The following is a 144,179-nucleotide window of genomic DNA, read 5'->3' as shown; positions in this document are numbered from 1 at the left end:
TGTAAAAGAGTTAGTTGTGTACTGCAATTATGTGAGTGAATAGTTACACAAGTTCTTACTTACCTTGAAAGTGTTCTGCCACTTGTAAAAATATATGCAAAGTTATTAATTACCTTAGCTATGTTCAACCATTCTGAAAAGTATATATAGGATGTACGTACCTTGAATAAGCTGTGTGCCTTATAATAAACTGTCTCACCATTCTAACAGAAAGTAGATAGAAGGTTAACATACTCACCAATGAATTGGGTTCCCCTCTTCCCAAACGTAATTCTGTTGGTTTTGCTTTATTATTCCTTTTAGGATAATTGTATGAGTGTCCCCAATTGGGGTTTTCTTCCCCTGACTTGCTGTAAGCATGTCCAGAATAAATCTGCCTAGGTCATACTTACCTTTTAGGTTGTTGGTAGCGCCTTACAAAAGGACATAGGGTTTACTTACCTAAGTTAACAAGTTATTGCTTCCCTTAGTCTGTGAACTGAAAAGCAACTGTAATTGAATATTACACCAAGACGGTCTTACTAACCTGGTATAACTGTGTTAACCAAAACGTAGTTAAAGGTTGATACTGTTCCTAGAATCTATGTTTCACTAGATCAGAAAGTATTTTGTCCAGATGATTTGCTATGTGATTTCTTGCTTAGCATCACAGTACATCTGCTAGGGTCTACTACCTTTGAAATACAGAAGGTACATCTAAAAGTAACTAAAGGTCTGACCTAGAAATATTGTTAGTTTTCTAAATAAGGTTTATGCTTTGGTGTATGTACTTTAAAGCATAGTGTTGTGTTTTTATAATGCGTTTATATAAAATATGATAGTACTTATTTACCCAAGAATTACCTTGGTCTGTTTATATTTAAATAAACCATTTATTTTTTACAATACATAGCGTGTCAGTGTTTCTTTGGACCAGATGTGTACTACAATTTCTTTGTATTGATTCTAATCTCCTAATATAAGCCTGGCTGCTCAGTCTACGCTGCCATATACTCAGATGGTACAGCCTTATACTAAGAGTGGAGTCTTGTACTGTATCAGTTGAATGGTTTTACAAAGCCCTTAGCTGGACTTCAGAAAAACTGTCCTAACAACTACTCAGTTCTCACACCTCTACAAACCAAGAGGCAAAACAATCATAAAGGTAAAACAGGAAGAGTTTAGAGATATACCCCCTTCATCTTTTGTGATATACATACTTCATCTTTTGAGATAACGTGGGTTGAGGGGAGGCTACACTCTCAAGAGGAGTGTGAATGTGGTTAAGTAGCAACCCAAACAGTGAAGTATAACAGTCCAAAATAAAGGAATGCCCGATCAAGGTCCTATAAAAATATATACTTTAATCAAACACAACATGTATGTTGTCTAAGTAACTAGACAACTATAAAAACCCACCCCGGAAGAAGGAACACAGAATATGCAAAGGTAGAATAGATGCACCACTCTGGTTAATGAGACAGGGAAGAAAAGGCAATTAAAAGACCACAATCCTTAACAGGATATGCGCTGCGATTACAAAAGGGATAGAAGTGACCTATCCAGTCTCTAGGTCCCAACGATGGACCAAGGGGGTAGATATCAGTCAATAATACCCTTGCAAGTGCGTAGGAGGTTCAACGGTGTTGAGCCAGACTTCTGGGTAAAGTTTGAAGGTTCAGTTCGAGAAAATGGCAGGCGTGGTGAATAAGCAGTGGGCAGGTGTTGAGCTAAGGTAGAATGGGGATTGTGGTTCAAAACATTACTCTAGTGAAGTGGATCGTGCAGTCATTATGTTCGGTCTGACAGCAGTGAGCTGGTATCAGGATATGCAAGCGAGTTGGTTAGATGATGAAATTTGAAGGGCATGGTTTGGGGACACCAGGTTTGATCAATTTACAGTCAGAGACAACACAAGGATCCTTGCTGTTCCGGCTTTTCGGTGCTGTGAGTCCCAAACCCAGGACTCATGGACAAGATGGGTACTTGTTCTTGTGCTTCCAAACCCGTGCGCCTAGCACACAACTGCAGGGGATCTCCAATACAGTGAGGTCCTGGGTACGGCTATGGCTGGCAGGGAGGCAGGTCTTGTTCTATCAGCTGGTCACACCAATGGTCCTGGGGATGGCTATGGGGAAAAGCTCTCCTCTGCCTTGGAACACCTGCCTTCACCACACAACTGGAGGACTCCGAAAGGACTGCTCTCCCAACAGGGTCCAATAAAATCTACTCAAGTGATGATCCAAGGATGATTCCAAGAAGTGGTGTGAGAGCCCTTCTTTTAAAGGTAAAAGCCCACAGGTGATTGGACAAAAGCTAGCCTGCCTTAGCTGTCCAATGCCTGTCCTTAAAAGATGTGGACTTTGCCCTTTTGACACCACACCCACAGTGCTTTGCTCCAAAGGAAGTGGCTGGGACAGGTAGCAGAGAGAAAAGCAGAGAGAAACAAGATGGTGAACGTTTTCCTCCACTGTTCTGACACTTACCCCACCCCTGCTTTTCTCACTAGGATCAAATGCTGTTATAAATGCATCACACTGGTGTCAGGCTACTCCCTTTGAATGGGTGTGCTCCTTTGATGCCTGGGCTCCGGGCAGCAGCATGTTGTGCAGCTGTATCTGGTGGAGGGTGTTTCCTACCCTCACAAAAGATCAAAGAAAGGGCATAGTCATTCAGGTTCCGGGCCTGTCATTTGGCAGGCTCAGCCTGTCAGGCCGGCCAGAATGCACATCATCTTCAACAGCTGGTATAAAATTGGATATGACTGCAATGATCATAAGTAGTGCCATGCACTAGACCTGCATTCAGGCATATAGTTTATCCTGCCACCTGCTTTGGACTATTTATGATCATCATAGTTTATGAATAGGGGTGCATATCTTAATTCCAGAGACTCCTTTGCAGAAACGTGTCTGTCACTAGAGCTGTCAAATGGGCAACGGTGACCTCTGAACGTGTTGTGTTCTCCTGGTAAAGCAGCTGCTGCAAACCAGGAGACTGTTGCATCAGGACACAGATACACACTATGCTCTTGGCATGGGGCTTCTGAAAGGGGAATCTGATCAGCAGAGTACCCTTTCAGAGATGGAACATTATTTTGTTAATTAATAAAGAAAATAGACAGGGAATTCACATCCTTGCCAGATGGAAATTCCTCACAATGACATAGGACAGGAGGATCAGAGATTCCTTCTCTATTAACCCCAATGCACTGGGTTATGATGATGATGATGATGATGACTATGATTAACCCCAACGCACATCTAGTCATACAGCAGAACATGCAAAGGAGGGAATCGCAGATGCAGACTCACAGTATGTCAAAGTTATTCAGAGTAACTTCTTTGTGGATTATGTAATGGCCAAATGTTACTTTATCAGTTATCATGTACCTTTATATTATACAAAACTGTTTAAAATACATAGCACTTGTTTACGATGGCTCCCTCATTGGTGGGGTGCAAGACCTCCAAATAAGGTGCCAAAATATGCAGTTCTCCAGATGTTTTGGGGGTATGACGCCCGTGATCATCCCTCAACATTTACCAGGCTGGCTAGAGCTGAAGAGAGTTGAAGTTCAAATTTCCGGAAAGCCACATTGTGGAGGCTTAAATTGAGCCACCCACAATTTGACAAATATGAACACTTCCTGAAAAATCTCACTTGGCTAAAAGTGTTTTTAGGGAGCACCATATAATACACCTTAAAATCAACCAAACATAATTAGGGAACTAGTGTTGTCACTATTAAATCTCATTTGAAATAAGGATCTACCAGGAGTGGTATCTGAGATCAATTTCCACTATGCACATATGGGTTATTTATTTATTTATTTATTGCATATTATTGGTTGTGATTTGGTTACAATACGGTTCAGCTGATTGCTCTTTAATACAAAAACAGCAATATTCTTTCTTGGGATCTCTTTTGAGTCACTCCCAATAGGCCCCTACTTACAACATTCAACAAAAACTGGAGTTGCGGTATACAGAATGTGGTATGAAAGTGAATCCCATATGTCCCTCTGAAACAATCTGGCTCAATGACCATCTTCCATGAATAAATAAATCTGCCATCTGAGGCTTCCGGTGCAACACTATGTTACAAATTATAGCACGGACCAAGTACATCAAAATGGAGTCTAGCTATGGGGCACTTGACCATTGTTTTCTTGATCACAAGCATTTACCTGTGAATCACACTCTTATAGAAATATATTACTCGAAAGCCCACATGCACGAAGAAACCATAAAATACCAAACCTATTAAATACTCTATGTTATAATTAACCAGTCAATGTCCCTTTTCCAGTTCCCTTTCCATAGATTGAGAATGGCCCTGCTTCCCCAAGAATAACCTCAGACAAGCACCCACCCATAGTTACCAAATGCACTTGCTTGCCTAAAAACAATCTGAAAACATTGAATTCACAAAATAATCTTGACTTTGGATTCACAAAAAGTTAAGAATTTGCATTTGCAACTTCGTATGTTACAGGTATTTGGTCTATTCAGAAAGAATATGGCACAACATGAGATGAGAAAAGGACACTAAATGTAACCACTTTCTGCCTTCGAAGAATGATCACACTTTTCTGTTAAAGCAACAAGTAGTTGACCACAAAAAGATGACACACTCATTTACATTCACTTGATAGACACTTTTAATAATAAGCCTGGCTGCTCTGTCTACGCTGCCATATACTCAGATGGTACAGCCTTATACTAAGCGTGGAGTCTTGTACTGTCTCAGTTGAATGGTTTTACAAAGCCCTTAGCTGGACTTCAGAAAAACTGTCCTAACACCAACTCAGTTCTCACACCTCTACAAACCAAGAGGCAAAACAATCATAAAGGTAAAACAGGAAGAGTTTAGAGATATAACCCCTTCATCTTTTGTGATATACCTCCTTCATCTTTTGAGATAACGTGGGTTGAGGGGAGGCTACACTCTCAAGAGGAGTGTGAATGTGGTTAAGTAGCAACCCAAACAGTGAAGTATAACAGTCCAAAATAACGGAATGCCCGATCAAGGTCCTATAAAAATATAAACTTTCATCAAACACAACATGTACAATAATAAATAACTAGACAACTATAAAAACCCACCCCAGAAGAAGGAACACAGAATATGCAAAGGTAGAATAGAGGCACCACTCTGGTTAATGAGACAGGGGAGAAAAGGCAATTAAAAGACCACAATCCTTAACAGGATATGCGTTGCGATTACAAAAGGGATAGAAGTGACCCATCCAGTCTCTAGGTCCCAACGATGGACCAAGGGGGTAGATATCAGTCAATAATACCCTTGCAAGTGCGTAGGAGGTTCAACAGTGTTGAGCCAGACTTCTGGGTACAGTTTGAAGGTTCAGTTCGAGAAAACGGCAGGCGTGGTGAATAAGCAGTGGGCAGGTGTTGAGCTAAGGTAGAATGGGGATTGTGGTTCAAAACATTACTCTAGTGAAGTGGATCGTGCAGTCATTATGTTCGGTCTGACAGCAGTGAGCTGGTATCAGGATATGCAAGCGAGTTGGTTAGATGATGACATTTGAAGGGCATGGTTTGGGGACACCAGGTTTGATCAATTTACAGTCAGAGACAACACAAGGATCCTTGCTGTTCCGGCTTTTTGGTGCTGTGAGTCCCAAACCCAGGACTCATGGACAAGATGGGTACTTGTTCTTGTGCTTCCAAACCCGTGCGGCTAGCACACAACTGCAGGGGATCTCCAATACAGTGAGGTCCTGGGTATGGCTGTGGCTGGCAGGGAGGCAGGTCTTGTCCTATCAGCTGGCCACACCAATGGTCCTGGGGATGGCTATGGGGAAAAGCTCTCCTCTGCCTTGGAACACCTGCCTTCACCACACAACTGGAGGACTCAGAAAGGACTGCTCTCCCAACAGGGTCCAATAAAATCTACTCAAGTGATGATCCAAGGATGATTCCAAGAAGTGGTGTGAGAGCCCTTCTTTTAAAGGTAAAAGCCCACAGGTGATTGGACTAAAGCTAGCCTGCCTTAGCTGTCCAATGCCTGTCCTTAAAAGATGTGGACTTTGCCCTTTTGACACCACACCCACAGTGCTTTGCTCCAAAGGAAGTGGCTGGGACAGGTAGCAGAGAGAAAAGCAGAGAGAAACAAGATGGTGAACGTTTTCCTCCACTGTTCTGACACTTACCCCGCCCCTGCTTTTCTCACTAGGATCAAATGCTGTTATAAATGCATCACACTGGTGTCAGGCTACTCCCTTTGAATGGGTGTGCTCCTTTGATGCCTGGGCTTCGGGCAGCAGCATGTTGTGCAGCTGTATCTGGTGGAGGGTGTTTCCTACCCTCACAAAAGATCAAAGAAAGGGCATAGTCATTCAGGTTCCGGGGCCTGTCATTTGGCAGACTCAGCCTGTCCGGCCAGAATGCACATCATCTTCAACAGCTGGTATAAAATTGGATATGACTGCAATGATCATAAGTAGTGCCATGCACTAGTCCTGCATTCAGGCATATAGTTTATCCTGCCACCTGCTGTGGACTATTTATGATCATCATAGTTTATGAATAGGGGTGCATATCTTAATTCCAGAGACTCCTTTGCAGAAACGTGTCTGTCACTAGAGCTGTCAAATGGGCAACAGTGACCTCTGAACCTGTTGTGTTCTCCTGGTAAAGCAGCTGCTGCAAATCAGGAGACTGTTAAATCAGGAAACAGATACACACTATGCTCTTGGCATGGGGCTTCTGAAAGGGGAATCTGATCAGCAGAGTACCCTTTCAGAGATGGAACATTATTTTGTTAATTAATAAAGAAAATAGACAGGGAATTCACCCCCTTCCCAGATGGAAATTCCTCACAATGACATAGGACAGGAGGACCAGAGATTCCTTCTCTATTAACCCCAATGCACTGGGTTATGATGATGATGATGATGACTATGATTAACCCCAACGCACATCTAGTCATACAGCAGAACATGCAAAGGAGGGAATCGCAGATGCAGACTCACAGTATGTCAAAGTTTTTCAGAGTAACTTCTTTGTGGATTATGTAATGGCCAAATGTTACTTTATCAGTTATCATGTACCTTTATATTATACAAAACTGTTTAAAATACATAGCACTTGTTTACGATGGCTCCCTCATTGGTGGGGTGCAAGACAGCCAAATAAGGTGCCAAAATATGCAGTTCTCCAGATGTTTTGGGGGTATGACGCCCGTGATCATCCCTCAACATTTACCAGGCTGGCTAGAGCTGAAGAGAGTTGAAGTTCAAATTTCCGGAAAGCCACATTGTGGAGGCTTAAATTGAGCCACACACAATTTGACAAATATGAACACTTCCTGAAAAATCTCACTTGGCTAAAAGTGTTTTTAGGGAGCACCATATAATACACCTTAAAATCAACCAAACATAATTAGGGAACTAGTGTTGTCACTATTAAATCTCATTTGAAATAAGGATCTACCATCTGAGATCAATTTCCACTATGCACATATGGGTTATTTATTTATTTATTTATTTATAGGATATTATTGGTTGTGATTTGGTTACAATACGGTTCAGCTGATTGCTCTTTAATACAAAAACAGCAATATTCTTTCTTGGGATCTCTTTTGAGTCACTCCCAATAGGCCCCTACTTACAACATTCAACAAAAACTGGAGTTGTGGTATACAGAATGTGGTATGAAAGTGAATCCCATATGTCCCTCTGAAACAATCTGGTTCAATGAACATCTTCCATGAATAAATAAATCTGCCATCTGAGGCTTCTGGTGCAACACTATGTTACAAATTATAGCACAGACCAGGTACATCAAAATGGAGTCTAGCTATGGGGCACTTGACCATTATTTTCTTGATCACAAGCATTTACCTGTGAATCACACTCTTATAGAAATATATTACTCGAAAGCCCACATGCACAAAGAAACCATAAAATACCAAACCTATTAAATACTCTATGTTATAATTAACCAGTCAATGTCCCTTTTCCAGTTCCCTTTCCATAGATTGAGAATGGCCTTGCTTCCCCAGGAATAACCTCGGACAAGCACCCACCCACAGTTACCAAATGCACTTGCTTGCCTAAAAACAATCTGAAAACATTGAATTCACAAAATAATCTTGACTTTTGATTCACAAAAACTTAAGAATTTGTATTTGCAACTTCGTATGTTACAGGTATTTGGTCTATTCAGAAAGAATATGGCACAACATGAGATGAGAAAAGGACACAAAATGTAACCACTTTCTGCCTTCGAAGAATGATCACACTTTACTGTTAAAGCAACAAGTAGTTGACCACAAAAAGATGACACACTCAGTTACATTCACTTGATAGACACTTTTGCCTTGAAATAATTCTGAAACTTTTAATTTGCAAAACAGTTCTGAACCCTTTTGGCCACACAAATAAGTATATGGCAATTTCTGTAACTGTGCCAACAACACATATTTGGTCTATTCAAAAAAATAATTCTAAGACTTCTCATTCACAAAAAGAATTCTAAGTATTTGTTTTCACAATTTAGTAAGCAGCAAATAATTGGGATGGTCCCAACAAGATGATGCACCGTGTGGCACCCACTAAATATACGTCATTTCTGGTTGCAAAGAATTCAAACACATTTCAATGCAAACAACAAGTATTTAACATGGCCATAAGAAGACACACTCAGTTTAAGCGACATGATGCATACTTATATTCAAAAAGAATTATAAGAATTATCATTTTCAAATAAAAACCTAAGACTTGTTTTTTTTTCAACATTGTAATGAACAAGTATTTGGTCAGGTCCTACTGTGTGACAGCCCCTAAATGTAATCTCCTCCTGCCTCACATGATTTGTAACCCATTTTTATGCAAGTGTTTTCCTTAGGCACATATCGATAACGCACTAAACTATAGTAACTAAAGTATATTTTTAATTTATAAAAGATTCTAAGAATGTACATTGGAAAATTATTTTTTTGGGCCTGATTACACATTATTGTCAATGGGATTGTGACATAGGGCCTCATTACACGGACGGCGGTAGGGGTTAACGGTCACCGTTAATGGTACCGGTGACCGTTAACCCTTACCGCCTTACTACGAGGTCCCTTTGCGGGTTGGAGAATTTAACGCCTGCTTTTTGCAGGCATTAAAAACCAACCCGCAAAGGGACCAGGGAGCTAATTACAGTACCGCAATTTGCGGTGCCGTAATTAGCACCTTCCCCATTCCCATCATGCCCTATGGGGCCAAAATGGGAATGGGGAAGGGCAATGGGGGAAGGGGGAATTACCGCCCCACCAACCTTGGAATAGGGCGGTAATTCCCCTTTTTTACCGGCATGGACCAAGGTGCTAATAGCACCTTGGTCCACCGCCGTCCGTGTAATGAGGCCCATAGTAAAACACATTTATAAATCAGACACTATGGGCCTCATTACACGGTAGGCGGTGGACCAAGGTGCTATTAGCACCTTGGTCCATGCCGGTACAATACCGGCACCGCCTTGGAGGAAAGGGGAATTACCGCCCTATTCCAAGGTTGGCGGGCGGTAATACCCTACAAAGGGTATGGGAATCCTTGCCCTCAACTCTCTCACTACTTTCCTCAGTCTAGGTGATAGGTTCACATTTCGTGAGGGTCGGTGTTTTTATTTCTTATTACTGCCTCTAGTCTATGTGACTTATGATTAAGAAATTGTTTTGACCTAGTGGTCCAATAAACAGTTTAAAAGAACTTTTCTATCAATCATTTTAAGGCAGCAATGGGCAAACATCTGATCAGCAGCACTTCACGGTTCCAGCTTCTCACGGCTCTCGCAAACATCACCACTGCAGTTCTCGGATACCTTAATGGACTTTCCTCACATCTGGGGTCCAGCACTCTGTTGAGGTGGCTCAGGCTTGGTCAGTCCTGCTTCATCGAAGTCCGCAGGATCTTCCTGGAGCTCAGGTCACGACTTAAAAGCGATGCACTCGATCTGGTGTTCCTCTCCCTGGCAATCAGTTCCTGCAGCAGCAATGGAAGTACAGCCAGCTCCAAGAGGATGTCCAGATGAGTTCACTTGGACTTTGGGATTGATCGGTCCCACCAATCCAAGCAGAGAAGTCTTCTGTTCCAGGGCTGCTCTAGGCAAGGTCGAATTTGGAGCTTCAGCAACGCAGCAGGGCTTCACCAGGCAAACCAACAGTCCAGGAGTTGCAGCAAGTGTCTCTTCCAAGATCTTCTTTGGATTCCTTCATCCAGTGGTCAACTCTGCCTTCCAAGCCCAAAAGCCTCACCTTTTTTGCAGGTTTCTCCCATTCATTCGCAGCCTAGCTGTCAATTACACAGCAGGGTGGCTGTCCTCTGAGGACAGCCAGCTGGCCAATCACCTTTGGGTGCATTCCTGTTACCAAGGGGATTAAGCAGAGGGAGTTTCGGGCACCTCCCTCACTTCCTGCCCCTGCCAGACATGCTGGAGCCAGAGGCAGGCTTCACCAGTGAATCCCTCCAAAGACAAAATGAACAAAGGGACCAAACCTGGTTTGGCACGCAGAGTAAATCTCAAGAAGGACCTTTCCAACAAGAAATGGTTAAAAAAAGAACACCGGGGCCACTTTGACAAAATAGGCACCCATGGGTGTCTTACTGCAGCTGCAATTACAGCCCACGGTAAAAACACACAATGGTAGGAAAAAGTAAACCACTACCACCAGCCATTAATTGTAGAAAGGGTAACATAAAAATGTTACATGAGAAACTAGACAAAGGGGATACTAAGTAACCCCTCCAGCACCCTATTGTAAGATAGTGTGTGCTGGGTCTAGAAAGTTTACAAAATGTAAGTAAAGTCAATTTCACTTCTTCTGCCCTCTATATGACAGAGTAGAGGCACAGACCCCCCCCAGCCAAGGTTCGCTATATGGCAGCCATGGACAAGCACCAAGTACAGTGAGTCTCCAAGCGCCCCCAAAAGGATTGTCCACACACTATGTTATATGCTAACCACAGTTCTTTATATAAAATTAAGATTCATATACATATATACACAAATCAATAACACACTCTGTACTCTGGTAATACGTTTATGACAAATCTATACAATTCTATGTGGTACCACACTTAGGGCTTCATTACAAGTTTGCTGGTCTGGCAACAACGGTAATGGTACCAGTAAGCTTGCCGGTACCGTTGTTACCGGAACAGAAAACTATGAGTGCTGCTTGCGGGTACCTTCCCACCTGCCAGGCTGACCTGGCAGGTGTACCGGTACCTGCGAGCAGACATTGCCGGTAGCACCAGCACCATTCTTTATGGTGCTCAATGGGAATGGGGAGACAAAGTTTCCAGACCCTGGCAATGGGGAAATACAGGGGCCGCCAGGGTTGGAATGGCCCTGTATTTCCCCATTGCCAGGGGCCAGAAAAATTTGCAAGTTAGGTGGCAGCCTGCCGGTTTTACTAGCAAGGCTACCGCCACACTTGTAATGAGACCTTTAGACTTTAGATTCCTTTAAAATGCATCAACATCCGGCTGTTATAATAGAGCATACAAATCATTCAGTAAGGTGGATCAGCATAGACAATAAGGAAGGAAGGCAGGTTAAGGTTAATCAATGGCAGAATGCTTTCTTTGGATATAGATGCACAATTCTGAATGAGGATACCCCCTCCTCTTACTGGTCATGTGCCAGGGTTCCCCTCTGCTGTCTTGGCGGTGTATTCTCCTTCCGTACCCATGTCTGGCACAGTCAATGCCGTTTTGTTACAGGTACAGTCAACTTGAGCGGTCAATACGACATGACCTCCGGTGCTATTGTTACTTCACATTTAGTTCTCTTCTTATATTGACCGAAGCTTATCAGGTAGTGGGATGTTTGCTTCAACAAAGGTCGCAGCTTCTGCAGGGAAAGTAAAGAAGTATGTCTTAGTCTTGTATTGCAAGCGTAATCTGGCCGGATATATCATTACATACAGATTCCTGCATTCCCTCAGTAGCTTCTTTACACCTCGAAATGTGCCAGGGTGTAGTCCGGGAAGAGTCGGATGACGCTGGGCCCCATTTTTAGCTCTTGTTTCTCTCTCGCTGTTCTAAGAACCATGTCTCGGTCCCTGTAGTTCATAAGTCGCGCTATAATAGGGCGGAGGAAGGCACCTGCCATGGGCCTGGCCATCAGTGATCTATGTGCCCGTTTGACAATGAACATCGAAGACCAGCCAGGGTTTCCCAATAGGTCTTTAAGTAGTTCCTCGATGGCAAGCTCCAACAGAGCCCAGATCCTAGCAGCACACTTGTTGCTCATGTTGCTTGATTTGGGGGCGGGTTTTGTAAATCTGTCCATGGCCTCGCTCTTCTTAGAGGCTGCCCCTTTAGGCATTATACAGTGAGGTCAAGCGTAGAGTTGTGGTCAGGGCAGTGGTATCCGTACTGTCTTGATCCTTGTCCCGATCAGGGTCTGCATGACTTAGGCACCACCTTGTCTGTCGGGCCACCGGTGCAAGCTGCCAGGGTGCGTTAATGCCCACACCTCTTTGTTGCTAGAACTTATACCACTGCTGATCCAGATGCTCGGAATTGCTATGTCTGCAGTTTGTATCCCCTATGCGCAATATGTCACTGAGCCAATAGCTCCCCACTGCTGTCAGTTCAGGGTATTTGCTCCGTGATACCTTCGGTGTCCAGCCTGACGTATCCTTGCGGTTACGGCACGCGATGTTCGCCCCTCTTCATGCAACGGTTCCCTCATGTGTTCCGTCTGTTTCATGGGAAGGCTTCCCGTTGTATTTCATGGGTCAGCCTTTTGACCTTTATCCTGGCCGACAGGTTGTCTTGGCACTTGTCCTAAAGACTCCCCTCATGACATGCCTCAAGAGTGTAACTAAAAGAAGTCGTGGGGCCTTTGACCAGTTTGCACTGGGCTAGTCTCTGGATTCCAAGCTGGCATATCCGCCACTTCTGACGTAAGATTCTTCTTCTTCTGTGGTTATGCGAGCAGATCATGTTGCGGTGGATGATTTTGCGTTGGAGTCTTTATACTGAAAGAATGACGGGGCTGTGCACCCACCTGTTACAGTTCACTAGGGTAGAGCTGAAGGTGCGCGCTTATAATGACCACAGGTCGGGCGATTTCAAAAGAATCCTCTTTGCGGTCTGCCATTCCTATGTGTCGCCCCCTCACGTCTGGGATCTTATTCTCATAGCCTGCTTGCCTTTCCATGCCTGCGCACGCATCGGGTACATGTGTGAGCACAGCTCCTCCCCAATGGTGCTGTGTGCAGCACAGTAAGGGGGACAGTCCTTTGTACAGGAGCTGTGGTTTAGAGTTCTACAATCCCTCAATGCCCGGGATTGTTAATTTCATAAGAAGGAACCGAGTGCTCCCAGCTCCCTGTCCCTCCTACCTTTTTTTCCGATTCATCACATGTCGAAGGTTGGGCAGGGAGGTCGGGGGACAGGTCTGCATCCCGCCGAGGAGTGGCAGATCAACGCTCCCAAACTGGGCACCACCATGTAATACCCGCTCATGGCAATGCAGGCGCGGGAGATTGGTGAGCCTCTGCCATATCCCTCTATTACTTTCCCTCCTTCACAGTGTCTGGTGGCAGCTTTCCATGGCGCGAGCTGGACTGGAGCACAGTTCCTCTCCTCCGTCACTAGTCGTGTCTGCAGATCGGGCCAATGTGCCTGGGTTGGGTCCTTCCTCTGATCTGGTCGATCCTGTAGTCACAGTCAAAAGTGGTTGGCGATGATGGCAAGGGAGCCCTCTTTCAAATGTTCTTAGGCAAGGTGGAGCATTCTCAGCTCTGGGCGTCAAGCAGCAAGGCATCAAGGTGTCCCTGCTTCTTGGCTTCCAGTGGCCATGGAAATCTTCCAACCCTGGTCACTGCCAATGGACTTGGATTCCCCTTGATGTCCAGGCACTATCCTCAGGATTCACGGTGGTCCCCTTCTCCATACGTCAGACTCATAGAACTGTCTTCCAGGGTGCTTTGATGAAGAGTAGTAGGTTTTGCATGATATTTCCTCATAGCTTGGGGAGAGGTCTCCTTGCCAGGTCCCATCTTGGATCATTCCTCAACAAACTCAACAGCTCTTGGATTACATCGAAGAAAATACAGTAGCAATCTTCTCCTCCAGCTAGGCTTCAAGGATCAGCTTCAAGTTTCATCTTCAGCACCCAAACAAATTGGTAAGTGAGGGGTCCCCAGATATACACATCTGTCCTCATTTACTCTGGCTGAGCCAGTCTCAGTCAGCCAATCACAGAGAAGGGCATTCATGCAGGCAGGCAGCCAATCAGGCTCACAGGCATTCAGGACATTCACTTCTACCCAGTTACCCATAACAAGGAATGTGGATTGGGGCAAGCACCCAGCCTTTCAGGACACCACACTGCAATTATGTCTGTTTCAGGCAGGGCTGTCTCATTCATTGTGTCACACACACAGCAACCAGACACCCATAACATAGAATGCAAATTGGGCACACACTCTATTCACACAGGTCCCACCCAACGGTGTACCCATAACATACAGTCTCTGGGAAGGCTACAGCCAATCTGGCCTGGGCTTCCCCACAATACCATACTTCCACCGAACAACCAGTTAGGGGAAGGCACAAAGTCAGGGACTCCCAGAACTTTGGGAAAACAAGGTAACAGGCAACGGAAAGCAAGAGGTCCCAGGGGCCATCTTGCCCTCTATCAGGGAACCACTGATTCCTGTGGCAGGGCCTGGGTATCCCAAAATGGAGGATACTCAGAGCTCCTGTCATATCAGCATGAAGCTGCCACCAGTCCATACCCTGCTTGGTGGATAAAACACAGGTACCCAAAAACATACACTATGGGTACAGGGTTGTACCCCCACCCATGCTTGTGATAAGGGTATCCCAAGAGTCTATATTTACCACAACCTAAAAGAGGAAGGGATGCACTACCAGTGGTCTCTACTGGACTCATGTGCAGAAAACAACACAGAAAACACATGATACAGGGTACAGGACAAGACATGGAGGCCCTGTCCCTCAAATGCATTTCCAGGATCACAGAGTATACAAATAGTTTGGAGTACCTGTGTCTGGGATACTTGGGAAAAGATGAAAGGGGTGTGAAGGGTGTTTATACTGAGATGTGTGTGTCAGCACATGCATCGATGTAGGTGCCAGCAGATTCACTGCGAGTTGGGCTTTTTTGCAGTGATCGTATCTCTCAGTGGATCCATTTTGTTAGCAAGTGCCGTTTGGATAGTGGAAAATCAAGCATTGTGTGAGCGAACCTTGAGAAATCGTGGGGATGGGGGTTTTAAGCTCTTTGAGTATGGAGAAGAGTTCTTTAGAATTGGAGCTGCCATTGGTGATTCTGGTATTTTAGGAAATGGCCTTTGATGTGATTAGGGCATTTTTGTAAGTAGTGGCTGCACTGGAGAAAGTTCTAAGTTGTTGGGGGTAGGTTTCTTCAATGGGTGCTATAGTGCTCTTTTGCATCTGCAGAGAGTAAAATAAGTTCTTCAGTGAACCAAATATTGTCTGGCTTGTGTGGTTTCAGTATTTTGGGTTTAAGGAGGGCATGTAGGTCCATAGTGCTGCAGAGGCTGTAATTGTTGAGGCTAGCTAAGGCCTTTGTGTCCTTATTTATGCGGACATAAGCAGTAAGTAGAGTTTGCAGAGTGGGTGCAAGGGTTCCCTCTGTGAGTTTACTAGTGTTGTGGACTTGGGTTGAGCTAGGATGTACAGTGGGGATGGAGGTGAAGTGGGAGTGGGATAGGAGGAACTCAATCAAAGCGCAGTTGAACCAGGGTAGCAGGTTAATGGCTGAGATAGTGATGAAAGTGAAGAACATGTCCCAATACAATCTCTGGTGCTTTGGCACCCCTGGAACAGGAAAGGCATTCTGTAGGCCAAGTATGAAAGCAGGCAAAGACTCAGGCTGGATCTCAAAAGACATGTGTTTATTCTTTTCAGCAGACCGGCATACTGCATACAGCACACAAGAGAATACTCAGCAACTCCCAACTCTCTCCTGATTTCAGTCCCTTATATACAGTTTTAAAAAGTGAGGTAATTTAGTAATTAACATTAAACATCCTGATTGGCCTTGGTTCTTGAAGACAACCCCTTTTCCAATCCCAGGTTGGTTGCCTTAACTGCCACTCATTACTAGTCTAAACAGGTTTCACCTAACTCATTCTAGACCTGTGGAGTCTTCATGAACTTCTATAAAAAAAAATGATCCACTGACATCATCATTACTAGCAAAGGTACACCATCTTAGAAATTGCCTGTCTATGCCTGGTTATCATAAAATGGTGGACCAACCTATTCTTCATCAGTACTTGGTGCCTGCTCAGATTTGAATCTAGAATTTCTGTAACTATGATAAGCATGTACTACTTGACATGCTCTCTATTGCGCAAACATTCTGACCCCACAAAATACACGTCACCCTTAACATGTTTCTTGCCATTTTAAGCCCTACAACTATAATTTTTGCACACTCTGAACTATTGATCATCCTGACAAGTTATCTGCATTTGGTTTGAGGGGGGTGGGGTCTATCTCCTATGCATTCAGTAAGAGGGGGGCTACCCTCTGTACAGAGGCATTAGTTATGAGGATCCAATCAAGAATTTGCTCTTTAGGGTTAGTGGAGACCTGATGGTGAAATCCACTCTGCAAAATAATTGGCGTGGCAGTAGGGTCATTAAAGCCCAGGTTGAAATCAACCAGTAGGATGAACTGTGGCACTCTTTTGATAATGGGTGTGAGCAGTGACGGTATGTCTGACTCAGTGGAGGTTTGTGTGTTGGGCTGATGAACAAGTAGGAGATTTAGGGTGGTTTCAGAATTGACTGTCAATTAAGTGAATAAAATTTCGTAACCCTTACAGGAGGAGTGGGAATATGTCTGATCTGCAAAGATGATTTGGCAATGAGGGCTACGCCACCTCCTGGTGTGCTGCGGCAGTCAGCTCTAAGCATAGAGCAGCTAGGTGGGTTGGCAAGAGAGAGTAGGGTGTAGAGGAGGAGCTAAGTTTCCACACCTCAACCACTTTGCCCAGAATGCCTATATGTTGGAAACCAGAGCATGTGACCTATGCAGAACAATTGAAACAAAAGATGCCAAAGCCAACGCTGGAGGTAAGGTTCCCATTGAGAAAACCATACTTGCATTCAAGACAGTATGATGGCTGTCTAAACAAAAATCCCAGAGGAATCAGGACGCCTGACTGATGAAGCAGATTGGTGACGTCATGCGAGAGCTGAGCTGATGTACGTAGAAGAGATGCAGAGATGAGAGAATGCAGATATTCTATAAGGCATCAAGAAAGTATCAAAGATAAGCAACATCTTGGGTTCAAGATGAAGAGGCTTATGCTGAAGAGATGATGAAATTATTGAAGTCAATTCACACATGTACAGATGCAAAGTAACGCAAACAGACAAAGTTTTCATGAGGCTAGCTTTATAGTAAAATAGATTGCAGCAGGCGCCAATGTATGATATATAGGGATGAGTAAAGAATGGATTGTGCCATTATGAACTATAAGCAGAGCTTAGCTAAAGGAGAAAGCCATCTTTTCCGCGTATGGCGCAGTTAGAAAACAGATGAATTACAGGCGAATTTCAGAAAGTCGAGGCTGAATGAGCCAAGAAGCCAAGGTCATGTTCAGCTGAGAAGCACAGAAACTAGTTACAATCTTGTGAAGGAATGAACCTCCTGTTCAGAAACTTGGAGAGAACAAAGAAAATAATCCTTTTCAATACACTGAAAGCTCAATTTCGTGGTCTCCAGTCACGTGTGGAGAAGGAGTTGGACGAGCATGATGGTCACACCTACGCATGAGGCCAGAGCGCACCTCTACTCCCCTGTATCTTCCAGAGCAAAGACACACTCCCAAGGACAAGTTAAAAGGCTCTAATTGATAACTGACCACTGAGGTGATGATGGATGATGTTCTAAGTGTTGGGAAGCGGATGTTTAAGACTAACTCACCAACACCTGGCAGTCTGGCCTGCATGAGGCTAGCCTGGGTTGAAGGATGCTGACGGAAGTTAGAAGCTAACCAATGATAGAGGATCACATGATTGGGGGTCTATAGTTAAGTAGCCAATGTGACGTTTGTGTATTTAGTGATATTCATAGTGACCTGTTTTTAGGGAAGGTCTTAGCTGCCCCACCTCATGTTAAGAAATCTATCACCTTTCTCACGCCATTAGATGAGTATGGATTGTATACTTAGATGTTCCCTTAGACCCTATCACTCTCTTCAGTAGGTTTTTGTAGTTTGCCACGTAGGATGACGTGAGTAATACGCAGGTTGTACGTCACCTATGACGAGATTTTAATATAAAGGTGTGCTTTTTATGAAGTTCGTTGAGAGACCTTACTATGATACGTCCGATGATGTTCGTTGTACTCCCTGTTTTAGATAATTGATATTAAAACAGTTATCTTTTTGCCAACTTTCTGAGTCATTTTGTTTATTGATGTTTCAGTATGTGGGATATATCAATCCATGCCAATGCACCCTACTACACCACTTTGCCAATTGGGAAGGAAAACTTCCAAAAATGGAGGCAATAACCCTGTGTGCGCCAAATCTGCACAATTGCGCATGGTTCATAAACCACAAAGGAGCTGCACACCCTGCCACACACAGGCAAAGTTGGTGGAAAAACAGGAATCACTGAATGTCACCTGTCACCTGTCATCTGTCAAGTGTCACCAGTCACCTTTCACCTGAAGCAATGCCACAGAAGTGGGTTAAAATCTGAAAATGCCTTAAAATACAGTTTTCATAAACCATGCAACCTTCAAAGTGCTGGTTTGGTGCTAAATTCAGTCATTTCCCCAGTGAACTATAGAAATGAAAAGTTTTTGAAATCACAGATTCTACAGGTGGCTCAGAGGAAGCCGGGCCTCCCTGCCTGACAGCTGCTTACGGAAATCAGCTGTCAAACCCAGTTTAAAGGTGTTCTTTTTCTAGAAGAAATTGCAAAATCCTCCAATTTAAAAGCATGTTTGTGAAGGGCTAATTCTTTTAAAATGTCCAAATCCCTTCTAAACTGTGCTTATATTTTATATGTGTGAAATGAAAAGACTTTAATTTAAAGGAACCCAGTCTGGAGCTAATCAACTATTTAATTCTGAACTGACAGCCCAGCCCAGAAAAGATTGACAACCCTTTGCTACAGGAAGGCTTAAGTGATGCTAATGGTTCCCACATAATGACACCAAGGAGCACAATGAGACCTCAGTAGACATTCGTCTGGGGCTGAGCCAAGAACAAAGGACAGGCTGAGCATTGACCTCTACTGGGAGGGGCAGGATACTTCCCTCTCCAGGAAGGGGATACACTTCCTTGATCAAAGGACTGGACAGCTGTTGCCTTGAAGGGGAGGTACAAAGAATTTTTTAAAAAACTGCTGTGACTTTTGAAATCCTTATTGGTGATTAAAGTTGAAACTATTTAACTGAGCTACCTAAAGAGGGAGAAATCTGAAAATTGGTAGATGTTAACCTAATTTTAGGCTTTTGATTTTAAGACATTGATGAAATCTGTAACACTTAAGGTGCCAAAGTTACAAAAAAATCCTTATGTTAGCAGAACTGTTAATGTTGCAAGCCTACGATTGTATGTGCATGATCCACTGATAAGCGCCCAGAGGTGTACCGAATTAAAAATCATTAATCCAAACTGTTTTGATTAAAATGGATGAAATCCCATAGAATGAGAAAGACAGCTCTCACCGAGATGGGAATTGGACGCCAGGATAAACCATAAAAAATGTAATGCATGTGTCTGATTTTAGTAGAGGGCATAATTGTAAAAATGTGTATTTATGGGAAAGCTAAATTGTGGTCAAAATCAATGTGGCAGTTCCTAAATCACATCATAAAGATGACAGCTCGGTTCAGACCGCCAACCATGATAAAGCATGTGCCTGCAGCCACTCACAGCCGTGGGGGCTTGTTTTGAAATTCTGCCCACACCATAAACTTAGGTGATGGCATTTGAAAGTATAAATATAGGAACTTCGCAACACATAGGACACTGCTTCCAGAACACCCCAAAATTTCCGTGCAGCACCTTGTTCCAGATTTCTTGATCTTATAGCTGACTCCAGACTTCTTTGAAGATCCATATTTCTTTACAGAATCCAGACTTTAGCATTGCTGAACTCTTGCTAGCTAGACCCACTTTCAAACATTCAAAACTTGATTCAGCTTGGCTCGCTACCATTAATGCTCGCCCACTGAAACTTGCATCCTGTAGTCTGCTATGTCCAGTGATCAGAAGGGCCCATTCAAATCCAGTCTGAGGTGCAGTCCAAAATTTACCAGAACCGCGCCGCTGATCCAATCCCTCCAGAAGTGCCCTGCTGCCGGTAGACCTGACCCAATCCACTGACCAGAGCGGACAGTCCAATTTAATTACAAAGGACTTGTTGGGTGTCCTGACCCACGTTTGAGCTATCATGCTGCAACATTTGGTGCTGTGGGCTTAGAAAATACAAGATGGCCAAAAAGCCCACATGTACGCCAGAATAGGAAAACTGTGCAGTACTGGCATGGAAAACATCATGATGGCCAGAACTTCCCAGAAAACGCACAGGGAAATGCATGAAGAATAGGCTGCCACCCATTTTTGCCTAGGTTGTGAGCACAGGAGGGCACTGCCTAAAACCACCATTGGGCTACCCACACAGTAGCCTGAAACCATTGGGAATGGCAATGCTGATTGCCAAAAGCAACCTAGAACTGTGGGGAATTCATTTTCTTAAATCCTAAAAATGGTTGCATTACCAGTACTCACCACTATCAGAAAGCCGGCGTTTTAAAACCACCAGACTTGTGTGTAAAACTGAACACATGAAACAAAACCAGACCAAGGAAAGACTTGCTAAGAGGTGGATACAATGTAAAAGTATACTCTGAAATGACTTGAAGGAAGTAATTATTTAATGTGTATGTAAAAACCGTAATAGACTTAAACTGGGGGACAAAAAGTGACATTTAGCTGAAACCTGGCTTAATGAAACTGAATTCTGCCTGACATCTACCCCCACAGGAGTTAAAACCTGCTCAGCCACTCTTCCCCTTGCCAAAAGGAGTTGTCACCTCTCTGATTAGATTAGGGGTGGAGTTGAACAAAAGCCCTTCCTTGACTCAGGCAGATGGTTTATAGAGGAGGTCGTAAAGTGGCTTCCTCTTGGCAGAAACGGGGAGGGGCAGCCCCTCTGAGTACAGGCTGACCTTAAAGAAAGTGGATAGACTGGTTTCTCCACCATGTGACCTGGGAAGACACACCCCTGTTGGCCAGAATATGATTTTAAAAAAGATGTATAACTCATGGTGCGGACTTGTCAAAATTATCTAAATGATACCATAATTCTTGTGATTTTTCTGCCCACATTTTAAGAGGTTTTAGGACCTGGTGGTACGATCTGGGGGGTTGCTAGCGGAAAATAGGGTTTCACTCCAAATGTCTGCATGTTAAAAAATCTGACACTTCATCAATTAATGTCCATACTACCTGCACACATGTGTGTAAATTTGGGTGAATGTCCGATATTGCAAAACCAGTTAAAAAGTGCAAAATGTTGCTATTTCTGAATGCAAGCCCCCAGGAAGAGCAGAGTTTGAACAGAGTATACCTCATGTGATATGTGATGGGTGCATGTAATTTTAAACAACTGTGTATCTGTGTAATATGTATTTGAATCAAATATAGATTTGTGGGCAAACTGACCAGGGGAGGATCCTCTGACCCATAAAACCTACAGCATCACTCTGACTCACATTTCCTTCCCCCAATCATGGTAGAGGGGAGAATTGGGCCAATGACAAGTAGAAAGGGGCAGGCTTAGCTAGGCCCAGGCACACACCCATTTTCAAAACACATAAAAAGAGACTGCTGGGACAGGTAGAGACATTCAAATCCAGTTGCTGCAACGCGCTCTGCCAGACCACACAACATCCAGAAGATACCAGATCCAACACTTAGATTTTAAAACTCCAAAGAACTTGATTCAGAACTCAAAGCAAGGGCCTAAACCCACAAACTGAGAACTCTTCTCAGCAGGCCTCAGCATCCAGCAAACCTAACAGCGGTAGCAGCATCCAGGAGCCGTGCAGATCAGCGCTGTGTCCAGAGAAAGCTGTGCAGAAAGATCCAGGAGCTGTGCACAGACGCTGTACCCAGAGATCCAGGAGCCGGGCCAGGAGCAGTGTCAGACCAGACCAGCAGAGCATAGACCAGATGCTGTGCGCAGAGACCGTCCGGGGCGAAACCAGAACCAAAGCCATCTTGACCCGATCCATGAGACCTAGACCTTCCAAATACATTGTGAGTACAGCTAAGACGGTGTGAAACCAAATCTCTTAGTTTCCAGTGATATAATTCAATCTATTTAATCTAAGTAGAACTGCCTCCTAACTGTCACTTGTCAATTCTGCAGCCGCATAGCTGTCACCTGTCATTTTTAAAAGCTGTCACCTGTCAATTTGAGTTACTTTAAATTCGAAAAACAACCTTTACAAAATCGTTCATATCTTTGGAACCGTTTGGGCTAGAAACTTGGTTTAACTTTCCTCTGAAACTCCTTATACTTTTGCCGTAATCGTGATTCACGCATTCGCGAATTTTGCCGCGATTCGCGGTTTGGTTAAAAATCCAGCCACGTTAGAAAACAGCAGCTTCCTTTCTTTACTTTGTCAAAAACTCGTTAAACCTGCTAGTTACTCCTAGAGCATTGTTAAAGTGATCCTGAACTCATATAAAGTAGCTATCACTCACCCTGAACCTCCTAAAGGGAATTAAAACCATTTTCAGCATATTCCTCACTTCATTGCCAGCACATATAAAAGCATTTTGGGCCTGTGTTTCAACTTCTATCCGTAGTCTGAGCTTGCTGTGGTGAACTGAATTACATTTGATTGCATGTCTGAGAACTGTGTGCTACTCTTCATTTCCTTACATTGCATAAGGGGGGGAGTGGATTGCCAGAGAAAAGTGATTACATTGTTTTGTTGAAATCATATTGAGTATTTTCTGTACTGCATTTTCATTCAACATTGCATCCATCTGAACTTATATAAAGCATTCTCTACCACCTTATTCTTCTGTTCCTATTCACAAGTGTGCTACCTCATCCTTATACTACTCCTGGGTAACCAAATCAGTTTACTAGTAGGACATTATTCACTGTTGATCACTGATCATGTTTTAAGTGTGATATTAATTATTAATTCATTATAAAAGTGTGATATATATATATATACTGTTAATTTTGTTTTCAAATAAACCTTTTAAACTTGCAAAACAGAACTACTTCTTGGCTCAGTGGGCTCAGGGGGATTCTAAGAGAGGGGTGTTATATCGGGGTAGTCATCCAGAACTCATGAACTGGACATAAAGATATATCAATAAGGGTTTCCATTCAGTATCCCAGACTAGGCATTGACTTAGCTGTAGTGTTGAATTTAATCCTCTTACAGACTGTAAGTATAAATAAGAAGAACCGTGACCCATAGTATATCTTCATTGTATCATCCCAATTTCAACCCATCCCATCTTTAAATTCAAAACCCTAGTATTGTTAGAAACCTTCTTGTGCTGATTTTTCTCATCTGTGTTACAAAACCATAACTCTTTAGTGATTTTGAGTAACTAAAGTAAATCCCAGAAGGAAATTGAATATCCACCATGTGAATGGTTGCACTGGCCACATAATTGTGAAGATTCATGTGTGGCCTTCGCTTTTTCATGGTCATTAATATAGTATAATAAAACCTATCTGTCACTTTCAAAATCGAATTTCTGACGTCATTTCGTGCCTATTTTTCAAAAAACGCCTCTTACTAAAACCTCTATAACTTCTTCAATTTTAAAGATAGAAACACATTTTTCAACTCGCACTGATACCTAAGACCCTTAGCTACATCCACAATTAAAAAACGTTTTTCTCCAATAACGCATAGTAAAAGTTTGCCGCGAATTTGCAGTTTTCAAAAGTTTACAAGTGTCTTTTTCTCATTTCAAAGTGCTTCTTCCATCCCATCCTGATCTAAAGTGTGTACTGTTGTTTATATCATAGCTCATGTGTGTTAGGACCTGTTTAGTGTTGCTTTCTTTAGAATGTTCTCTATTTAAGCATTTTTGCACCCTTTTGCATTATTTTACAAAGCAATTGTCACCTGTCAGTTTAAAAGTGTCACTTTCCAAAAAACGGTTTTCTGTCTTGTTTGGTGAGGGAAGATTGTATCTAAACTCCTGACCTTGTCTTTCATTCCTAAATAGCTGCTGATTACTCACATTTGTGTAGGATTGCTCAATTGTATTTAAACAAAACTTTGCAGGGGGAATATTAACCTAAACGCTATCTGTTCACAAATCAAAACTGTTCTTTTTCCTCCGTTTTCAATGCTGCATCCTTATAAGTGATTCAATTGCTTGACTTATATTCTGAATTGTGTTGTCACCATTAGGTGATTGCTGTCCCATTACACAGCCCACGGTAGTGGCCGTGTAGTTATGATTAAGTTGCTGTTTCCATAGGAAGAGCACTTTTTGGGCGGCTTATATCTTCACTCTCCCTGGACGAATCCTAACCAAACTTTGCAAAAAAAGTATATAGCCCACTCTGATTTTTTTGCAAAGTTTGGTGAGGTTTGGTCCAGGGGGTGCAAAGTTATAGGGGTGGTCCCAAAATGTCTTTTTTTCCCATAGACTGAAAGGGGAAAAAACATTGCTCACGCCTACAGCCCAAACCGCTGGATGGATTTTCACCATATTTGGACCAGGAGCAGCGGCTTGGTCCTGAAAGCGTGCTTTTGTAAATTTGGTGAAAATCCATCCAGTAGTTTTTTTTTAAAATGGCCAAAAAGTAGGTCACAAAAAATGTGTGATATCTTTGTACGGTCCGCGGACACACTTCCCTGTTCGGTCGGCGGACAGTGTCCTGATTGGCTAATCAGCTTGCATCATGGCCGTGGACATGCAACGTGTTCGCTGATTGGATGGTGAAGAGCGTGAAGTGCGTCAGATTTTTGGAAACGCCCGCCATCTTGTATTTGCGGTGTCAAATGGTGGGGAAATACAATTTTGGCAAGTGTGTTGGTCTGTAAGACTGTTTGGGGATGGCAGGGGGGTAACAGATGGTTTGAATATTGTATCTATTTAGGTGGTAAGCACCGCTTAAGAAGCGCTGTCCTTGATGTCCGTAATCATTCCATATGGGAATGCCCTAAGGACACCATACCTGTCCATATTGTTCGCAGGCAAGTTGAAACTGTTCTAATAACACACGCTGTGTCAGGGATGTCCCCAAATAAATGAAAATCGGGGTGTCCTAAGGACAGTATACCTGTCCGTATTGTTCGCAGGCAAGTTGAAACTGTTCTAAGAACACAAGCGCTGTCCGGAATGTCTGCAAATAAATGAAAATGGAGGTGTCCTGAGGACACTATACCTGTCCGTACTGTTCACAGGCAAGTTGAAACTGTTCTTTGAACACACCTGGTTTTCGGAATGTCCGCCATTTATCAAGATGGAGGTGTCCTAAGGACACTATACCTGTCTGTACTGTTCGCAGGCAAGTTGAAAATGTTCTAAGAACACACGTGGTGTTTGGGATGTCCATACTGTGCGCAGGCAAGTTGAAGCTGTTCTAAAAACACACGCGGTGTTCGGGATGTCCGCAAATAAATGAAAATGGAGGTGTCCTGAGGACACTATACCTGTCCGTATTGTTCGCAGGCAAGTAGAAATCGTTCTAAGGACATCCAAGGTGTCCACGGACATTAAAAATGGTGTCCAGTCAAATGGTCGAAAATAAAGGATCGAATGACCATTTGATCGACAGTCAAATGATCGAAAAAAAGGTAGAATTTTTTATTTAATTTATTTATATATTTTTTTTAGTTTGGGTTGGTAAAATAAAACGGGCGGTTGGGGGTGGAACCCCCCATAAAAATATTTTTTGAAAAAATCGACCTTTTTTTTTCGATCATTTTACTGTCGATCAAAAGGCATTCGATCCTTTTGTTTTTGACCATATAACTGAGGCCTAGTTAAAAATGTTTGATTCTATGGGTGTGATCATAGTTAAAAATGTTTGATTCTATGGGTGTGAACTATGGGTGTGATATGCTGCGGTGGTTGCTACCAGGGCCTAGAGTGTTGGGTGCATGGTTGAAGGCCATGCACCCAAGACTCTAGGCCCTGGCAGCAACCACCGCAGCATATCACACCTATCAATCACACCCATAGAATAAAACATGGGTGTGATATGTTTTGGAGTTGTGGCCAGACTGTACCGAAGACCGAAGTTATAAGTACTGAAGTTATAAGCTACTATGGGTGTGATATGTTGTGATGGTTGTGGTAGGGTGCATGGGTGACGGCTGTAGGCTGTATACTCAATACTCTAGGTCCTGACCACAACCACTGCACCATATCACAGCCATAGATCATACCTATAGATTTGGTTATCTTTCAAATGGTTTCAATTACACTTACTGCATGATTTGTTGACATTCGATACATTTTTTACATGAGTTTGGTCCCTGGAGGAAGTATTCTTTTTCAAGTCCTGTGATAAAAGAAAAGAGCATGTTAGTGTATGTATTCTATAAAGACTTATTACATTTCATAATAGATATTTCAGCTTTTTTTTACCCTCATATTTGGTTTACAAACCAGTGTACTGTGCATTTTGCTGAGTGTCTGTGTTTGTTTTTGAAATCATTGGATCTGTGGGAAAGAAAAATCCTTGTCGGATTAAAAAACCCTTTTTTTGTTTTGCTGCAGTCTATTTGTTTGTTTCCTTTCTGTGTTTACTTTTTGTTTCTGGTTAATGTTCTATCTGTTGGATTGTTGCAGATTTTTGAAGCAGTTACATACATGATGGCGTATTGTAACTGTCTATTTTTTGTTACAATGTATTGGTATTCGTTTATCTTTTTGGTTGATATACAATCTTGGGCTAGTTAGATACCTATTGGCGTAGTCTAACAGTTTATAGTTTTTTCATTTAATTTTTTGTAATGTTGAAGTACAGATTACTTTTTAAATTTTGGTTTTAAGAAGATTAAAAACGTGTTTGCAATATTTGCTGGTAATCTCTGCTTTAGAGTAACCATCCATATTTTTGCTGCAGATTTCTGAAGCAGTTAGATACCTGTTGGAGTATTCTAACTGTAATAATTTTTTTTTTTAGTTTAGTGGTATTGATTTATCTGTTTGGTTGTTGCAAAATTTTGGGGCATTTGGCATAGTCTAACTGTTATTTCCTTGTTATAATTTAGTGGTATTCATTTATCTGTTTGGTTGTTATACAATCTTTGGATATTAGGATACCTGTTGGCGTATTTTAACAGTTTGTTAATTTTTAAGTTCAGATTAGTTATTACATTTTGGCTTTAAAAATATTAAATAAGCGTTTGTAAGATTTGCTGGTAATCTCTGCTTTAGAGTAATGGTACTATCATTACATTCAAACCATCAATAATATTTCTTTTTTAAATATGCAGTGTAGTGACCTGCATTGGTTGTGGCTCCTACGTGGTAGATTATACCTATTGTTGTGAAGGTTTTTCTACCAAGTGATACTTGACCATGTGTGAATCCAGTCAGCTTGCAGTTGTTTTTGGTGCCATCTGCATTATAGCATAGAAGCATTAGTATTAAGTATTTGCTATGTGTTTGTATTAGTAAGGTGGAGCGATTGTCTGAATTTCAATTTCAATTTCAATTTATTAATATACTTACAGCCAAAAAGAGCTATGTATATACAACACGAAACACAAAATAGACAACACCAATACATATTAAACATTTCATCGAGTTGAGATAAAACTGATTTAAAAAGAGTAAAATTCTATATCTAGGCATTCACATGTAACCTTTACAGTCAATTTTAAAATATAACTGAATATATCACAGTTTGTTAGCCTAAGCATGTTTCATGATTCATAAATTTCAACTATGTCTATACATTTTCTATAAAATCTAATCTTATAAAACATAAAATTCACATCATTTCCATTCATGAACATGTTCCACAGAAGATCAAGATCATCAGCTTCAAAACTATTACAGTAACTTTTCATACATCGCTATCTAATAAGGTGCAAACTTGAACATTCAGTCATTATATGCTTGATAGACTCATACATATTTTCTCCACATAACCTACAATTATATCTATTGCAAGACCAATGGGCACTAGCACCAAACACATTCCTCAGCTTACTCTGATTAAATCTCAGTAATAGGTAATCTCTGACTCCCCAAGCCTCTGGAAATGCCACAATGTATTTAGGTAGGCAATTTCTTGTCATAATACATTCAATAAAGGGACCACTTTGTGAATTAGTGCTAAGAAGGACCACATTGTTTTCATGGTCATACAGCTTAATCTTCTTTTTCAGCCAATATCTAATTTGATTAATATTATTAGGTACTATGTCAAATTCACATCCTTGTTTACATTTATTAAAGGCCATAAATATTTTTCCCCATGTCCCAAATTGAATAAAATTATCAAGACTTAGAAATGTTTTAGCATAGTCACCAGTGATAGTCTTGTTGTCCAGAGTCATCACATCAACGGCACACATGAATGAGCTATTAATGACAGTAGACTGTATACATGTGAGTCCAAACTGAAGGTATAGATATTCCACAGATACTCCTTGGGGCATACGGAACAACCGTCTAAGCATTTTTGCTTCAAATATTTTTAATTCCTTGATGAAACCGTGCCCCCATATCTCAATCCCATATGTCAACACAGGCAGAATTTTCATTGTATAAAGCATCAGGACAGTTTATATCGATAGACCTCCATTACGTCCGATGAATCCACTCACTAACCCCACTAGGTTCCAACACTTAGTCTTATCTTAATTGCAGTTAGTATATAATCTACCATGGTTTGCATGTTGTACAAGTTGCTGAAATGAAATGGATTCACAATTTGGTATGGATACATACACGAAGCGCTCATTAGGGATTATTTTTTGTGTAACATAGTTGCAGAGAGTGCAGGTATGTTTCCACATGTATGAAATCTGGAAGATTTAATTTATAGGTATGTTTTTGTTTTCCAATACTTGTAGTAAGTACATAAGACATTCTTGTGGATCTTCTTGTGAGTTTATAATGAATTTTACCATTCCAGCACAGTAGTCCAATTTTTGTCTTATTCCGTGAACACTATACGTGTTGTCAGGATTGTTTTTTGCGTTTCAATGAAGGACTAACATTTGCAAACACAATTGGTCTGTACTGTTTAAGTAAATGTTGTCAGCAATTGGTGGCAATTGAAATAGAATATTAATTGCTACATTTGCGTAACAACTTACACCAGTTACATTTCAAAATTTGAATGGACCAGGTAGTTCTGTGTCCAAGTCATTTTTTCGGAATATATGTTGCCTCTCTGAAGAAGTACCTAAGTTACTTTGACTAATAGGCTCTTCTTTACTTATTGTGAATGATGATGTATTAGTTTCTTTTACTCTCTTTGGAGGATTTGCAGTCCGATTCTGTTGCATTTCTGTTTGAATCAGTTTTCTTTTACAATGTTTTATTTTTTGTGGAACAGGATATGCTTTTAGATTGGGGATGTATAGTGAACGTAGTCTATTGTATTCTAGAAAGCAAGGAATATCAGCATTGACTTTACTTGCATCAAAGTTGATTAGAAATAGACCTTCAAGTGTACGTAAGCGTGATAGTGCTACGTAGCTCATGGCTTCTTTAAAGACTGTGTTACCAATATCTATCAATGCTTTGTGTGGGGTAAGACCTTGGGATTTATAAATGGTGACTGCATATGCAAGAGTTAGAGAAAATTGTTCTCTACGTACATACATGTCTTTGAAGAAAAGGAATCGAGCTGTTGAGCGCCCTATCCTTTTTACTTCTGAAAGTTTGTCAAATATAGTATATTGATGAACTGAATGTTGTTGTCATGTGGGTATGTTTGAAAGCCAACAACTGTACCCAGTGCACCATTAACTCGTCCTTGCTCCATGTCCAGGTTACGTTTAAGCATTACTCTACAATTTAAGGATAATTTTAATATTTTTTCCAAGCCAGCTGTGTTGGAGATTGAATTTTCTAAGGTATTTAGTCTTGTTTTGGCTTGTTGACACATAGGTAGTGTAATACCATATATGTCCAGTTTGTCTGTGGAGCAAATTTCAATTATTGGTTGCATTTTATTTTTTTTACATTTTTAATTGAATTTGGAACAGCTTGCAAGAGTTGACATTAAGGCCATACAATTGACATTTTTTTGTGCTAATTGTTCCATAACATCAGTACCACATGAGTTATTCCCATAAAGTGCATGGATGTGCCGGGTTTTTAATATTGTTTGTGCTTCTTGGGATAGTACACCAACTCTAATACTTATTTAAAATGTTGGCGTAGGTGAGGTCTGTAGATTGGCTCATGTTTTCTGTTAATTCTTTATATTGGAAATGTTGACAAAGGTTGACATTTCCTATGATGCCAATAGATTTATGGCAGAGTTTGTGTCCTAAGGTTTTAAAAATAGGTTCACCTTTCACTGGTGTCAATTGAATAAGATCTCCGAAAACAATAATGTGTTTTCCTCCAAAGGGTTCTTCGTAGTTTGTTTTAAGTACTTATTGCAATCTGAGATGAATCAAAGCCAACATTAGGTTGGAGAGCATGCTCACTTCATCTATTAGTAGCATTTTCATTTGTTTCAAAACTCTGCGTAGTTCCATTGCAGCTTCTGTAGAAGGTTTGTAATAATCTAATTTGTTTTGGTGTTCTACTGGAAGGAGTAGTAATCGTTGTAAAGTGACACAACCTATGTTGTAGGCAGCTAAACCTGTGGGGGCAGTTACAACACCATGAAAGTTTGTTGTTTGTCAATTGTTGAAGGAACTTGCTGATGGTTTGATTAAGAATGTTTTACCTGAACCAGCTTCACCACTGACGTATAGTAGTATAGGTTTGTAATTTTGGCAGGTGCATTCTTGATTTTCATGTTGTACACCATGTGCAATTTGTTTTGTTACTTCTTCAAAAATGGTGCACTGCTCTTTGTTTAGTTTTGATTGTAGTGTAGTTAAGTCTTCTGTATCTTCTTCAAAGTGACGCATTGTGTTTTCTACTTCTGTCAAAGCTAATTCTGCCTCATTTGCTATTAGTGGCTGTCCCAGTGATTCTTGGCTTCCTGTTATAGAAGGTTGACTACTGTCAGGAGTGTCCTTATATAGTTGGGCCTGGAGTTCTTCATGTTGCTGTTCATTTTGCAACATTGTTTTGAACTGCATAAAGTTCACATCGGTGATAGTGCTTTAATTTGCTTTGAAAGCATCTTCGTAGCAGTCATAGTTATCTAGTAACTCTTCTTCGTTTCTCCAAGGTTTAAAAAGTTGTAAGAGAGACATGTAATGTAGTTCTTTCTGTTGAGGAGTTTTATTGCCAATTTGATATGATTAATTAAAGTTGGTTTGGTAAGTTTTACTAAGCTGCCTTCACAAACTGTCACTGTAGATCTACCTTTGCTTTCATCAGCTTTTATATTATTTTTGTATGCAAAGGTTTGCGCTATGTGGTATAGACACATGTTTTCCAAAGTGGTACTCCTGTTCGGGTAGTAAGTGTCCAGTAAATTGTTTTTCAAAATGTCTTGGTTGTTTGAATCATTTTTGGCTATTGTTTCTATGTCGTCATATGATTTGAGATTTTATTTTCTAGATTTAGCAGGACCAAGATTTAGCCATACTATATTTTCAGATTTTCCATACAAAGCAGTACCGGTTAAACGATCTGCAGCTTCGTAGGTGCCACATTCTCTATGAGAGAGCATTTTTATGCCTAAACTGTACAATTTCTGAGATAGTGTTTTGTCTGATGATAGGTCATTCCAGAGGTCTTGAAGCTCTGTTTTTTCTGCTTTTGTTAAGTATGCTCTAACATATCGTGCAACTGCAGTGGAATTGTCTGCAATGTACTGCACATCTATGTTTGCATTCCATAAGTGGGCAATGATTGCATTGTAATCATTGATATATTTTGATTCTTCTGTTCTTTTTATGTAATATGTGTTCTTAGGTGATTTACCTTTAACATTATGTCTAACTGAAGACATGAAGTTGTTTACTTCACCTGTTTCTGTAACTGGTCTAGGGAAACCAAACCGCCATTTGGTGTAGTATTTCCCTTTCTTTTTGTATTTGCAACGACAATATTGGCCACATTTGTGTCTTTGAAATTGTGCAATTTGTGCATGAAGGTCACTATTTGTCATTTGTGAAGGGATTTCACAAGTGACATATTTTTGGATGAACTGCAAAACAGTGGCATCACTGTCCTGACCAAATTTAGGAGCATCTTTAATCCATAAAAGCATGTGGATATGTGGTGCTCCTCTGGCTTGATATTCTTTTCTCCAAACGAAGTGTTCCACTTCTCCGAGTGGAGGAACAGTTTTATTACAAATAAAGTGTAGCATAGCAATGAAACGATGATGGAAATATCTTGAAACATTAACAGGTTCTAGAGAGCAAAGGTCTCCAGGTGTTAGTATATTTATGTTTGTTTTGTTTTTGTTGGATATGCATAGGAAATCATGGAAATCTTCCCCTGCATATTCTGCACAACTTAATGTAACAAACCAAGTGGACGGGCCAAGGTTTCTGATCATACAACGTACATCTCTGTGACGTCGGAACCAGTATTCTTTTGTACCACGCATGTTTGCAAATAAATTTGTAATACTTGATTGTAAAACCTCATCTTTTTCTTGCACTTTTGCATTAAATGTGTAGCCGACATATTTTGAAACTGTGTTCCCGATGCCGTAACATAGAGTTGCTAGTACACTTTCAAAGAGTAGAATGAAAAATGCATTCCACATTTTGTCTAAATCTGGGATCTTCAGAATACAATCGTAATGAATGGTATTCTGATGCAGTTATTTGAATGGGTCTGTCATCGTATTCTTCCTCCTTTGCCAGTAGGAAATAGTAGAGGAAAAGCATGTGTTTCTATACTTTTTTCCCATATGCTCATTGGTGATCCTTTGGTTTGTCACATTTGGTACGTTTCCAGTGCATCATCTATGCTGTCTTTAGAGTGCAATGGATGAATTGTATAATGGTCTAAAATATTGGATACTGCATTTGTATCCAGAAGTTCTAATTGACCAGTTTCTCGTGACCCTTGAATTATTTCCGTTGTTCCCCTTAAGTTTTCTTCAATATTTATTTCTTTGTAGTACTCATTATTGTCTTTTAAATATTGCAAGGCTTGTATAGCTTTATGTAAGTCGGTGAGTTGTTGCCAATTTTTTTTATCTTTTGTTGGTACACCATTTACTAAGATAATTAAAGAGTGTTCTATTGGACGTTGCACTCCTAGAGTGTGTACATTTTCTGTCAGATTTAATGGTAAATAAACTACTTTGACACGAATACCTTTCACCAATTCAGAGGGAGGTAATTTTGCTGTTTTTGGTTGAAGACGTATTATTGCTTGAAATGGGTGTACTGTTTGAATTATGATGCGCTCATATGAATTGAGTTGTTGCAGGTGTTTTGGTAGTGTAAATAATTCCAAATTATTTGTGCTAGCACGTGAAGGAGTGGTTGTTGTCAAGTTTTGTAGTGCAGTAACTGCAAAGTATTAAAGGGTCAGTTATTTCATATTTGTTTTCTGCTATAAGGTAGAGAGCTAATTCAAAACATTTAGAATCTTCATTGTCGTCTATTTTGTATGTTATGTCTATAGATTTTGTGTTAGTTTTATAAAATGTTCTGCGGCAACACACACACACACACACACATGGTTTGGTATTTCAGCGGATGTACTTTTAAATTTTAGTATTTAATTTTTGTATGTGTGTAGTAGAAGGCTGCCATGTGTACAATTGTTGCTAGTTTGTTGTAAAGCTAAGTGGCTTTCACTTCCAAAATATTTTTTCTGGATATGGTCAATTTCTTCAAGTAGTTCTTTGGATGTACCATGTAGAAGATTGTTATTTAAATTGGCTAGTGCTAATGCAGGACTTTTTGCATAGTACAGTATATAAACTAGATTGCTTATAGTTGGATGATGAGTTGATATCATTTTGATATGATGGAAGGTGCTTTTGCAAATTGGTCCTGAAATGCAGGGTAATGAATGTCGTTGTAGCCATGTGTATTTGCGCACTGGACAGGTATCCATATTGTGCAGCAGTTTCATTTTGATTTTGTCTTTGCCTTTCACATATTGATTGATAAATTGGCGTAAAGTTTTGAAAGATTTTTTGGGAATGTTACACATTGACGTGCATGACCATTTGTATACTGGATGTTTTCGTCCAGTCGAATGGTTTGGTAATTCTGACTTTTCAGGGGATATTTTTGTAAGCAGTATTTCTTGTTCCATTATGGTATTATTAATTATTTCATAACCTCGTCCACTGCTATGTATAGCAATCGTATTTGTTTACTTTTGTGTGTATGCTTCTTCATTAAAATATGGTTCTGTGTTTGTGATGTGACTCCATTCACCTCCACAGATATTTAAGAAGTTATTTTTGTTGACATTCCATTTATTGAGAAGTCTTTTTTGTAATTTACTAATTAGTTTTGTTAATGGCTTCATTCTTTTTAACACTAAAATAAATAATTTTCTTTTGAGTAGGATTGCACTGTCAATCAAGGCTTCTAATATTAATTTTCTACGGCAGGTTTTAAGGGTTGTGTATGATTTCTCTCCTGTTTTTATATGATTTTGAAGGACTCTGTAGCAGAACAGTTTTGCTAAAAAATATTTTTTGGTATTTTTACTTGCCATTATATCAAGATTTATTTTTGGTGCACAAATACCATGAATCAACCCAGTGTGTTTGAGTAACAGTAAGAATATTATGGTAGTATTGTACTTACTTTGTGTGGAAAGATTAGGTTTCTTCTGAGTTGTTGTTTGTACTTTGGATTCTGCTGCTTTTCAGGAGAGTGCTCTTCACTGTAATTGTAAAGGAAAGAAGTTAGTAATTTTGTGTGTATATAGTATGTAGTTTCCTTTGACTATGTGCAGCCTTCATATTTTATTTACATTATGTTAGTTCAACATGCTATGCAAATAAATAGAATGGAAAGTGTATGAAACATGCTTGGTTTCTTAAGGCTGTGTTATTGGATGTTAGGAGACAGAAGAAATAATGATATACTTATTTTGTAATTTTTATAAGGTAAATGGAAGATACTTTATAGAAAAGCATGGAATGTATGCATTTGTGAAGGTGTGGGTAATAAATCAGAAGGATATGATGTACACATAGTGGTGTTATTGCAGTTGGGAGTTTTTCAATGTTAGTGTTTATCTGTGCGAGGGTTTGAAGGTGCTTGGCCTTATACTGACTGTCTGTAATTTTTTCGATAGCTGTGTGTGTAAAAATTTGTTTAGATAGCAGACAGGTTTGGAAGTGACAGTTGATTATAGTATATCGGAAAAATGACAGTAAGTTTATTTTATCGGTTATACAGATTAAGTGACAGTTACTCTGTTTATATGCATTCATAAGATTTGTATTTGTACTGTGCAGAAAAAAATGCATACCTGTAGTCTGTATTCATGCATGTGGATATGCTTGCAGCTGCAAGTAGAAATCTTGGAGACTTGTACAGTAGTTTTTGTAGTAGGTGCTGTCCAATGATATGAGACTTGTACTCAGAGTAATCTACAGTACATTTAAAGTGCTGAACTCTGATGATGCAGTTAGATGTAGAGGTCTTGAATGTGATTGGTGGATGGTTGTGTGATTGTTTACCTGTATCCAATGAGGGAATTACACAGAGAGTGAAGTGGAAACGGTAGAAGGACTGTCTAGGTTACGATATGTCCACGGACATAAAGGAAGTCTACGGACACCGCAAATTACATACAGGGATTTCTGGGTGGAGAGGCATGCAAATGAGAATGAGCAGAGGAATTGATTGGTCAGTAACATTTGGTGGATGTGTTGTGTAAGAAGTTTGTCAGAAGTTCTTTTACCTGAGAGAAGAACAGTTAGCTATGGCTGTGTGTTTCAGAAAACAGATTGTCTTGACTTTTGGAGAGTCATGGATACATTGGTTGGAGGTGCATGCACAACGCTTATGTGGAAGTGCACTGGCATGGAGTACGCAGAATGAAGTGGCTAGACTTGCTACCTCTCTGTGCTAGTTTGCAGACAGAGCATCATCCAGACATAATTATAATTCATTGTGGAGGGAACAGTTTGGGACATGTGTCAGGAATTTCTTTGCAATTTGCAATGAAAGAAGGACTTGGGAAGGTCATGGATATGTTTCCAAATTCCCAAGTTATTTTTTCTTGTATTGTGCAAAGACAAATGTGGCTGCGTTCTTCTTCATTTGGTCCACAAATGGAGAAAGCGAGGCGTAATGTCAATAAGGCTGTTTGTGCCTTTCTAAGAGGTGTTAGCATATCCTCTTTTCACAATGAAAATATTATGTTTCATAGTACAAACATTTTTGGTAGAGATGGAGTCCATCTTACTTATGCTGGTAATCAGATTTTTCTGAGAAATGTATGAGATGCATTGCATCCTTTTGTGAAATTACAGCCAGATTTTTTGCAGTAGGTGTTGATTTTTTAAAGTTTTTTAAATACAAAAAAATACCACAAAAGGCTCTTTTCAGAGAGACTCGACTTCCTCCCAGATAAAAGTACAATTATTTTGATAGGGCTACACTCCAAATTCTTTTGATGTTCTCGAACTGTCCGCGGACTTCTAAAAAAAAAAAATCAGTAGCCTGCTCAATTTATTTCCCACTCATATTTTTTGATTGTGAAAGGCGGCTCTGAAAATAGCCTTTTTTATTTTTTGTTGTTTTTTTTGTTTGTTTTTTTACACACAACACACTAGGAGAGGAAGGGACACCAACCACAGGGATAAGAAAGGGTGGGTTGAGAGAGGAAGATGTAGGGTTGGCCTTACTTAGGTAGTGAGTAGGTCTTCTCGTGCTCTGAGACCAGAGTTTCAAACGCACTTCGAAGTCTCTCCCCCCTGCAGAGTACTTCGTCGCAGTACATACACAAAACTGTGACCCTCGAAAGGTAAGGGTCATCAGCATTGTGAATGGCCTGTGAGGCAGCTGGAGGGACGCGCTCTCCCACAGGAGTTTCGTCTTGTGGTTAGAGGAGCGGAAACAGAGGATGAAGTAGAGGAACTCAACCTACTACGCTTGTTGCAAGGTACAACCTTACGAACGGCCCTACTATGGAATGACTTTAGGTGACGCTTCATAGTAGTCGTACCAAAGCTGTACGAACCAGGCCGCCTGCGACTCAGTACCTCGTTGCAGGTGACTTTGTTCACCCGCGCCTTGGGTACGTTACCATGAATGGTAAATAACCACCACACCCAAGAATCACGGCGAGTGCTGGTAGTAGGGACTTCCACTACCTCATCCTCATCCTCTTCATCCTCCTCTGCATCCTCACACCTGTTCCCCTCTTCAGGCCCTTGGGGAGGTGGTGGTGGTGGAGAGGATGGGGGTGGTGCTGAGGCAGATGTAGCACCAGGTGGCAGTAGAGGAGCCATGGATGCCATCAGGATTCAGAAGAAAATCTTCAAAAATCGGCAGCAAAATGCACTGTGTTCAGTAAGGTAGCCAGAAACACAGTGAGGATGAGCTCTGGTGTGTGGCCTTTCATAGGGGTTCTGGTGCGCGGTTCGCGCACAGCCGCGCTGTCCGCTGACAGAACAAACACCCCAAAAGGGCTCAAAAATTACTAAAAAATATTTTGAAAGTCAAGAGTTATTGTCTGGGACATGTGCTATGGTGAATTCTTGGTATAAAATACTGTGGATTGCCCGAAAAGGTACTTTTAAAATGTTCAGGGACCTGGACAGTGTCCGCAATTCAGGACACATGCTCAGTGTGGGTGCGGTCACATGATGGCTCCGTGAACATGTCCGGGAACGGAAGAGGTGTTCGCAGGACATGAGATGCATGGGAACGGTTGTGCGCATGCGCGCGGGGGTGTTCTACGGAAAGTGTTCGGGATGTGAAATTAATTAAAAGTGCGACACAAGCGACGCGAACACTAACGGACAGACGCAATGTTCGGAGAACTTACGGGTGTGGTGCGCATGTACAGGCAGTACGGACAGGTATAGTGTTCTTAGAACACCTACATGTTGGTTAATTGGACATCCTGGACACCGAGTGTGTTCTCAGAACAGTTTCAACTTGCCTGCGAACAGTACGGACAGGTGTAGTGTCCTTAGGACACCTCCATTTTGATTAATTGCGGACATCCCGGACACCAAGTGTGTTCTTAGAACAGTTTCAATTATTTGCCAGTGTATAGTATGGACAGGTATAGTGTCCTTAGGACACCTCCATTTTGATTAATTATGGACATCGCAGACACCTTGTGTGTTCTAAGAACAGTTTCAACTTGCCTGCAAACAGTACGGACAGGTAGAGTGTCCTTAGGACACTGCCATTTTCGTTTGATTGTGGACATCCCGTACACCGAATGTGGTCTTAGAACAGTTTGGACTTGCTTGCGAACATTACGGACAGGCATAATGTTCTTAGAACATCTCCATTTTGGTCAATTGCGGACATCCCTGACACCTTGTTTGTTCTTAGAACAGTTTCACCTTGCCTGCGAACAGTATGGACAGGTATAGTGTCCTTAGGACGCCCCCATTTTTGTTTGATTACAGACATTCCGGACACCCGCGCTGTCCGCGGACACCTCAACTGCTTTAAAAAAAAAAAAACAAGAAATGAATTGGGACACATATAATAATTTTACTTTATTATATATGGATGCAAAATTTATGAAAGAGAAGGTGAAGCAGAAACTGAGACAAACACAGGAGAATTGGGGGTTTCAAGAGGATTCATATGAGGTGAAGAAGGGATGGAAGTCTCATCAAAACGTTTTTGTTCATGGAGAGGGTTTGGGGATAATTGACTGGGATATGGTGAGGGGGGACAGGTACATGTCGGACAATGGTACCTAGTTTTTTCTTTCAAGTGATCCTCCACAAAGTTTTTTCAAATTGTTGTAATTTGCCATGAGCATGTCAATTTTTTATTCCATGCGCTGGAGAGTCTTATCCAATATTTCTTTTGGTGTACTATTTTCAATGTTTGTATGGTCTGTACAAAAAAAAAGATTGATATGCTAAGTGTATATAAATTAATACTTATTAATGGTTTATATAGAAAAGTGTCTACCATTAGGTTCACTATCTTCTGACATTTCCTCACATTTGTGATGTCATCTTTGATGTCCTGGGTGTTAGTCTTAGCAGTGCACAGTGGTGGCGCGGGTTATGGTTGTTTTTCGGTTTTACTTGGAACCCTAACATCCCTTTAGCAAAGTTTTTTTACTGAATTTCATAGGTTTTTAGTAGCACAACTTAACCATAACGTCCTTTAACACAGTTATTTTTACTGAATATATATATATATTAAACTTATGTGCAATTTGAATATTAAATAAATAAATACATATTTACCTTTACAAACTAGCCTGATTCCTGGTTCAGTGTGACCTGGAGGGTATTTTGAGATGGGTGTGTTATGAGTGGTATATCATTTAGAATATTGAACTTATAGACAACAATAAATAAGGGTTTCATTGCGCACTACATGCTAGGCAAGACCTGGGTGTGTGCCTGATTGAAATCTTTAACAAGTCACCTCTGCATCCTCATCCCTCTCAAATGTATTGTTGACCTGTCTTAAAGGTCTGGAAGTTCTCCAGTTCAAGGGGTCAAAGTGATCAAAGTGCACATGGGGCAGTTAGCAGGGGTATGTGAGGTGTGAGAGGGTGATGGGTGGGTGAGATGGACACAGGGAGTAGTATGAGTGGAGAGCCTGAGGCATTTAGTGTCGCTAACAATAGGTAGAGTGATACAGGTGGATTGAAGGGCTGTTCTCGATGTGCAAGAGCGAAGCCTGGACATTTTGAGAATGGACAGAAGAGGTCAGGAGTCGGGCCTTGTTGAAGGTTGTAGTAATTTTATGGGAAAGGGGTGAGTACGAGGAAGAGATGGAAGAAAGTAGGGCTGGAAGGCAATAGTATAGTGGTGTTGGGGGGGGTGAATGAGGCATGCAGCAGTGATGCAATAAAGAGGTTTGGCAGGAAGGCTGTGGGATTGGGAAGAGTGAGCTTGCTCATGTGTGGTATGGGGACACATGTGTGGAGGGCTCAGAGAGAATGTTGCAGTGCAATGGGAGCCAATGGTTGATGGGTAACTCGGTAGTGCAGGTGCGATAGAATTTAGGCAAGAAAGGTGTGGGAGGAGGGATGAGGAGCTAGACTGTAAATGGGTGAAGCGATCGGTGCACTGAGTGTGATTTGCAGAGGCAGTAAACTGCATACCTTGCGTGCTGATGTGTGGCACGTAGGGGTCAGGCTTTTGGTGGACGGTGGTTTTCTGAGAAAAGGGTGGTGGGCTTAGGGTACCCAGAAGATTAGCAGTTGGGATTATGGGTGAGGCAAGCTGGGCAGTCGGGTGAGCTTGACTCTCCCGGACAGGCACAGGCAGTCATGGGCCTTTGTAGTGGGCCATGTAAGAGGGCCGGCTTTGCCTACCGGTGAATCATAGCCTGTGCTAGAAGAGGCAATAGAGGCCACTCAGGGCACTTGTTGGCAGGACTCGGTGCAGCATCGAGCTGGAGGGGGGGTGGCAATGTAGGGCCAGCCGGGTATGCAGCGGTAGTGATGGGGGGTCCATCATGGAAAGGAGCATCCACTTCACTCCCTCCTAATGTCATTTTTGGCATGTTTCAATTTTCCATTTTCATGAGAATGGGAATTCCACCTTCTGATGAGAATTAAGTGATGTCTTAATAGGTGAGCAGAAGGGGCACAGGACCAGGACACCCATCCTGGGAGGGGTACTCAACGGACTGGCTGATAGAAATCAGTGCACTTTCTTTACAAAGTATAAATATCTCATGTTATAATGTTGTCTGGTGGGCTGCTACGGTCTTTAGCGTGCTGCCTGACTACTATTGACAACTAAAATTTGATCTGATCAATAAATCATGAAATGCATATTGTGGTCAGTCTAGTAAATATAGTTTATGTAGTTACTGAAGCACTATTTGTGGAGCATGTTTACCTTTCTTTCACTGTGTACAATAACAAACATTGAAATATATATTGATTTGTTTGAGTACCATGAAGGTTCAGAAGATAGCCTTTTTCCTAAGCCCTTGTTCCTAAGATCTGTGTCCATATTCAGGATCACATGACCAAATGCAGGCAAGGCAGAATCAGCCTTTCCTTTCTCAGAGTTTGATACATTTGTGTACATAAACTTAAGATGTTGCAATAGCTACTGTGCTACAAAACAGGGAAAATGCAACAGAAAGGCCTAGCACTAAAAATGAACACATCTCTAGCATAGAGATGTGTTACTCCAATAGGAGTTTTAAAAACTGGGAAGCCACCGGCAACACAAGTGTAGAAATATTTGAAATAATTAGTAGGATCTGCTAGGGCGGCATAACTGATTTCATGCCCCTGAAAAGCAGTCCAAACCCACAATTCTGGGCCAGAAAAACACACATTGTGTTTCTCAAAACTTTAAATGTATTTAAAAGACTAAAGAAGAAATGTAATTCAAGGTGGTGTCCAGCTTTATGCCAAGGGGATCACCAACATTTTATTGACTCTTAAATAATTAATGACCAATACACATTTTCCCTGCATACATGAATCTCACTACTGGTTCTCATGAAAACATTCATTTCCAATGACAATTCTATGTATATGTTGCACTTTAAAAGATACTAAGGGCCTCATTACGACCAAGGCGGTAAGTTACCACCTGGGCCGTACCTTTACCGCCATGGCGTAAACTATGTTTACGCCATGGTGGTTGGCGGACTTACCGCCCCATTCCGAGGTTGGCGGGGCGGTAAATCCCCATTAACCCATTTACCCTTCCCCATTCCCATTTTTGCCCCATAGGGCATAATGGGAGTGGGGAAGGCGTTAATTACGCCACCGTAAATTACGGTGGCGTAATTAACAACATGGTCCCTTAGCGCCATGGATTTTAACACCTGCTAAAAGCAGGTGTTAAATCCTCCATGGCGCTAAGGGACCTCGGAATCAGGCGGTAAGGGTCGGCGCTGTTTACGCCGCCGTAAATCCCTTACTGCCTGGGTCCTAATGAGGCCCAAAGCATTTTAAATACACTCCTATATTTACTTCTATATAGACAACAGAATTGCCTTCAATGATAGTATCACAGTTTATCGTCAAGTGCATGCATATATTTTAAAAATGTTCCATAATAAGTGTTTGTCTCTAATATCGAGACAAGTGTGTTATTGTGGAAAAGTTGCTTGAATATTTATCAACATATATTTACTCCCCTCAATTCCCACGTACAAGTGTGTGAGCTTGTGAATGTATTGTGCGTAGGTAATTTAAATATAGTCAATGGACAACTTTAATATGATTCCCACTGGTTTGGATTCAGAAAGTAATGTCCTAATGAACTGTGCATTCTTCCCTGAACAAAGTATAGGCAATTTAAAAAAAAACACACAGGTGCTACTTTCAATCTATGTATGTGTGCACAGCTTTCAACGTGCCTGTGTTTGTAGATTTCAGTCTGTTCCTATTAATTTGTCTTCTGTTCTTCAAGTTTGAGCTGGAGATATAATCTTCTTCAGTAATATGTAGAAGGTTAAAACCCTTTCCGGTGTCACATTACCCATAGGTCTCCCTGTACATTTCAAAACAAGGAAGGTAACAAGGGGTTTAACACATTGCACAATTCTTTACAAATGGAATGGATTCTCTTTGTTAATTTCTGATTTTCAACCATATCATTTATGATTAGACTCACTTGCATGATATCACATTAGACAATAGTGTGCCACGATAAAACTATAGCCTGTGGGTAACTGTGCCAGCATGGGTCAAGGAATCTATTTAATGGGGCTTAATCATTCAAAAGCACTCTGCGTTTAAATTACACCAAAATGGTGTATGTTTTAAAGCATGCCTCTCAAACCAAAAATGTACTGAATTTTAAAGAAATGACAACTCCTTGGCAGTCACTTTAAATGAGAAACAAATGGCATTTTAATCAACACTGTACCTGAGTCTTTGTCAAATTAGCGTTCCCCTTGATTCCAGCAGTCTATTACCCACATTTACCATAGACAGTCTGTAAGGACAGTTTGGCGTTGCATTTGGACTTACTTACTTACATTTCAAACGTGGCTCTCTTTACAGTTGGCTGTATGGAAACCAACTTCCATTGTATGTTATGTTATGTTATGTCACTTTGCATGTTTATAGTGCCTTATGTACCATTGGTATAGTCTCAAGGCGCTGGTAGGTTGAATGCCCTCGGGAACCCAAGTTCAAGTCAGTAGAGAGAGTAAAGATAGTCAAAGGTGTGTGTGAGCACCGGATATGTGTGCAGCTGGTGTGGCATTGTAGGTGGTCATCCCTCTCTCAGAGGCTTTAGTGTTCAGTTTGCATGGGGATCAGTCATCCAGGTGAGTTCAGTTATCTTTTCCTTGGTCCCCTCTATCCAGTTGTATCCTGAAAAAAAAACAATGTTAATTTCCCAACATTAATTAAACCCTCAATTATGCGTGCATGCTGTTATGCATCTTTGACTCCTCCAGAATCTTGTGATTAGGTGTGGTTTTCACTAGTCCCATTATTGCAAAGGGATGGAACCCATTAGCAGGTGCCAATGCAAGGTAGATATCATAGGAATTCATTAGTAAACACCACCTTCAAAGCCTACATTTCAGGTGCTGTTTACTTTTCAGCAGAGCAGAGAGTAAAAGAAAAGATTTAAGACAATGTCACCTTTTTTACTTTTTACTTTTGCACTCTGCCTTGCAAAGTTGAACATTAATTCAACTTCTTCATGAAATTATCATTCAGGTGTAAATCAAAGTGCTCATACAAGATGGAGGCGGGAAATATTATAGAACCGTTATCTCCACTCGGTTCCCATCCTTCACCATGTGTCAGCAGGAAAATTGTTTGGAACATAAAACACAGATTTAAAACCATCACACCTTGCTTTTACACTTTTATTTCAAGCCCCCAGGTCATTATAAAATGACCTGCAGTGTTTAAAATTTTAAAGAGATCCATTGCACACTGCAGTTTAGGAAAACCTTATTTACATTTGCTCGCAGGAAAAGTCCTTTGGAATTAATAGTTAGGTAAATATTTATCATTTTACATAATGTGTGTAAATTTGAATATTGAAAATGCACCATCTTAAAAATCTGACAACATGAAAGAAAAAAGTAGTCCTTGGTCACAAGTGTAAGGCTTATGAAACAGATGTGTGTTGCTGCAAAAATAATGAGTGGGGTTCAAAATTAAACTTTTTTCAGCAAATCCCATCATATTTATTAGAACATCGAGATTCTCAGTGAACAGAGCCTGACAGAGCTGGCAGTGAGATGGCACTGGTTCTTGAAGGCATTACCCATTTAAAGTAAATTTAGAATGTAAACTAGATTGACAATTCCCCTATGGACCGAATATGTTAGTGCTAGGGCACCTGATCAAAAAGTAGTGATTAAACTAATTACAGCCACTAGTCAGGCTGTAATTATTCTGCTAGCAATGTGATAAAAATAGTCATATGGGCCTGGTGAGTGCACTTATCTTCTGTATAACTAGCTGAACAGGACATCAGGCACACTCCACATAAACAGCAGTCTACAGCAGTGGTTTGGAAGAAAACAGAAGGACAGGGCTAGATGGCCTATATAGAGATTGACTGTCTAGTTAAGAGAAAGCAAGCAACTCATTTAAAGCACGGGCCATGAGAGTAGCTCTGTCTATGGGTCTACCATTGGCACTTTGCCAATTTTAGCAAATTCTAAATGCTTATGCATGCTTCAATAATTTGAAGGCAGCACTAAATTACAAAGGTGATCTGTTTGTATTTAAACAAAGCAACACATGTTCACCATAAGACAGAGAAAACGCGGGACTTAAACAATTTTCAAAATTCTACCTGTTGTCTTTTTGAATATTTTGAGGGCTGAAATAATCAAATGTTCCCCATTATTTTGCAACATATTTTGCCTTACTATGGTTAGACCATTTGGAGACACCATGATGCATTTGTGTTAGGTAGCCGTTCAGCCATCTCTGTGCTGTAGACCCTCAGTTAATGTGATAGAGTTTTGACACAATGCATAGCATCAGCCTGTGCTGCCCCTCATATTTCCTTGGCCAGGAAAGGTGGATCCATCAAAGCACAGAGGAAGGAAGAGAGAGATCATTGCAGGGGGATTTCAAATTCTTTACATGACTCACATGAGTCCATTTTCTGGATCTTTTAGATTTATCTCGATGATGGAGAATATTAAGATACAACAATGCTTCTTCTGGATAACATGTTTCTACTGTTAATTTAAAAAAAATAAATCGTGTCATATGATGTGTTATTTCATTTGTATTCTTTCTAAATCAGGCCTGCAAAAACATAAAAGTCAAACATAAATAATTGCACCTTGCTGTTCAACAAATAAGTGGTCAAGTGTGGAAATTGCTTCCTGGGTTTAAATCCCAGCTTAACCAAATCTTGTGAACCTGGGATACTCATTCAGCCTTATATTGCCTGCATGCCAACATTTCCAGTCTCCTAATATTTCCAAATCGCAGCCCCAAAGTGTATTTTAGTTCTCAGATGAGGCTCTTCAAAAGGCCCCACTCCTAGTTTGACTTGCTATCAGATTGTTTTATATACAATAATAGTGACCATTGATATATTTCTCAAAACAGTTATTTGTTCTTTACACACTCATGCCAACATCACTTGAAAGCCACTGCCCACATCTATCTCAGTCTATTTCAGATACTTGTATCCTCCTCCTTAATGTATGCTATGCATATCTCCTGCTTGTAGTCCAATCTGCCTCTGTATCCATACTGCAAAACTTGCGCTTTTTATGTGATTGCTAATCCGAGTTCTTTGTCTGTGCTGGGGTATACGTACCTTTTTTTCATAGGAATACTGATCTGTGTACAGCATCTGCAATAATAAGACATATCCCATATTCATGGCTGTTATTTTTAAAATATGCTACGCACCTATGCCTGAACACAATTGCTCTATTTGTGGACTGCTAAGGCTACCCTTGAAATGCTACTTCATTTTTCTGATTCAAACAATGATTAAAGGGATAAGGGGTCTTAAAACCAATTACAATGTTTATATTCATCACTGCCATGTCAAGAGTGTGTCATGATAGGAGAAGGTGGGAGGGTGACCATACATGTTTAGATCCCTCCATTTATTCAGTGAAGAGGGGGCTCAACACTACTTTAGGAATGACCTGTCATAACTTTTCACATCAGTAATACAAAATGGCGGCTTTTCGATTGCAGTGGGTGCGGTTCATTTACAAGCCCTAACAGAAAACCCTTTCACCTCAAAATCGCATTTCAACTGTTCATCCAAAAACGGCTGTATTGTGTTCTCCCTGGAACATGTGTGGCAAGGTTTAAACACTGCCACACAAGGAATGGCTGCATTTGCTTTATTTCTTTTAAATCATAAGAAAATGAGCTACCTTGAGAACGGCTCTACATTGGCTGTTCTGTCATCTGATGAACCAAGTTGCACACTGCACTCCGGACGGCATTGCATTTTGTTCTTTCTGTCATTTTAAACACTACAAAGTGTGCACTCCGTTGACATACGCCCCTGCGTGCTTTAGTTCATCAGAATACCAAGAAGTAAGGCAATCCATCTTAAGAACAGCATTGTTTTACTGATAAAGTACTTGAAGGGCAAAGAATTCTGTTTTTCACTCAACACAGCTTTTGTTTCCTTTTGAAATGAACCATCACACTGAAATTACAGCAAAGGAAAGAAATAGCGTGTCTTTCTTTCTTTTTCTCATGTCAATATCAAAGAAATCCTGGGCAACTTCCTTTTGAGTCCATAAATCAGCCATGTATGCAAAACCCCCTAGAAGATTAAGTGAAATGAAACTATGGTCTACAGAAACCGCATTTGTAAACTTGAAATGCAAGGAAATGAACACACGTGTAAATTTGCTCTTCTGAAAAACAGGAAACTGATGTTTAAAAGTGAAATGACAACTTGTGATATGAGGTTATTTATAATGCATTTAATATCCAGAGATTTGTAAGCGCGGACCCGGGAATCAAACCTGTGTTGCCTTGTGTGGTCTTGTTTGCAAGGCAAGCACATTGCCTCTGAGCTATCCTCCTTGTGCTCACACAGAAATGTGATTGAATATGTGGGTGGGGGTTTTGCTATATAATGTACAATATTTTTATTCCCCAAGACTTGGTTTCCTTAAAAAAAAAAAAAACAGCAGAACAGGTGTTTGGCCTAGACACTGACTTCAAGGATGCCCTGTCTCCCATGGAAAAAGTTGCATCCATAAGTAAACTGGACCACAAGGGCACCTGAAAGGCCCAATAGTGTGAAAATTCACTGCCCCGCTAGACAGGCCGGCATACCTGCAGAAAGGAACAAAGACACCCAGTAGGGCTGGTGCATGACTGAGAGGTGTGATTTCCTCCAGCACCCACCCTGAAGGGGGACCTGTAAGAACTTGAAATGGCATCAAAAAAATCCTTTGTTGCAAGCCAGGCTTGCCAGAGACAGTTGGCTGTGGGGGTTTGCAGGACCGCCCACACAGTTACAAAGTCGCCCCATTGACTTTAATGAACTTTTGTACATTAAGACATTTCTCCCAGCACCCTGAATAAGTAGTAACCACATATTATGCACATATCATGGGATTTTTAGACAAACAGAAAGAGACCAAGTGCATGTTTCTAGCACTTGGTGAACTGAAATGGCCATGATGAAAAATGCATTTTGGGGTGGATTATAAATGGCACAAATCTGTAATTAAGTGGGAAGATGCGAGATGTTATTGGGAATATGTGTTTCCATTGGCAGAATTAGAAATATTATGCTGTGCATAAAAAGGGCTATATTTTGCCAAAGGGCAATGTTACATCGCACAGAGTTGGTGATTAGATTGTCCAATTCCCTGTGACATATGGAATCTGCATATTTGATTCTTATGGCGGTGGCTGGTACAGATTTGGTAGACAAAGAAAGGTCATAAATGCAGACACATAGATGATGTCATTTCCCCATAACCAATCAGCCCAGGGAAAGGAGGGGACACTGGGAGACTGCCCTATCCCAGCAGAGGGATAAGTCCAGAGTACTCCCCACCCATGTTGTAAATCCTGTGATGTCATTTTGGCCATGTAAGGGGGCAACAGGGGACACAAGGGACAATCCACTGAAAAGCGACTTCAAGAACCAGGGAAGCAGAGATACATCCATCTATCCAGAACCAGGCACATATTCCAGAATCGAGGGAGAAAGGAGGGGAGGCAGCTGATCACATTCAAGAGAGCCCAGTGATCAGATCCCCTGCCTAGCTGTCCAGCGTCCCATCCAGCTGTCCACAGTGACCAGACCTTGCTTAGATGTCCAGCATCCCATCCAGGAGAGCCCAGTGACAAACCCCTTGGCCCAGACGTCCAGAGTAACCAGATCCCTTGGCCTAGCCATCCAGAGACCTCGCTGTCTGTCCTGAACCCCAAACTCAAGCTTACATTTTAAGTATCACATCACCCAGTCCCCAAATTGCATGTCCCGCTCTTTTGACCCTTGCACCCAATTGAAATCACATTCAAAATCTCAAATTGCCAGTATAATCTGTTTACCTTTCCATGGACAAATCTGTATTAGCCTGTGTATGTTAGTGTCTTCGTTTGATGAGTCCTTCCATAGCCTGTTCAATCCTTAATATTATTTTGAAGTAAATCAATTAATTTCCCCCATTGAAATTCATGTTCATTATTGTTGCCATTCGAAACGAACAATTTTGTTGAGTGTTTTTACTAAATATAGTTATTAAAAGATAGACTAAATAGAATTAGTCTTTGTGTAACACAAACTGAATTTGCCTGTGTTCTGTGTGCCTTACCCTTGAACTCCAATTGCATCTGTCCCATAGAAAAACCCTAACCATAGTTCCATTGAGAGTAAGCCCTTCCAATTAGAATTCTATTTGTTATGTGCCTTTGTTCCTTCTCCTTGAAACCGATTTTCGATTTTGGCAGCTAAGCCCTTTACTTGGCTGCTGTTAACACCAATAGCGTGTGAAACTAAATTCCCATTTGCGTGCATGTTTTCCTTTGCATATTCTGTCTTTTTCCCAAAATCAATTTTCTTGCCTGTGTTCACGTTGCCTTGGTCCCCTGCCAGTAGTTTGTAAGCTTCCTCATTTGATTTTGCTTGTTTTTTAATTGAACCATAAAAATTAATAATATCACATTGTTACACTCGGATCCAGGCCCATTGTGACACGGGGGTGTGAGACGGCTTGGGGGCCTACTCAAACTAAGACCCCAGGGTTAATTAAGAATAAAAAGCATTTTTATTGTGCGCCACATTCATTGTCAGCAGAAGAAGTCCCTGGATGGAGTGTGCCGTTTCATAAAAACCGGTACAGGTGTCCAGACCGTTTGCGCAAAGCATCACCAAAAATGTCTGCATCATGTTGACAAACAGTATGTCACTCTTCGGGGAAGCAGTCAAGAGATTGTAAAAAAGATGGCGTGGAAGCTGGTAAAACTAAATAAGGGCAGTATTTTAGGAAACAAATATGGGGGAAAGTACAGAGAGAGGGGCGGCAGGGCTTTGCAGCTGGAGTGGAGGTGCAGGGGATCACCCTTCCGAAATGGGCAAGGGGAAGTGAAAGAATGACCTTGTCTGGGGCAGCCTTTAGCAAGCGGCCTGCTGCAACATTGCTCCTGCACTTGTCAATTTAGGACATGGATGGAGGCGGATTTCATTTCTGAAAAGCCTCAGTTGCTGCAATGTTTGTGCTGGGCACCTCGCTGTCTACCAAATAAACATTTTTTCCCACTGAACCAACAAAAGGCAGGTAGAAGTGTGGGGTAATAAGGGCAACCTAGCAAGGGTCAGCCTTTAGTGGGTGGCCTGCTGCAACATTGCTCTTTCATTTGACATTTTTGGAAATAGATCTGGCTTTTAGTTTCTGTAAGTCTCAGCACCTGTAATTGTGCTACCGTGGCACCACGCTCACCAACAAATTAAAGCAAACTTTAAAAAAAAATGTTCATGTAACCAAAAGGCACAGCTGCATACCATTTTTAAAGTACATTTAAAGGAAATTGTGTCCAGAAGTTTTAGCTATACACATTTTCAGTGAATGTTCATTTTCCCTGTGGAAAACCAAATGAAAACGAATAAAACAACTTTTTTTGTAACGCTTTATATCTAGTAAACTGTTGATGGACTTTGTTCCAAATTGTCCAGTTTTGGTGGACCAGGCAACACAAGATCTTTTCAAAATGTCATTTAAGTAAGTTTGCCAAACGAATCAAAGTTACAAGCAAATACATGTATGATAAGTCAATGGATGTTAATGTTGGGTTTCTCCTTAATGTAGAGTCCTCAGTGTCAGCCTCTATACTTTTATATGATACTGTGCTGGCATCACCAATCATCTTTAGTAAAACCACAAACGAGACACTCCATGTTAGAGACACTCCATGTTATGCTATGAAAATATGATTTTATATTGAGCCCATTCAGCAAATCATGCAGATGTCTGCCCACATACAGACAGGCACTCAGACACACATACACAATATCATCCCGCCAGTTGGCACCAGCCATACAATATAGGAAAGCGAAAAAATTAAAATTAAAATCAAAAACGGCCTCAGAGAAAAGTAAAAATTGCATTTCATTGGGATGGCTTCCATGTAATGTGCAAGTCATTCAACTACAAACTGTGTCTCTCTACTATCTACTGAATTCCAAACTTGAAAGTGAATCCATTGGTCTTTATCTCTTCCAGTTAAAAGATACCTTTTATTTCCAATGTCCAAGTACCCATGTAAAGAGAGAAACATGTCTAACATTTTTAAAGCAAGATCCTTGTTTGTTTTCGCTTTGTTCTTGGGGTCTGACTACCCCTCTCTGGGGACCAGGCGTTATACTGTGCACTTCCGGTGTTGTTTTCCTATTTGTTCTGGCTTCTGTTGCACATAAGCTATTAACACTCTTTCTCTGGGGGTCTCCTATCCATCTGCTATGCACAACTTCATTCAGCCCGGATCAATAACTGCAAATTTACTTTATGACAACTTGGACAAACCCTTGATGGATCAGGGGGGGCCCGGAGAAGGCCCGGGCATCCTGAAGTCAAGGGCAGGCTGACACATTTGTTAAAGACCTCATTGACCTCCGACCCCAGCCTTGCTCTGCTATTGATTTCCGGCGCCTAGGTTCAATTGGAGCGAAAGTAAAAATCACCGAGAACAGCACTCTGGAGGGGAAGGTGGGGATTTCATAAAGAGGACGGATCGATGTCGCGTGATTTAGCAGCGAAAATCCGGCAAGCTTGTCATGGAACTTTAAGCACGAGCTGCCTACTGTATGTGTACTCAGGACCCCATCAAGGAAGGGGCCGTCCGTCTTGCTAAGCATCCTATCAAGGGCGTCAAATAAAGACCTGTCAAGCTGACACAGTCATTCTGAGGACAGAGGCATGCGAGAAGCCCTGTGTATGGGTTCCTTGTGTTGGAAAATACTAGACAGTGACAGCTACTTTACAATATCGATACAAACAAAAATTCAAGTGTGATCTAATTCATGAGATGTTCCGGTCTATTTTCGTTTTTATTTCGATGATATTCTTGTCAGAACCTCACTCCGTGATCAGGAAGCTTAATATGGTATGAATAACGCCTGTTTATTTGACAGAAAATTCATCTGTGCAGTTGACTTTACTACCATTACGATTACTGTTTTTTATTATTATTATTATTATTATTATTATTATTATTATTATTATTATTATTATTTATTTTTACGGAGGCACATTTTCACATGTGCATGCATACCAAGTTGTGGCAGACTTTAACCCTTTTCTTAACATGTATAACGGCTTGCATAATTTCCTGTGTCCATGACACTGACGTTTCAATACGTTTATTTTGCTGGTTAGAGCCTATTTGTAGACTTTATCTGGGGCAGTGGTTGGTGTCCGAGGAATGGGGAGTGCCACCTAAAAGGTTGCCAGCTGCAATACAGCCAACTAGTTGGGTCTCTCGCAGTGGTAGAAGTGTACCAAAATAAGTAGTGGAACTGTGGTATCATCAAGGGAGAGGGTAGGCGGAAGCATAGTGCAACATGGGACAAGGTGTTGCGGTCGGGACATTGCAATTCTCTAAGTGACTAGTAACTAAGGCTCCTATTACAACTTTACACCTGCATAGGGACATGAATGGACAAATCCTCTGCACAGAATGGTGAACAAGGTTGTAAAAAGTAGAGGAATGGTAAACAGAAAAAAATAAAAGAAGTGGAACACCGTCACTTCGATCACTGGTCTCTCCTTTTGCAGACCCCATTCTGCCTGATCAGGGGACTCGATCAGTGTACATGGCAGCCTGCAATGAGCTCCGTGACTTTCGGTAGAAGCCAAGTCTGCTGCTGGAGTGGACATGGCAGAGCCAACTCAGATAAGTCTGTAGCGGAGTAACCATATGGCACAGAGGTTATGAGCCATATTGGGACCTCCTTTCTCCTGAAAGGTATCTCTGTCTTCTAAAATGCTTGACAGTGACACCTACAATACAGAAACATACACACAGTCAAGTAATAATTAATTCATGAAATGTTTAGGACTATTTTAGTTTTCAGTTTCATGATATTGTTGTCAGAAGGTCAGTGTGGTGCAGAACCTGCCTACGAAAGGAGAGTGGACATGGGACAATGGGCACTTTTTCCAAATCCACTATCACCCCAGGACACCTGGCGTGCTTTACTCTTCTGTGCTTGGTGCAGCTGTGGCTCTTGAGCCAAACCCTATTTGCAGTTGAAATCTGTTGAATGCTCTTTTTTCTAGTTTCTTAAGATTTCAAGATATGAGACGAAACACTACAAATGAACCCCTTAGAATTAGCAGTAGCTGGGGTCAACACTTGGACAGGGACCTGAAAGAAGCCCTTGAAAACCGTGTTAAATTACTCCTATATTACACCAAACAAGCACAAGAAGTGAACATGCCCTGGCAAAGGAGGGTGTGTGGGAGGCCTTTTTTTCGATAACCATTTTTACAAACATTCAGATAAACAATGATTTTTACCAAACATTGGGGCTCATTCCGAGTCGGGCGGACCAGTAAAAAAGTGCTGGTATCCGCAGATATCAGGACTTTACCGGACTGCCAGACTATGGGTTTGCTGGTGGGCCACCTTGGATTACCTCCGGCTAAAAGCTGGAGGTAACCCAGGTGCCCAACTGGCAATAAAAGCCCTCATAACCACCACTGTCAATGCCGGTGGCGGTAATGATGGAAAATCCCCTCATGTAGTCCAATGGGACTCCACGAATCGGGATTTACACTGCACCGTCAGCACTCGTAATGCTGTGGGATTGCAGTCGGACCGTAACAGCTTTTGCTGGTATCCTAGCAGCTCTACCTCCAGGATACCGGCAGGGTCAAAATGAGATTGTGCCATCTGTGACTTTCGTGGTGTGGTAAAAAATGGCAATAATTCAATTTTTACAGCACCACTCAATTATAGTTTAGGACATTTCAAGGACAAAAATTGGTGGATTTACTGCAGGTGAAAATAACACCCATGGTCAATATCGTGGTATGTGCCTAGGACCCCAATGAGGTCCCATGGTCTACAAATATGTGGAATCATACCACTGTTAAACCCCACTTGTAAGCCTGCAATACATTCAAGGGACCGAATATTGGTTAACAGTGATTGATTTTGATGGAATTTCCACAGAATTATCATAAAATAATTGCTAAACTCGCAATTAGGCCTGTTGTATATATATTTAACTAATAACAAGTCTTATGTTTTAAAGCATGGTTTGGGGATTTCCAGTGATAATGAGACAAGAGAGAGAGAGAGAGAGACTGCTGCAAGTAAAGCATAATATTCCAATAATGTTTTGTATACACAGCCACATTTTTCCTGGCCTATTATCCAAGTATAGAGTTGTCGGCCACACCCTTACATTTGGCATGGCCCGTGGAATACTCCATTCTGAATTCAGCAATTTTAATTATGATCAGGTGTGCATATGATCTGTTAAATATCAAGTAATGGCAGTGGGGCAGCACCACAGCCTTCACCAAATTCCCTCAAAGGTCCTCATAGGGGGAAGTTGGAACACAAAACAAAGATGGAACTCAGGATCAAATGGGGAGATAGCAGTCAGTAGTTAATGGGATGAGAAAGGCTAGACTAGGTTAAACACCTTCTAGTTATGAATATACTTGTAGATACAAGCAATGCTGTGTAGGAAATAGTTACAATTCTGAATCAGCCTTTCCATTTACGGAATCAATTTAATGGTGCATCCATTCAGTACTACTCCGATTGATAAAAGACTATTGAAGTGGGAGTACTGCTGCAGTATCCAACATGTCTCATTCTAGTTCAATCTACATGAAAAGTGCTTTGTCACACTTATTTTTATTGTGGATTCTTGACCTCTGACAATAATGAGAAGTGATGAAGTCCTTCCCATGTTATGTTATGTTATGTTATGTTAAAAACACTTCTAAAGCACAACCTTCACCAACTAGGGCATTTTACGGTGCTGAGAGAGCAGGGCTGCAATTGAATCTAGGAAAACAAGGCTGGACTCAGACTGAAAACAGAAAGGTTCTTCAGGGCATGCCGGAATGCAGATGATCAGAGATCAAATGAAGGGACAGCGGAATGGAGTTGAACAGCTGCGCAGCAGCAACTGAAAAGGAACGGCTCTCACCCGCAAGTACTTTAAATGTGGGACATGGATACACAGGGCAGCAGCAGAGCGCAGAGGACGAGAGGGAGAATACTGACAAAATATAGCTTGAAGATATTCAGGCCCAATTTTATAGAAGGTCGATTTACAATACACAGGGCCTTGAACAGGATCTGTTTAGACATTGACAGCCAGTAAAGGGAGTTCAAGATGGGAGAAATGGATGAGTAGCGGGAGGCACCAGTTGCCAACCTAGCCACAGAGTTTTGAAGGATTTGTAAACTATGTAGGAGGTGAGCATGTTGTGCAAGATAAAGGGAATTGCAATACTACCATAGGATGAAGCTGGGGGGGATTCACAGTTGGAAACGGACAGACTGGCACACCACGCTCACCTGGGCCTGCACAGACAGAGGGTCCGAGAGCTTCACACCCAGGTCATTAACCACTGCCGAGGGCAAGTTCAGAAGGCCAGAAAGGGTGAAGCCAGTTGTTTCCCATCCAACGATCAATGGCAGACAAGCAAGAACGACAATGCTCAGCAGTAGCGGGGAGGGAAAGATCAAGCCACATCAAGATCTGAATGTCAACCGCGTATGAGTAACATCGAAAACCAAAAGAGTGAATCAGTTTAAAAAGAGGCTGAATATAAATGTTGAAAAGAAGAGGGGAATGAGCAGCTCCATGAGGTACACCACAATTGAGGGACATAGGGGGTGAAATGAAAGAAGGAATGAAGAGAGACTGAGGGCGAACAAAAAGAAATGACAGAAACCAGTCCAGGACAGTGCCGAAGATGCCCGCCGATGACAACCTCTCGATTAAGATGGCATGGTCAACGGTGTCCTATGCGGCAGAGAGGTTGAGCAGGATCAAGGCTACGCCTCCACCCTGATCCACAATCCTTGTCACAGCAACAACTCAATTGGTGTCAAATATCAGAGCCCACAGTGTACTCAGAAGCATATCTAGAGGAAAGGGGTTAAGCTGATCTCCTGCTGGTAATTATGAGTTTTACATTGGCGAACTTCGAAAGTGATAAAGGCTTTAGCCAAAAAAGATTCTCTTAAAAGAAGGACTGAGGGATTGTTTTGTTTTTGGTGTGCTGATCAAAAACATGCATTGTTTTTTAGACAGTCCTACACTTCCCTATGTAAACTAACAGCGTTTCTGACTGCATAAATGTGATATAGGAATTCAAAAATGTGTATTTCCTTTAAGTTATGGAAAAATTGTTTTCATGCAATTAAGTAGAAATAAGTAATACATACTATTTATGATTATCATTTTCATGTTTTAATATTCGTTTTGGAAAACCACAAGTGATGGTGGGTAAAAAAGAAGCCCCAACAGATTCAAATTGGTGGGCATGAATCTCAAATTAGCAGTGAATCCTAAAAGGATGCTGACATATACAAAATGTGTATGATCCTAAATATTCCTAAGTCATTAAATTGAAATATCTTTTTTACATTCATGAAAATACAACATGACAAACTAATTTGATGATTTAATTTCTCCTTGTGCATATTATTATTCCCGCAGTGATATTGGTAAATGTTTTTAAAGTTGCCTTTGCTATCTATGTTAATATATAAGTTCAGAGAGTCCTTCCTCTTTATGTCACATAGAATGAAGAGCTGTTAATGGTTTGGATGGACACAGGCAATCATGCAGTGATGAATGCAAGCCTCTTTACCACTGATATCTCTGCATCTCAGTTTTATCACGTGATTTTGTTCGTGTAAACGATGTTCATTGATGATAATATGGCTGAATTTCACGATGTTTCAGCTCGTTACATAATTAAAACAAATTCAGCAAGATGGATCATCCCCTATTGTTTGTAATCAGGGGGCTTGACTCTGACTTTGGGAAACATTGTGGGATGTTTTTACCCATGCATCCAAGCCCTACCATAAAACTGTGCAGTACTGGCATGGAAAACATCATGATAGCCAGAACTCCCCAGAGAGTGCACAGGGAAAACATGAAGAATAGGCTGCCATCCATTTTTGCCTATGTTGTGAGCACAGGAGGGCACTGCCTAAAACCACCATTGGGCTACACACACAGTAGCCTGAAACCATTGGGAATGGCAATGCTGATTGCCAAAAAGCAACTCAGAACTGTGGGGAATTCATTTTCTTAATCCCAAAAATGGTTGCAATACCGGTACTCACCACTATCAGAAAGCCGGCGTTTTAAAACCACCAGACTTTTGTGTAAAACTGAACAGAGGAACCCAAGCCAGACCAAGGAAAGACTTGCTAAGAGGTGGATACAATGTAAAATTATATTCTGAAATGACTTGAAGGAAGTAATTATTTAATGTATAGGTAAAAATTGTAAGTTTGATTTAAACTGGGAACTAAAGTGACATTTAGCTGAATTCTGCCTGACAACTACCCCCGACAGGAGAAACCTGCTCAGCCAATCTTCCCAGGCCTAGCTGCATCCTGCTTCCCCACCAAAAAGAGTTGACACCTCTCTGATTGAATTACCTGGGGACTGCAGGAAACTGAACAATGGACTCAGGCAAATGTTATATTGGGGGAGCCGTAAAGTGGCTTCCTCTTCGGAGAAGTGGGAGGAGAAGTGCCTCTGGGAGCCACCCGAGCTGGAGGCGGGGGCAGACAGAAGCTTCCTCCATGTGCTTTGGAACCTAAACCACACCCATCTGGGCCAAAGCATAATTTTAAAAAGATAGATAACTCATAGTGCGTGCTTGTCAGAATTATATAAGTAATATCATTATTCTTGTGATTTTTCTGTGCACGTTTTAAGAGGCGTTAAACGTGTGGTGTATTCTGGGGGGTTGCTAGCGGAAAATAGGGTCTCACTCCAAATGTCTGCATGTTAAAAATCTGACACTTCATCAATTAATGTCCATACTCCTTGCGCACATGTGTGTACTTTTTGGTAAATGTCCGATATTGGTAAACCAGTCAAAAAGCGCAAAATGTTGTCATTTTTTAATGCAAGCCCCCAGGAAGATCAGAGGCGGACAAGCATGGACCATAAGGAATATATAATGTGTACATGTAATTTCAACAAATTGTGTATCTGGGAAATATGTATTTGAATCCAATATAGATTTGTGGGCAAATTGACATGGGGAGGATCCTCTGACCCATAAACAGACCTCATCATGATGACAATCCATTTCCTTCCCCCAATCATGGGAGAGGGGAGAATTGGGCCAATGACAAGTAGAGAGGGGCAGGCTCAGTTATGCCACGCAAACACCCACTTCCAAAACACATTAAAAGAGACCGCTGGGACAGGTAGAGACATTCAATTCCATTTTCTGCGGGACGCTCTGCCGGGAGACTCCAGACTTCACATCCATCAATCTTCAGAGACCAGAAATTTACTTCAGAACTTAAAGCAATGGCCTAAACCCACAAACTGAGAACTCTTCTCAGCAGGCCTCAGCATCCTTAAAATCATTTGAAAACTATTCCACAGCCGGGCGAGCTGTCTGAATTATTTTGCCAAGAACTTTTGCCAGTACCCAGAAAACAGTGTTACATCCAGAATCCACTTGATCCGGACCGGAAAGCAGAGCAGTATCCAGAACCAGAGGCCGCTTTATCCAGAGAGGCTAGACCAGCAGAGCAGAGCTGACCCAGATCACTATGAGCAGAACCGGTGCCTGATTGACCCGCCGAGCAGACAGAACCGCCGCCGGACATGTTGACCAGATCTGTGACGAGGCCTAGTTCAAATTTATATTGTGAGTACCTAGCAGAACTGTGCAGAACCAATCTCTTAGTTAAAATAATCTAATCCAAACTATTTTAACCTAAGTAGAACTGCCTCCTAGTAATCCTGTCATCTGTCATTCTAAAGCTGTGAGCTGTCATCTGTCATTCTAAAGCTGCAAACTGTCACCTGTAATTTTGAGTTTTACTTTAAATCCGAAAATCTACCTTTATTAAATCGTCCGTATCTCTTGAACCGTTTGGGCTAGGAACGTGGTTTAACTTTCATTTTAAAGCTGTGATTCTAGGCTTTCCAACGAACATAGAACCGACTTCCTATTCCCAATTACGAAATTTACCGCGATTTGCGATTTTGGCTCAATTTCTCCACTTGTCAAAATAGCAGCTCCATTCTTTCCTTTGTTAAAAATCCGTTTGCAACCTTTTAATAACCCATAGAGAATTGCTAAAGTGAGCCTGAACTAATACCAACAAGCATCTCTCACTCACCCTGAATCTCTAGAGGGAATTAAAATCACTTAGCACATTTTCCCACCCATTGCCATCACATTTAAAAGCATTTTGGGCCTGTGTTTCAAACTTCTGCCTGTTTCCTCTAAGCTTGCTGGGGGGGGAACTGAATTCCGTATTGTATTTGATTGTATTCCCGAAGACTGTGTGTGTTACTTCCATCTCCTTGCATTGCATATAGGGGAGGGGGTGAATTGCCACCAGGGCAAAAGTGAATACATTGTCTTTTGTTGAAGCCATATCAGTTTATTTTCTGTACTGCATTTATTCCACCTTGCATTTCCTTGAAACCATAAAGCATTTCAGCTACCTCATCCTCTATACTACTCCTAAGTAATCAAGTGTACCACTGTAACATTACCCATTGTGGATCCTCATCATATGTCTAAGTGTACTATCAGATATTAATTTGTTATAAAAGTGTGACACATATATATTGTTTAATTTTTCAAATAAACCTTTTAAATTTGCAAAACAGACCTTCTTCTTGGCTCAGTGGGGTCAGGGGGATTCTAAGAGAGGGGTGTTATATAAGGGTTGTCATCCAGAGTCCATGAATTGGACATAAAAATATATCAATAAGGGTTTCCCTCAGCATCCCAGACTAGGCATTGACTTAGCTGTAGTGTTGAAGTGAAGCCGCTTAACAAAGTGGGGGCTCGTAGCCGGAGATTCTGGGATAGATCTATCACTTGTGCAGATTAATACAGTGTTCTAACTGACAGGAGACATACATCCGGTCGGATCACCACGCTGTGTTACGCTGCAAAGCACTCCTCAAAGGAAAGCTCTAAGGAAACGGTCTGTTTTGCAAAAATAAAATACAAACTTCTGTAAGTCAGGAACGAACTCAAATTCCAGAATGACGACACTGATAGACATCAAAATAGCCAGAGAGCACTTCTTACATAAGCTATTTGTGAGAGGTGAGTGGACTCCTCACGACCAAACGGTCTGGTTGCAGGCAATCGTGCAACAGGTCACTGAAACAGGGTCAGATACATGGAGAGATCAGGGTCCCCTACATGTGGCCCTGAGTGAACTATATATGGCCCCTAAAGCCAAAGATGAACATAATAAGATTGCCAGGATAGCGGCATATTAGTACCTATATATGGGAGCCATGCAGGACAAATGTGCTGAAGGCCAAGATCTGGCAAATAGGCAACGGATGGCGTTAGAGAAGGCCCAATCTGATCTGCTCTCAGGAGCCAGGAGTCAGAAAAGGACAGCAGACAGTACTTCACTAAAATAAAGGAGGATATGGATGTGCTGCAACAGGAAAGGGCTGACCAGGATACCAGATTTCTGGCCTTGCAGAAGGAGTACCAAGAAGGTTTGGACTCCCTAATGCAGAGCCAGAAAAAGCTGGAGCAACAGTTAGACTTCAATAGGGCATGTGCTGAGCAGGTAGTCACCCTGCAAAGCCACCTAGATAGGGAAAAAGAGGAAAGCAATAAATTGATTCTGAAGGACCTGGATACCCAGGCAGAGTTTGATCAGGAGCACCAGAAAGCTGGTGCCTTCCAAAGGCAAAGGGACGACCTGGCAGCACAGATGCAGGCTCTTAGTCAGGAAAGGGATACCTTAGGCCAGGAAGTCTGCCACTTAAAAAGGAAAATGGAAGAAAATCACCTGGCCCTCCAGGGACTGGGTAACCTCCAAAAAGAACACCAGAACTTGTTAGAGCACACCAGGAGGGTGGATGAGGCTCTGGCAAGAAAGGAGCAGGCCAGTAGGGATGGGACTCAGGAGGTAACCCTCCTGCAGCAGAGACTGGCCCAGTACTCCAGGACCAATCAGGAGGCTCACAGAGAGAATGAGGCTCTCTGCCAGCACAATGATAGGCTCCAGCAACAGGTAGCCATGAAGGAGAGACTGATAGAGTCTAGTAAGGCCTTAACTGAGGAACTGAAAGCGCAGGCTCTTGCATTGCAAAAGGGAGCAGGGGCTGATAGAGACGAAGTTCGCTGGGAAAGGGAAATGCCTGAGCATAACCTCAGGAGCCCTAGTGCCGAAGGCCTTCAACTCTACCAGTCCCTGGACTCTGCCACCCCCATGTTCCCTGGCGCACATGAGCACGGGGCCACAGGGATGGCAGATTACTATCCAGCTAAAAGTATGGGGCTCATAGGCCTGTACCACCCAGGAATGGAGGGGCGGGCATCTGGGTATGGGCACCCAAGCACAGTGCAATTTAGTGGGGAACCCCAGGAGAGTAGGCCCACTAAGGGCATCCTGAAAACCTCTGCCCAGTTAGGTCAGTGGGGGGGGGGTACCCATCAAATCCTGGCAGCAAGGAGGGATCTGAAGACTCCTCTGAGAGTTGCAGGACACAGGAGACCAGGTCCCCACATTCTGCCAGCCATTCCCAGGCTCGCAGAATCCGGGAAAACCTGGAAGATCAGATGGGCACCGCTGGGAGCAGTGCTTCGGAGTCAGAGGATGAATGGACCAGGGTGACCTGAACCAAAAAGGCCAATAAGGCAAAAAGGGCCTTGTTTAAGGACCCATTGAAACAAATAAAGGCAATAAGGAGTGTCATCACGCCTTATCATAAGAACGCCAAGTATTCTGTTTGGGAACACTTGGAGCTCTATGAGCAAATGATGGAGACTTTCCATTTGAAGGACAGAAGTAGCTGCATCCAGTACGTCAAATGGACATTCTCCCCAGAATACTCCAGTTTCTTTGCAGGGCTGGAGGACCAAAACCATTCAAGGTGGTCCAAATACAGGGCGGCCATCTTGAAACATTTTTCTGTGCACAGAAATCCTCAAGAGGCTCGCAAGGCAGCCTACAATCTGCAATGTGGTGAGGATCAGGCCCCACAAGAGTTTGTGCAAGAATGAAAGTGTGCTTTTGCGCAGACCACCAGAAGGGTGCGCACGGATAGCAGAGAATTTATCAATACGTTTTTCCATGCCTTACCCAAATACATAATGACCCAGCTCGTGAGAGATTTTCATGAGAAAAGATCTTTAGACTGGGTCATTGAACAGGCTACCTGGATCTATGAGGTGCAGAAGCCCATCGAAAATGAAAATAATGCGCAGAAAACCCCCAAAACCAACAGCACCCCTGCTGCTGCCAAGGTGGCAGAGGTAAAGGTCACCCCCGTTTTGGATTTGGAGATGGGGGGGCCTAAAAACCTACCTGCACCTAATAATGCCCAGCCCAGAAGGTCCTAGGGCCAGTCACAGACAGAGAGCCAAGGAGGTAGTCCCACAAATGGGGTCACTCACTCCCCTGATTATATCAGTCCCTGCTACAAGGGAAACCAAACCATCCTGGGTTATGTGTGGACTCCTCCAGCCTAAGGGGGGGAATCCAGCCAAGCACCTAACCCAGGGAACTTCCCTCCCAACTTCCCACAGGAGGGCAGAAATTCACAAATCCTGGGCAGAACTATTTCCCCGGGTATCCACCCAATTTCCAGCCCCACAATCATCCATCCTTCTTTCCCCAATTCCCTGAGCCCCGACAACCTAATCCGGGAGAGGGGAGGCCAAGGGTGGAGGGGTACCAAAATCTTCCCAACCAGGGGTACTACCAGAGAAGGGATAGCTACCTTTCCCGGGATCAGCCCAGGGGAGAAAATAGAGCCCCGTATCAGCCTGAGCGGGTTTCCCAGTTAGAGCGCCAGGTCCAAAATATGGCACGGGATCTGGGTCACATACTGAGGGCTCAACAGAACCCTCAGATGAGCATGCCACCGCAAAATGCCCCAAACTCTGGACCTGGTGCTCCAGAACAATGACAGGGGCTGCACCCCGATAACCCACCGGTTCCCAGGGAGGAGGCACAAGGGGAAGGGGGGTGTAAAGCCTTGGAGGAAGCTTCCTTCCCAACTTGTAAACAGCCCCTGGAAAACCAGGAACCGGAAACAAAATCTCCTGCCCCTGAAAGCCTGCCTCCCAAGGAGCAGAGGGGGGGTAGGAGAAACAAAGTACCCAAACAGACCCAGTTTGTGGAGGAGGTACAGATCTTCAAATTTGAGGGAGAGGGATCCTCAGAGGATCCTGGGAAAAGGATCTTCTCCTTTAGAGATGGGGGAACTCCTTCCAAAGAAAAATGGGTCCCAAAGGATTCCAATCCAGACTGGGGAGATATGGAGACTGAGCTACCGCCGCCCATCATCTCATCCCAGAACCCACAATACTGAAATCCCCTGGTTCAAACCCATCCTGGTGACTGCCTCCAAAAAGGGGGTGGGGGGTCGCCCAGAACTGGAACCAGGGGAACCCACAATGGCTCTGATCTCCAGTTGCCAACTTTTTCTTTCAGATTCCCAAGACTCTCCACAGAATTCTGACCAAATCTCTTCTCTCGCCATGTCCAAAACCAGAAAATTAGCCCACCAGTTGTCCAGAAATGTGCATTATCTGTGCCCCCATGAGGAGAAGGAGGGAAGATATTATGCCCCGGTACAAGTACAGGGGCAGGGTACAATTCCGGCACTGGTGGACACTGGATCCCAAGCTACCCTTCTGTCCAAAAGGGCCTGTGATGAACTAAATGCAGGAAGGGGGGAGAATTACTGTATTCCTCTCACCTCTCTTCCTGGACAACTGCAGAACTTTGACGGGAAGGAAATTCCTGTCGAGGGGACTGCAGATTTGGACCTCAAAATTGGGCGACACAAGGTGAAACACCCGGTCATAGTAGTGACTCCAGAGGGCACCCCTTGTTTAATAGGGAATGACCTCCTGAGAAGGTTGTCACCCCTAATAGATTGCGTAAACAAGGTCCTCTGGACCCAGACTAGCCGACCAATAAAATTAAAACAGAGTGTCAACCATGTTAGTTTAAACGGCACATGCCACATGGTTGAACAAAAATCTGACCAAGTAGAATTTCACTTCCAGAATAGCCTAATTCCAGATGTGACAGTAATAGCAGTAGGACAACAGACTGGTGGAGGAGGGTCCTCTCTATTTCTGAAAATCAACCTTCCTTCCAGTTTAAGGTGGTATTCCACACTGGAAGGAAATACCCTAAAATTCTTTACCAATCCACAATCAGCCACTCCCACTCCTATAGTCCAGAAAGATGTGAAATCAGCTCAGAGCCTGGCTGATATTCAGCAAATTGGAGAGCAGTTGTTCATCCCTGTTCAGGTAAATGATGGGAAGGACTCTGTTCTCGCTCGAGTGTGTGTGAACAACGGTAAGAGCTTCATCAGCGAAGCCATGTTCCGCCAACTCCCAAAAGATCCAGCCATTTCCACATTCAAACTGATAGACAAATGGGAAATGGACCTGCAAGCACCCAATTCCAAACATCTCCTGCCAAGCAGGTGTATGCTCAAAATCTCCATTGGCAACAAGCCGGTCAAGTGGCACAGCGAGTAGAGCGCTCGCTTTGACATCAGTGCAGAGCCTGCGAACGCAGGTTCGAATCCCGGCAGCGCCAAACTCAGCGTTTCATCCTTCCGAGATCGATAAATGAGCACCACACACCGTGGGTAATAATAAGCAGCGCTCAGATACCTGAGGATTCGTAGCGCTATATAAATGCCAAATTATTATTAAGAGCATAGTCCATAATTGTTGGGTTGTGCGAGACGTCACTGCCGCCTTTTACTTAGGCAGTGACATTCTCAATCGCTTTGCCATTAGTTTGGACCTAATAAACTTCAAAGCTTGGTCCCGATTAGCGGGTAATCCCATGGGCTTTGATGAGCCAGAAAAAGCATTTAGGTCAGCTCAATTGCTACCTTATGCAGTTGAAATTCAGATCAAAGAGGAAGTCACCATCCCAGAAAGGACCCGACAAATCTCCCTGGAAGTGAAAGTTAAAAGAGGACAAAAATTGAAAAACCCTGATGCTTATATACATCTAAATGCTTCTCTCCAACAGCAAGGGTTGTGGGTAAACCCAACACCATTAGAACATGACACCATTCCAATAGAGGTGGATAACAGCGACTTACAGAGTATTACTCTAGCCGCAGGCACCATCATTGGAATGGCGGTTGATGACCAACATTTCTCCATTGATTTAGGAAATTAACTGTTAGGACCGATCCCCAAGGACTGTTTTGACAGTGACACTGAGGACAATACAACACCCGACAGGATCTTCACCCGGCATGGGGGGAACTTCCTGGTGTACACTTCCTGCCCTTATGGTAAGGAAGATGTGACTTGTGACTTCAGGAGAGATGAGGTGATTTTACAGGTCCATGAGGGCTGCCTTTCCCACCTGAAGCCTCCAGTCCAAATCAGCACTCTGACCAGGGACTTCTCCACCCAGCTGGAGGAGGCCGCTGAGATAGATAAACCAGAAATCTTTCCAGGCTTCAGGCAGATAGTGGAAGAGAGAGTCAACCTAGCTGATGCCTGTGTGACTCTGGAACAGAAGCAAAAGTTGAAACAAGTTTTCTTGGATTTCCAAGATCTCTTTGCGGTAGACTCATATGACTGTGGTCGCACCGACATCCACACCACAACAATTCCCACGGACCCTGGAATGACTCCAGTGTTTGTGAAGCAATATCGTTTGCTTCTCGCATCCATGGAGTCCCTTACAGAAATAAATAAGAACCTTGAGTCCCAGGGAATAATCCGTCCAGTCCACAGCACCTTCAATAATCTGGTGCTGGGAATATTGAAGCCAAACGGCCAGTGGAGACTCTGCGCTGCGTTTAGGCAGCTCAACAAATGCGTCCATACTTCCCGATGGCCTCTGCCATACATTGACCAAGGGCTGGCCCAGATTCAGGGGCACAGGTATTCACAGCAATAGACCTGACCAATGGATACTGGACTGTGCCTGTCAGTAGGGAGGACCAATACAAACTGGCTTTTACCTTTGGGGGCTAACAGTACACATGGACCCGGACTCCATTCAGATACCTCAACTCAGGCAATGAATTCAACATTTTCCTACACAAGGCCATGCCCGACCTGGGTGCGAGGGGTAACCTGGCTTATGTAGATGATGTCCTCATCAAAAGTTAATCTGTGGAAGAACACATAACGGAGATCTGTTATGTTCTGACACAGTTGAGGGCCGCTGGAGCAAAACTTTCCTTTCAGAAAGCACAGTGGTGTAGAACCCGTGTTAATTTCTTGGGGTATGAGGTTACTCCTCAGGGTCTCTGTCCCCAAGAAAAGAAAGTGGAAGCACTTCAGAAACTGAAGGATCCCACAACTCTGCGGGAACTAAGGAGCCTCCTTGGACTGACTAATTACAGCAGAAAGTTTATTGAGGGCTACGCAGAGATCACCAGACCCCTGATTCATCTCCTGAAAGGGGGGGGGGTCAAGTGGCAATGGGGTGCAGAACAAGCCGAGGCAGTAAGACAACTCAAAAGAAGCCTCTCACAAGCGCCTTGCCTAGCTTACCCTGTCAGAAACAAGGAGTTCTTCCTGGAGACAGGGTTCTCTAATACGTGCTTGACGGCAGTATTGTACCAAAAGCATGACAAGGTCAATAAAGTAATCTCCTATGCGAGCAAAACTTTATCCTTTGTGGAGGAAAAATTCAACGATTGTGAGAAGGCACTCCTGGCAACAGTGTGGGCATTGAAGAATTACCACCCGTTTATCCAGGGCGAACACATCATAGTGGAGACTCCACACGAGCCTATGCAACATCTCCAAAGTGACAGAATCCGGGCCGGAAATGTGAGTAATTCCCGAATTACTTCCTGGATTCTGTCAATGCAAGGCTTTCCTGTAGAGGTCAGATATGGCCAAAACAAGAAGAGTCCCCTCGCGCAAGGTCTGGCTGACTTGCATGATTGTGCCAGAGAAAACTGTCTCGAGGACGAAAGTCAAAAAATCAAGGACAACATGGAGGCATACCTTAATTCCCCACACAAAATCTTTGAAGAAGACAAGTGTGAGGGAATGCCCACTGTCTATGTGGATGGATGCTCGTACCATGTTGACAACAACGGGGAGAAAGAACTGGTGGCCGGCATAGGGAATGCATGGGTGAATGAGTCCCCAGAACCCCCCGCTGGATACAAAATTGGTCGCCGAAGTAGTCAGGTGGCAGAATTGATGGCTGTGCATCAGGCCATCCTCACTGCTGTCCAACATCAACTCCACAAACTGGTCATAATCACAGATTCGGATTATGTACGGAACGGGTTCGTGGACCACCTGGTTAATTGGAAAACCAGAGGCATGTTATGTGCTAATAACAAACCCCTGAAACATGGGAAGCTAATCCAAAATATTGATGATCTGGTCACATCGAATGGGATGACCATCTACTGGAAAAAGATCAAGGGTCATTCCAAAGTAGAGGGACCAGACAAAACTGGAAATGACTTAGCTGATCAGCTGGCCAAAACCGGGGCCATCCAAGGGGATTCCCTGTTGGGGGAAATCCAGGTCACTGCTATCACTAGGTCCCAGACAAATGCTCACAATGATCTTTCACCTGCCCAATGGAGTAAGAAGACCCCTGATGCTGATTTCATTACAGCTCAGAAGGGGCATCCAATCATTGGTAAGTTTTACCAACACCTTGAGGACCCTGAGAACTTTCCCCTGACGGATACTGATTACATTGGGAAAGAGGACCTAAGAGTGTTGATGAAATGTAAAAAAATGATCCGAATCCAAGATGGTTTGTTGGTAAGGAAATCCCAAGCTGGCCATGATCAGTGGGTGGTCCCTACCTCATTCCGAAGCCTGATGCTAAGTCACGCCCATGATGCGGCCACCACCGGTCATAGGGGGTTTCACACAACACTTGAGATCTTAAGAGAGATTGCATACTGGCCACACATGGGGCAGGACCTTGACCAATACTTGAAGGGGTGTCTTGTGTGTGCACAGTTTCAGCCATCATCCCTCACACACCGTGCGCCTCTCCAAAAGAGGGGGATGACACTGCCATGGTCAGATTTGCAAATCGACTTTGTAGGCCCTGTAATTTGCTCGTCTAGGGAAACAAGTACATGTTGACCGTTACATGCTTGTTTACCAAGTGGGTGGAATGTCTCCCAGCCCCAAACTGCAAGGCAGAAACAGCAGCTGCCCTGATGATTAACCACATCTTTTCCCGTTTTGGTCTACCTCAAAGGATTGAGTCAGACAGAGGTAGCCACTTCACCAGCGAAGTAATGGCAGAGATGTGGGAGATACTGGGGGTTAAAAGGAAGCTACACATTGCTTACAGGCCAGCTTCTTCTGGAGCAGTGGAGAGATACAACCGAACCATTGTGAGCATATTAAAAAAGTTTGTGGCAGATTCTGGGCCAAGTTGGGATAGCCGATTACCTCTGGTCCTAATGGCCATTAGATCTACCCCTTCATCTGCAACTAAAATGTCACCATTTGAGTTGATGACCCGACGCAAGATGGTGCTTCCCCAGCATTTGCTCTACAGGATGCAAGAGCAGACACTGATAAATGCCTCCACAACTCATGAGTATGTGGAGAATTTAAGGAAACACCTCCAACATGCTTTTGAGTATGCTCAGCGGAATCTAGAAAGATCAGCTGAGAGTATGAAAACGCACTATGATTTGAAAACCACCAGGAAGGAATGTGATGTGGGAGACCGGGTCTATCTATACAATTTCCAAAGGAACCAGGCCAAACAGCGAAAATGTTTGCCTACATGGAAGGGACCCTTTGAAATTATAGACAAGATCTCCCCTGTGGCCTACAAAATCTGCATCCCCAAAGGTAATTTGGCAGAAGGGGAAGATAAGTGGGTCCACATTAATCAGCTGAAGTGTTGCCATCCCAGGCACACTCTGCAGCAACTGGAGGAGCCTCTGCAATACCAGAGGGGGCCGCTCCAGAGTAATTCAGTTCCAACCCTAAAATATCCCATATATAGTCTCTAAAATATTATGACGCTTGTAAGCCACTGTCTCTGAATTTTATCTTGTTTTTAAAAATTGGAATGCTATGTCTATTAAAGTATAAAATGCATATGTCGCCCCACTATATCAATAGTGGGGGAGAAATGTCTATGAATAGGTATTGCCGCTTTCCTTTGTCGTCCTAGGAGAAAGAAAACATGGAGACTGACCACGGAAGGTGACCTGGGGACCGGGAGCGAAGATCCGAGGGCCCTGTGGTACCGCCCAATCCTCCCATCAGGACCAGCTAGGAGAACTGATTGATCGACTGGAGGGAGGAAAAGATGCTGAACTGTGCCATCTATGGAATTGGAAGAAGAGGAGGCGAACATCCCAGATCTTGGAGTTCCATCCGTGAAAGGACAGAATGGCCATCGCAAGAGGGGGGGCTTGTGGGATGTTTTTACCCATGCATCCAAGCCCTACCATAAAACTGTGCAGTACTGGCATGGAAAACATCATTATGGCCAGAACTCCCCAGAGAGTGCACAGGGAAAACATGAAGAATAGGCTGCCACCCATTTTTGCCTATGTTGTGAGCACAGGAGGTCACTGCCTAAAACCACCATTGGGCTACTCACACAGTAGCCTGAAACCATTGGGAATGGCAATGCTGATTGCCAAAAAGCAACTCAGAACTGTGGGGAATTAATTTTCTTAATCCCAAAAATGGTTGCAGTACCGGTACTCACCACTATCAGAAAGCCGGCGTTTTAAAACCACCAGACTTTTGTGTAAAACTGAACAGAGGAACCCAAACCAGACCAAGGAAAGACTTGCTAAGAGGTGGATACAATGTAAAACTATATTCTGAAATGACATGAAGGATGTAATTATTTAATGTATAGGTACAAATTGTAAGTTTGATTTAAACTGGGAACTAAAGTGACATTTAGCTGAATTCTGCCTGACAACTACCCCCGACAGGAGAAACCTGCTCAGCCACTCTTCCCAGGCCTAGCTGCATCCTGCTTCCCCACTAAAAGGAGTTGACACCTCTCTGATTGAATTACCTGGGGACTGCATGAAACTGAACAATGGACTCAGGAAAATGTTATATTGGGGGGCGCGTAAAGTGGCTTCCTCTTGGGAGAAGTGGGAGGAGAAGTGCCTCTGGGAGCCACCCAAGCTGGAGGCGGGGGCAGACAGAAGCTTCCCCCATGTGCTTTGGAACCTAAACCATACCCATCTGGGCCAGAGCATAATTTTAAAAAGATAGATAACTTATAGTGTGGACTTGTCAGAATTATATAAGTAATATCATTATTCTTGTGATTTTTCTGTGCACGTTTTAAGAGGCGTTAGGACCCTGTGGTGTATTCTGGGGAGTTTCTAGCAATAAATAGGGTCTCACTCCGAATGTCGGCATGTTAAAAATCTGACACTTCATCAATTAATGTCCATCCTCGTTGCGCACATGTGTGTAATTTTTGATAAATGTCCGATATTGGTAAACCAGTCAAAAAGCGCAAAATGTTGTAATTTTTTAATGCAAACCCCCAGGAAGATCAGAGGCGGACAAGCATGGACCATAAGGAATATATAATGTGTACATGTAATTTCAACAAATTGTGTATCTGGGAAATATGTATTTGAATCCAATATAGATTTGTGGTCAAATTGACCAGGGTAGGATCCTCTGACCCATAAACAAACCTCATCATGATGACAATCCATTTCCTTCCCCCAATCATGGGAGAGGGGAGAATTGGGCCAATGACAAGTAGAGAGGGGCAGGCACAGTTATGCCACGCACACACCCACTTCCAAAACACATAAAAAGAGACCGCTGGGACAGGTAGAGACATTCAATTCCATTTTCTGCGGGACGCTCTGCCGGGAGACTCCAGACTTCACATCCATAAATCTTCAGAGACCAGAAATTTACTTCAGAACTTAAAGCAAGGGCCTAAACCCACAAACTGAGAACTCTTCTCAGCAGGCCTCAGCATCCTTAAAATCATTTGAAAACTATTCCACTGCCGGGAGAGCTGTCTGAATTATTTTGCCAAGAACTTTTGTCAGTACCCAGAAAGCAGTGTTACATCCAGAATCCACTTGATCCGGACCGGAAAGCAGAGCAGTATCCAGAACCAGAGGCCGCTGTATCCAGAGAGGCTAGACCAGCAGAGCAGAGCTGACCCAGATCGCTATGAGCCGAACCGGTGCCTGATTGACCCGCCGAGCAGACAGAACCGCCGCCGGACGTGTTGACCAGATCCGTGACGAGGCCTAGTTCAAATTTATATTGTGAGTACCTAGCAGAACTGTGCAGAACCAATCTCTTAGTTAAAATAATCTAATCCAAACCATTTTAACCTAAGAAGAACTGCCTCCTAGTAATCCTCTCATCTGTCATTCCAAATCTGCGAGCTGTCATCTGTCATTCTAAAGCTGCAAACTGTCACCTGTCATTTTGAGTTTTACTTTAAATCCGAAAATCTACCTTTATTAAATCGTCCGTATCTCTTGAACCGTTTGGGCTAGGAACGTGGTTTAACTTTCATTTTAAAGCTGTGATTCTAGGCTTTCCAACGTACCTAGAACCCTGAATGTCTAGAGGGAATTAAAATCAGTTGGCACATGTTCCCACCCATTGCCATCACATTTAAAAGCATTTTGGGCCTGTGTTTCAAACTTCTGCCTGTTTCCTCTAAGCTTGCTGGGGGGGGGGGGGGAACTGAATTCCGTATTGTATTTGATTGTATTCCCGAAGACTGTGTGTGTTACTTCCATCTCCTTGCATTGCATATAGGGGGGGGGTGAATTGCCACCAGGGGAAAAGTGATTACATTGTCTTTTGTTGAAGCCATATCAGTTTATTTTCTGTACTGCATTTATTCCACCTTGCATTTCCTTGAAACCATAAAGCATTTCAGCTACCTCATCCTCTATACTACTCCTAAGTAATCAAGTGTACCACTGTAACATTACCCATTGTGGATCCACATCATATCTCTAAGTGTACTATCAGATATTAATTTGTTATAAAAATGTGACACATATATATTGTTTAATTTTTTAAATAAACCTTTTAAATTTGCAAAACAGACCTAGTTCTTGGCTCAGTGGGGTCAGGGAAATTCTAAGAGAGGGGTGTTATATAAGGGTTGTCATCCAGAGTACATGAATTGGATCTAAAAATATATCAATAAGGGTTTCCCTCAGCATCCCAGACTAGGCATTGACTTAGCTGTAGTGTTGAAGTGAATCCGCTTAACAAAGTGGGGGCTCGTAGCCGGAGATTCTGGGTTAGATCTATCATTTGTGCAGATTAATACAGTGTGCTAACTGACAGGAGACATACATCCGGTCGGATCACCACGCTGTGTTACGCTGTAAAGCACTCCTCAAAGGAACGCTCTAAGGAAACGGTCTGTTTTGCAAAAATAAAATACAAACTTCTGTAAGTCAGGAAGGAACTCAAATTCCAGAATGACGACACTGGTAGACATCAAAATAGCCAGAGAGCACTTCTTACATAAGCTATTTGTGAGAGGTGAGTGGACTCATCACGACCAAACGGTCTGGTTGCAGGCAATCGTGCAACAGGTCACTGAAACAGGGTCAGATAGATGGAGAGATCAGGGTCCCCTACATGTGGCCCTGAGTGAACTATATATGGCCCCTAAAGCCAAAGATGAACATAATAAGATTGCCAGGATATCAGCATATTTGTACCTATATATGGGAGCCATGCAGGACAAATGTGCTGAAGGCCAAGGTCTGGCAAATAGGCAACGGATGGCGTTAGAGAATGCCCAATCTGTTCTGGACTCTTCTGAGCAGAGGCTGCTCAGGAGCCAGGAGTCAGAAAAGGACAGCAGACAGTACATCACTAAAATAAAGGAGGATATGGATGTGCTGCAACAGGAAAAGGCTGACCAGGATACCAGATTTCTGGCCTTGCAGAAGGAGTACCAAGAAGGTTTGGATTCCCTAATGCAGAGCAAGAAAAAGCGGAAGCAACAGTTAGACTTCAATAGGGCATGTGCTGAACAGGTAGTCACCCTGCAAAGCCACCTAGATAGGGAAAAGGAGGAAAGCAATACATTGATTCTGAAGGACCTGGATACCCAGGCAGAGTTTGATCAGGAGCGCCAGAAAGATGGTGCCTTCCAAAGGCAAAGGGACGACCTGGCAGCACAGATGCAGGCTTAGTCAGGAAAGGGATACCTTAGGCCAGGAAGTCTGCCACTTAAAAAGGAAAATGGAAGAAAATCACCTGGCCCTCCAGGGACTGGGTGACCTCCAAAAAGAACACCAGAACTTGTTGGAGTACACCAGGAGGGTGGAGGAGGCTCTTGCAAGAAAGGAGCAGGCCAGTAGAGATGGGATTCAGGAGGTAACCCTCCTGCAGCAGAGACTGGCCCAGTACTCCAGGACCAATCAGGAGGCACAGAGAAAATGAGGCTCTCTGCCAGCACAATGATAGGCTCCAGCAAGCGGTAGCCATGAAGGAGAGACTGATAGAGTCTAGTAAGGCCTTAACTGAGGAACTGAAAGCGCAGGCTCTTGCATTGCAAAAGGGAGCAGGGGCCGATAGAGACGAAGTTCGCTGGGAAAGGGAAATGCCAGAGCATAACCTCAGGAGCCCTAGTGCCAGAGGCCTTCACCTCTACCAGTCCCTGGACTCTGCCACCCCCATGTTCCCTGGCGCACATGAGCATGGGGCCACAGGTATGGCAGATTACTATCCAGCTAAAAGTATGGGGCTCATAGGCCAGTACCACCCAGGAATGGAGGGGCGGGCATCGGGTATGGGCACCCAAGCACAGTGCAATTTAGTGGGTAACCCCAGAAGAGTAGGCCCACTAAGGGCATCCTGAAAACCTCTGCCCAGTTAGGTCAGTGGGGGGGGGTACCCATCAAATCCTGACAGCAAGGAGGGATCTGAAGACTCCTCTGAACGTTACAGGACACAGGAGACCAGGTCCCCACATTCTGCCAGCCATTCCCAGGCTCGCAGAATCTGGGAAAACCTGGAAGATCAGACAGGCACCTCTGGGAGCAGTGCTTCGGAGTCAGAGGATGAATGGACCAGGGTGACCCGAACCAAAAAGGCCAATAAGGCAAAAAGGGCCTTGCTAAGGACCCATTGAAACAAATAAAGGCAATAAGGAGTGTCATCACGCCTCATCATAAGAACGCCAAGTATTCTGTTTGGGAACACTTGGAGCTCTATGAGCAAATGATGGATACTTTCCATTTGAAGGACAGCAGTAGCTGCATCCAGTACGTCAAATGGACATTCTCCCCAGAATACTCCAGTTTCTTTGCAGGGCTGGAGGACCAAAACCATTCAAGGTGGTCCACATACAGGGCGGCCATCTTGAAACATTTTTCTGTGCACAGAAATCCTCAAGAGGCTCGCAAGGCAGCCTACAATCTGCAATGTGGGGAGGATCAGGCCCCACAAGAGTTTGTGCAAGAATGAAAGCGTGCTTTTGCGCAGACCACCAGAAGGATGCGCACGGATAGCAGAGAATTTATCAATTCGTTTTTCCATGCCTTACCCAAATACATAATGACCCAGCTCGTGAGAGATTTTCATGAGAAAAGATCTTTAGACTGGGTCATTGAACAGGCTACCCCGATCTATGAGCTGCAGAAGCCCATCGAAAATAAAAATAATGCTCAGAAAAACCCCAAAACCAACAGCACCCCTGCTGCTGCCAAGGTGGCAGAGGTAAAGGTCACCCCCGTTTTGGATTTGGAGATGGGGGGGCCTCAAAAACCTACCTGCACCTAATAATGCCCAGCCCAGAAGGCCCTCGGGCCAGTCACAGTCAGGGAGCCAAGGAGGTAGTCCCACAAATGGGGTCACTCACTCCCCTGATTATATCAGTCCCCGCTACAAGGGAAACCGACCCATCCTGGGTTGTGTGTGGACTCCTCCAGCCCAAGGGGGGGGGAATCCAGCCAAGCACCTAACACAGGGTACTTCCCCCCCAACTTCCCACAGGAGGGCCGAAATTCTACAAATCCTGCGCAGAACTATTTCCCCAGCTATCCACCCAATTTCCAGCCCCAAAATCATTCATCCTTCTTTCCCCAATTCCCTGAGCCCAGACAACGTAATCCGGGAGAGGGGAGGCCAAGGGTGGAGGGGTACCAAAATCTTCCCAACCAGGGGTACTACCAGAGAAGGGATAGCTACCCTTCCCGGGATCAGCCCAGGGGAGAAAACAGAGCCCCGTATCAGCCTGAGCGGGTTTCCCAGTTAGAGCGCCAGGTCCAAAATATGGCACAGGATCTGGGTCACATACTGAGGGCTCAACAGAACCCTCAGATGAGCATGCCACCGCAGAATGCCCCAAACTCTGGACCTGGTGCTCCAGAACAATGACGGGGCAGCACCCCGATAACCCACCGGTTCCCAGGGAGGAGGCACAAGGGGAAGGGGGGTGTAAAGCCTTGGAGGAAGCTTCCTTCCCAACTTGTAAACAGCCCCTGGAAAACCAGGAACCAGAAAAAAAATCTCCTGCCCCTGAAAGCCTGCCTCCCAAGGAGCAGAGGGGCGGTAGGAGAAACAAAGTACCCAAACAGGCCCAGTTTGTGGAGGAGGTACAGATCTTCAAGTTTGAGGGAGAGGGATCCTCAGAGGATCCTGGGAAAAGGATCTTCTCCTTTAGAGATGGGGGAACTCCTCCCAAAGAAAAATGGGTCCCAAAGGATTCCAATCCAGACTGGGGGGATATGGAGACTGAGCTACCGCCGCCCATCATCTCATCCCAGAACCCACAATACCGAAATCCCCTGGTTCAAACCCATCCTGGTGACTGCCTCCAAAAAGGGGGGGGTGGCCCAGAACTGGAACCAGGGGAACCCACAATGGGTCTGATCTCCAGTTGCCAACTTTTTCTTTCAGATTCCCAAGACTCTCCACAGAATTCTGCCCAAATCTCTTCTCTCGCCATGTCCAAAACCAGAAAATTAGCCCACCAGTTGTCCAGAAATGTGCATTATCTGTGCCCCCTTGAGGAGAAGGAGGGAAGATATTATGCCCCGGTACAAGTACAGGGGCAGGGTACAATTCCGGCACTGGTGGACACTGGATCCCAAGGTACCCTTCTGTCCAAAAGGGCCTGTGATGAACTAAATGCAGGAAGGGGGGAGAATTACCATATTCCTCTCACCTCTCTTCCTGGACAACTGCAGAACTTTGACGGGAAGGAAATTCCTGTCGAGGGGACTGCAGATTTGGACCTCAAAATTGGGCGACAAAAGGTGAAACACCCGGTCATAGTAGTGACTCCAGAGGGCACCCCTTGTTTAATAGGGAATGACCTCCTGAGAAGGTTGTCACCCCTAATAGATTGCGTAAACAAGGTCCTCTGGACCCAGACTAGCCGACCAATAAAATTAAAACATAGTGTCAACCATGTTAGTTTAAACGGCACATGCCACACGGTTGAACAAAAATCTGACCAAGTAGAATTTCACTTCCAGAATAGCCAAATTCCAGACGTGACAGTAATAGCAGTAGGACAACAGACTGGTGGTGGAGGGTCCTCTCTATTTCTGAAAATCAACCTTCCTTCCAGTTTAAGGTGGTATTCCAGACTGGAAGGAAATACCCTAACATTCTTTACCAATCCACAATCAGCCACTCCCACTCCTATAGTCCAGAAAGATGTGAAATCAGCTCAGTGCCTGGCTGATATTCAGCAAATTGGAGAGCAGTTGTTCATCCCTGTTCAGGTAAATGATGGGAAGGACTCTGTTCTCGCTCGAGTGTGTGTGAACAACGGTAAGAGCTTCATCAGCGAAGCCATGTGCCACCAACTTCCAAAAGATCCAGCCATTCCCACATTCAAACTGATAGACAAATAGGAAATGGACCTTGAAGCACCCAATTCCAAACATCTCCTGCCAAGCAGGTGTATGCTCAAAATCTCCATTGGCAACAAGAGCCTAGTCCATAATTGTTGGGTTGTGCGAGACGTCACTGCAGCCTTTTATTTAGGCAGTGACATTCTCAATCGCTTTGCCATTAGTTTGGACCTAATAAACTTCAAAGCTTGGTCCCGATTAGCGGGTAATCCCATGGGTTTTGATGATCCAGACAAAGCATTTAGGTCAGCTCAATTGCTGCCTTATGCAGTTGAAATTCAGATCAAAGAGGAAGTCACCATCCCAGAAAGGACCCGACAATTCTCCCTGGAAGTGAAAGTTAAAAGAGGACAAAAATTGAAAAACCCTGATGCTTATATACATCTAAATGCTTCTCTCCAACAGCAAGGGTTGTGGGTAAACCCAACACCATTAGTCAACATAGAACATGACACCATTCCAATAGAGGTGGATAACAGCGACTTACAGAGTATTACTCTAGCCGCAGACACCATCATTGGAATGGCGGTTGATGACCAACATTTCTCCATTGATTTAGGAAATGAACTATTAGGACCGATCCCCAAGGACTGTTTTGACAGTGACACTGAGGACAATACAACACCAGACAGGATCTTCACCCGGCATGGGGGGAACTTCCTGGTGTACACTTCCTGCCCTTATGGTAAGGAAGATGTGACTTGTGACTTCAGGAGGGATGAGGTGATTTCTAGGTCCATGAGGGCTGCCTTTCCCACCTGAAGCCTCCAGTCCAAATCAGCACTCTGACCAGGGACTTCTCCACCCAGCTGGAGGAGGCCGCTGAGATAGCTAAACCAGAAGTCTTTCCAGGCTTCAGGCAGATGGTGGAAGAGAGAGTCAACCTTGCTGATGCCTGTGTGACTCTGCGGTAGACTCATATGACTGTGGTCGCACCGACATCCACACCACAACAATTCCCACAGACCCTGGAATGACTCAAGTGTTTGTGAAGCAATATCGTTTGCCTCTCGCATCCATGGTGTCCCTTACTGAAATAATTAAGAACCTTGAGTCCCGGGGAATAATCCGTCCAGTCCACAGCACCTTCAATAATCCGGTGCTGGGAATATTGAAGCCAAACGGCCAGTGGACACTCTGCGCCGACCTTAGGGAGCTCAACAAACGCGTCCATACTTCCCGATGGCCTCTGCCCTACATTGACCAAGGGCTGGCCCAGATTCAGGGGGCACAGTTATTCACAGCAATAGACCTGACCAATGGATAGTGGACCGTGCCTGTCAGTAGGGAGGACCAATACAAACTGGCTTTTACCTTTGGGGACCAACAGTACACATGGACCCGGACTCCATTCGGATACCTCAACTCCGGCAATGAATTCAACATTTTCCTACACAAGGCCATGCCCGACCTGGGTGCGAGGGGTAACCTGGCTTATGTAGATGATTTCCTCATCAAAAGTTCATCTGTGGAAGAACACATAGCGGAGATCTGTTATGTTCTGACACAGTTGAGGGCCGCCGGAGCAAAACTTTCCTTTCAGAAAGCACAGTGGTGTAGAACCCGTGTTAATTTCTTGGGTTATAAGGTTACTCCTCAGGGTCTCTGTCCCCAAGAAAAGAAAGTGGAAGCACTTCAGAAACTGAAGGATCCCACAACTCTGCGGGAACTAAGGAGCCTCCTTGGACTGACTAATTACAGCAGAAAGTTCATTGAGGGCTACGCAGAGATCACCAGACCCCTGATTCATCTCCTGAAGGGGGGGGTCAAGTGGCAATGGGGTGCAGAACAAGCCGAGGCAGTAAGACAACTCAAAAGAAGCCTCTCACAAGCGCCTTGCCTAGCTTACCCTGTCAGAAACAAGGAGTTCTTCCTGGAGACAGGGTTCTCTAAAACGTGCTTGACGGCAGTATTGTACCAAAAGCATGACAAGGTCAATAAAGTAATCTCCTATGCGAGCAAAACTTTATCCTCTGTGGAGGAAAAATTCAACGATTGTGAGAAGGCACTCCTGGCAACGGTGTGTGCATTGAAGAACACATCATAGTGGAGACTCCACACGAGCCTATGCAATATCTCCAAAGTGACAGAATCCGGGCCCGAAATGTGAGTAATTCCCGAATTATTTCCTGGATTCTGTCAATGCAAGGCTTTCCTGTAGAGGTCAGATATGGCCAAAACAAGAAGAGTCCCCTCGCGCAAGGTCTGGCTGACTTGCATGATTGTGCCAGAGAAAACTGTCTCTAGGACGAAAGTCTAAAAATCAAGGACAACATGGAGGCATACCTTAATTCCCCACACAAAATCTTTGAAGAAGACAAGTGTGAGGGAATGCCCACTGTCTATGTGGATGGATGCTCGTACCATGTTGACAACAACGGGGAGAAAGAACTGGTGGCCGGCGTAGGGAATGCATGGGTGAATGAGTCCCCAGAACCCCCCGCTGGATACAAAATTGGTCCCCGAAGTAGTCAGGTAGCAGAATTGATGGCTGTGCATCAGGCCATCCTCACTGCTGTCCAACATCAACTCCACAAACTGGTCATAATCACAGATTCGGATTATGTACGGAACGGGTTCGTGGAGCACCTGGTTAATTGGAAAACCAGAGGCATGTTATGTGCTAATAACAAACCCCTGAAACATGGGAAGCTAATCCAAAATATTGATGATCTGGTCACATCAAATGGGATGACCATCTACTGGAAAAAGATCAAGGGTCATTCCAAAGTAGAGGGACCAGACACAACTGGAAATGACTTAGCTGATCAGCTGGCCAAAACCGAGGCCATCCAAGGGGATCTAATAGAAATAGAGTCCCTGTTGGGGGAAATCCAGGTCACTGCTATCACTAGGTCCCAGACAAATGCTCACAATGATCGTTCAACTGCCCAATGGAGTAAGAAGACCCTTGATGCTGATTTAATTACAGCTCAGAAGGGGGATCCAATCATTGGTAAGTTTTACCAACACCTTGGGGACCCTGAGAACTTTCCCCTGACGGAAACTGATTACATTGGGAAAGAGGACCTAAGCGTGTTGATGAAATGTCCAAAAATGTTCCGTATCCAAGACGGTTTGTTGGTAAGGAAATCCCAAGCTGGCCATGATCAGTGGGTGGTCCCTACCTCATTCCGAAGCTAATGCTAAGTCACGCCCATGATGCGGCCACCACCGGTCATAGGGGGATTCACACAACACTTGAGATTTTAAGAGAGATTGCATACTGGCCACACATGGGGCAGGACCTCGACCAATACATGAAGGGGTGTCTTGTGTGTGCACAGTTTCAGCCATCATCCCTCACACACCGTGCGCCTCTCCAAAAGAGGGGGATGACACTGCCATGGTCAGATTTGCAAATCGACTTTGTAGGCCCTGTAATTCGCTCGTCTAGAGGAAACAAGTACATGTTGACCGTTACATGCTTGTTTACCAAGTGGGTGGAATGTCTCCAAGCCCCAAACTGCAAGGCAGAAACAGCAGCTGCCCTGATGATTAACCACATCTTTTCCCGTTTTGGTCTATCTCAAAGGATTGAGTCAGACAGAGGTAGCCACTTCACCAACGAAGTAATGGCAAAGATGTGGGAGATACTGGGTGTTAAAAGGAAGCTACACATTGCTTACAGGCCAGCTTCTTCTGGAGCAGTAGAGAGATACAACCGAACCATTGTGAGCATATTAAAAAAGTTTGTGGCAGATTCTGGGCCAAGTTGGGATATCTGATTACCTCTGGTCCTAATGGCCCTTAGATCTACCCCTTCATCTGCAACTAAAATGTCACCATTTGAGTTGATGACCGGACGCAAGATGGTGCTTCCCCAGCATTTGCTCTACAAGATCCAAGAGCAGACACTGATAAATGCCTCCACAACTCATGAGTATGTGGAGAATTTAAGGAAGCGCCTCCAACATGCTTTTGCATATGCTCAGCGGAATCTAGAAAGATCAGCTGAGAGTATGAAAACGCACTATGATTTGAAAACCACCAGGAAGGAATGTGATGTGGGAGACTGGGTCTATCTATACAATTTCCAAAGGAACCAGGCCAAACAGCGAAAATGTTTGCCTACATGGAAGGGACCCTTTGAAATTATAGACAAGATCTCCCCTGTGGCCTACAAAATCTGCATCCCCAAAGGTAATTTGGCGGAAGGGGAAGATAAGTGGGTCCACATTAATCAGCTGAAGTGTTGCCATCCCAGGCACACGCTGCAGCAACTGGAGGAGCCTCTGCAATACCAGAGGGGGCCGCTCCAGAGTAATTCAGTTCCAACCCTAAAATATCCCATATATAGTCTCTAAAATATTATGACGCTTGTAAGCCACTGTCTCTGAATTTTATCTTGTTTTTAAAAATTGGAATGCTATCCGAGGGCCCCGGGGCACCGCCCAATCCTACCATCAGGACCAGCAAGGAGAACTGATTGATCGAATGGAGGGAGGAAAAGATGCTGAACTGTGCCATCTATGGAATAGGAAGAAGAGGAGGTGAACATCCCAGATCTTGCGAGTCTCATCAGTGAAAGGACAGAATGGCCATCGCAAGAGGGGGGCTTGTGGGATGTTTTTACCCATGCATCCAAGCCCTACCATAAAACTGTGCAGTACTGGCATGGAAAACATCATGATTGCCAGAACTCCCCAGAGAGTGCACAGGGAAAACATGAAGAATAGGCTGCCACCCATTTTTGCCTATGTTGTGAGCACAGGAGGGCACTGCCTAAAACCACCATTGGGCTACACACACAGTAGCCTGAAATCATTGGGAATGGCAATGCTGATTGCCAAAAAGCAACTCAGAACTGTGGGGAATTCATTTTCTTAATCCCAAAAATGGTTGCAATACCGGTACTCACCACTATCAGAAAGCCGGCGTTTTAAAACCACCAGACTTTTGTGTAAAACTGAACAGAGGAACCCAAACCAGACTAAGGAAAGACTTGCTAAGAGGTGGATACAATGTAAAACTATATTCTGAAATGACACAAAGGAAGTAATTATTTAATCTATAGGTAAAAATTGTAAATTTGATTTAAACTGGGAACTAAAGTGACATTTAGCTGAATTCTGCCTGACAACTACCCCCGACAGGAGAAACCTGCTCAGCCACTCTTCCCAGGCCTAGCTGCATCCTGCTTCCCCACCAAACAGAGTTGACACTTCTCTGATTGAATTACCTGGGGACTGCAGGAAACTGAACAATGGACTCAGGAAAATGTTATATTGGGGGGGGGGGCCGTAAAGTGGCTTCCTCTTGGGAGAAGTGGGAGGAGAAGTGCCTCTGGGAGCCACCCGAGCTGGAGGCAGGGGCAGACAGAAGCTTCCCCCATGTGCTTTGGAACCTAAACCACACCCATCTGGGCCAGAGCATAATTTTAAAAAGATAGATAACTCATAGTGCGGACTTGTCAGAATTATATAAGTAATATCATTATTCTTGTGATTTTTCTGTGCACGTTTTAAGAGGCATTAGGACCCTGTGGTGTATTCTGGGGAGTTGCTAGCAGAAAATAGGGTTTCACTCCAAATGTCTGCATGTTAAAAATCTGACACTTCATCAATTAATGTCCATACGCCTTGCGCACATGTGTGTCATTTTTGGTAAATTTCTGATATTGGTAAACCAGTCAAAAAGCGCAAAATGTTGTCATTTTTGAATGCAAGCCCCCAGGAAGATCAGAGGCGGACAAGCATGGACGATAAGGAATATATAATGTGTACATGTAATTTCAACAAATTGTGTATCTGGGAAATATGTATTTGAATCCAATATAGATGTGTGGGCAAATTGACTAGGGGAGGATCCTCTGACCCATAAACAGACCTCATCATGATGACAATCCATTTCCTTCCCCCAATCATGGAAGAGGGGAGAATTGGGCCAATGACAAGTAGAGAGGGGCAGGCTCAGTTATGCCACGCACACACCCACTTCCAAAACACATAAAAAGAGACCGCTGGGACAGGTAGAGACATTCAATTCCATTTTCTGCGGGAATCTCTGCCGGGAGACTCCAGACTTCACATCCATCAATCTTCAGAGACCAGAAATTTACTTCAGAACTTAAAGCAAGGGCCTAAACCCACAAACTGAGAACTCTTCTCAGCAGGCCTCAGCATCCTTAAAAGCATTTGCAAACTATTCCACAGCCGGGCGAGCTGTCTGAATTCTTTTGCCAAGAACTTTTGCCAGTACCCAGAACGCAGTGTTACATCCAGAATCCACTTAATCCGGACCGGAAAGCAGAGCAGTATCCAGAACTAGAGGCCGCTGTATCCAGAGAGGCTAGACCAGCAGAGCAGAGCTGACCCAGATCGGTGTGAGCAGAACCGGTGCCTGATTGAACCGCCGAGCAGACAGAACCGCCGCCGGACGTGTTGAACAGATCCGTGACGAGGCCTAGTTCAAATTTATATTGTGAGTTCCTAGCAGAACTGTGCAGAACCAATCTCTTAGTTAAAATAATCTAATCCAAACTATTTTAACCTATGTAGAACTGCCTCCTAGTAATCCTGTCATCTGTCATTCTAAAGCTGCAAACTGTCACCTGTCATTTTGAGTTTTACTTTAAATCCGAAAATCTACCTTTATTACTCCTACTCCTGCGATTTGCTATTTTGGCTCAATTTCTCCATTTGTCAAAATAACAGCTCCATTCTTTCCTTTGTTAAAAATCTGTTTGCAACCTGGTAATAACTCATAGAGAATTGCTAAAGTGAGCCTGAACTAATACCAACAAGCATCTCTCACTCACCCTGAATCTCTAGAGGGATTTAAAATCAGTTAGCACATTTTCCCACCCATTGCCATCACATTTAAAAGCATTTTGGGCCTGTGTTTCAAACTTCTGCCTGTTTCCTCTAAGCTTGCTGGGGGGGGAACTGAATTCCGTATTGTATTTGATTATATTCCCGAAGTCTATGTGTGTTACTTCCATCTCCTTGCATTGCATATAGGGGGGGGGGTGAATTGCCACCAGGGGAAAAGTGATTACATTGTCTTTTGTTGAAGCCATATAAGTTTATTTTCTGTACTGCATTTATTCCACCTTGCATTTCCTTGAAACCATAAAGCATTTCAGCTACCTCATCCTCTATACTACTCCTAAGTAATCAAGTGTACCACCGTAACATTACCCATTGTGGATCCACATCATATGTCTAAGTGTACTATCAGATATTATTTTTTTATAAAAGTGTGACACATATATATTGTTTAATTTTTCAAATAAACCTTTTAAATTTGCAAAACAGACGTACTTCTTGGCTCAGTGGGGTCAGGGGGATTCTAAGAGAGGGGTGTTATATAAGGGTTGTCATCCAGAGAACATGAACTGGACCTAAAAATATATCAATAAGGTTTTCCCTCAGCATCCCAGACTAGGCATTGACTTAGCTGTAGTGTTGAAGTGAAGCCGCTTACCAACATTACATTTATGAAAAAGGAGATGAGTCTCAAACTACTCCTCCCTCTTATGTGAAATTTGAAAGCCACCTGTGGACAGAATCCAGGAACGCTCAAATTGTTGCAACAGTCCTCAACTGTTCATTGTTAAAAATAAAATTATTTTATTTTTAATATGTAAACGCGGTTAAAAAACATAACATACACTTTGTTCACAGAAATCAAAAATCTCACAACATTAATGATTCTCAATATATTATACTACAGAAGAGCGTCAAATGATGTGCAAAACTGGTTATACAAGTGTATTAGTGTAATGGGTTAGTAACCCAGTGCCTTTTGTGCAATCAGGATATTTCTAATTACAGCGAAATTATTCTTTTCAGTTCTTGATTTTTATCCATGTGGGCATGCGAACACTACTGTTTTGCAGAACTCATTCATTTTTCTGATCTAATTGGATGCCAAACATGCATCTCCAGTGCAGAAAACTCAAATTGATGAAACAGATAGTCCATACTTCCTTTTTACATTCGTTTTTGGTGTTCGACCATTACCCAGTGGTTGAGTTTTCTACTCTCGCTATTTGAGGATTTAAAAAAAAAAGGATCTGTTGACACAGGGCACAATAAAGATATATATATGGACACTAGGCAAGCCAGATATCTTTATCTGATCTTCAGATCAGTAATCAATGTGAGCTTGACTGTGAAGAATAGCTCAGCCTGAAGTGTGAGGTGTAAAGCTGCCGGGTATGATTATCAAAATATTGTGTCGTGTGCTGCTTGGTTAGTGACAGCTGGTGCACCTTATTGCTCGTATCAAACGGTATGCACCTTTCTGGCAGCGCATGCATATTGCGTACTTAAAAACAGTGTGTTGGCCAATGAGGTTGGCGCTGGGCGGAACATTCTGCACACAAATATGATAAGAATGCACATTGTGTAATGGAGTTCCAGGGAAGATGGTGCAATCCAATTATTGCATATCTGCCTCACAGTGGTTCTCTATACCAGTGCTTAGAAGGTGCACCAACGTACTAGCATGTAATAATGAGTTGCCATTATCTTGGTGTCATGGTCGACTGTGACCTATTCTCCGTATCCATAGTGGGAGGGTGGGGTTGGATCAGCTGTCCATATATATAAATGCAGTACACTGTGTGCAGGGTGGGTAGAGCAATAGAATTTGCAGATCACTGCTCTGATCATATGAAAGTAAGTGGAACCTGCTGCCAGTGATGGTGTTCTTACAAGACTGTGCTCTTCTGTCTCAGCAAGGCATAGAATGAAATTGGGTTGAAGAACCGGTATCACCAGGGCGCTGCTTCATAGAAGTAATGATGCTTTGCATGATTGTATACAGATTTTACAGAATTGGATCAGTCTTGTCGCTTTATATTTGTTGGTGATTTAGTAATACACTCGGCCGACACATCTTTCGACCCAACATGAGTCTTTTTCAAGGCTGTGGACCAGTGGGCCACTGCATCAAGATGGGCGGTTACTGTCTACTCCTGTTTCATGGGCCATACCAGAGGTATATAAGAAGGTTAGAAGTGGAGCCATGCAGTGTAGATTTTCCAGGGGCATTTAGTCATCTCACTGTAGAAATATTACATATAAAAAAGGAAAAAAATATCAAAACACCCAAATATGTCAGGACATGTGCTCTGAGGCAGTCAGCAGACCTGTTGCATGTTTCCCAAAGGAATAACAAAGACGCTGGTTCTGCTTCAATGAAGGTTGTTGAGTATGAGCATGTAGCCTAAATCAGCACATTCACCTCATGTCTCAGATGAGGGAGTATGAGGCCTGTGTTGCTTTCAGAATTAGTGATGGAACCTTGCTTACTCAGACGACTATGTTCTCTTGGTAAACAATGCATCCCATGGCTGGCAGCTGATCCTACTTTTAAGGGATTAGTTGTGATATCAACCATGAGCTGTACCCTAGGAGACGCCATGCCTTGCAAAATCACACATTAGAGACAGCATGCTTGGGATGTCTGCAGCTGAGGTGTGTAAGAGGCAGGTAGTGCAAGACATATTGTAAAGCATGTGGGAACATTCAGGCTCTTTGAAGCCTTATGGATTCAGAGGACCTCATTAGGAGGCTGGCGGTAGCCGTGCCTGTAATAAAGGCACGCAGCCGTCAGTATTTTTTTTTTCTGGCACCCAGGAATGGCCAATTACCGGGTCATTACGGCCTTGCTGGACCCAGTAATGGCCCATTCCTGGGCACCAGAAAATATTCTTCCCCATTCCCATTTGAGACCCATAGGGCTTAATGGGAATGGGGAAGCCGGATGCACTGGCACTGTTATAAATGGTGCCGGTGCATCCAACATGCTCTGCTCACGGGTGCCGGTACGGCCACCAGGTCAGACATGGCTGCTGCAATGGCACCCATGAGCAGAACTCGTAGTTTGCCGGTCTGGGAACTATGGTACCAGCATGCTTACCGGTAACGTAGTTACCGGACCGGCAACCTTATAATGACGCCCTGAGTGTTAATATGGGGGTGCAACATCCCAAAGTAAGAGAAAATATAGACTATGCGGCCACTAATAACATCAGCTTCATGCCATTTTATTGAACTAGGCCTTGTCTCTGCATCACTCTAAAGAGTCCATGGACTGCAAAGTACGCAGCAGGGTGAGCTAGCAGCACCAATGTTAACATTTGAATCAAGGCTTCTGAGATTCGGCCATTTTATTTGGGTGTCTCTGCAATTCCGAATTAGGTTTAGTTTCTACTGCATCCTAGAGATCCTTCGGGCTGCCGAGTACATGGGATGGCCCAGAAGCACAAATATTAGCTATTAGCTAGTTTTTCCAAGAGTTAGGACTCTGTTACACTTTCACATGAAAGGGAGTTGAGCACATTATGAAATCATGGTTTTGTCCTTGGTATAGACAAGCAAGTATGCGATAGCACCAAGGACGTGCCTTAATGTGGGAGAGCAGCTTGGGATGTCAAGATATCTGGCTGCACAGGAAGAGAATGGCCTTGTATCTTGTTTGTTGATGAGGAGGACAGATTTCACTCTTTGTACTGACTGCACATAATTAGGTCATCCATGGGAGGATGCACAGTTAAATGTTACCTGTTGTACTAAACAATCGGAATAGGGCAATCTACTAACCAATTCAAATAGGGCAATGTATGCTGACTTAGATTTTATATAGGCAATCGCCAACAGGATGTTTAGAATATAGTTACAAATAATGTATACAAGGGTTTTTATTTTGTGGTTTGTGTCTTTAAATACTACTGTCTGATGTGGGCGGGGTGAGTTCTCAAGTTTTTGGTCTCACGAATCTGACTGAGTTATTTTGCATTTGCAATTAAGTAGTGTTTTATACAATTCGGGCCTTCCCATCATTGCTTAGATCTTCTTGAGGGTCTACAAGAGCAGTAATACATGTTCCATATATGGTCAAAATAACACAATATGCAATATTGTTTCTGGGGTCTTGTTGTCACACATGCAGATACATTCTGCATCAGGTTTGGCCGGCCATTTACAAGCAGTGGTCAGCAGTGGCAGCTTATTAATAGGTAGGGATATCTGGGGTTTGGTGGAATAGTGGTCCCCTGTGCTGTCGTTTAGTTGGGTCGATTGGTTAAGCTTATTAATAGGGTGTCAGCCTCAAAGTGATATAGCCCAGTAGTTAAATACCTGTGTAGATAATCTTCTGTATTGTGACATCTCCTATCAAAAGATGCATCTATACAGAACAGTTTGTCAGTTTCTTGGAATCTCTTTCTGAGTCTTGGTGGCAATGCTATTTTGGGGATCGACACTAGAGAGTTGTAGTTGAAGTACCAAGATGACAACCCCAAATACTATAGTTGAGTCTTGATGAATTAAAACTGGATAACTTTGAAATTACATCAGGATATATTTGATGTCAAACTGTGTCAGGGAGGCACGTGCCTTGGTTAAGAGGACTGAGGTCAGAAGCATCACATGATCATATATCTATATATTCAATGAGAAAATATTGTTAAAAGGACGTTATGGTTAAGTTGCAATAATAAAAACCTATGAAATTCAATGAAAAAACTTTGTTAAAGGGATGTTATGGTTACAATAAACCCGAGAAAAAAAAGAAATTCGCCAGTTATGGTAAGCTAAGCAACCTTAACCCGCACCACCACCTTGCACTTCTAAGACAAACACCCTGTATATGAAATATAACATCACAAATGTCATTGATAGCATGCCCCAATAAGTAACTCAGAGTAGGCATTCGGCCATGCCGAGGACCAGGCCCATTGACCATGCACCTAACTTATATCACTATTTTTTGTTCTTACATTTGGACACTTTGGAAAAATAAAACACAAAACAGATTTGCAAAACCATGCTTTCAGATCCTTGCTGAAGCTCCTCGCACAGGTTGGTTGTCATTCAGTAGAGCACTATTGGCTGTAGCCGCACGCAGAATATTTCTTCCCATTCAAATCTAGGGTTCGGCCATGCTGCATGCCCCAATAATCAAATCAGAGTACACAATTATCAAGAAGTTGCAGGGTGGTAGAATGGGTATATAACTGCGCTTCATCTAGTACTTTAAATAGATACCCTGCTGCTGGTGATGGGGTTCTTTTGTGAAGGTGCCCATCCTTCTTCAAGTGTTAGGTTTCAAATAGGAGAGTGAGTCCTGTTCAGCTCAGCGCTGGGTTATTCAATAAGTAACTGTTGTCGTAATGAAGCAGTCTTCAAAACCATTCTTGATGCTATATTTATTGTTAGAAGTCAGTTGACACGTAATTCAATTCCCTAGAATCTTTCTTAAGGCATGTGGATTGTGGGTCAGTCATTGCTGTGAGGTTGTAGAAATGAGTCTGGCATCCATTTCCAATATCTTGTCCCACTATGGTCACAAATAATGGTGGGCAATAATTTCAAGGTGTGGCCTCGTGATCATGTTGGCACCTGGTTCTGCGTGCTTGGTAATTATCTGCTGATTAGCATTGTCTTGGAGTGTATGCAGCAATTGTCATGGCGATCTATTGATGCAATCCTGGCAGCACTTCGGGCTGTAGCCACGGACAGAATTTCTGCCATGTGCAGAATTTACTTTCCCATTCAAACCTATACCGAATTTGAAAAACATCACCACATAGCCAGTCGCGGGTGACCATGCCTTCTTTATCCCCATTACCAGACCTTTGTGGTCATGGCCAGTGTCTACATTATGACACTTTTCAAAAAATAAAACACAGACACATTTGCAAAACTATGCTTACAGGTCTTTGCCAGTGCTCCTTGCACAACCTTCCAGCAAATCCATCATGCTTCATTTTTTGAATAGTGTCAAAATCTATGCACATAAAATAGTCATAGAACTGAGCTCCTAGTTGACAAAATCCATTCAGACTTTGCCGAACAATTCAAGGTTGGGTCTATAATCTTTCTAAAATCTTTTGTGCACATACGTCAAACAGCAACAAAGTTATAAGCTAACTAAAAATGTTTAAGCCCCCTGTCTAATTATGCCAGCTCTTAACAAAATCCCACCAAACTTTGCAAAAACATTCAAATCTGTTAAATCTGTTTGCAAACTTTTGTGCACCCTTCTGAAACGGCACCACATTTATAAGGCTTTCATATATTTTTGGACCCCACTCTAATTTTGTTCCCTCTTGGCAAAACAGTCCCAAACTTTGTGGAACCATTCAAGGTCATGTCTAGAATTCTATTGCTTAATTTAAGGCAGTTTCATTGAGTGGCGCCAAAGTTAGACACCATCCAAAAACTGCTTTTCGCCAAACCCGGTAATGCAAAAATATAAATGAATGCCCCGAACATCTGAGATGTTCGCAAACATAACAGGACTGCTCTAAACTGGTTGTGGACTTCGGGGACGAAAAGCAATCATTTTATTGGCGTTTTATGGCCATATCCCATCCCAGCCTCATCACCCCTCATCCCCCCACCGATAGTTTCATTAGTTTGACAAGTGTAATGTTTTGTTTTTTAATATATTTTTACTGCTATATCCGCTGTTCACAAATCCAAAATGGCGACCGTTTGTAGAGTTTTGATGCAGCTCACCTTTTTCACCATCCAATCAGTGTGCATGTCCAATGTCTGCAGAAATCACGCCTCCTTCTGGACCAATCAGAGGCTCGTTCGCAGACTGAACAGGGAACTGAGTCCACGTACCGAACCCACATATCACTAATTCTTTATTACCTACTTTTTGGCCATTTTTTTAAAAAACGCAAAATTATGAAAGCAAGCTTTTGGGACCAAGCTTGTGCTCCTAGCGCAAATTTGATGAAATTGTGTCCAGCAGTTTGGGCTGTAGGCATGAGCACATTTTTTTTTCAATTGCCTCTATGGGAAAAAACACACATTTTTGACACCCCCCTATAACTGTGTCCTCCCCCCACCTACACGAAACCTCACCAAACTTTGCAGAATCAATTTGACGGGGCCATATACTTATTTTCCCAAAGTTTAATGGGGATTTGTGCAGATGGGGGGCAAAGTTATAAGCTGCCCAAAAAGAGCTCCTCCTAAGGGTTGAGCAACTTAACCATAACTACAGGGCCGCTACCGCAGGCCCTGTATTATAGCATAATGCGATTTCCAAAGGATGTATATAAACTGGAGTGGATAGTGTTGCCTAAAGTAGGGCTCTAAGGAATGTATTCACAATTAAAGTTGCTATGCTGCCTTCCAGATAGCCCCAGATATCATGCCTTCGGAGTAGATATATAAAGTATGGGTCAGCTTGAATACCTTTTCCCATTATCTACGTTTTAGGCAGAGCTAACTATGGATGTGCTGGATTGTTCCATTTTGGTGTAAAAGCTGTGAGAGCTTCCAAAGTCTTATAACCCCATAACCCCATAATTCTAACTTGTGCACTTTTGAAAACATCAATTTAAGTGTAGGCCTTAATGGACCAGAAATGCATACACTACACACTAAAACACTGCCAACCCACGCCTGCACGAGATAAACACAGTGTAGACAGACTGATATGCTACAATAGGTAGACAAGATAACTGTGAAGGACAATGCAGTGGGGGAAATAAAACAGAAAATTGAATAGACACAGTCCACTAATTCACCCACATTACTCTTTGGTGGCTTGACAACATGAAGCTGGCATTTCTGTCACTTTCTGCTGTGGTTGTTAGCTTGTGAGTTCTCGGTTGCAATGGCTATGTCTTTGAGACTGGTGGCTTGATGGGTTTAATCATCCACTTTGCTGGTGAGATGGAGGATTCAATCATGTTGCTCATGATCTACAAGGCTGATTTATAGTTCTCTGCATCAATGGAGATGTCTTCATGCTCACTCTCTGGTCCAATTGTGCAAACCATAGGTCAATGGATGAGGAGACAATCCCTTGAATGGGGATGCACTGGTTCAATGGTGGTTCAGCAGCTGGATACTTGTTCTAATGTTCCTTTCGGTTTGCTTAACAAAAGGAGCAGACTGAAGTTATGCTATGTTATGTTGATTTATACTGTGCACCGCTACAAAACAGGGGCAGTCTCCAGGAGCTTGCGTGGCTCTGGAAAAAAAGGAGCATGGGGATGTTAGTGAGGATAGGATGAGAGGATAGGTTCAGAACCAGGAGGAACTGGCTTCTGTGAGTGTTGTTTTGCATGTGGGAGCTGGTGCAGAAGGTCCTGTGCATTATAACCGCATTGGTAAGACTCTGTATCTCTGGTGTGTGCTAGTTTTCGTGTTGGTGTGTTGTGTGGTGTTGGGTGCGTTGTGGTTGTGTGCACTGGTTAGATAGTGTCCATAAGGGATCCAGAGTCATGAGTGGGCATAGCTGTAAGACTATCTGGTGTCTTGGTGTGTACTTGCATGTTCATTATTTTATGCACTATGTGGGGGGGGATCACTCTGGGTGGGCTTCCAGCATCTCAGAGATAGTAGGCATGAAACATGGAATTGATTCTTGGTTTGTTTATGTGCAGTGTGGCTAGTCCAAGGCTTGGAGTAGTGGCGTTGGTTATGTCAGAGGAGCAGGAAGGGGTATTGGATTAGTAATTCCGTCAGTTCGTTGGAGCTTCTGGTCTGACTCTTTGGTTGCCGCCTAATGATATCTACCCAGTTTCTTGGTTGTGGTTCATCGGCCCATCTCCCCTCCTCTTTAATTGAAACACTTCTTTCCCCTTGGGTGCTGGGGTTGTTCTCCCTCAGGCTGTAGCATTCTGAGACCCTGCAGGCACACTGTCCTCTTTTGGGTATCTGGTTGTCCAGGGACTCAGACCCTCAGTCGCAGTTATTTGGGTTTCCTAGAAAGTGTTCCTTTTGTCCTTCATGCACTTCAAGGAAGGGTTATGTCTGAAGGAGACTTCTTAACTCCCAATGACCAGTCAGGGAATCTTAATTTTCAAGCCCCCCCCCCAAAGCTCGTTACTATGATCTGTCTTTGATCTGCAGGGTGCAGGTTCCAATCCCGACAAGGCCAACTCAGACTTTCATCCTTCCGAGGTTGATAAATGAGTACCAATTATGATTGGGTAAAAATAGTAATGTATGTAAATATGTACTATGTTAAACTCTTTAGATTAAAGCTGTATATATATATATTTTAAAAACCTGTTATTATTACTACTGCCAAATTGGGACATCTCCTACTTTTACAGCAATTCACATAGTGTTAGGTAACAGATGCTAAGCATGCTGTGAGATCCAGACTCGTGGAAGTGATCCACACGGTTCCTGAGCTCCTACTCTGCTTTCGCTCCACCTAGTCCCTGCCTCCTCGCGAACAAAGTGCTCTTGTTGCATCTGCTAATTCAGTGCCCCTATCACCCCTGTTGAATAGGCTTCAAGGATCTGTTATCAGTTCAACCCGCCCTTTGGAACTCCCCTTTCACAACTAAATACTATCGGGATATGCCACATGATAGCACAAAGGGCTTCCCATGGTTGGGGTCAAGCTAGCTGGGTTCAGTTCCTGGGGAGCGGCTGCTTTTTCAGCCTTTGCTTCCTCTCTCCTGAACAATCTGTAGGTTATTTATTTATGTTAAAGCTAATGTAGACTTAACTTTCTCTACGTTCAAACCACATCACATTCCTTTGGCCATGTGTTGACACCATTTATGACAGACTAATGGAAATATGAATGCAGCTTTAACATGAGTCTATCTTGATTTCAGTACATCATTGCAGTCAAGCCTAGTGGAGTATTCCTTAAAAAATAATTGTACATTTCCTTTATACAGTATCTTTTGCTACCAATAATGTCAGTGATGCCAATTGGCATTTGCATGATATTAAATAACCCCCCCTCCCCCAATGCCAATGGGTGCCTCAAGACAAATATCATTAGAAGCACCTACAAAGTTTCTCATGATCACAGATCACTTTGCATGAACCTTTGTTTCTGTAAGGTTACCATGTGACCTTCCAGTTGTTGTCTGTGCACAGCAGAGGTCTACATTTCTCCTCTATGTGAATTCCAATGACTTAGTTACTCACTCCACGGTCTAGACGTCAGCTGAGTTTTGATGAGTCACAGCACTTTTTTTTAAATACAGCGCCCATGTGGAAAGGTGATTTGTTGCCAGCCTAATCTGCCTTCATTTTGTTATCACTACTTCACGGAAGTGCAGTAGAGTACACCTCGCAGATGGCATTCTGTCACATTCTCATTTCGAATAATTACATTGGCTATGATATGACTTTAACCCCTTAAATGCTAACGGCTCGTTTGCATTGACTCGCATAATAGCCTGCCACTTAGGTTCAAGGACCTTTGCTGCCATTTCTCAGGAGGATATTTTAACCTTTCATCTGTCTTAGATGAGGCCAAAGTGGCTGCTTGTAGTTGCAAACTGGAACCTGTTCAATGCTTCTAATAGAGACCCTGGACTGCAGCTATTTATTAAGAAACCCTGTCATTCTGTTAACAACCTGCCCCTTTATATGTGTCCCCACCTCCCAGATGTATCCCAGGGGCTCATAGGTGGGAAATAATGCATTTAGGAAACAACACCTCGAGCTTGTACCAACATCACAATGGTTTATCGCATATATTTACAGCGGAGCACTGGAAGTATGCTGTGGGGAAATTTGTCTGCGTTAGATAAAACTGAAGTACGGCTTGCTGGACTGAGGGCTGGAAAGATATAAAACGCGAAGATTTAAGGCCTGTTATACACCTGAACTATTTGCTGCATTATTATAGGAATTCCTGTGTTGTTGTTTGCCTGTTCAGATATCTACCTGCCTCTAGGCGTCCAGAAGAGATGTTGCTGTTGGCTGGGACCCAACTGTAGATGCATCTTGTAAGCCAGACGCATTGCAACAATGCTGTGGTTCTGTATGGCACTGGCACCAGTCTAATGTAATGGCTCGTGTGCAATGTTCGTATTCACTGTACTGGACCAGACAGGGTCATACAGCTAAACTCAGAGAAAAGTGTGCAACCTTAAGTCACAGTGATGACTTAGCCCTTCATCCTTATGATGTTGAAGTAAGTACCATCAATTAGTGACATGCCACCACCAATTACAATCATTCGCAGTGGGAGATATTATGCATTGAATGCTACATATACCTTTTTCTGCTAATCAGGGGATGCTTCCGTGCACTTTATGATATTTTATTTATGGCGCGCCCAAAGCGCGACGAGGCAGCGGAGGGGAAACAAGGAGGGGACACAACAACAATCTTACCTGGCCCAGTGACATTGACATCGCGCATCGGGCCCGTGATTCAGAGGGTGGCCAGGTAACCCCTGTAGAATGTGGTATGCCACTTTAAATGGCATACCACACTCACAAATGGTATGTGCTTTAAAACCTGCAGAAAGGGACAGATGACCTTGTCCAAGTTTAGCAGTGGTGCAGGCGGATGCCCAATGCATGGTAGAAGCTTCGATGACTGTCCTTTTAAATGGTATAAACTCACTGCACACTCACTTGCTTTTCTATTTCTCAAACATGGACATATACGCTTTCTTCTATTTTTAGCATTTCACAATGACAGGCACTTTAAGGGCCCATCACTCTGAATGTGCTGCCAGCACTCATGTGGCACTCACTAGAAGCCTGTCATTCTCCTGACGTTGATGTATGCAAGAGGGCTGGCCAGCTCATCATTTGCGAGGCATTTCCAGCCCCTGGAAATGCACAAGTGACCATTGTGGATAGGGTGCCCATTCATAAGAAGGGGTCATCTATCTATACACAGTGTATCCTCTGCAGAATTTTAAGTTTGCCCCATTCTTTGAAAATTGGGCCCTGAATGTTAACAGGTGACGAGGAATATGCGTTAACTACAAAGAAGAGCTTGGATACTCTGAGATTATGAGTAACCAATACAAACCCATGGACATTATGAGTAAGACATGCAATCACATGATCAGTTGATGTTCGCATAATGCAACCAACTCTTATCCTCTTCATGATCTTCATGATCTATTATGCACCATTCTATGTCATTATGTACTTCGTAGAGATCCCCGACTTGATGCTCTACCCACAAGTTCAGTCTGTAAAAGTGCCACTACAATTTACACGTTTCAGTGGATTATCCAAACCACCTTTAATTATCCCATATTGTGGAGCGCATTGGGTTCATCCAACACATACTCATTCCCACTCACAAAACAGGACTCATACAGGATATTTCTGGACGTACAACTACAATTAGGGACTGACCAATCCCTAATGAACTAAATTCCCTGAAAAACATTGCCAACAATAGTAATTGAACCAATGATGATTAGACAATTAAAAGTCTAATTGCTTCAGAGAGATTTTCACAGTTGTCACCTTCCTCCACCACACTGAGACAGAAACAGATGGAGCAATAGCAAATCACTATGCCATCTTCACCAGGGCCTTATGTAACATGGAGTCCCATAGGTAGAGTTGGAGAATTACCCCCGCCGGCATACTTGTAGTTGGCCAGTGTGTAACGTGCCGGTAAAATGTAATACCGGCACAGTTTTACCTCACCTGGCCAACTTGTAATGAGGTCCACAGGGACATGTGATGGACCCAGTCAAGAGGGGGAAACAGAGGTGGTGTGGTATAGCTGAAGGAAACCCTTGTATCAAGTACCCCAATTTGCATTGAGCTGTACATTTATATTAGTACCTATTTCTCAGACCCCAGGTCTAACAGCCTTTGTGCCAGCCAGGCTTCTTTCTCTCTCCTTCTGGTGGTTCCTAAGAGACTTCAATTACCAGCCTAGATACTTTATCGGATGACTCTGATGACTCATCAATTTAGCTGGTTCCGAATGAACCCTTACCAAGATGGAGAATCCTGAGGTCCATGCAGGGGATCCAAAATCTGAGCTGTTGGAACATATTAGGGAGGCCTAGTAGCACATTCCAAAGGACTAGAGAAGCCCCAAGTATGCAGGGGTCGACTCCAAGCATTCACAGGAAAGACTCGCATTGCAGCAGTGGAGAGACACCAGTCTTGGAGATGGGGAAGAAGAGGTAGAGGTCCCACTTGAGCAGCCCAAGGAACAGGAGATGGTCCAAAGCCCCAAAAGAACGCAACCTGCACCATCAGCCAAGGAATACCTGCCGTTGTTGGTACATATTTGATTAGTCACAGCACCTTCTTGATTGGTGCAGACGGTGACTGGCGTATCTGAGTAAAGTTCTTTAATGAGATACAATAAGAAAGAGTGCATCCCCCATCGGCTCAGCTTGTTCCAGGGAAGCGATTGAGAAACTGAATCAAATGCTTTAGCAAAACCAATAAAGCATAGGTACATATTTTCTTTTATTCCTAGGCTCCTTAGTCGTGGCAATCAAATGATGTATTGTGCTATGTCCTTTGCGAAAGCCAGTCTGAAATGTGTAAATGAGACCCTCGCTCTCTGTCCATTCATGGATCTTTCTTAATAAAATGGAACAGAACATGTTTTGGCTTGTTTCCAGCATAGCTAAATGCTCATGATTATTAGTGTAACTTTTGTCCACTTTCTTGAAAACAGGTATCAGAATAGAATTGCGCCAGCTATCAGGAATCTTACCAGTTTCCAGTATCTCTATAAACATCTGTCCCAATAATGAGGCCATAAAACAGGATTATCCTTCATTACAACATTAGATATGCCATCAGGGACTGGCGCTCATGAGCTCTTTAGAGTATTTAATACTAACAATATATCTTCAAAGGGTTAAATATTTCAATCCGGCGATACACCCTGGTCTCAGCCTAGTATGCAGCGCACAACTGAAATGCTTATGTTGTTATATATGTTGGTTCAATATTTGAAAGATAAACTACTTACATCACACCCCTTTTTCAAATACCCCAGGTCACGGTGGACCAGGAACCAGGCTGGTTGGTAAAGGCAATATTTAATTTATTTATTTAAAATTCAAGACAATCATACACTTTTTAATATATGGGGCAGCAATCACCAATGTGATGACAATGAAACTAGGAATGTTGGCAATGCACTTAAACGAACCCTAGCAACACAGTTAGAAAACACCAGAGAATAGAGACACTTTTGAATTTTTAGAAAGATATCACTCAAGTTAGGATTTCCCCCTGCAATATTCCTCAATCCTCAAATAATCAATTCTAAATAGATATAAGGATATAAGGAAGCAGCAGGTCATTAGGAATGAGGAATAAGAAACACAATTCTAATCCAACCTTCCCTCCTCAAACAAGAGAGAAAAACGGATTTGAAACCCTTGCAATGTTAAAATGACACTCGGAAATGGCTGAATAAAACAATGAATGTGTGCAAAAATCCTTAAATAAGTACAATTCTCTATGGGAGCAACACCGGAAAGTAGCAAACAATCAAAAGCAAGAGGTTAAGCTAAAGCATACAATTCAAAAATAAATGGAAGGTTTAAAACAATGGATAGTAAAAATAACACGTGTAAAACTTTGCAAAAATGCTCATTCCTCCCTGAAATTAACCAAATGGTTTTTGATAAAGTGAAGATTTGGAGTGCGTTATTTTGGTTGGGGTGTAGCTATAGATCTTAGGTACAATCAGGAGGTGAAATCAATTCTCTAGCTATTAAACTGAGGGAGATATGCAATGTAGAATAAGAGGCGTTTTTAGAAAAATCGGGTAGTGAAAACAGAAAAGAAATTCAGTTTGGACAATAACAGTTTTACTCTATACTAGAGTTTTCAGGCTAGAATACTAAAGAGGCACATTGTAAGCTCCAGGGTTGATTCATAAGTTGAACCCTAGTTCCCCAGGGCCCGCCCTGGCGGAACCAGTCCGATCACTCGAAATAGGATTGATAGCTTAGAATTTAAATTACAAGAATTACTAAATAGGTAGCACTTGCACTAGAAATCAATGACAGGGTTGCAATAAGGATTCTGACAATGTTACAAGTTATTAAGGTAAGGATAGGATGGTTTAGAGATTGGGATAGGACAAGGAAAGGGAAGGTATGCTATGGTTGGTTTTCTATGGTTCCTACTGAAACTCACAGTCCACTTTTAGTTTGGATGATGAACAGTCAGCTCTCTGCATCATCACACGGATCTGGTATAACACAGGACAGCCAGACAAAATCAGCGGGCATGGACTGGATACCGGGTAGCACTTCTGGTTACTGGATACTACAGATCAGCTGGATGGCAGGTTTGCATTTAGTGAGCAGCAAGCCAGGTTAAATTCAGGATGCTTTCCCAAAACACTACAGCTTCCCTTTGTTTATTGGGATAATCAAATATTGAGGCCTATCTGAAGCAGGATTAACAGGGTTTGGCTTTGTGGTTCAGATCTGGATTCTTGATGGATAATTGCAAGAAGACAGGAACAGACAGGACGCCGGGCAGGATATCAGGAATCAGTGTGTTTCAGTGTGTTGTCGGGGGCCCTTATTTATAATGCCAGGTGACATCATCACAGTATATGACAGGGGCAGGCTTTACTACACACACCCCCAACAATAGGATTGGGCAAGGGTAGTAATCTCTGCCTTGCTCTCTGCTGGTTGGATTTCTAAGGGGATGATGTCAGTTTTTTGAGGAGAATTTTACAATGACCCAACACTCCCTCATTTACTTTACTTAAATTCCAATTTTGCCAAAAACCTGCATTTCTTTAGTTGCAATCTCTTGGCAAATTATACACACAGGTTACATATGATGTGCAGCACAGATTAGTCCAAGCCACCAGTCTGTGCGACCTTGTTTCGCCTTTCTGGTACATTTTGGTAATTTTAAACATGAAAGATTTGGCCTACAATTCCCCAACTTTGTACACAGATGCAAATTATCCCCAGGGATGTATGTACAAAATGTTATGTTTGCAACATGGATGCTTTTCTTGTAATACAACATATATCACCATTTCTGTCCAGAGGGTGTCAGACAAGTTTTAAAATACAGGGCGGTATTCCACTTTTATGCTGTGAAAATTCCACATTTTTACCAATTTTGGCAGCTGAGATACAAGTCTTTAAAAGTTCTTTATAAAATAGTCCTAAGAACAAATGAGAATCATTGTCTGTCATTTTATTCTTGCCAGCTGTCACCAACTGGCATTCCCTTTCAAGCAGGATAGGGGGTTGCTTCAGCCTGAGTGAAGTGTTATGTTCTTTGACACCTCCGGCTGTCTTTCCTGGGAAGCAGCATTGTCCTGGATTCCATGGAGACAAAAGTCTGCTCAACCTTATAATTATCAGTGGGTTGACAGGATCTGCTGGGAGAGACAGCCCTTTTGGCAGAAAACTTGGGTTTAACATCTTTCACTTGTGACCTTCAATCCAGAATTAAATACGCCTGTTACATCAAATAACACATGTGATATATTCTCCCCAATAACAAACCTCTTTATATTTCTAAAGACAAGTAAAACTTTTATTTACCAGTGTACTGTTTTAAAACACAGGTATTTGTTTTTCCTTATTTTCTAAGCAGCCTATTGTCACACGTGGTGCAAACTAACATTTCTTTCTTTAATTCGGTTTTGGGCAGCTCACTCAGATTTCCACAATGTCCTTGCAGCTAAAGTAATTTTTCTTTGAATGCATGAGTTTTATCTGAACACTTGTATATAAAACTGACCAGGCTCAGATAGTTAAAGTTCTTTTGAAGACAGCTGGTGTTTGATACATTGTGGAGAAATACACGTGCTTTCCCGTGGGAGTAAAAGCAGAGTTATTGGTTACTTTTTCAGTTACTTTTGACAGAGGCTGTCACTCAGGAATTAGGCCTGGTTTTGCTGAGACACAATGGATGATCCTGAGCATGACATGCCCTTTTTAAGCACAATGGTTTCAAAATGAATGGATGGAATTAGCGTCAACGCAGCTTTTACAAAGAGTGAAAAATTTCATTTTAAAACGGAATTTTGTTTTTTTTCAGCAAGGCAATGCTGCCGACTTACTTAATTCCATGTTAAATGTTGCAGAGCACACTGGCATATTCCTGCAGTGTGTACTCTGTTCCCCCCGCCTGAAAAGTGTGTGACAGGGTGGTGCAGCCATTTTTCTGGCGGTTGTAAAAATGCAATTTTGAGATCAAGGCACGCACAGGAGTCAGCGCAGCCATGTTGCTGTTTCTAGCACCAATGCAGTAAAGTGATGTGTTGAAGCACAGCTGAGTGGGTCAATATATCCCACACATCCCCCCAGACTTCCCCTGGGCTTTCCAAGTCGAGGGGAAGTCGGGCAAGTGGGATTTCTCCATGGGTCACAGCAGGGTCCGGCAGGGCTGAGTCCCTCTTCCATCAGAGAATGGTGTGTCCTGCTCCTCCTGTTGTCTCTAGACGGAACATGGAATGACACTCCCCGTTTTCCCTGGGATCTTCCTTTCATGGCGTGGAGCGACACTCCCGGATCTCCTTTGGTTTCTCTCTTCCAGGCTGCTGGGGCGGGCCTCCTTGTTTCTGAGATAAGTGCAACCAGTACGAATCTATGACAGAGAACACAAACTGGTTTCGACAATTTCCCACTAACTGCCCACCAATTGGATTGACAGCAGTGGGATACAAAGGCATTTAATAATAATTGATAATGGAGAAAATGAAATGTTCCCTGTTACATAATCCGATCTATAAATCCTATCGACTCCCTTCTGGTTCTTCTTTTCCTCATTCTCATGTTTCCGATGTCTCCTCTGTCTGATTCTCTCTGGGCTCTTCAATTCGTTGCAAGGTGTGTCTAGGGTGACAGCTCTTTAGTTGATTAATATGGACCCATTTCTCTCCTGTCAAGTCACCTTTGGGGATGCAGATTCTGTAGGTGACTGGTGAGATTTTGTCTACAATTTCAAAAGGTACTCCCCGGCTAGGCAAAAATGTGCGCTCTTTGGTCTGGTTCCTTTGGAAATTGTACAAGTAGACCCTGTCTACTACTTGGTATTCCTTTTTGGTGGTTTTTAGATCATACTGAGTCTTCATGCCCTCTGCAGATCTTTCTAGATTTCGCTGATCGTACGCAAAAGCATGTTGAAGTGTTTTGTTAGATTCTCAACATACTCATAAGTTGTGGAGGCGTTAATCAGCGTCTGCTCCTGTGTTCTATAGAGCAGATGCTCAGGTAGCACCATCCTTCGTCCAGTCATCAGTTCAAATGGATATATCTTTGTTGCAGAAGAAGGTGTATATCTGATGGCCATTAGGACAAGCGGTAATCGGATGTCCCAACTTGGCCCAGAATCTGCCACAAACGTTTTTTAAATGCTCACAGTGGTTTTATTGTACCTCTCAACTCCGCCACTAGAGGATTGGTGGTATGCAATGTAAAGTTTCCTTTTTATCCCAAGTATCTCCCACATCTTTGTCATCACTTCACTGGTGAAGTGACTGCCCCGGTCTGACTCAATCCTTTGGGGTACTCCAAAACGTGAGAAGATGTGATTGATCATCAGGGCAGCTGCTGTTTCTGCATTGCAATTTGGGCCCGGGAGACATTACACCCATTTGGTAAACAAGCATGTTACGGTTAAAATGTACTTGTTCCCCCTACTGGAGCGAATCACTGGCCCGATGAAATCTACTTGTAAATCTGACCAAGGCAGTGTCATCCCCCTTTTCTGGAGGGGAGCTTGGTGTGTGAGTGATGTTGGCTGAAATTGTGCACACACAAGACACCCCTTCAAGTTCGGTCCAGGTCCTGCCCCATGTGTGGCCAGTATGCAACCTCTCGCAAGATTTCTAATGTAGTCTGAAACCCCCAATGATCGGCTGTGGCCGTATCATGGGCGTGACTTAGCATCAGGCTTCAGAATGAGGTAGGGACAACCCACGGGTCACAGCTAGATATGGATCTCCTTACCAACAAACCATCTTGGATTCGGAACATTTTTGGACATTTCATCAACACCTGAGGTCCTCTTTCCCAATGTAATCGGTATCCGTCAGGGGAAATTTCTCAGGGTCCTCAATGTGTTGATAAAACGTACCAATAATCAGATCCCCTTTTTGTGCCGTGATAAAATCAGCATATGGGGCGGTCAAGTGGCACAGTGAGTAGAGCGCTCGCTTTGACATCTGTGCAGAGCCTGTTAACGCAGGTTCGAATCCCGGCGGGGCCAAACTCAGCCTTTCATCCTTCCGAGGTAGATAAATGAGCACCACACACCGTGGGTAATAATAAGCAGCGCACAGATACCTGAGGGTTCGTAGCGCTATATAAATGCCAAATTATTATTATTATTATTATTATTATTATTATTATTATTATTATTATTATTATTATTATTATTATTATTATATGGGGTCTCCGTATTCCATTGGGCAGTTGAGAGTCCATTGTGAGCATTTGTCTGGGACATAGTGATAGCAGTGACCTGGATTTCCCCCAGCAGGGACTCAATCTCGAGGAGCTCCCAGTGGATGGCTCTGGTTTTGGCCAGCTGATCAGCTAGGTCGTTTCCAGTTTTGTCTAGCCCCTCTATTCTGGAATGACCCTTGATCTTCATCCAATAGATGGTCATTCCACTAGAGGTGACCAGATCATCAATATTTTGGATGAGCTTGCCATGTTTGAGCGGTTTATTATTGGCACATAGCATGCCTCTGGTTTTCCAATTAGCCAGGTGATCCACAAACCCGTTCTGGCCATAATCTGAATCGGTGATTATGACCAGTTCGTGGAGTTGGTGTTGGACAGCAGTGTGGATGGCTTGATGAACTGCCATCAACTCTGTCACCTGACTACTATGGGTACGGATTTTGTACCCAGTGGAGGGTTACGGGCATCATTCACCCAAGCATTCCCAAAGCCGGCCACCAGTTCCTTTTCCCATTGTTGTCGACATGATAGGAGCACCCGTCCACATAAACTGTGGGCATTCCCTCGCACTTGTCTTCTTCATATACTTTGTGCGGGGAGTTCAGGTACGTCTCCATGTTGTCCTGGATTTTAAGACTTTCGTCCTCGAGACAGTTTTCTCTGGCACAATCATGCAAGTCTGCCAGACCTTGCACGAGGGGATTCTTCTGAGTTTGGTCATATCTGACCTCCACAGGAAAGCCTTGCATTGATAGAATCCAGGAAGTCATTCTAGAATTACTCACATTTCTCGCCCGGATTTTGTCACTTTGGAGATATTGCAAAGGCTGGTGTGGTGTCTCCACTATGATGTGCTCCCCCTTGGATAAATGAGCAGTCATTTTTCAACGCCCACAATGTTGCCAGGAGTGCCTTGTCACAATCATTGAATTTTTTCTCCACAGAGGATAAAGTCTTACTTGCATAGGAGATTACGTTATTGACCTTGTCATGCTTTGCATATAATACTGCTGTTAAGTATGGATTCGTGAACCCTGTCTCCAAGAATAACTCTGTGTTTTTGACAGGGTAAGCTAGACAAGGCGCTTGTGAGAGGCTTCTTTTGAGTTGCTTTACTGCCTCGGCTTGTTCCGGACCCCACTCCCACTTGACCCCCCCCTTCAACAGATGGATCAGGGGTCTTGTGATCTCTGAGTAATCCTCAATGAACTTCCTACTGTAATTAGTCAGTCCAAGGAGGCTCCTTAGCTCACGCAGAGTTGGGGGGGTCTTTGAGTTTTAGGAGTGCTTCCACTTACTTTTCCTGGGGACAGAGACCCTCAGGAGTTATCTCATGCCCCAGGAAATTGACACGGGTCCTGCACCACTGTGCCTTTTTAAAGGAGAGTTTTAAAAAACCTCCACAGTTGAGCTTTTAATCAGGACATCATCTACATAGGCCAGGTTACCCCTTTCACCCAAGTCGGGCATGGCCTTATGCAAGAAGATGTTAAATTCATTGCGGAGTTGATGTATCCGAAGGGAGTTCGGGTCCATATGTACTGCTGCCCCCCGGAAGGTAAAGGCCAGCTTGTATTGGTCCTCCCTAATGACAGGCACGGTCCAGTACCCATTGGTAAGGTCAATGGCAGTGTATACCCTTGACACCTGGATCTGGGCCGCCCCTGGTCAATGTAGAGGAGGGGCCATCGGGACATGTGGAACCGTTAGTTCTGGTCCGTCAGGTCAGCACAGAGTCTCCACTGGCCACTTGGTTTTAAAATCCCCAGCACCGGATTATTAAAGGTGCTGTGGACTGGACAAATTTTCCCACAGGACTCAAGGTTTTTGATAATTTCCATCAGGGACTCCATGGATGCGAGAGGCAAGCGGTATTGCTTCAAAAACACTGGAGTCATACCAGGGTCCGTGGGAATTGTTGTTGTATGGATTTCGGTGTGACCACCGCAAAGAGGTCTTGAATATCCAAGAAAACTTGTTTCAACTCCAGAGTCTCACAGGCATCAGCTAGGTTGACTCGCTCTTCAGCCATTTGCCTGAAGCCTGGAAAGACTTCTGGTTTCGCTATATCAGTGGCCTCCTCTAGCTGAGTGGAGAGGTCCATGGTTAAAGTATTGACCTGGACAGAGGGTTTCAGGGAAGGGAGGCAGTCCTTGTGGTCCTGGAAGATCACCTCATCCCGCCTGATGTCACAGGTCACCTCTTCCTCACCGTAAGGGCAGGAAAAGTACACCAGGAAATTCCCCCCCTCGCCGGGTGAAGATCCTTTCTGGTGTTATGTCATTGTCACTATCACTGTCAAGACAGTCATTGGGGATTGGTCTTATCAGTTCATTACCTAGATCCATGGAAAAATGTCGGTCATCAACCGCCATTCCAATAATGGTGCCTGTGCCCAGAGTGATACTCCTAAGGTCGCTGTTATCTATCAATATTGGAATAGTGTTGTGTTCAACATTGACTAATGGTGTTGGGTTTAACCCCAACCCCTGCTGTTGGAGAAGGGCATCGAGGTGTACATATGCTTCAGGGTGTTGCAGTTTATGTCCTCTTTTAATTTTTAATTCAAGTGGGAATAGTCGTGTACGTCCTGGGATGGTGACCTCCTCTCCAATTTGAACTTCAACTGCATGCGGCAGCAATTGGGCTGACCAAAATGCTTTTCCTGAAACATAAAAGTCCATAGGATTACCCCCTAATCGGGACCAGGTTTTGTAATTAATGGCAAAAAGATTGAGAATATCACTTCCTAAATAGAATGCAACAGGGACATCTCGCACAACCCAACAATTATGTACTATGCATTTGTTGCCTATAGAAATTTTGAGCAGACACCTGCTAGGCAGGAGATGTTTGGAATTGGGAGTTTCCAGGTCCATTTCCCATTTATTGATCAATTTAAATGTTGGAATGGCTGGATCTTTTGGAAGTTTTCGGAACATGGCTTCGCTGATGAAGCTCTTACCGTTGTTCATGCACACTCGGGCGAGAACAGATTCCTTCCCCTCATTTAACTGAATAGGGATGAATAGTTATTCTCTAATATTCTGAATGTCAGCTAAACTTTGAGCTGGTTTCTCAACACTCTTGACTATGGATTTGGGATTTTCAGATTGTGGATTGGTATAGATTTTCAAAATATTTCCTTCCAGTGTGAAATGCCACTTGAAACTGGAAGAAAGGTTGATTTTCAGAAATGGAGAGGAGTTCCCATTACAGGTTTGTTGTCCTACGGCAATTACTGTCATGTCAGGTACTTGGTTATTCTGGAAATGAAACTCAATTTTATCAGGTTTTGTTGCCATTTAAACTAACATGGTTGACACTATGTTTTAATTTTATCGGCCTGTTAGTCTGGGTCCAGAGGATCTTGTTCACACAGTCTATTAAGGTGGACAACCTTCGCAGGATGCCATTCCCTAGTAGACAGGGTGTGCCCTCTGGAGTTACGACTATGACAGGGTATTTCACCTTATGTCACCCAATTTTTATATCCAAATCTGCAGTCCCCTTGGCAGGAATTTCATTCCCATTGAAGTTCTGAAGTTGTCCAGGAAGAGGGGTGAGATGGATCTGGTATCTCTCCCCCCTTCCTGAATTCAGCAGATCAAAGGCCCTCTTGATGCTCATTCTGGGGCTCAATAACGGGCGATTCTGACTCAGTCCCCACATTCACCCAGTCTTCATTAGGATCTCTTGGGACCCATTTTTCTTTGGGTGGAGTTCCCTCATCCGTGAAGGTGCAGATTTTTTCCCCAGAATTCTCTGAGGATTCTCTGAGGATTCCTCTCCTTCAAATTGGAGGACACTAACCTCCTCCACAAAATGGGTCTTTTTGGGTTCTTCATATCTCCTACCCGCCCTCTGTTCCTTGCGTAGCAGGTTTTTGGGGGCAGGAGATTTTGGTTCCAGTTCCTGGGTATCCAGGGGCTCTTATTGATTGAGGAAGGAAGCTTCCTCTAGGGCTTTATACCCCCTTTCCCCCGTGCCTCCTCCTCTGGAACCGGTGAGTTGTCGGGGTGCTCTCCCCGTCATTGTTCTGGAGTACCAGACCCTTGGTTGGTGGGGTTCTGAGCCACCATGTTCATCTTAGGGTTCTATTGAGGCCTAACATGCAACCCAGATCCTAGGACAGGTTCTGGGCGTTGCGCTCCAGTTGAGACACCCTTTCCGGTTGGTACGGGGGTCTCTGGTCAACCCTAGGTGATTCCTGCAAAGGGTAACTATCCCTTCTCCCATAGTACCCTGGGCATTGAGAATTTTGGTAACCCTCCACGCTTGGCCTCCCCTCTCCTGGATTGGGTTGTCTAGGCTCCTGAAAGCGGGTAAAGAAAGGAGGGTTGTCCTGCAGGTTGGTGTTTTGTGGGTACCGGGGAACGAAACTCAACCCGGCATTTGGAGGATCACTGCCCTCCCGGGTCAAGTTATGAGGGAAGTTTCCTGGGGCGGTACCTCCCTGGTTGGATCCCCACTTGGGCTGGGGGAGTCCAAACATACCCCAGGATTGGTGTGTTACCCTTGTATCTGGGGCTAATGTAATCAGGGAAGTTAGGAGTCACATTGGTGGGATTACCTCCCTGACTAACACATTTCTGCGATTGGCCTTCTGGGTCTTTGATTGGGTTGATTCGATACAGGTATATTTTTAGGCCCCCCCCATCTCCAGATCTAGAATGGGGCAAACTTCACCTCTGCAACCTTAGCAGCAGCAGGGGTGTTGCCTGGTTTGGAGTTTTTGTTTATGTTTTTGTTATCTGCCGGTTTTTGTGCCTCATAAATGCGGGTCACCTGTTCTGTGACACAGTCCAGTGATCTTTTCTCATGAAAGTCCCTCATCAGCTGGGTCATTATGTATTTTGGGAGTGCATGAAAGAAGGTGGTGATGAACTCCCGACTTTCTGTGCGCACCCTCCTTGTGGTCGGTACAAAGGCGCGTTTGAGCTCCTGCACAAATTCTTGTGGGGCCTGATCTTCCCCACACTGCAGATTGTAGGCCGCCTTGAGGGACTCTTGGGGGTTTCTATGTGGAGTTTCTATGTGGAGATAAATGTTTCAAGATGGCCGCCCTGTAGGTGGACCATCTTGAGTGGTTCTGGTCCTCCAGTCCCGCAAAGAAACTGGAGTATTCAGGGGAGAATGTCCATTTCACATACTCTATGCGATTCTGGCTGTCCTTCATATGAAAAGTATCCATCATTTGCTCATATAAATCTAGGTGTTCCCAGACAGAATACTTTGCATTTTTATGATATGGAGTTATCACACTTCTAATGGCCTTGATCTGCCTAATGGGATCTTTGTTCATGGCTCTCTTAAGTTTTTTTGCCTTCTTTGTTTTAGTCACCCGAGTCCACTCATCCTCAGACTCAGAGGTGCTGCTACTAGAGGTGGCTCCTTGATCCTCTAGGTCAGAGGTCTTCAAACTGTGGGGCGCACCCCCCCAAGGGGTGCGGCCACCTCCCAGCGGGGGCGCCAGAGCCAGCATGAAATGGGTAAAAAAAAAAAAAAAAAATCTATTTTTGTTTGTTTTATTTTTGTTTGCAGGATATGGGCAGGGGCGGTTCACATGGTCAGACTGGACCATAAAACAGCTCAGGCACCAATGAAAAAGTGTCCCGCAGTTGCAAATGGATATTCATTCCTTTAGGCACAGAATGTTTGAATAGTACCCAAGGGGGTATTTTGTTAAAATGTAAGAAAATTGTGATATTAAAGAATATTTATTCAGCAACAATGGTCAAAACTACTAGCTGCATAGTGAAGTAACTCATCAAACTGGCCCATATTGGCCAAAAAGAGTGACCCATTTTGACTGGCCTACACTAGCATTTTGCGGTTTTGGTACGGGCGTAGCCCTAATACCCTTTAGGCCAGTCCGAGCCTGGCGGCTCATCCATAATGGGCTCGTCAACCCAGTGGCCCACTCACCCTCATTATGGAGGAGCCGAGGAGCCAGCCCAGTGAAACACTGAGTACTCCCTCAGCTGCTTTTTCCAGCTGATGGAGTGCTCCTGGGATGGCTGAACCGTCAAAGGGAAACAGCGTTTCCCTTTGACAGCACAGTACCCCAGCCACACATGCTCACTGAGCTATGCAAGACTGGGGCCGTTTTGCTTTGCCAGCCTTACGTAGCCCATTGGAAATGCTGGCTGAGGCACTGCATATCTGTATGTGAGAAGGGGAGCGCCTGCACCTCCTCGCACATACAGACAGAGCAACTTGGAGTGGGGCATTTCAGCACCCACACGCAGGTCCATGCAGAAGGTACGTTTATGTTCATTTATTTTTTCATTTAAATAGTGTATGGATGCATGTATGCTTGTGTTATGAGTGAGTGTATGGTGATGGGTGCTCGTATGAATGATATCGATTGCTGTGTGAAGGTGTGTGTGTTTGTTTTGGTCCGTTGAGCTGATTTTCTTTATCTATCATAGAAGTCCAGTCAAAAATACCATGCTTTCCCCCTTCGTCCCCCAGCGCCAATTGTAAACTGTTTGGCTTTTTACCAATTTTATATTAAACGTATGCTAAAAAATTCAACATTTTAACCCATTATTTTTTAAAAAATTCACGGTGGAAAAACCCCCAAACCCACTTGATTGGTTCAGGCTCCCTCGCTGCGCTCCGTCGCTATGGCATTTTTATGGGAAATATTTATTCCTCTCCCCTTAAAAAATTCACCAGCTCCCACTGGCCCTCGGACTGTGTTGGGATCAGGGTGGGGGGAGCCCAGGGTCTGTGATGGGGTGGAGAGAGTGGGATGAGGGAGCCCAGCGACTGTTATGGGAGCAGGTGGGGGAGCCCAGGCACTATACTGGGAGTAGGGTGTGGTGACAGCGCAAATTAGTTCATAGCCGATTGTACATACTGTCCATTTGGCATTTCTTTTTTTTTTCTTTTTTTTTGGAGTGGAGGCCTGCCCAAATTTTGCTCAGGGGGGGCCCAGGCCAAAACAGTTTGAAGACCACTGCTCTAGGTACTCCCTGATTCTGTGAGTTTTAGAAGGGCTCGCAGAATGTTGGGGCCTAGTTTCTCTTTTCCTGTGGTGATCAGAAGAGTCTTCTGATTCTTCCCTGCTCCCAGGATTGGCGGAGTATCCCCACCACTGCCCTAACTGGGTAGAGGTCTTCAGGATACACTTTTTGGGCTTTATTTCCTTGTGTTCCCCACCAAATTTCACAAACTGGTCCCTTGGAAGTCGGTATTTTAGTGGATCTAATTCCCTGACCTCCCCTCATAGGAGTCTTCCTTGTCAGAGATATCAGCCCTAACATTTGGGTATCTTTACAGGGACGCCCGTCCATTAATTTCTGGGGGGACCTGATCTGTCAGTCCCATTTTACAAACCCTACTGAACTCTGTAATCCCCATGGACCCCGGTTCATATGAGCAGTAGACATGAAGCTGGCAGTGTTCATGGTATTGAAGGGGTTAAAGTCCCTGAGTACAGAGGTCCTTATGTTATGATCAGGGGTTGCCCTGTCCCTCTCTACCTCTTTAGGGTCCGTCCAGTTAGAATTTAGTCTAGCACCCTCTTTCTCCAATCTTGCTGCCTTTTCCTTTTCAGCCCCTATTTCCTGGTGATAAACAGAAATCTGAGCCTTTTGTTCATCTATCAAGGCCTTACTGGTCTCAATGATTCGCTCTTGCACTGCTACTTGTTGGTGGAGTCCATCATTCTTTTCACAGAGGGCCTCATTGTCCCTCTGCGCTTCCTGCATGTTTTGGGAGTACTGGGACATTCTCTGTTGCAAGTGATTAATCTCCTGGGTTTGTGTGTCATTGGCTTGGGTGTTCTCTTTCAGAGCATCTACCCATCTGGCATGCTCCATTAGCTTCCCATTCTCAGTTCTTAGTTCCTTTCACTCCTGGAGGGCCAACTTACTTTCCTGTAACTCGGTTTGTAACTCGCTTATTTCCTTGCCTAGGGCGTCTTTCTCTTGATTTAGGTTGCCCCTCTGCTCCGCCAGGTCATCTCTTTGTTTTTTTATAGTATGGAATTTCTCACACTCCTGATGAAATTCCTCTTGAGAGTGGAGGTCTTTCACAATTAATTTATTATTTTCCTTATTTAATTTATCTATCTGGCCTTGTAGGATCACTACCTGCTCTGCGCAGGCTCTATTAAAATGTAATTTTTGTGCCAGCTTGTGTTGAATCTCTTGCAGAGAGTCAACCCTTTCCTGACACTCCTCTTTTAGTGCCTGGCATTGGGTGTCTTGCTCTGCCTTCTGCTGCTGTAGGAGAGCCAGATCCTCTTTTAATCTTGTGACATCATCCCTAGATTCTGCGTCCAATTCTTGGCTCTCCCGTAATTTTTGTTCTGCAAAAATTAAACCAGTCTGGATTTTCTCTAAGGATTCAATTTGGTTCTGTGCCAGAACTGTGTTTTCAGCATGCTTTTCCTGTATCACTCCTATGTGGAGGTATAGGTAGGCCGCAATTCTGTCAATTTTGCTTTGCTCCTCTTTAATTTTTGGGGCCATGTACAATTCACTGAGAGCTTGGTGTAATGGGCCATTGTCCTGCCATGTATCCAGGTCCATGGCAGTGACATGTTCTGTGATTTCCTGTACCCAGACATGTTCATTCTGTTTTGGCCACTCACCCCTGACAAAAAGCTTGTGCAGTGGGTGCTCCCTAGCCATACCGATTTCAAATGGAATCGCCATTTTGGAAATGTCAATTTCTTTATTAATTATTTCGGGGTTGATTTAATTTTAGTTTTACAGATTGGCCTCGTCTTGGAGTATTTGTTTTAGGAGGCGCTTGTACAGTGTAACACAGTATTCCAACCACCCAAAGTATCACTACCCTGCAGGTTAGTCTGCTGTGCTACACTGTCACGGTTGGTAACCAACTCAAATACCCAGACGAGCCCCCAAATCTGTTAAGTATTTCAATCCGGCGATACACCCTGGTCTCAGCCTAGTATGCAGCGCACGACTGAAATGCTTGTGTTGTTTTATATGTAGCTTCAATATTTGAGAGATACACTACTTATATCTCACCTCTTGTTCAAATCCCCCGGGGGGTCACGGTGGACCAGGAACCAGGCTGGTTGGTAAAGGCAATATTTATTTATTTATTTAAAATTCAAGACAATCATACATTTTTTAATATATGGGGCAGCAATCACCAATGTGGTGACAATGACAATAGGAATTTAGGCAATGCACTTAGATTAACCCTTTAGCAACACAGATAAAAAACACCAAAGAATAGACACTTTTGAATTTTTAGAAAGATAGCACTCAAGATAGGATTTCCCCCTGCAATATGCCTCAACCCACAAATATTCAATTCTAAATAGATATAAGGAAGCAGCAGGTCATCAGGAATGAGGAATAATAAACACAATTCGAATCCAACCTTCGCTCCCCAAAAAAAAGAGAAAAACGGACATGAAACCCTTGCAATGTTAAAATGACGCTCAGAAACTGGCAGAATAAAACAATGAATGTGTGCAAAAATCCTTAAATATGTACAATTCTCTACGGGAGCAACACTGGAAAGTTACAAGCAATCATAAGCAATAGATTGTGCAAAAGCATACAATTCGAAAATGAATGGAAGGTTTAAAATAATGGATAGAAAAAATAACACGTGTTAAACTTTGCAAAAATGCTCATTCCCGCCAGAAATTAACCAAACGGTTTTTGATAAAACTGAGGGAGATATGCAACGTAGAATAAGAGGTGTTTTTAGAAAAATTGGGTAGTGAAAACAGAAAAGAAATTCAGTTTGGACAAGAACAGTTTTACTCTATACTAGAGCATTCAGGCTAGAATACTAAAGAGGCACATAGTAAGCTCCAGGGTTGATTCATGAGTTGAACCCTAGTTCACCAGCGCCCGCCCTGGTGAAACCAGCCCGATCACTCGAAATAGGATTGATAGTTTAGGATTTAAATTACAAGAATGACTAAATAGATAGCGCTTGCACTAGAAATCAATGACAGGGTTGCAATAAGGATTCTGACAATGTTACAAGTTATTAAGGTAAGGATAGGATGGTTTAGAGATTGGGATAGGGCAAGGCAAGGTATGCTATCATTTTGTATGGTTCCTATTGATACTCACAGTCCACTTTTAGTTTGGATTTTGGACAGTCAGCGCTCTGGATCACCACACGGATCTGGCCTAACACAGGGCAGCCGGACAAAATCAGCGGGCATGAACCGGGTACCTGGTAGCACTTCTGGTTACTGGATGCTAAAGATCAGCTGGATGGCAGGTTTGCATTTAGTGAGCAGCAAGCCAGGTTAAATTCAGGATTCTTTCCCAAAACACCACAGCTTCCCTTTGTTTATTGGGATAATTAAAAAATGAGGCCTAACTGAAGCAGGATCAGCAACGTTTGACCTTATGATTGGGATCTGGATTCTAGATGGATAACTGCAAGAAGACAGAAACAGACAGGACGCCGGGCAGGAAATCAGGAATCAGTCAGGAATCAGGGTGTTTCAGTGTGTTGTCGGGGGCCCTTATTTATAATGGCAGGTGACATCATCACATTAGATGACAGCGGCAGGTTTTACTACACACGCCCTTAACATTGGGGTATAGCATAGTAATCTCCACCTTGCTCTCTGCTGGTTGGATTTCTAAGGGGATGATGTCAGGTTTATGAGGAGAAGTTTACAATGACCCAACATGCCCACATTTACTTTACTTAAAATCCAATTTTGCCAAAAACCTGCATTTCTTGTCTTGCAATCTCTTGGAAAATTATACACACAGGTTACTTATGATGTGCAGCACAGATTAGTCCAAACTTCCAGTTTGTGCGACCTTGTTTCGCCTTTCTGGTACATTTTGGTAATTTTAAACATGAAAGATTTGGCCTAAAATTCCCCAACTTTGTACACAGATGCGAATTATCCCCAGGGATGTATGTACAAAATGTTATGTTTGCAGCATGGATGTTTATCTTGTAATACAACATATATCACCATTTCTGTCCAGAGGGTGTCAAGACATTGTACCACGTTTTAAAATACAGGCCGGAATTCCACTTTTACGCTGTGAAAAATCCACATTTCTACCAATTTTGGCAGCTGAGATACAAGTCTTATACTGTTCTTTATAAAATAGTCCTAAGAACAAATGGGAGTCATTGTCTGTCATTTTTATCTTCCCAGCTGACACCAACTGGCATTTCCTTTCAAGCAGGATAGGGGGTTGCTTCAGCCTGAGTGAAGTTTTATGGTCTTTGACACCTCCGGCTTCCTTTTCTGGAAAGCAGCATTGTCCTGGGTTCCAACAGAGACAAAAGTCTGCTCCACCCTATAATTATCAGTGGGTTGGCAGGATCTGCTGGGAGAGATAGCCCTTTTGGCAGAAAACCTGTTTTTCAACTTGGTAACTCAAGCCACCCTGTGTTTAACATCTGTCACTTTTGACCTTAAATCCAGAATTAAATAAGACTGTTACATCAAATAAGACATGTGATAAATTCTCCCCAATAACAAACCCCTTTATATTTCAAAACAAGTAAAACTTTTATTTACCAGTGTACTGTTTTAAAACACAGGTATTCGTTTTTCCTTATTTTGTAAGCAGCCTATTTTCACATGTGGTGCAAACTGACATTTCCTTCTTTAATTCGGTTTTGAGCAGCTCACTCAGATTTCCACAATGTCCTTGCAGCTAAAGTCGTTTTTCTTTGAATGCATGAGTTTTATCTGAACACTGGTATATGAAACTTGCAAGGCTAATATAGTTAAAGTTCTTTTGAAGATAGCTGGTGTTTGATACATTGTGGAGAAATAAGTGCAATTTCCAGTGCGAGTAAAAGCAGAGATCTTGGTTACTTTTTCAAAGTTACTTTTGACAGGGGCTGTCATTCAGGAATTAGGTCCGGTTTTGCTGCGACACAATGGATGATCCTGGGTATGGCATGGCCTTTTTAATCACACTGGTTTCAAAATGAATGGATGGAATTAGCGTCAACGCAGCTTTTACAAAGAGTGAAAAAGTTTCATTTTAAAAGGGAATTTTGTTTTTTTTCAGCAAGGCAATGCTGCCTATTTACTTAATTCCATGTTAAATGTTGCAGAGCACACTGGCACATTCCTGCACTGTGTACTATGTCCCCCCCCCTGAAATGTGTGTGGCAGGGTGGTGCAGCCATTTTTCTGATGGTTGTAAAAAGGCAATTTTGATATCCTGGCGCACACAGGAGTCAGCGCAGCCATTTTGCTGTTTCTTGCACCAATGCAGCAAAGTGATATGGTGAAGCACAGCTAAGTGGGTCAATATATCCCACAAATGGTAAAAGCCGATATTGTCCCTGCTCTCAATATCTTTCATCTCAAAAGTCTTGATTGTATTGTATTGTTTATTCACTTATATGGCGCTCTCAACCCTGAGGTTTACAGTTTAACGGTTACAAGCTTTGTACAATGAATCAAATTTACATTTACGCTTTACAACATTTACAAGTTCTTTAAAGCAGTAGTTATATATACAGAGAGAGATACATCGCCGTCATACGCAAGGTCATACACAATGGTCAAGGGAGCACAGCCAGGCTTTTACATCATTCTTAAAGGTTGGAAAGGACGGTGTAGCTCTAAGGGAGTCGAGCATTGAGTTCCATAGTTGGGCTGCCATGACTGGGAAGGTGGTCCCTCCTGCTTTTTAGTTTGAATTTAGGGATCCTAAGGCTGTTGGTTTGTGCCATTCTGATGGGCCGTTCTGAAGTGTGTCTGGTAAATCTCTCCACTAGTTAATGTGGTGCCATGTTGGGAAGACATTTGAAGGTGAGGATTAAGGATTCAAGCTTTATTCTGTCTTTTATAGAGAGCCAGTTGGTGGAACGCCTAGCGTGAGAAATATGGTGTGTTTTCGGGATACCCAGGGCAGTTCTCAAGGCATTATTTTGGAGTGTTTGCAGTTTGATGATGTTGTATTTGCTGGTACTGAGATAGAGAGCATTACAGTAGTCCAACTTTGATAAGATGAGGGCGTGAGCTACCGTAATACAACTTTCAATGGAGAGGAACAGTTTGCATGCGTAGATCAGTTTACATGTGTAACTGGTAGCAGAGGCTGTCACGTTAACTTGCTTATTGAGGTTGAGAGTTGTGTCCAGATAAAATCCTAAGGTTTTTACCTCCTTTGAAACTTTGATGTTTAGTCCATCGATGATGAATGAGTTGTATTTGTGGGAGAGTTTGTTCAGTCTGTTGGTTGACCCAATGAGTAAGAGCTCGGTCTTATCATCATTGAGGCAGAGGTTGTTGTGACCATCCAGGTTTGTATAATCAAGTAGATTTTGTTGATCAAAGCTACGTCTGTGTTGTATTCTCCTTGGATGGGGATAAGAATCTGGGTGCCGTCAGCATAGTTGGTATATGAGACACCAAGCATATCAAGAATATCAAACAGGGGCTTGGTAAATATATTATATATAGTTGGAGAGACACAGGCTCCCTGCAGAACTCCACATGTAATAGTTACTGGGTACTCTGCAGTGGTAAGAGAGAAGACTCTCATGAATCAGTTATCTAGGAAACATTTTATCCAAGTGGTGGCATCCTTTGAGAAATGGGCAGCAGATTTGAGGTGGTTACACAAGATTTTATGGTCAACCAAGTCAAACGCGGCTGATAAGTCCAATAGGAGGAGAATGGAGGCTTCTCCTTTGTCCTTCCGTTCATCCATTTGGTTCTTTAGGTCGATGAGGGCAGTCTCTGTCCCATGTCTCGGTCTAAAGCCTGATTGACGGGTACCTAGTAAATTGTTAGTCTACGATAGAATTGAATCTGAAGGTAAGCAGCCTTATCTAGGATTTTTAGGAGAAGTGATACAGTTGTTATTGGCCTATAGTTTGTGGGTACAGTTGGGTCTAGGTTAGCTTTATTTAGAAGAAGTACATCCCAAGCGTCTTTAAGATTCGTCAGAACTGAGCAAGATACAAATGACCAGTTGATTAGTGTAGTAATGAAAGGAGCAACCTCCCTAGCTGCTTCTTTAACTATAGGTGCTGGACATGGCTCCCCAAGGCATCTGGAGGGTTTAAGAGATGTGATTATCTTTTCCACTTCCTATGGAGAAAGTTTTTTTTGGATATGATTTTCTCTTGAAGCATAGTTATTTTGTTACAAAGGGCATTTTGTATGTTGGTGTACCACGTTTGGTTTTTGATGCACGTATCGAAAGGGATGACAGGGGATCCTAGTTCTCTTAGGATAGAGAATAGTTCCCTTGTGCTGGAGTTCGATTTTTCAATTCTTTCGTTGAAGGTGACTTTTTTGTTTGGATGATTTTCTTTTTATATCTGTCTGCTTCCGTGTGTCTTTTTTCATTGCGTAAGGCTTTCAGACTAGGGGTAAACCAGGTGCTCAAGTGGGCCTGAGGTTTCTCTTTGCTGATTTTAAGTGGCGCAATAGAGTCGATAGCTCGGTTAATAGTAGTGTTGTACAGGTCAACAAGCGAGGTAGGGTCTGTAGGGAGGTTAGCTGTGTTGGCGATAGGTTAGATGAGGGGCAGGATATTGCTGACTGTTACATTTCGTTTATTTCTTGTTTCTTGTGGGGCCATGGCTTAGACTGAGTTGATTAATTGATTATCTTGTATGGAGAACGAGATCAAATGGTGATCTGTCCATGTACAAGGTTCGATTGCGTTTATGGAAATTTTACAGTTGATATCTGCAATCCAATCCAAGGTGCAGCCTTTTATGTGCCTTGGGGCATTACTTCTGAAGGTAAGGCCAGCTTCATGATTTTATTCCCTAGGGTATAAGCGTTAGGATCATTAGGGTCATTCAAGCCTAAGTTGAAGACCCTGAGTATGATAGTTTGTGACCCAGGTTTAGTATTAGTATTAAGTAGGGCTGTTATGTCTTCTTCAAAAGAGGCAATAGGCCCAGGAGGCCTATAAACGAGGTGCATGGTGATAGTTTGTGAACCTGACAGGGGTCATTTAACTGAAAGGAGTTCAGCAGAGAGTAGTGGCAGATGTTGTATGGCCCTCAAACCCAAGTTGGATTTGGTGATGAAGGCGATGCCCTCACCGCTGGAGGTTTCTTTATCTACCCTGAGGATAGTGTAGTTCTCAGGAACAGGCAGTGATAGGGCCGGGCCAGCTGCTGGATGAAGCCAGGTCTCTGTGACAGCTAAGAAGTTTAACTGATTGACCGAGATGAAATCCGCAATGTCTGTGGCATGGGCCACTAAAGATCTTGCATTGATCAGTGCTCCTTTAATTTTGTGGGGTTTCTTATCTAACATCTTGTCTGGGCCATTAAGGTGGAGTGAAGGAATGCTACACTCGGCAGTATGTGTGAGTTTAGTGTTCCTTTTTCACGGTTTAATGGGAGACTGATTGTTACATATGTTGGCTGTTAATGATGAGAATTTGGTGAGTTTGGAGCCTAGTCTGAGGTTTCGTATACGAGTAGGGCAAGGTTGGTTGGGTTTGAGTCTCCTTATGAATTTCTGGATCCATTGGGTTGGCGTCGCAGGGTCAGGTGGGGATTTGGTAGTCCCTGAAACCGAAGGTGTTCTGTCCTGTGTAGGATAGAGAGGTGACAGGAAGTACATAGGACACATTTGGTTGGATTGAGGTAGAGTTCTTCTAATCAGAAAGGCAGATCCAATGTTATTGGCAGATCTGAATCCACCCTGAAATGGGGAGGGTATAGCCATATAGTTGGCTGTAAGGTTTAGAAGAAGCCGAGTAGCAATAATTTAACAGCAACCTTTGAGTGAGCATGTAGCATGATTGGAATTGGGCGAACAATACATTCTTAGGTATACCCAGTGTTGGAAACCGGGTAAGCCAGACTATCATAAGAGAGGTTGGTAGCCTAAACCTATTGTTTTTGAAGGGCACTCTAGATGTCAGCCTAGGGCTGTGCCTAGCTACAGCATAAGATCCTCTACAACGGTGCCTCGTGAAAACCTGCTGTAGTGGATACAGTATGTGAGCCTTCTACTTTGCAGGGCTAAATGTAACATGAATACCATCTACAATGGGAGTAACAACGAAACCTTTTTATAGTGCACAGCTAGATGCCACATGAGTAGAAACTACGGTGGATGCAACATGAAGACCTTATACGGTGCAAGGTTAGAGGCAAACATGGAAGCCTTCTACAGTGCAGGACTAGATTGGCACGTTATAATCAATAGCAATACAGTTAATCAATAGGTATGTAGTCAGTAGCAATACAATAGTCATGCAGGCACAATGGGATTGCAATATAATCAGTGTCAATTTAGTAGTCATGCACGTTGTAGTCAGAAGCAACACATTTAATCAATTTCAATGTAATCAGTGTCAATTCAATAGTCTTAGGGTAAGTTTAGAATACAGTACGATCAGGAGTAATTCGTACTATACTGTGATGTAATAAATAGCAGATAGCTAGCTGTACAGGCACGTTAGGACTGAAGGGTGTATTAGGTCACATTGGGAAGCATGAATGAATTGCTCGCAGGTAATGTAGTGCGCTAGTTGATCACGTGAGGTGACGGCGCTTCACGCAGTGTTATAGGAGGTTTTAGGGTTTGCAAAGGTCAGGCATACAGATAAGTGTTACCCTGTAACAGGATAGATACGGTGAGCGTGTCTGGTTGGATGCAAATGTAGATGTGTAGTTTTGGGCGTCCTGCGGCCGCGAGTCGGACCGGACAGGCACAGACAGGCAAGTGCCTTTAAAAGCATGCCTTCAGAAGGTGGGCCAGCTTGCGCCTTCCGGCAGGTTCGGTCCACAGTAATAGAATGGGCGCGCCAATGAGTGTTGTGCTGGTTGCTAGGCAACCGATAAACAAAAGCTTGGAGCACCCATTTTAGGTTTATCTACGTAATTTGAACGTGGATAATGGCAATAAACAAGCAAAATGAAACATATCATTGCCTGATGAGCGTGGTTAGAGGCATGGATGGCCTCTCTGGCAGTGAATGGCAGTGTTGAGCAGCAGAGCAGCTTTGTTGCATGCTCGATTCTGCTTACCAGCATCTCGGCAGTATCATCTCAGGTCATCTCTGTCGTCCAGCTGATGCAGGCGGCGGTGGGGTTGGGCTCCTGCCCACCCGGCGATCAAGGGGTCAACATATTAAAGATCACCTATCGCTTTGCGCCATTTGCCTTCGGTTATGGGTTTAAAATCATGACATGATTGTCCAACCATAGAATACCTGATTTGTGACCAACATTTTCTATTATCATTGCTACGTAATAATCCATATAATAATTTCCAATGGGCACTGGAAGTAGAAAGCTTATAGCCCCTTAGCCAGTTCTTGTAGCTAGTAGATAGTCGGTATAATTGTGGATTTTCTTTACTAAGATTAATTGTTTGATTCTTTAGTGTAGAGTTTTGCACATCGGTAAGCTTTCTTTTCCCTATGTATGACGACATCAATCAATGTATTTTTTGAGGGATTAAGACAATTCTTTTGGGATCTAAAACAAAAGAGTTAGCCTAAGATGGCCATCATGCCCTTAAGGATCCCATTTTTTTACTGCCAGCCAACTTTCAAGCGACGGCCAATTAATACACATATATCTATTCAGACGTGCAGTATTCACTGTCAACCATATAATACAATTGCCAGGATTATTTACTGTAATTTCAAAGTCAATACTTCTAATTTTCCATGTAAAATCCAGCCTTAGGGACCACGTAAGTAGCAAAATGATCACTTGTCCCAGACTCCATTATAGCAAGGAAACTACAGTGTGACTATTATTCAGTATCAATAATAACATAATCAAGGGATGAGCAGGATTTGCCATTCGTCCAAGTTGTACATGGTAGCTATTTATTTGACCCATATTGTTGAGGCAAATCAAATCATGTAAGTTAACAAATTGCCAACAGGCAAAATCACCTTCGCTAAAAGCATCATTAATACCCAAATCAGTGTCAAGTGTGTTAATGTCATTGTGAGTTATGAGTCTGACACATAGATGTGGGTCATTCAAATCTCCTTATGAGAAAAAGTTGGATGAACACATCCAGCTAGGTCCGGCGCTCTCCGTTGGAGCTCTTCTGGAGCTCACTGTTCAGATTGTGTTTGTTTTGATGTTTAATAAGCTTAGAGTTCATCGCTCATGGATATCTAAAATCGTATTTAGAGCCACTTTAGAAACATTTCAAGAGTATAATCCTGAATCTGAGGAGCATCAACAGCTGGGTGTTTTGCTAAATAAGAAGCAGACTTGTTTCATTTTGTGTACGGTTGTTTTAATGCCAATGCATTTTGGAGAGTATCTCCTTCTTCAGGGCGTTAACCATACCACTTATTGTAAATTCTTACATAATTATAATACGAGAATAAATGAAAATGTTTCAATCCACATCATGTGAAAATTCCAAATCAAAACAAGATTATAATTCCAATCAATAGTTTGAGAGTAAATAACCAATATTAACATAGTTCACCATAGTTGAGTACACAAATCAACAAATGCATAAAATGAATAATTGAAAAACATACATACCCAGTAAAGGTAATTTGTTAAAGATGGAAGATTAGATGGTGGGGGGGAAGAAAACAACAACAACATAGAGCCCTTGTTAGGTAAAATTAGGTACATGTTTGCGCACAATCATTTCTAAATCCAAAATAAATCCCATACATGACTACCATGTTTTCAAAATTACCTTAATCATTTTTCTGTGGTGTCTAGCACCCTTCTTTAAAGAACAACTTCTTACGTACAGCACTCCAGCCGTCTGTATTCTAAATTTAAAGAAAAGTAATACTAACAATGATGTATACTGTAATCATTGTTCTATATGTATACAAACGTTATACCTAATTCTTCTTAAATGTGGGGCACAGACTCACCCGTAGTGTTGTTTAAAAGTCTGGATGAGCTTCTCTCTAACGCTTCACTCGCGCTCTGCCTGTGTTGCATATACGCTGGTCCACGGGGAGCCGCGTTCCAAGCAAAAAAGGTGAAAAATGGCTTCTAAGTGGTTGCTGAGGTAACCACGTACGTTGTGCGTGGTAACCTGACCACTATTCAGTACTACGTCGTCACGCGTCCCGTGTTTCTATGGAAACTAGGAAGTCGGACGATAAATATACAGAAAAAGTGCCGGCGCATACTGCACTGCTGTCAGGTTTTTCAAATAACGATTGCTGCTTGCAGGTTTCAATGGAGACTAATAATGACTCGGTGATGCTATTAAACAAAAATCAATGCAACTGCCCCATTCAAATCTCCTGCAATTACTATGTTTTTTTCCTTTGCCAGTGTTATACCAATTTATTAATAATTTATCAACAATTGATTGTATACTCTGGGTCCTCAAACCATCAGGGGGGTCATAAATATTCACTGTCGATATATGTACAGTGGGATACTCAAAGTTACACCCACAGCTGCTGTAAGCGATATTCAATCAACACTACAGCTAAGTCAATGCCTAGTCTGGGATGCTGAGAAAAACCCTTATTGATGTATTTTTATATCCAGTTCAGTAATCTGGATGACAACCCTTGTATAACACCCCCCTCTTAGAATCCCCCTGACCCCACTGAGCCAAGAAGTAGGTTTATTTTGCAAATTTTCATATCTACCAAGGTCGTCATTCTGGAATTTGAGTTCCTTCCTGACTTACAGAGTTTGTATTTTATTTTGCAAAACAGACTGTTTCCTTAGAGCGTTCCTTTGAGGGATGCTTTCACAGTGTAAAACAGCGTGGTGATCTAACCGGATATGTGTATCTGGTCAGTTGGCACACTGTATTAATCTGCACAAGTGGTAAATCTAACCCAGAATATACCGGACGAGCCCCCACTTCTGTAAGCGATATTCAATCAACACTACAGCTAAGTCAATGCCTAGTCTGGGATGCTGAGGAAAACCCTTATTGATGTATTTTTATATCCAGTTCAGTACCCTCGATGACAACCCTTGTATAACACCCCCCTCTTAGAATCCCCCTGACCCCACTGAGCCAAGAAGTAGGTTTGTTTTGCAAATTTAAAAGGTTTATTTGGACAATTCAACAATATATATCTATCACACTTTATAAATAAATTGATAACTGATATCACACTTCAGAATACGACCGTGATCAACAATGGATAATGTTACAGGGGTACACTGATTTGGTTACTTAGGAGTAGTGTAGAGCTGAAAATGCTTGATGGTTTCAAAGAAATGCAAGGTGGAATAAAATGCAGTACAGAAATAACTTGTTATGATTTTAGCAAAAGGTAATATGATCACTTTTTCTTTTGCCAATTCACTCCCCCCCTATGCAATACAAGAAATGGAAGGAGAGCACACAGTCTTCAAGAATCCCACAAATCACACTTTATAATGCAATACACAGTTCCAGTTCCCCCAGCAAGCTTAGAGAAAACAGGGATGAGTTTTAAACACAGGCGAATTACTTTAATGTGGTTTGCAAGGAAGTGAAAAGGTGCTAAAATTGCTTTTAATTCCCTCTAGAGGTTCAGGGTAGGTGGTGGCTACTTTATATTAGTTCAGGCTCACTTTAACAATACTCTATGAATGATTAGCAGATGGCAAACGAATTTTAGCAAAGAGAAGCAAAAAGCTGCTGATTTCTACAGATGAAGAAATCGGGCCAAATCGCAAATCGCGGTAAATTTCGCAAGTGCGTGTCTCGCGATTACGGAAAAAGTATAGGGAGTAGGAAGGTTCGTTGGAAAGCCTAGATTCTAAGCTAAATATCGTTCCTACCACAAACGGTTCCGGAGATACGGATGATTTAATAAAGGTAGATTTTCGGATTTAAAGTAAAACTCAAAATGACAGGTGACAGCTTGCAGCCGCAGAATTGACAGGTGACAGTTGTGCAGCTTTAAAAATGACAGATGACATGATTTCTAGGAGGCTGTTCTAATTAGGTTAAAATAGCTTGAATTAGATTATTTTAACTAAGAGATTGGGTTCTGCACAGTTCTGGCGGATACTCACTCCTAATTTTGAAATGAATGGGCCTTGTCACGGATCTGGTCAACTGGACTGGACTTCGGTTCTCTCTGCTCGGCGGGTCAATCAGGCACCGGTTCTGCTCAAAGCGATCCGGATCTCTGGTTCTGCTCACAGCGGTCTGGGTCAGCTCTCTGGATACAGCGGCCTGTGGTTCTCTGGATCTCTGGTCTGGCAATTATTCTTTGCAAAGAATTCAAACAGCTCGCCCGGCTGTGGAATAGTTTGCAAAATATTTTAAGGATGCTGAGGCCTGCTGAGAAGAGTTCTCAGTTTGTGGGTTTAGGCCCTTGCTTTAAGTTCTGAAGTAAATTTCTGGTCTCTGAAGATTGATGGATGTGAAGTCTGGAGTCTCCCGGCAGAGCGTCCCGCAGAAAATGGAATTGAATGTCTCTACCTGTCCCAGCAGTGTCTTTTTATGTGTTTTAAAAAGTGGGTGGAGAGGCTAGCATCCCTAAGCCTGCCCCTTTCTTGATTTGATAGGTCAATAGATTCTTTGGTCCCTGATTTGGGAAGGGATAGCGTGTCAGAGTGATGTCATTTTTATGACCTGCAGAAATGACACTCCCCTGGTCAATGTGCACACAAATCTATTCCTGATCCAAATACATATTTCCCAGGTACACAGTTGTTTGACATCACAAACACACATCATATATTACTAAAGATAGTCCCTGTCCCGACTCTGGCGTTTCTAGGAGCTTGCATTCAAAAATGGCAACTTATTTTCGATTTTAGTGGGTTTTGCAACATTGGTTTTTCATCAAAAGTTATACAAAGGTACATTTCCCTTCCACATATATCCCAGTAACTTTCCATGTCTCTAGCTTAAACACATTGTCTACAGTAATCATAATTAGCGAGGTTTTGCCCCAGAACATGGTACAAATTGGAGTTTGGAATCAAATCGTGGGGGCATTTTTCAAACTAAGACTCTCAAAGTTGTACATTCCTGTCATTTGGTTACAATAAATTATCACTGTTTCTATAAAATATATATTTGTTGCAATTCAACTCCCCCAAGTGTTTGTGTCCGCCTCCAGGAGTCTGGGTGGGTCAGTGATCACATGTCTCTCCTTGCTGGCAGAGGGCTGTTGACAGGAAACACTCAAAATTAACATACCCCATTCAACAGAAAGAGCCGTTTGTGTGGGCTCCAGCAGGCTGCCTAGAGGTCTCTCCTCAATCAATCAACAGGGTCATGTGATATCCTGCCTCCTGGGGTGGGAATCTCTGAGGTGTTAAGGTTTCCCAGCCTCTTGGCCTCTGGGAACAGCAGGTGGCTAAGGTTTCCAATTAAGCAACAAGCTTTGAAGTCCCTGCCCCTCTTGCAACTCCTAAATACAGTTTCCCTGTCAGAGTTTAGACCGCTAGCGCCACCTTGGGGTATTTGTCGGTACTGCATCCATTTTTGAGTTGTCTTGAATTACTGCATTTCAATAGAGTGGTCTTTTGCTTGATAGTATAGGACCCTTGCTTAACATTGTTTTGATGGCATCCTTACAGTAGAGTGGTGATGTGGAACCCCCCCACAAGAAGGTTGTATCTTTGGAGTGGTCTCGTGCCAACTGCGCAGTTCTCCTATTCTGGCGTGAATGTGGGCGGCGATAGCTCATCCCCACATCCACCCAGTCTATTGATTTAGTTTGTTCTGGGATAGAATAATGGGCGGCGACAGCTCATCCCCACATCTACCCAGTCTATTGATTCAACATGGGTCAAAACCCTTGACAAATCCCCCCTGCCCGACTACACTTTGATTCAAGTCGAGGGGAAGTTGGGTGCAAAGGAGGTTTTGAGCCCTTGCGCTGGTATGTCCCCATTATCTTCTTCCAATTCCGAAAATGGCACAGTTCAGCATCTTTTCCTCCATCCGGTTGGATCGATCGGTTCTCCTCGCCGGTCCTGATGGGAATATTGGGCGGTACCCCGGGGCCCTCGGGTCTCTGCTCCCGGTCCCCGGATCGTCCTCCTTGGCCAGTCTCTAGGTTTTCTTTCTCCTAGGACGACAAAGGAAAGCGGCAATACCTATTCGTAGACATTTCTTACCCACCATTGATATAGTGGGGTGGCATATACATTTTATAGTCAAAACATTTGCGTTATTATTTTAACAAAAAACAAGATACAATTATAAGACATTTTTTTTCCCAAATCATAATATTTTAGAGACTATATGTGGGATATTTTAGGGTTGGAATTGAATTACTCTGGAGCGGTCCCCTCTGGTATTGCAGAGGACTCCTCCAGTTGTTGCAGAGTGTGCCTGGGATGACAACACTTTAGCTGATTTATATGTACCCACTTGTCTTCCCCCTCTGCCGAACTGCCTTTGGGGATGCAGATCTTATAGGCAAAAGGGGAGATCTTGTCTATAATTTCAAACAATCACTTCCATGTAGACAAGAATTTTCGCTGTTTGGCCTGGTTCCTTTGAAAATTGTATAGATAGACCCGATCACCCACCTTATATTCCTTTCGGGTAGTTTTTAAATCATAGTGGGTCTTCATGCTCTCGGCTGATCTTTCTAGATTCCGCTGAGCATAGGCAAAAGCATGCTGAAGGTGTTTCCTTAAATTCTCCACATACTCATGAGTTGTGGAGGCATTTATCAGTGTCTGCTCTTAGATCTGATGGCCATTAGGACCAGAGGTAATCGGAGATCCCAACTTGGCCCAGAATCTGCCACAAACTTTTTAAATATACTCACAATGGTTCGGTTGTATCTCTCCACTGCTCCAGAAGAAGCTGGCCTGTAAGCAATGTGTAGCTTCCTTTTAACCCCCAGTATCTCCCACATCTTTACTTCACTGGTGAAGTGGCTACCTCTGTCTGACTCAATCCTTTGAGGTAGACCAAAACGGGAAAAGATGTGGTTAATCATCAGGGCAGCTGCTGTTTCTGTCTTGCAGTTTGGGGCTGTGAGACATTCCACCCACTTGGTAAACAAGCATGTAACGGTCAACATGTACTTGTTTCCTCTAGATGAGCGAATTACAGGGCCTACAAAGTCGATTCTCAAATCTGACCATGGCAGTGTCGTCCCCCTCTTTTGGAGAGGCGCACGGTGTGTGAGGGATGATGGCTGAAATTGTGCACACACAAGACACCCCTTCAAGTATTGGTCAAGGTCCTGCCCCATGTGTGGCCAGTATGCAACCTCTCTTAAGATTTCCAGTGTTGTGTGAAACCCCCTATGACCGGCTGTGGCCGCATCATGGGCGTGACTTAACATCAGGCTTCGGAATGAGGTAGGAACCACCCACTGATCGTGGCCAGCTTTGGATTTCCTTACCAGCAAACCGTCTTGGATTAGGAACATATTTGGACATTTCATCAACACTCTTAGGTCCTCTTTCCCAATGTAATCGGTATCCGTCAGGGGAAAATTCTCAGGGTCCTCAATGTGTTGGTAAAACTTACCAATTATTGGATCCCCCTTCTGAGCTGTAATCAAATCAGCATCAGGGGTCTCCTTACTCCATTGTGCAGTTGAAAGATCATTGTGAGCATTGGTCTGGGACCTAGTGATGGCAGTGACCTGGATTTCCCCCAACAGGGACTCTATTTCTATTATATCCCCTTGGATGGCCCCGGTTTTGGCCAGCTGATGAGCTAAGTCATTTCCAGTTTTGTCTGGTCCCTTTACTTTGGAATGACCCTTGATCTTTTTCCAGTAGATTTTCATCCCATTCGAGGTGACCAGATCATCAATGTTTTGGATTAACTTCCCATGTTTCAAGGGTTTGTTATTAGCACATAACATGCCTCTGGTTTTCCAATTAACCAGGTGCTCCACGAACCCGTTCCGTACATAATCCGAGTCTGTGATTATGACCAGTTTGTGGAGTTGATGTTGGACCGCAGTGAGGATGGCCTGATGCACAGCCATCAATTCTGCCACCTGACTGCTTCGGGGACCAATTTTGTATCCAGCTGAGGTTTCTGGAAACTCCTTCACCCATGCATTCCCTACGCCGGCCACCAGTTCTTTCTCCCCGTTGTTGTCAACATGGTAAGAGCATCCATCCACATAGACAGTGGGCATTCCCTCACACTTGTCTTCTTCAAAGACTTTGTGTGGGGAATTGAGGTATGCCTCCATGTTGTCCTTGATTTTTAGACTTGCGTCCTCGAGACAGTTTTCTCTGGCACAATCATGCAAGTCAGCCAGACCTTGCGCGAGGGGACTCTTCTTGTTTTGGCCATATCTGACCTCCATAGGAAAGCCTTGCATTGACAGAATCCAGGAAGTAATTCGGGAATTACTCACATTTCCGGCCCGGATTCTGTCACTTTGGAGATATTGCAGAGGCTGATGTGGAGTCTCCACTATGATGTGTTCCCCCTGGATGAACGGGCGGTAATTCTTCAATGCCCACACCGTTGCCAGGAGTGCCTTATCACAATCGTTGAATTTTTCCTCCACAGAGGATAAAGTTTTGCTCGCATAGGAGATTACTTTATTGACCTTGTCATGTTTTTGGTATAATACTGCCGTCAAGCACGTATTAGAGAACCCTGTCTCCAGGAAGAACTCCTTGTTTCTGACAGGGTAAGCTAGGCAAGGCGCTTGTGAGAGGCTTCTTTTGAGTTGTCTTACTGCCTTGGATTGTTCTGGACCCCATTCCCACTTGACCCCCCCCCCTTCTGGAGATGAATCAGGGGTCTAGTGATCTCTGCGTAGCCCTCAATGAACTTTCTGCTGTAATTAGTCAGTCCAAGGAGGCTCCTTAGTTCCCGCAGAGTTGTGGGATCCTTCAGTTTCTGGAGTGCTTCCACTTTCTTTTCTTGGGGACAGAGACCATGAGGAGTAATCTCATGCCCTAAGAAATTAACACAGGTTCTACACCACTGTGCTTTCTGGAAGGAAAATTTTGCTCTGGCGGCCCTTCAACTGTGTCAGAACATAACGGATCTCTGCTATGTGTTCTTCCACAGATGAACTTTTGATGAAGACATCATCTACATAAGCCAGGTTACCCCTCGCACCCAGGTCGGGCATGGCCTTATGTAGGAAAATGTTGAATTCATTGCCGGAGTTGAGGTATCCGAAGGGAGTCCGGGTCCATGTGTACTGCTGGCCCCCAAAGGCCAGTTTATATTGGTCCTCCCTACTGACAGGCATGGTCCAGTACCCATTGGTCAGGTCTATTGCAGTGAATACCTGTGTCCCCTGGATCTGGGCCAGCCCTTGGTCAATGTAGGGAAGAGGCCATCGGGAAGTATGGACCCTTTTGATGAGCTCCCTAAGGTCGGCGCAGAGTCTCCACTGGCCGTTTGACTTCAATATTCCCAGCACCGGATTATTGAAGGTGCTGTGTACTGGACGGATTATTCCCCGGGACTCCAGGTTCTTAATTATTTCAGTAAGGGACTCCATGGATGCGAGAGGCAGACGATATTGCTTCACAAACACTGGGGTCATTCCAGGGTCCGTGGGAATTGTTGTGGTGTGGATGTCGGTTCTACCACAGTCATATGAGTCTACCGCAAAGAGATCTTGAAAATACCAGAAAACTTGTTTCAACTTTTGCTTCTGTTCCAGAGTCACACAAGCATCAGCTAGGTTGACTCTCTCTTCCACCATCTGCCTGAAGCCTGGGAAGACTTCTGGTTTGGCTATCTGAGCAGCCTCCTCCAGCTGGGTGGAGAAGTCCCTGGTCAGAGTGATGATTTGGACTGGGGGCTTCAGGTGGGAAAGGCAGCGCTCATGGACCTGAAAACTCACCTCATCCCTCCTGAAGTCACAAGTCACATCTTCCTTACCATAAAGGCAAGAAGTGTACACCAGGAAGTTCCCCCCATGCCGGGTGAAAATCCTGTCTGCTGTTGTATTGTCCTCACTGTCACTGTCAAAACAGTCCTTGGGGATCGGTCCTAACAGTTTATTTCCTAAATCAATGGAGAAATGTTGGTCATCAACCGCCATTCCAATAATGGTGCCTGCGGCTAGAGTAATACTCTGTAAGTCGCTGTTATCCACCTCTATTGGAATGGTGTCATGTTCTATGTTGACTAATGGTGTTGGGTTTACCCCTAACCCTTGCTGTTGGAGAGAAGCATTTAGATGAATATAAGCATCAGGGTTTTTCAATTTTTGTCCTCTTTTAACTTTCACTTCCAGGGAGAATTGTCGGGTCCTTTCTGGGATGGTGACTTCCTCTTTAATCTGAATTTCAACTGCATAAGTTAGCAATTGAGCTGACCTAAATGCTTTTTCTGGATCATCAAAGCCTGTGGGATTATCCGCTAATCGGGACCAAGCTTTGAAGTTTATTAGGTCCAAACTAATGGCAAAGCGATTGAGAATGTCACTGCCTAAGTAAAAGACGGCAGTGACGTCTCGCACGACCCAACAATTATGGACTATGCTCTTCTTGCCAATGGAGATTTTGAGCATACACCTGCTTGGCAAGAGATGTTTGGAATTAGGTGCTTCCAGGTCCATTTCCCATTTGTCTATCAGTTTGAATGTGGGAATGGCTGGATCTTTTGGGAGTTGGCGGAACATGGCTTCGCTAATGAAGCTCTTACCGTTGTTCATACACACTCGAGCGAGAACAGAGTCCTTCCCATCATTTAACTGAACAGGGATGAACAACTGCTCTCCAATTTGCTGAATATCAGCCAGGCTCTGAGCTGATTTCACATCTTTCTGGACTATAGGAGTGGGAGTTTCTGATTGTGGATTAGTAAAGAATTTCAGGGTGTTTCCTTCCTGTGTGGAATACCACCTTAAACTGGAAGGAAGGTTGATTTTCAGAAATAGAGAGGACCCCACATCACCAGTCTGTTGTCCTACTGCTATTACTGTCACATCTGGAATTTGGTTGTTCTGGAAGTGAAATTCTACTTGGTTAGATTTTTGTTCAACCATGTGGCAGGTGCCGTTTAAACTAACATGGTTGACACTCTGTTTTAATTTTATTGGTCGGCTAGTCTGGGTCCAGAGGACCTTGTATACGCAATCTATTAGGGGTGACAACCTTCTCAGGAGGTCATTCCCTAGTAAACAAGGGGTGCCCTCTGGAGTCACTACTATGACCGGGTGTTTCACCTTGTGTCGCACAATTTTGATGTCCAAATCTGCAGTCCCCTCGACAGGAATTTCCTTCCCGTCAAAGTTCTGCAGTTGTCCAGGAAGAGAGGTGAGAGGAATACAGTAATTCTCCCCCCTTCCTGCATTTAGTTCATCAAACGCCCTTTTGGACAGAAGGGTAGCTTGGGATCCAGTGTCCACCAGTGCCAAAATTGTACCCTGCCCCTGTACTTGTACCGGGGCATAGTATCTTCCCTCCTTCTCCTCAAGGGGGCACAGTTAATGCACATTTTTGGACAACTGGTGGGCTAACTTTCTGGTTTTGGACATTGCTAGCGAAGAGATTTGGGCAGAATTCTGTGGAGAGCCTGGGGAATCTGAAAGAAAAAGTTGGCAACTGGAAATGGTTTCGGGTTCTGCGCCGCCCCCCCCTTTTTGGAGGCAGTCATCAGGATGGGTTTGACCCTTGGGATTTTGGTATTGTCGGTTCTGGCATGAGATGATGGGCGGCGGTAGCTCAGTCTCCACATCTCCCCAGTCTGCATTGGCATCCCTGGGGACCCATTTTTCCTTGGGAGGAGTTCCCTCATCTCTGAAGGAGAAAATCCTTTTCCCAGGATCTTCTGAGGATCCCTCTCCCTCAAATTGGAAGACCTGTACCTCCTCCACAAAGTGGGTCTGTTTGGGTCCTTTGTTTCTCCTACCCTCCCTCTGCTCCTTGGGAGGCAGGCTTTCAGGGGCAGGAGATTTTGTTTCCGGTTCCTGGTTTTCCAGGGGCTGTTTACAAGTTGGGAAGGAAGCTTCCTCCAAGGCTTTACACCCCCCTTCACCTTGTGCCTCCTCCCTGGGAACCGGTGGGTTATCGGGGTGCTGCCCCCGTCATTGTTCTGGTGCACCAGGTCCAGAGTTTGGGGCATTCTGCGGTGGCATGCTCATCTGAGGGTTCTCTTGAGCCCTCAGTGTGTGACCCAGATCCCGTGCCATATTTTGGACCTGGCGCTCAAGTTGTGAAACCCGCTCAGGCTGATACGGGGCTCTATTTTCTCCCCTGGGCTGATCCCGGGAAGGGTAGCTATCCCTTCTCTGGTAGTACCCCTGGTTGGGAAGATTTTGGTACCCCTCCACCCTTGGCCTCCCCTCTCCCGGATTAGGTTGTCTGGGCTCAGGGAATTGGGGAAAGAAGGATGGATGATTTTGGGGCTGGAAATTGGGTGGATACCTGGGGAAAAAGTTCTGCCCAGGATTTGGTGAATTTCTGCCCTCCTGGGGGAAGTTAGGAGGGGAGTTCCCTGGGTCAGGTGCTTGGCTGGATCCCCCCCCTTGGGCTGGAGGAGTCCACACATAACCCAGGATTAGTCGGTTTCCCTTGTAGCAGGGACTTACATAGTCAGGGGAGCGGGGGACCCCATTTGTGGGACTACCTCCTCGACTCCCTGTCTGTGACTGGCCTGAGGGCCTTCTGGGCTGTTAATTATTTGGTGTAGGCAGGTTTTTAGGCCCCCCCTTCTCCAAATCTAAAACGGGGCAACCTTTACCTCTGCCACCTTGGCAGCAGCATGGGTGCTGTTGGTTTTGGGGTTTTTTGGCGCATTATTTTTATTTTCGATGGGCTTCTGCACCTCATAGATCCGGGTAGCCTGTTCAATGACCCAGTCTAAAGATCTTTTCTCATGAAAATCTCTCACGAGCTGGGTCATTATGTATTTGGGTAAGGCATGGAAAAACATATTGATAAATTCTCTGCTATCCGTGCGCACCCTTCTGGTGGTCTGCGCAAAAGCACGCTTTAATTCTTGCACAAACTCTTGTGGGGCCTGATCCTCCCCACATTGCAAATTGTAGGCTGCCTTGCGAGCCTCTTGAGGATTTCTGTGCACAGAAAAATGTTTCAAGATGGCCGCCCTGTATGTGGACCCCCTTGAATGGTTTTGATCCTCCAGCCCTGCAAAGAAACTGGAGTATTCTGGTGAGAAGGTCCATTTGACGTACTGGATGCAGCTACTGCTGTCCTTCAAATGGAAAGTCTCCATCATTTGCTCATAGAGCTCCAAGTGTTCCCAAACAGAATACTTGGCGTTCTTATGATAAGGCGTGATGACACTCCTTATTGCCTTTATTTGTTTCAATGGGTCCTTAAGCTAGGCCCTTTTTGCCTTATTGGCCTTTTTGGTCGGGGTAACCCTGGTCCATTCATTCTCAGACTCAGAAGCGCTGCTCCCAGAGGTGCCCGTCTGATCTTCCAGGTTTTCCCGGATTCTGCGAGCCTGGGAATGGCTGGCAGAATGTGGGGACCTGGTCTCCTGTGTCCTGTGACGCTCAGAGGAGTCTTCAGATTCCTCCTTGCTACCAGGATTTGCTGGGTATCCCCCCCACTGGCCTAACTGGGCAGAGGTTTTCAGGATGCCCATAGTGGGCCTACTCTCCAGGGGTTCCCCACTAAATTGCACTGTGCTTGGGTGCCCATACCCGGATGCCCACCCATCCATTCCTGGGAGGTACTGGCCTATGAGCTCCATACTTCTAGCTGGATAGTAATCTGCCATCCCCGTGGCCCTGGGCTCATGTGCGCGAGGGGACATGGGGGTGGCAGAGTCCAGGACTGGGAGAGATGAAGGCCTCTGGTACTAGGGCTCCTGAGGTTATGCTCAGGAGTTTCTCTTTCCCAGCGAACCTCGTCTCTATCAGCCCCTGCTCCCTGTTGCAATGCAAGAGCCTGCGCTTCAGTTCCTCAGTTAAGGCCTTACTAGACTCTATCAGTCTCTCCTGCATGGCTACCTGTTGCTGGAGCCTATCATTGTGCTCACAGAGAGCCTCATTTTCTCTCTGTGCCTCCTGATTGGTCCTGGAGTACTGGGCCAGTCTCTGCTGCAGGAGGGTTACCTCCTCAGTCCCATCCCTACTGGCCTGCTCCTTTCTTGCCAGAGCCTCCTCCACCCTCCTGGTGTGATCTAGCAAGCCCTGATACTCTTTTTGGAGGTCACCCCGCCCCTGGAGGGCCAAGTGATTTTCTTCAATTTTTCTTTTTAAATGGCAGACTTCCTGGCCTAAGGTATCCCTTTCCTGACCAAGAGCCTGCATTTGTGACGCCAGGTCGTCCCTCTGCCTTTGAAAGGCCCCAGCTTTCTGGCGTTCTTCATCAAACTCTGCCTGGGTATTCAGGTCTTTCAAAATCAATTTATTGCTTTCCTCTTTCTCTCTGTCTAGTTGGATTTGCAGGGTGGCTACCTGCTCTGTGCATGCCCTGTTGAAATTGATCTGTTGCTCCAGCTTTTTCTGGCTCTGCACTGAGGAGTCCAAAATGTCTTGGTGCTCCTTCTGCAAAGCCAGAATTTTGGTATCCTGGTCTGTCTTTTCCTGTTGCAGTATATCCATGTCCTCTTTTATTTTAATGATATACTGCCTACTATCATTTTCTGACTCCTGGCTCCTCTGCAGCCTCTGCTCAGAAGAGACCAGGTCAGATTGGGCCTTTTCTAACGCCATCTGTTGCCTATTTGCCAGATCTTGGCCTTCAGCACATTTGTCCTGCATGGCTCCCATATATACATACAAATATGCCGCTATCCTAACCATCTTGTCGTGTTCATCTTTAAGTTTAGGAGCCATGTATAATTCACTCAGGGCCACATGTAATGGACCCTGATCTCTCCATCTATCTGACCCTGTTTCAGTGACCTGTTGCGCGATTGCCTGCAACCGGACCGTTTGGTCCTGATGAGTCCACTCACCTCTCACAAATAGCTTATGTAAGAAGTGCTCTCTGGCTATTTTCATATCTACCAAGGTCGTCATTCTGGAATTTGAGTTCCTTCCTGACTTACAGAGTTTGTATTTTATTTTGCAAAACAGACTGTTTCCTTAGAGCGTTCCTTTGAGGGATGCTTTCACAGTGTAAAACAGCGTGGTGATCTAACCGGATATGTGTATCTGGTCAGTTGGCACACTGTATTAATCTGCACAAGTGGTAAATCTAACCCAGAATATACCGGACGAGCCCCCACTTCTGTAAGCGATATTCAATCAACACTACAGCTAAGTCAATGCCTAGTCTGGGATGCTGAGGAAAACCCTTATTGATGTATTTGTATATCCAGTTCAGTACCCTCGATGACAACCCTTGTATAACACCCCCCTCTTAGAATCCCCCTGACCCCACTGAGCCAAGAAGTAGGTTTGTTTTGCAAATTTAAAAGGTTTATTTGGACAATTCAACAATATATATCTATCACATTTTATAAATAAATTGATAACTGATATCACACTTCAGAATACGACCGTGATCAACAATGGATAAAGTTACAGGGGTATACTGATTTGGTTACTTAGGAGTAGTGTAGCGGTTGAGGTAGCTGAAAATGCTTGATGGTTTCAAGGAAATACAAGGTGGAATAAAATGCAGTACAGAAATAACTTGTTATGATTTTAAAAAAGGTAATATGATCACTTTTTCTTTTGCCAATTCACTCCCCCCCTATGCAATACAAGAAATGGAAGGAGAGCACACAGTCTTCAAGAATCCCACAAATCACACTTTATAATGCAATACACAGTTCCAGTTCCCCCAGCAAGCTTAGAGAAAACAGGTATGAGTTTTAAACACAGGCGAATTACTTTAATGTGGTTTGCAAGGAAGTGAAAAGGTGCTAAAATTGCTTTTAATTCCCTCTAGAGGTTCAGGGTAGGTGATGGCTACTTTATATTAGTTCAGGCTCACTTTAACAATACTCTATGAATGATTAGCAGATGGCAAACGAATTTTAGCAAAGAGAAGCAAAAACCTGCTGATTTCTACAGATGAAGAAATCGGGCCAAATCGCAAATCGCGGTAAATTTCGCGAGTGCGTGTCTCACGATTACGGAAAAAGTATAGGGAGCAGGAAGATTCTTTGGGAAGCCTAGATTCTAAGCTTTCAGATGAAAGTTAAATCTCGTTCCTAGCACAAACGGTAACGGAGATACGGATGATTTAATAAAGGTAGATTTTCGGATTTAAAGTAAAACTCAAAATGACAGGTGACATCTTGCAGCCGCAGAATTGACAGGTGACAGTTGTGCAGCTTTAAAAATGACAGATGACACGATTTCTAGGAGGCTGTTCTAATTAGGTTAAAATAGCTTGAATTAGATTATTTTAACTAAGATATTGGGTTCTGCACAGTTCTGGCGGATACTCACTCCTAATTTTGAAATGAATGGGCCTCGTCACGGATCTGGTCAACTGGACTGGACTTCGGTTCTCTCTGCTCGGCAGGTCAATCAGGCACCGGTTCTGCTCACAGTGATCCGGATCTCTGGTTCTGCACACAGCGGTCTGGGTCATCTTTCTGGATACAGAGGCCTGTGGTTCTCTGGATCTCTGGTCTGGTCTCTGGCAATTGTCCTTGCCAAAGAATTCAAACAGCTCGCCCGGCTGTGGAATAGTTTGCAAATTATTTTAAGGATGCTGAGGCCTGCTGAGAAGAGTTCTCAGTTTGTGGGTTTAGGCCCTTGCTTTAAGTTCTGAAGTAAATTTCTGGTCTCTGAAGATTGATGGATGTGAAGTCTGGAGTCTCCCGGCAGAGCGTCCCACAGAAAATGGAATTGAATGTCTCTACCTGTCCCAGCAGTCTCTTTTTATGTGTTTTAAAAAGTGGGTGGAGAGGCTAGCATCCCTAAGCCTGCCCCTCTCTTGATTTGATAGGTCAATAGATTCTTTGGTCCCTGATTTGGGAAGGGATAGTGTGTCAGAGTGATGTCATTTTTATGACCTGCAGAAATGACACTCCCCTGGTCAATGTGCACACAAATCTATTCCTGATCCAAATACATATTTACCAGGTACACAGTTGTTTGACATCACATACACACATCATATATTACTAAAGATAGTCCCTGTCCCGACTCTGGCGTTTCTAGGAGCTTGCATTAAAAAATGGCAACTTATTTTTGATTTTAGTGGGTTTTGCAACATTGGTTTTTCATCAAAAGTTATACAAAGGTACATATCCCTTCCACATATATCCCAGTAACTTTCCATGTCTCTAGCTTAAACACATTGTCTACAATAATCATAATTAGCGGGGTTTTGCCCCAGAACATGGTACAAATTGGAGTTTGGACTCAAATCGTGAGGGCATTTTTAGAAAACTAAGACTCTCAAAGTTGTACATTCCTGTCATTTGGTTACAATAAATTATCACTGTTTCTATAAAATATATATTTGTTGCAATCCAACTCCCCCAAGTGTTTGGGTCTGCCTCCAGGAGTCTGGGTGGGTCAGTGATCACATGTCTCTCCTTGCTGGCAGAGGGCTCTTGACAGGAAACACTCAAAATGAACATACCCCATTCAACAGAAAGAGCCTTTTGTGTGGGCTCCAGCAGGCTGCCTGGAAGTCTCTCCTCAATCAATCAACAGGGTCATGTGATATCCTGCCGCCTGGGGTGGGAATCTCTGAGGTGTTAAGGTTTCCCAGCCTCTTGGCCTCTGGGAACAGCAGGTGGCTAAGGTTTCCAATTAACCAACAAGCTTTGAAGTCCCTGCCCCTCTTGCAACTCCTAAATACAGTTTCCCTGTCAGAGTTTAGACCGCTAGCGCCACCTTGGGGTATTTGTCGGTACTGCATCCATTTTTGAGTTGTCTTGAATTACTGCATTTCAATAGAGTGGTCTTTTGCTTGATAGTATAGGACCCTTGCTTAACATTGTTTTGATGGCATCCTTACAGAGAGTGGTGATGTGGAACCCCCCACAAGAAGGTTGTATCTTTGGAGTGGTCTCGTGCCAACTACGCAGTTCTCCTATTCTGGCGTGAATGTGGGCGGCGATAGCTCATCCCCACATCCACCCAGTCTATTGATTTAGTTTGTTCTGGGATAGAATAATGGGCGGCGACAGCTCAGCCCCACATCTACCCAGTCTATTGATTCAACATGGGTCAAAACCCTTGACACTGCTAAAACATATGGAGAGTTCACAGGAAAAGAAACTGGTTTTATTACAAACTCAATACAAATACCAATGACTATATTAAATGGCTTAATTGCCCATGTTTCTTGTAATAAGAAAATGTCACAACTTGTGATATGCTTGCGCCCACATGGATGGAATAAAAAAGACCTATAGCCTCTGGTGTTCCAGCATAGCCATTGGATATTCTTTTTAGATTGTAAACATCAGTTTATATTGCCCTTCACAATGTCAGGCACCCAATGTGTTATTTCCTTTTGCTTCTTCACTGTATTTTACCAGCTGCGATATGGAGGACATTAGGGTATCTCTTACCGTGGCTGCAAGGGCTTGTTGGGCTAAATAATGAGTATCAACGTCAGGATAATTTTAGTTTGTGATAATCAGTAATTTCATTACTTTCTTTCTGCACACTGTCAATTGGAAACCCAAGGATTGTAGTACCATTACACATGTACCCAAAAGAGCATTACATTACACAAGTGCCCAATTAATGGGACTCTCGGCTTTGGGTAGTTCTACAAGCATGCTATCTTCCTGCAGAATGCACTTAAACGTGGTATTGCAAAAAATAATTTTGATAACAAAGATCAATTTAAAAAGGACTCTCATAGCTATTAAAGTTCTCCTCAATTTTGACCCACTTGCCAAGATGCATGTCACCCAAAGTCTCATACTGTGAACCACCATTATCATGAAAATAGTCTAGTAATGCATTATCCGAGCACATATATAAAGAGTCCAACTCTTGACCGTAAGATGATATATGTTTAGAGCTAGTTGTAACAAGTTTAGTAATATGCTGTGGTTCACTGGCACAGTGTAATCGATGTCCATCATTCACAGTTCGATCTGTTAACTTGAAACAACTGGTAATAGCTGACTGATCAGCCGATTGAAAGGTTTGTGCCAACAGCGGACCATGGAGCTGGAGGCAGATCAGAAGAGAGCCATTTATCGAGTGGGCTACACAGGTAAACCTGCCTCACTTTGCCGTCATCCTGTTTTCTACTAATTTTAGTTTTTTCCCTGTTCAAAGTTGGACAGCATTCAAAAGTATCAGCCGATTTTGCATTATCAAGTGCCTCAGTAATAGACACGTTTTGTCTATTTTGAAGTGCAGAGCAGCGGAACGGAAATGGAGATCTTCAGGTGCACCCTCTGACAAACTGGCCTGCCACCTTCTTCAAAGGTAATATGGACTCTGCATCCGCTCCAAGAAAAGAGTCTACATTCAAGCCTGCTTCTCTGCGGCATTTAACAACACGGCAAAACCTTTAAAAGTCTGCAAGGTGCTGGCCAACCCTACTGCAGCCGCATCCTCTACTGCACCCACCCAGGCCCTTAGATCGGCCGTGGTGCACATTTAACAACCGAAACACAGGACATCCTGTCCTGTCTCACTTCAGCTTCCCCTCCTGCATCAACATCTCTTAGGCCCCCTTTGGCCTTCCCCATACCTCCCCCTCTTCTGTCCTCCCTCTCCCCCTGTCACACCTGATGTGATCTCTAGACTAGCCCGGTCTAGGAAAGCCTGCTCAAAACAGTTGGACCCCTGCTTCTCCAAAACCATCAAGGACAATATTGACACTTTGCAGACCTCTGTAATCTCGCTTTCACCACTGGAGTTTTCCCCTCTCCTCTCAAGCACTCTCAAGCACTCTCCTTTGCACCCTCTGCTCAAGAAACCCTCCACCGACCTGTCACCGACCTGTCAATTTCGGCAAACTATGGCCCGATCTCCATTACCCCTTTCCTTGGAAAACTCCTGGAGAAGTTGGCTCACTTCTCTCCTCACTGAATCTGTTGGTTGTCTCTGTAACCGTCAGTCTGGCTTTAGAGCATCCAGAGGCATGGAAACTGCTCTTCTGAACATAGACCTGCTCACAAATTTCAACACTAACACTCCCTCTGTCCTCATCCTTCTTGACGTCTCCTCTCCCTTTCACACGGTAAACCACAACATCCTGATCACCCGTCTTCGGGATACCCTGGGCATCACAGATCAGGCCCTTGTGTGGCTCGCCTCCTTTCTATCTGACCGGCCCTCCCAGGTGGAACTTGGGTCCTTTCTCTCCTCTATTACCCTCTCTACTTGTGCCCCAGGGATCTAACTTGTGCCCCTGGTTCTTCAATATCTACATGCCCCCTTTAGCCCACATGATCTCTACCTTTACCTCTAACTTTCAGTGTTACGCAAATGACATGCAGCTCTCTTTCAGGCTACCCTCAGCCTCCCCCTCCTCGCTCATCCCTGACTGTCTATCTGCAATTCAGTCCTGGTATGCTGCTATTGATCTCTGCCTGAATGCCAGTAAGACAGAGATCGTCCTCATTGGGACCCCCGCTCCCGCTTTCCCATTTTCACACTGGCCGGCCTCCCTTGGCCCTGCGGCCTCACCTACCAATGAGGCATAAAATCTTGAGGTCATCTTCAACTCCACTCTCTCCTTCTCTTCCCATATCTCAGACATCTCCAAAAAATCCCATTACCAACTGCACTCCTCTGGGGTATTCTACCTTTTCTCACTTTCCCACAGAGCCTCACCACCTCGAGAGTCCTGGTTCTCTCTAGGCTGGACTATTGCAACAGCCTCTTTCTCAATCTTTCTACTTCTACTCTTCGTCCTCTACAACTCATCCAGAACAGAACCGCAAGACTTATCCTTGTCCACTGGCTATGCGTGGCTGCAAGTATCAAGTTCAAGACCCTCTGCATTATCCACAAGATTTTCTGGGGCAGGACCCACACTATCTATAAAGCTCTCTTCCTAAATACTCTCCCTCTGGAGTCTTCTGCTCATCCTCTTCCAACTCTCTAGGGTGAGCCGCTTTCACAAAGAGACATTTGGGGGTAGATCTTTATCCTCTGCAACCACCTTCTTCTAGAACAGCCTCCCTGTCTCTCTCTCTGTCTTGAGCCGAAGCACCTCAAGTTCCGAAAACTCCTCAAGACCTTTCTCTTCTCGTCGTCCTTCTCTCTCCCTCTCCCCTGCTAACCTCCTTTCTTTTCTCTCCACCCTTCTTCAATCTCCTCCTAACTCTCTCAGTTTTTGCTGACTGGTTGCCTAGTTCACCTTCAGACACTTACAGGTCCTAGTCACCGCCCCCCCGCCAGTTCATGCACTTGCCCTGCTCTATGTTCAGCATTACTGCACTTTCTTCTTACGCTCTAGGAGCAAGGCAACCTCTCTACACTTAACCCAGAGCCCTGTTGGACCATATCCTTCCCCCCCACCCTCTTTTCCTCGCACCTACATCTGTACGCCTGCATGACCTAAATGTATTAGGACTAGTAAGTTTGTCTGTCCTGTCCCCTCTTTTCCCCATCACTAGCTGGTCACAACTGTAACACTTGCACTAGCAGAAATGCTGTCAGGCCTAGTATGCTAGTTCTCCATTCAGATCATTCGTAAACTTCAAGGCCTAGCAATGATTACTGTATTCCGTTGTTCCCTTCCCGCTTTGAAGCACTTTGAAGCACGCCACCTGTGTATAAGCGCTGTATAAATAAACCATTACATTTACCCAGGGGAGTTGCTAGGTCTGGAAAAGACCCGGGGCTAAGCTGATGTCGGAACTGTTGGGACTGGGGGCTAGCTAGTCTTTTGGCTGTAGCTCCTGAGATTCTATCTGGGGCTACAACCAAAAGATCAGGGGCTATAGCCCCCTTAGCCCCCCCCTAGCAACGCCCCTGCATTTACCATTACAATTCATTCCTGGCCGCAAGATGCCTTGGCCGTCTTCTTTTCAATTTTTTAAAGGCAGTGTAGATTGGATAATTGCCTCTACCTCTGGGAGCAGTTCCGAAGGGCCATGTAAAAAAGCTTGATTCGAGGGGTTCAATATTGTAAATTGCTGTTGTTGCTGAATAGAAAGCTCATTATTTATATTTAATCCAGGTTCTTGTGAGGGTATCTCGGTTATATCAGGAGGAGTGTTATCAAAGCTTTCATGATAAGATATGATATGGCATTTATAACGCGCCTATACACAAGTGTTTCAAGGCGCGAACTCATAAATATTTTAAATGCTCTGAGTTACAGCCAAGTTTTACACCTACCACCTTTGCTAGTATCGATTTGGACTCTCTCTCTGATCTTCGGCCATTCTAGAACAGAGGGAGAATAAAGCATCAAGAGTGGCGGCCATCGCATTTACAGTGATCACAGACAAAGTACCTTTATTAGGGTCTAAAAAAGGGGAATCCTCAAACTCAGATGTGTCCTCGGAATCACTATCAGAGTCCAGAGATTCGATAGAGGAAATCAGCCGCTGCAAGTCGGAGCTAGCAGACAAGTTTGTTCCAATAATATTGTCAAAGCCTTCTGGTGTGTTTGGCTGCTCTTCCGCCCTCCCCCAGTGAATAACGTTGCAATCCTAAACATAAGTTAAGCAATGAGTTATTATTATCAATAAGCGGAGATACCGCACTAACCTTGTCTTGATGGCTTCCAGGGCTGCAAGAAGGGCGAGGCAATGCATCCACAGTTCCAGCTCCCATTCATGTAGTGCTTTTTAATTGATAAAAGGCAGTTATTTTTGATCTGCCTCAATATTAAGGTGCTGTTTGTCTCTTTTGGGGCTGGGTGTTCCCTTAGTGTTGCCATTCAACATGGCGTTGCTTCGACTGTCTTTACCCACATGGGGCGACGTGCTCCTTAATCCATATTCTTGTTGCTTTACACTCTTGGTGTTTTTCAACTTGGGCATGCTAAAGCAAGTTTCACAACCACTCACCAGCTATTATATAAAGCCACCCAATGTTCCGGCTCCGCTGGAAGGCAATGTCGGAGACGAGAATAATCACTGAGCACGCATGTCTGAGACAGAAAACTCTGTGACTGGGTAAAATACCCTCCCCAGAACACCTCTCCACACGTTGCGCAGCTTCGCGAGAGGGGGGGGGGTTCTTATAGTCTCAGTTCTTAAAGAGCCAGTGGGTCGGAACACAGGGAACAGTAAGAACCCTTCCAATAGTAATGTCAGGAGCAGCAGTGAGTCCTCACGCCAATATGCAGAACACTTCCATACACTTATTACCTTTAATTGTACTAAGGAAGTACTGTCAACGTTGAGCGAAATGTATTGTATCATTTCATTTAGTGATTTTGTTTCTCTATAATGTGTTAAAATAAACATGCACTAAAAGGAAATGTATCACCCTGTTTAAGTCCTACAGGGCACCAGGCCCTCCTCGCCCAGTATACCTCTGTCCTCACAATAAGCATGTGGACCTTCACTCCTTCCACTCCCTGCATTCCCTGGCACTTCTCCACTTGGCCTCCCCTTAGCACTCATCTAGCCCCTGGGGCCCTTTTCCCTCCTCCTTCCCCCAGCACTTGCCTCTCCCCACTCTGCCCTGCACTTCCCTTCCCTTCCCACCCTAGCATTATCCCATTCCGCCCTGACAGATACTCCCCCCCTCCCAACTCCCCTCTCTAGCGCACTGCTTGCTACTGCGCTGCCGCCTAACTAGTGAAACGACCGGCAATGGGCAATTACCGGGGTATGCCGACCCTGGTGCACCCGGTAATTACCCATTGCTCGGTGCCGGGACCCATTACTCCTCATTCCCATTGAGCCCGATAGGGCTCAATGGGAATGGGTAGGTCGGATGCACCGGCACCATTCATGAATGGTGGCGGTGCATCCGTCGAGTTGTGCTTGCGAGTGCCGGTCTGCCAGACCGTCAAACTCGTAATGAGGCCAGGACCGTTATTGTAATTTTTCTTCCCTGTCCCCCCCCCCTTGTTTTGTCTTGTCGCGCCTTAAAACACCATTTGATAAATAGGCGCTTAGAAATACCCAATAAATACAAATAAATCAATTAGTCCCATCTTACCTTGTTTGCTCTCTAGGTTTTGGAGATCAAACCGCTAGAATTAATTGTGAAACTCCAGTGACTTGAAAAATCCTAAATCACGCCTGAAGGGCTGCATGTGGCTCTCAGGCCATATGTTGTGCATAAATGAGTTACATGGTCTTGTAAAAAGAATCTGTAATTGAAAACCTTTAGATAATATAATGAAGAGATTCATTAAATGGCATTTCCCTCTTCAAATGTGAAACTAACCCAATTCTAATGTATTTCTATAGCACAGCACAGAGATTCATTTTTACATTATGATATGCTGCACCTGACACTCAAGGAAAACACATGCTGACTATAAAAACGACCAAAGAGCTGACTCCCAGAATGAATAACATTGCCAGGCATGTCCTGCAATTCCATGCTGGCATCAGTAGCAATAGGGCTTTAGTTAAGATGCAATGGTTTAATGAAAGGCAACGTCATCATTGCAGATAGGTGTGGTTTGGGAGCCCAGTAATTATATTATTTTAGCAACACTAGCAGTGATAGCCATAGACACATACAAGGCAAGTTCTAATAAGAAGGATAACACAATTATCAATGTGCAAAGCA

The sequence above is a fragment of the Ambystoma mexicanum genome, chromosome 1q (genome assembly GCF_040938575.1).
Source record: "Ambystoma mexicanum isolate Mex_15411 chromosome 1q, UKY_AmexF1_1, whole genome shotgun sequence".
NCBI classification, from domain to species: Eukaryota; Metazoa; Chordata; class Amphibia; order Caudata; family Ambystomatidae; genus Ambystoma; species Ambystoma mexicanum.
This window is presented reverse-complemented; position numbering follows the sequence as displayed.